Genomic DNA, 142,311 nt, shown 5'->3' with positions numbered 1-142,311 from the left:
AAGAAAAGAAAAAAATAATCAATGAAATCCCCAAACCTGTCAGACATTTCTCCACTAATAGATATTTCACCACTAATACCTCCCATCAAAGATCCATATCAACCTGAACAGGAATTTAAAGGAAGCAGAACAAATAATGCTAAAACATGGAATTAAAACAAATCCAACATACGTAGAGCTCCACCGGAAATCCAGAAGTGTTGTTCAAGGGAATGGTAGCCATATACAAAAAGGCCCTCATTAGTCGCAGAAACTTCTGGAAAGAGGACTACTCTGACTTAGGATATGAATAAAGAGATTTACATTAGTCAGCTTAGCTAGCAAACGTATTGAAGCTCTATAGTCTTATCCTGCACACCAACAGAACATTAACAATAAAAAGCTAAATAATGATAAGGTTTTCCATGCAGTAGGTAAGCTTTATGATCCTGGAATACATAAAAAGCTGATAGGACAAAGCTCAATCTTGTATGACCTGCACAAATATTTCTACAACAGAAACCGAATCTGCCAACGTATTGACCCTGAAATGCATTCCCATCCCCCAGTACATGTACAATTATCTTCTGATGATCTTTCTGGAAATGATAGAGTTCAGATCAGTCCAAATGTTTCTTCTCAGCACAGTTGCAGCATCAATATCGAGGCATTTCAGACGGCTTGATAATAATCAGTGACTGGCTACTAGTCATTGCCAATTCAAGAATGATTCCTAATAAAACTTTAGAAGATAGGAAAGCTAGAGGCTAAGGATACAATACTGTTACTAGACCAAAGTAGATGCAGCACTCATCCATTAACATTTATAAGTGATGGCCATTATTGTCCAAGACTGGTTATAAAAATTTTTAAAGTCAAGAAAAAAATTCTTTTTAGTAAGACCAATCTATAAGATTTTTCATTGCCTATATGTCATGTGGGGCAATTAAGTCATCAATTCACCCTTTTTGGGGCGGTTTTCAACATGCTTCTTATTTTAAATGTCCAGTCACCACCATTCACTCTTAAAGGGATGGAATTTACTCGACCCATCAGGGTGGGGTGACCCAACCTGCAATAGATCCTGGTGAAGTATAGGTTATGGTAAAATCCGCCCTGAACCCGGCCCGGATATATATAGCTCTTCACAAACCACTTCTTTGAGGCACAAAAAAAAAAAAAAAAAAAAAAGATTTGCATGCAAAAAATTGATTTTTTAGCTTTCCCAACCTGATCTATCCGAGCTGCCCCCGTCTAACTCACCTTGCCTCATTCTGAGGCAAGTACAGGGCTAGTGCGTGCAATGGCCTACCCAATCCATACCTAACCTGTTGCCATCTCTCTGTCACTTTTTCATCCTCAAGAACTAAGAGTCATCCTAAGCCTTGTGAGGTGCAAACATGACCTTCTTATTCTCTCCCTAGCTTGATTTAAGTGGGTGTCTTCCTTTATCCTCGTCTGAACAAATTTCATTACTCGTAGAAACTTTGAGGCCTTCGATTCTTTGCTTCACAGAATCACCCTATGGGTTCCATTTACTTTGATGGTTCATGATACATTCATAGAGACCTACAATATTATCACATACTGGTACTCTCAGGTGCTTTATAAATAGCTTGCCCTCTCAACCAATCTAAGTTGAGGTTGTAGGTTAAATTCCTTGGAACAATTCATACTTTCCAAAAGTCAGCTTACCAGATGATAGTAATTTTCCACCAATCTACAGACCAAACTAGGTTTTCAAATTCATTGGTTTCCCGTGAATGGTCGAAGTTGGTAATCATGTTAGTATCTTTCCTTTGAGCTCCATGATAACTTCTAACATGAATCTGAACATGTCCGTCCCACCATATCTCTATCCTAAAGTATAAACCAACGTGTTACTGGAGCTGTCATATCGATATAGTTCTGAAAATAAACATTTGGCCCATGCAATTGAGATTACTTGCAAAAGAATCTAAAGATCAGGGCAAGTAAAATTGTTCCTGGCCAGTTGCCAGGGAAACCAGGCTTGGTGGAAGATGGAATAGATCAAAAATACTGCATAGCCCACAAGAAAATCAGCAAAATGCACTGCAAGAAACCAGAAAGGAAGAGATTATTATCCGAGTAAGACAATTTTTTCGATCAGGAATGCAGCTGAACTCAAAAGAGCCAACAAAGGATGTTACCCTACCTCCAAATAAGACTCCGCTTCATCTCAAAAGAGCAGAACATCTCCTGTTGGTCTGAAGAAGGCCCAGAAAACAAACATCTATAATAAGCCCTGCATATAAAAGTTATAAACTGAGAGTCCTCTTAGCAAGAAAGCAAGAAGAGAGGCAGGTGAAGGTGAAGAATTCCAACAAAGAAGAGCTAAGAAAGCGGAAGTTACGGAAAAGAAGAAGCTGAAAAGAGAAGAGAGGGAAAAGGAGAGAGAGAGGAGAGACCTTTGGTGTCGATGTGCTGGAAATCATTGCGATTGAGAAGGGGGTTCGTCCTCTTCTCCTCATTGGCAGCGATGTTTCCACCATTTTCTGGCAGCATCATCAACTGCTCCCCACAGCAAGCCCACTCCTCAAATGGTGGTGACCCGAGAAGAGACTTTGAGGGGTAAGGATGGGAATTTAAGCCCGGTCCATCCAAAGCACATGGTATGCGGATTATGAATGTTCACCACTTGTTTTACCCAATAATAATAATAATAAGATACCGAACTTAGATGAGCTCCCACAAGATCAGCTTGGTTGCATTACTATAACAGGGACAACTAACTAGACTATGGAAATCTAGCATTTAGGCTAATTGAATTTGAAAAGAAAGAAGAAATTATGTTTCAATTAACGCTCCTAGTCAGGCTGAAAAAAATTACTTTCATTTTCAGTTCACCAGTTAATATTCCATCTGTGAACTAAGCTGGCTCAAATCATGGTCATCTAAATAATTTCCAGTCCTGGAGTCTGGAATAGTTTGATTTCTTCGTAGCATGTCTGGGATCAATTCATCATTAGAAGCTGTCCCCGAACCTGTTGTCCTCGACATGATTTCCAGGATTCCCTCCAAAAGAACTCGAGAGTGTCAGACTTTGATGTAAAACTTTTGTTTTTCAGTGTCACATAACATGTTACAGATATATGAAGTAGCTGGATCTGTACCTGCCAAGTGGAACTCATCTCAGTCTGTGATAGCTAACAAAGATCTGCCACTAAATTTATACAGCATAATATACCAAGTGCCTACCCAAGGACTCATGACCTGATAATGATCGCATCTTAATTGCTCATGCAACTTTGCTCTAATTCTGAGGAGTATATATCAGTGGTAGGCAAAATAATTTAACCCCCCCGCCCCAACTAAAAAAAAAAGAAGGGTCGGAACATGACCAGTAACTGGCGTAAAACGAACCCGAGCAAACTTTATCTTTCCTTTAAAAAAAAAATTAAATGCAAAATTGAGCAAAAAGATCATCTTACCAGCTGGAGCTTGGACAAGCTAACATGCCCACAATGGTTGATATCAACATTCAGCAAGGTCAATTTCATCAAGGCATTCGATCTAAGTAATGCGTTCCATGCATCAAAAAACAGAAATAATTTCCCGCCGCCTCCACTGAAAAACCGCCTGTAGTACGTCTGTTTGAAAAAGTTGAGCAATCCTCTACTTTTTATGGGTCCGATCCAACTTCATAAAAAAATCAAGCAGATTCACATATATCTCCCCCTCTTCAAACAGATCATCGAAAGCAACCAGCACTCTCATCCTACCCAGCACTGATTTGCAGCCTGTCATTGGATCAGATGATTTGAGCCGATGATGAACATCTGCCACTTGCTCAGAACCGTCCAACTTCTTTGCTACCTTGCCAGATGCATTTGTACTCAGAGAAGTAGATATTTCACCCCTGCCTCATCTGTTGACTGTTTGTTTGCATGAATTGCTTCTGCAAGAAAGTATAGCAATAGCACTGGCTAGGAGCACAAACTTATAATCCAGATATCTAAAATAAAATTGGCTAAAATAACTGAAAGATTTTCTCATTTGAAAACCATAACATAACAAGCACCAGCATAACATGCACCCAGAATCTACTGATACTATACCATGTAACCATGCAAATACTGTACATGCTAATCTCAAGAATACTGCATATACCCTGGTAGGCTCATGTAACAATAAAAGAAATGTAAGAAAGCTCCCAAATAATGTGACCTTGTAAGCGACCATAGTCTGAGAACTTTTTAGGGCCTTGAAATTACCAAAGCAAATGTCTTGATGCTAGTGCTAAATCCAGATTATGAAAAAAGAGAAGGTTGATGATAGGTTGACTACAAATGGTTAAAAAAACATGTAGCAATATTAAAATGCATGATCAGGAAATATTGCTTGGATGAAATGCATGAGTGAAATTATCATCGGGAGACCCAATTTACCGCACAATATTCAAAAACTTTTCCAGGTTTTCTTTACAATGACAAGAGAGTCATACAAAATTATAAAGGGCAAAGTCCACAGTGAGATTGGGTTTATAAGTCTATTTTTACCTGGTACTCATTCCTGACAAGCTACATCCCCATCAGCGCATCAGTTTTGAATCCCCCAAAACAGATTCACTTCAGTGATTTATCATAAGGCATGTCATTATTACTGACCTCATAAGCACAATAAAGAAAGGTCCAGGGATAAAAGGACTCTCCTTTAAAGCCTTTGCATGTAAAAACTTTCCTACAATCAAATCCCTGTAAAAATTGTGGCATGGGCTTATGTCATAACCAAGTTAGACCAAGTGCTTAAAATTGGAAATTCAGATAAGTGTGAGACATTTGTTATATCAGGTGCCTGCTGGAACTAGTTGGAATAAACCTTAGTATGTAATTATTATCTAAACTTGTAGAAAGAGTTTTCTCAAGAAAATTTCTTTAACTTAAGGGAGTGAAACTTCATGACCTTGTTGTGCCATAATATAGAGTATTTTTAAATGAAACTTCCTTTTTCTTTTTTTTTTTTTTGTATGTGTGTGCATGTGTGCATGTGTGTGGAAACTAAACATGCTGCTGCTCTATGCTCTTTGGCAGTACCACCGTTTCAATGCTTCAAGTGAAAACCAAGGACATTCAATCAGTTTAGATAGGCAAAGACAAAAAGTACATATACCTGAGTCAATCCAACCTGAACACAAATGCAATTAAATACAAATCTACACCTAAATCAACTCATACCTCGATTCCCTCCCCTTTGCCATGATTTCTTTGTACAGATTTGGTTCACATGTTTTCAGAATATTCCATAAAATTCCACCACCTATGCAGAAGTGCCTTGTGTCAGCAGTCGTCTGCCCTCCACAGCTCTGAATGGTTTCAACCTACATTTAGAGAGACTTAGTAAGAACTTCACATTAATGTTGTCAAAAAGAAATTCTGAAAAGGTATTTTACTCTATATTACAAATCTTAATCCTATAATATCTTCCCAAAGAACTACATGGCATGACAATGAAGCCCAAAGATCATTTATTTTCTCAATAATTTCACAATCAAAGAATTAAAATAACAAATTCCATCAGCACAATGTTTCACCGTGGTACTACATTACTGATGTCTTGTGCATTATTCTAGTGTCCAACACCTAAGCAGCCTTCTTGGAGCCTTCTTTAGTTTTTGCCCTCCAACATTAGCAGTTGTGATTGTTCAAAAAGATCATTAAATGGAAACAAGCAACACCCAGAAAACAGTTCCAAGCATGAGATTACTTTTTATATGGGTCAACCATTCTCTTAACCAACCACAACCAAAGCACTTCCACAAGAATGCCATACATGGTAGATCTGTAGAGGTAGCTGTTATCTGTTAATGGACCGATAGATACTTACAAGATCATCATTTAGAATTAGGCATCATAATTTCGGATCAACATGACAGAAGTAAACAATCATGTAGTTATATGCAGCCACCAAATATTTGATCCACATTGAGAAGATCCAGATCAACTTTCACTTCAACCTTTGTCCCTTACTGCGTTCCTTTCACCAACCACATGCTACTACCAAAGGTTGTCTTAACATATCTAGCTGATCCTCAAATTTCACAGGACAACAGTCACATAGAGCCAAATTGCCAAATCAATGATTAACAACATTGCCTTACCATGTTGGACATCTCTTGATCATTGCATCTGTTGCATAGACCTGCTGAAAAGGGTGGGTATGTCAGTCAAATGTTGAGTTCTTTTTCATCCGAACATTTTCCTTTCCATGAATTTTATAGAAAAACTATGATTAAATAGATTATCACGAATAAGTAACATGAGGCTCCCACCTTTGCAAGATCTGGGAAGGCTCTGATGTATGTAGCCTTATCCGTAAGGAGAGGCTATTTCCATGTGTCGAACCCGTGATCTCCAACTCACAATGAAGCAACCTCACCGTTGTGCCAACACTCACCATCAAGTTATCATGTATAAATAAATGAACAAATTAATACTCATAAATGACTTTGTGAAAATTCATGGCTTCCCTTTTTTTTTTTTTCACTAGATTAGATCATCCATTAAAACCTCCTTTCTCAACCTAAGCAAAAAATCATGTTAAAAAATTTCTGGCATGAACTTCTCCATCTTCACTTACATTAAGAAACCACAAATATCATGTCAGCATTTTTCAAGCTAAATGTTAGAGATAATATATCAGATAAAATGACTGATGATGTAGCAAATCAACATATCTACAAAAACAATGAGATTTATAAGTCGTGTGCACCAAGCTAAAGAAAGTAATACCACTCTGTATGCTTTGCGCAGCACAGAGAAAAAATGCATGCAAAATCATACAAAATTGAAGAGCTAAATGATTCACAAACAAAATGGTTAACACAGAAAGCAACAAAAAGAAAAAAAGGTCTGTGAATATTGATTTGATTGAAAAGACAGAAAGCGCAAATTGAAAGGAGATAATGATATAAAGTTCAGGCAAAGAGATTCCTGTCAGTACATTAAATGCATGTCTATGTATTTAATTCTCATCCCCTCTTTTTTCATGGAAAAAGAGGGGGCTGGAGGTGACCCCAGATTTACTCTTCCTTAATACAACCCATCACATCAGCCATTACAAATAGAAGCTAACTAAGAAGGTAAATAATACTGACCTCTTTTATAGGGCTCCATATGGCAAATAAATTTGCAGAACAAAGCAAAACTTTTAAACAGGCTGGAGGATAATCAGATCAAAGCATCAGGAAAGACATCCAACACATCATCTTCTTAAGCAAAAGTTTATATATATACATATATATGTATATACACATATATACATATATCTGTGTATACATATGCATATACGTATATATGCATGTACGGATATATATATGTATATATATATATGTATATATATGTATATATGTATGTATATATATGTATATACGTATGTATATATATGTATGTATGTATGTATGTATCTATGTATGTATGTATGTATCTATGTATGTATGTATATGTGTGTGTGTGTATATATATATATGTATGTATATATATATATAGATGTATATGTATATGTATATATATATGTATATAGATGTATATATATACATGTATGGATGTGTGTGTGTGTGTGTGTGTGTATTTATGTATGTATGTATATATACATATATATATATGTATGTATGTATGTATATGTATGTAATATATATATATATATGTATGTATGTATATGTATGTAATATATATATATATATATATATATATATATATATATATATATATATACATATATATATATATGTATATATGTATGTATGTATGTATATATGTGTGTATGTGTGTGTGTGTGTGTGTGTGTGTGCATGTATATATATGTATGTATCTACATATATATGTATGTATCTATATGTATGTATGTATGTATGTATGCATCATGCATGCATGCATGTATGTATCTATGGATGGGATGGATGGATGGATATGTACGTATGCATGCATGTATATGTATGTATGTATGTATGTATGTATGTATGTATCCACATATATATATGTATGTATGTATACATATATATATAGACATACATACATATATAGACATACATATATATGTATGTACATACATATATATGTATGTATGTATATGTATGTAGAACTTTCAAATTCGGCTTGAAAATACATGATCACTTAAACAACTAAATAAGTGAATGTATCAACCTTCCCTGATATCATGGCCCCACTCGGCATTCAAGCCCCACCCAAAACCTGTTGGTGCAGCTAAGTGATGATGAGAATATCATCCACCAGGCTTTATCAACTCAAGTAATGTAATATGACAGATAAATGAGGCACCTTCAACCAACTAGAGCTAGCATTGATAAGAAAACCAGTGAAATGTTTAATAACAAGCAACTAAAGCTAGTATTGATAAGAAAACTAAGGAAATCTTTGATAACATACTAAAAGTAATGGCCTTAGTCTAGTTATTCTTGGGGACTCTTGGACATGAACAATAAGCATACAACCATATATATGGTTCGAATTAAAAGTTAAACATAGAGATGTAGAAACCATCAAAGTGTTACACACAATGATAGTGACGAATCATTCTTGAACCACCTGATAAAATGGGAACTTTCTCATCATCTCATGTAACAACTTTTCTACCAGCAACTGTACAATATTTTGTCCTTGACATACAACGGAAAATTTCTAAGTATCACATGCTTTTCCTTGCCACTCATTTTCAATAGAGATAAAAACATATAAGAAGGTTAGAGTCAAGGGTTGCGATATGATGTCTAATATGATGAACATTCAAAAATAAACAAGAAGATAACAGCTTTGAAAACATAACAATATCCCTCACAGGAAACACTGACATCTCTAGGATCACAGACAGACTTGTCTCTCAAGACTAGAAACCAACCATTTAAAATATGGACATCTTAATCTAAAAGGAAGGCCTCACTTCAAAGGGACCTTTCCAAATTCACATTCGTTAGAATCAACAATTTCCAATGATGATATGAATCAGAAACCATTCATCAGACCATTAATGTTCTTGTGCTTCTTAAATTTTAAAACTACAAATAAGTGCACAGAGAGGGATGAGAAATGGAAGCAGTCAAGCATGGCACAGTAGAACATAGATAGTGTAAACTTTTTTTTTTTTTTGAGGGGTTTTGGTGGGGGCACTGGAAGGGCAGATAGAGAACAACCATTTTGAGCATATGATAATATAGATGGACAGCAGCATAGACCGTATGATCAAAAGATATGAGCATGGATAGGACCTCGGAATAGCCAGAATACCAAATACAGAAAACACCAAATAGATTCAGCACATCAGTGCAAATTTGTTTATTCGGCAAAGAACATAATTTTTGATAAGACGGTCACGATCATATTTATTCATGCTGACAGTGGAAATCCTTGGACAATAAACAGTAAACACTGATTTGACATTCACATCAACTTTGCCAAAATTTTTAGTTTCCTATAACCAAATTACCATAGCTTAAGATGAGGAAACAGAAATTGTTTCCTACAATCAAAAAAGCAGATCATGCAATTAGGCATGAAAAAATATATACCTCTTTGCCAAGATTGCTAAAAGCCGAAACACCAAGACAACCCACCGCATTCCAAACCAAGTATGATTTCCACTCTTTCAAACACCTACACGTGTCTATAACAAACCTGCAGAACATTGAAGCATAAAGAATAAGCATCATTAAAGGATGGCATGTAATGAGAAGGACAAACAGAGTGAAACTACATACCTCTTCTAACTTGCAACAAGAACGAATTCTAGAAAACAACCCAAACTTTGGATTCTATTATGCGGACCTCAGCAAACAACCAAGAAAGACTAAGAAAAATAGAACCCCATCTTATGCCAAAAAAGAAAAAAGCAAGTATATAAGCACAGAAATGCAGCAAACTTTAGAAACAGAACGTAAACTTGCGCAAAGTATGAAAAGTGAAAGAACATAGGAATACAGCGAATTTCAAAAGACTGTAATGTTGAAAAAAGTTTTCTTCGCGTTATTTCCATGGAAGAAGACTCTGTTTTTCTTTTTCTTTTTTTTAATAATCAAGAAAGCGGTCCTCTTTCAAATTACGAAAACAATAATAGAAAACTCTTATTAGACTGCAATGATAAGAGAGGCGTCATCACAGCGCCATCATTCTTTGGTAAGAAGTTAAAGAATGGAGATGGAATGTCATTTTCTTGATACATGAACCAAAACCCTTCATGCATTCTCCACTACCTATTCTTCCCAGAGATGTGGACTTGTTGTGGATTAATGTTCACCTGACAAAAAAACTCCAAGAACTTAGTTAAGAGCCGAAAGACTTTTTTTTTAGAAAAAAAAAACTAGGGTTTCAAAACATGAATCTAATTCAATACAAGTCAAAATTTGATCACAGAACAGCAACAGTAAGTACTCATTGGAATCTCACCTATCGGCATCCGTGATGCTGGAGACGGCGCCGCCGTTCTTCTTTTTCCGATTCTTCTTCTTGTTCACCCTCCGCCTCTGATTTCTAGCACGAGACCCGCGCCCGTCGACGCGTCGGGCCGAGGGGCCGGCGTCCCCCGCCGGAGGTCCGCCTGCGCGTAGGGCTTTGGCGTCGGGCAACTCGACATCTTCTTGGAGACCCTCGGCATATAGGGTTTCTTCTCCAGCCCCGAAGACGCTTTCAGTTCCCTCCATGCAGGAGTGAAGTAGACCACCCGCAAGCCCACAGCCGTTTTCAGCTGACGTATTTATAGACCGAAACGTCGGAACAGCGAAACGGAAACGGAATAACAACGCGTCACGTCCTGAGATTACCGCTTGACTCGGCTGGCGATTTTCATAATTATTTATTATATTATTAAAGAAAATTATAATTTCTCCATATGACCTCAAGTTTCCAAATTATTTCGAAGTGATCCATCAATTTGCCAAACAACTGATATTGCAGTTTCAAATAAGCACAATACTTGCACTTTTCAAACATCTTGGAAAGTCCATATCGTTCCTGTCTCTTTCTATTGTCACGTTGTGGCCCTTCATTTTTTTTTTCTCCCTCTCCAATGATTATCTAATATTTATCAGCATTTTGAAGGAGCTATGGATGAATATTATTTTTTTATTTTTATAAAAAATAAAATTTTTTTGTTAATAGTAATTTAGATTATTTTGAAGGAGCTCTCTTCCTTCCTCCCCATCCTCTCTTATCCTAAACAATTGATATAAAGGATATTTCTGTATATAAGTTCGACTAAGCAATGGAGGGTGGTGGGAGTAGAAGTTGGTAATGATCATAAGCACCATTTTGGTGGAGGAGCAGCATGTTCAAGTGGCTCTCTTCTAATGCTCTGATTATGATCTTCATCCTAAAAAAAAAAAAGATGACAAAAGCATTTTCATTTAACAACAATTTTATGCTGTCATATGATGTTCACATGCTGTCTACCTTTTTGTTAGTTGAGATGAACAATAGGACTATTTTGGAATAATTTGAAATTTTAAAGGATCAATTTGAAGATATTTGTAAATTTTTCTTACTAATGCTATTTTTCTTATTATTATCACTACAATTAGGAATGGGTGTAGATGGTACTGATTTAATTTGCATCACCTCATGATAGGGATTATTGATCTTAGGAAAAATCGTAGGTTCAAATTTATCCAGCAGGCCATAAGGAATAAGGCCACAAAGTAAAGGGCGAGTGCTTTAGATATGACATATGAAGCTGAGGATCGCATGGTGTCAATTGTCAAGACATTTTTTTTTTTAATTTTTTTTTCTAAAATATCTCACATGGAATGAATAATCTCTTTCTATATAAGCTAACATCCTCCTTATATGAAATTAAGGATGTCCTCCATTCTACACCATCACTATAACAACAACAACAGACATTTTCTCATATGATTTATAAGCAAGCATGAACCATGTTGTGTGCTATCATTACTAATTTCGAATTATGGACCCTAACGTTATCATTTTACTGTTGGCCAAAGCTATGTAGCTCCTGCCTCTCCCTCTCTACAGCAAGGGAGGAGAGGACCAATGCAAGTTGCAGACATGGCATCATTGGACCTTCCTTACCGCCTCACGCTATTGCCAACGAACCCAAAGTCCCAGCCCGCAGGGAAATACAACAAGCAGCAGAGGACTGTTGGGCCAGATCCACGCCCAACAAGTCCGCTAAGAACCAGAGGAGGGCGAGACCAGAAAACTTTGTGCGCGCATAAAACGGGAACCAAATATCATTTTTGTCCCCCTTTTATTTATTTTCATGGGTAGGAATATTTCTATGAAATATCCTTCATGTTTACCTTCACCCTAGGCATTAATATATTAACCACACGAATTCGAATAATCATGAGATAACACAGACAAATTGTTGTGCTAAGATGGGAAGATCCAACTCTAAAATTCAACCGAATCAGCTGGTTGCATCCAGGGCTACACAATGCAAACAAGCGATCACAACCACCTGACATATATGGGCGTCATGCATGGCACCACTTCTGATGGGGTTTAAATGGTCCAACTCATGGCTAACTCTCTCAGAAAAAGAAAAAGAGATGATAAAATATTCATAGGTTTTGAAAGACAGCAACATCTACAAAGAAGCATGAAGTTTCTGCAACGGTCTGACATAATACATAAATATCACTTTACACTAAAAGCCTACTTGAAAGGTGCAAAAGCTGATTTAAAAGAAAGAACATTAGCAACGTCCTTCAACATTCCGCTCCTTAATACATATTGGGTACGGCAAAAAACAACCTCATGGAACTCATTGGTTTGTTAGGTTTGCCCTGCAAAGGTCCAGTCCAACAGCAACACGAGCGTTAGATGCTTGCTAGCAAAATAAAAGTTCTTAAAAGCAGTATATTTATCATTCTACTAAATCTGGATTTCATGGTTGGATGAATGTATAACACTGCCACAATAATGACATGCTGCAGCAACATCAACAATTTTGTTCGATAACAATCTCTCCATAGAAATCAAGTTGTTTCTTAAAACACACTGATATTCTATTTAATACCAACCAATTACACCTGACACCAAACCCACTATCAATTGTTGACTCAAGTTTACAAGTGAATTAGTGTTGCTACAAAAGCAGCTGAATTCTTATGTTTCTGCCATTCTATGAAGAACTAGTAACCATAAGCTAGGGGAACAAAAGGATTCTGTAGAGATAGAACCCAGTCTGATGAGACCTAATTCAAGATCCTAATCTAGAGAACAGGTCAGGGTTCCCAAGGACCTGATAAATCTTCACCCCTAATCATCATTGGTGGCCTCCTGTACCTCTCTGTCGGCTTTTTTTTTCAGTACACACTCTGTCAGCTTTTCACCACCAGGTGCTAAATTCTCTGCAAAGGCAAGTCATTTTGAATCCATTCTCGCAGTGATATGAATTGGAGGCCCTGAATTAGATGGAAGGAAGGGGGCTTCTTCGTAATTTCAAGCGAAACATGAATTGAGATATAAGACACTGGGACTTGGTAGTCATTTTAGATTTCATCATAAAGAAGTAACATGAAAGGGGGCTTCTCCGTAATGGCAAGCTAAACATGAAAATACAACGAGTATATCCATGCATGGCAATATCTGCGTAACTCAGAAGACCCAAAGAAAATACATGGCAACAAGTCTATTGAGCATAAAATGAATCATGAATGAATGCATCACACCAGAAATGCCATGCGACAAGATTGAATTCTGGGATAGCTTCCATATCTTTTTTGAGCTTACGAGGGATTAGCCTCCACCTTCTACCCTATATCCACTGCACACCTTGAGGGCTGATGCCAACCAGAAGCAAAAACCCACCCCTTTGCCCAAGTGGCAAGAAGTTATACCACCCGAGCAAGTGCCCAGTGGTTGGGATAGCTTCCATATCAACAATGAAACCAAAATATATGATGAAATGTAAGAATAAAGAATATCAGACAGTATGTTTGTATGCCATGTTAGAAAAAATATTCTACATAACTACCTGTCAATCTTCATTCCACATGTGAGAGACCACCACCACCATCAGCTTTAGTCCTGCACACATAAGAAGGGAGACAGACAATAAATACTCACTTCTGCAATGAAATAAGCATGGTAAAATCTTAAAAAGTAATTTAAGAATATCAAACACAAAAGCCAAAAAAAATAATACTTCCATGAACTGCTACATCTAATGCCATCATTTATATCAGCAAGTTACATGATTTTAATCCTTAAAAAAGATTATGATTGCCACAATGCTTTTTCTTAAGTTTTATGCAGCCCACACAAACATTATTGGTCTCACTTTGCATATTTAAATCAATCAGAAGTTTCTTATTTCTCACAGTAAAGGGAGGGATGGACAATATATTTCGTTGCAGATGTCCAGTGTATTATGGCACCCTATGACCAGTAGTAGCTTGTATTTATCACCTCAAACTTGCAGAGTTTTAGATTGTTGTTGTCTCTGCAATGCTTCTTCCTATGATTGCAGAAGCAAAAACTCCATCCCTCACTATATGAATCGTAGCTGACTTATTAGGTGGCTTTGGTGGTACCATGTTTCAACATTTCACTCCAAAGTGCATATGCTATATTACTAAACATATTGGTGTAATGAGCTGGCATTATCTTCCAAAAAATAGAAAAGGATTGCCGTCAATAGCTGAAGAAATGCATTTAGATGGTGCAAGAAAATTGAGCTGTTTAGTCATATGTTATATATGATGTGCAGCAAGACTTACTTGTGATCAGATGGGTTGGGCGTAACTTCATAGACAATTGTTGCTACAACGTCCCTTTTCAACTGCAAATGGCATTCAAGAAATAGCATGAAATTCGACTTAGTTACAAGGCATTCAGCACTGAAAAGGCCTCAAGCTTTTCTAATACCTGAGTAGCTTCACCTCGTAAGCCAATATAGTATATCTGAGTGGTATCCCCACCAAAATTTTCAGGAAAATGCAGAGTAAGACTAGCCACACTTTGAAATCTTGAATATCTGATTAAATTCATTGACATCAATTAGACAACAAAAAAGACAAGTATACGCATGACAGAATGATCTAAAATATAACCGTCAAGCCTTTTCCTAGCAAATTATATTATAAAGTATGATTCTTATAAAATTTATCATGAGAAGCACTTAATCCAAACAATTTAACTGATGAGTCAAATTCATACTGCATAGGAGAACCTAAGGCAAGTTGCATATCTTCTTTATAGATGCACACCTGCACATGCTAAGATAACTTGATACTTACAATAAGACATATTGCTCTCAGTGCCTGCAACTAGCCCCACTGGACCAGCGGAGCCCCTCATCTAACTAAACCAAACAGGGCCCAGCTCAATGGAAACTAAGAATAATGTATAGAAGGATAAAAATGTGTTAGAAGTGGGCTCTTTCTTTAGTTCGATTGGACCCACGTTGGCATATAAAACTTGACCCAGATTACCAAGTTGCACTATGGTCATCTACTAAATCTCTTTCATTCAAAGGAAAAATAGTACAAGTTATTCACGACATCTCTCTAGACAAGCTAAAAAGGGCATCCAAGTGCACAAGGCTCCTACTACTATAGGATCTAGGAGAGGTTAGATGTATGCAGCCTTATCCGACATGCAGGGAGGTTGTTCCATGTTTCGAACCATAAAACACTCAAATCATAATGAAGCAACCTTACTGCTATGCCAAGGCCCACCCACTAACATAATTCAATTAACCGATCAAAGGTTAACCTATTGATGCTCAAAGTGCAACATGATGAAACTGCATTTAAATTTAGGCTTTTAGCCAAAATGATTTTTTCATCATGACATCAAATAAAGGACAAAGATAGTTTAACTTTTAAAAAATGGTGATTAAAAAGAAAGCAATTTGATAGACGATACACGAAAACAAGGTTCGCCGTCTCGGTACCAGATCCCATACCGATAAAATCATGTTGCAATGTTGGTACGCGGTTCGGTACGAGATGGTAGTGTTGGTACATTTCGAAACGGCATGTCGGTATGAGACCGGTACGGTATGCCCCGTACCGCTTGGTATGGGGTGGTACGGCATTCCATGCACAAAAGCTTTGATGAAATTTGGAGCAGACAATACCTTTCCCGATATCACAATACACCTCCCAAAGCTTGTATACATTCCCATTCCTTGGAGATTTTTCAAACTCAACCTAACTTGCTCAAGTTGTAACTCTAGTTGTCTAATATATATTTCTCTTTTATTCAAAAGTATATCATTAGTTATTGAATACTTGTCATGATGAAAAGAAACTGAAGTTTATAATTACTAACTATGAGTAAAATAGCTAACTTTATTTAGCAAGGTTACAAGTAGACTAGGTTTAATTTTCTTGACAATACTATTGATATGATGAAAGGGGCAAGAACAAATCGAAACTTTCTGTATAGCTAGCAGTGTGGCAGATATGAAAAGAAATTATTGAGCATAGGCCACCTTGTCTGGTATTCCAAGACTCCTTGCAAATTCTCTGCCAACTCCCATTCCTTGGAGAAACAAAGAAATATTTGAGATACTAAAAATGACAATGAATTTCACTGCAAAATAAAATGATATGTTACCTGAACAGGCTGCATATTTTGAGCATCAGAAAAGTCAATACCATCTCGATTAATAAACCTGTCAATAGGTTTGAGTATTTTCAGTAGGGTTATAAATTTTCTGTGGTTGATAGATGCAAAAGGATGTACCAAACCTGGCATAAAAGATCTTCAGAGAATATTTATTGTGACAAAGAAAGCAAGAGAAAACATTATCATCTCATTCATATGTGATCTATTGAAGCCCAACATGCTACTGCACCTATTTACGATAGACGGCACTTGCTAAAGATTAATCCTTGATGAAAGGATCGTACTCCCAAGATTCTAACTGTTGTTGGAAAATTGTCATAATTCAGGAATGGCAATAACACACAAACCTAAATCCCAGTTATTGCACATGAATTTGACAATATAAAAAATGAATTTGACAAAATATAACAAAGACAGAAAGTTTGCAGGAACAAAGACAATATCTGTGACAAATCAACCATCCAGAAGTGACATAACAATATATGTGCAAGCTATGATAGTTTACTTGAAACAGATCAATTTGGAAGCAGAAAAAAATCATGGAAAGCTATCATTGTAATGATGAATCTTACGCTCTCATCTTTGATGGGCTTGTTCCACCAGAACCACCAACAACAGATATGCTCTTTATTTTAACGTCTGATGTAAACCTAAATTGCAACAGAAAATCAATTAATGAATAAAAATTATTTCAGGAGAACACTATTGAACTCAAAATTCAGAATTCACCATAATTATATAATGGATCTCCATACATGTGCATGCATGTATTGCATATGAGAATAAGAATTGCAGATGGACCGACAAAAAAAAAAAATTGCACATTGAAATTAAAACATTTAAAGCAAGAAATATGTCAAAAAGGCAGTGAAAGAAAACAGATGAGAAGTTCACAAACAAGAGGATCAAATCCAAAAGGAAATACTGAATTAGTTATATTGAGGGAATTAGACGTGAAACATTTATTTTCAATGGAAATGGGATCTTCATTATTTGAGAAGCATGCTGACATATGCAATATATTTTCATGCATGTATTGAGTGTGTATGTGTGTGCGTGTGAGAAGCTTGATTGACAGTTTACAAGACACATTTCCAACCAAACATGAGCATGCAAACACATGCTATATATTCTTGTGCAAGTATTCTGTTGTTTGTGTGTGCACATGTATGCATGTGGATGTGTGTGTATGTGCACGTGTAGGTTCCATAAATCATCCAAGTATTAGATTTGAATTAACACACAGACGATTATAATCAACAGAATCAATTTGTTGGTTGTTATGGACTGTTTGGACAACAAAATTATCAGTTTTTCTCTAGATTCAAGTCTATTTAACTTGGTTTTGTCCATCAATTTGGACAAAATTTCCAGAGCGTTTCCCCCTTGGATGTCGAAGTTTCCTAACATGGGCTTATTAATCTAGCTAGTAGAATTACTCTCGCTTGGAGAGTAAAACACTATTCTAAAGTATGAGAACTATAGAATGAGAACTAATGGTCTCAAAAGGTCTTTAAATCCAACATTCTAACCTCCAGAGTATGCTAGTCACCCACTTAGATAGCTGTACATGAGATCAAAAAATAGGAGAAGGTGCTAGGAAAGAAAGAAGAAAGGATGGAGAGCTTGCAGGAGTTTTCCGTAGAGATTTCTCTGTTTTTGGTCTCTAATCTTGAATCTAATACAAGTGAATATTGCAAACAGGTTCATGTAGAGTTTAGGTTTGGTTATTAGCCAAACCTAAACTTTGACCTGTTTGTTTTAGGTGAGTTTATGAAGTCTTTGGGCCTTAATTAAGGCCCCACAACTACTTAATTTGGACTTTGGGCTTATCCAGACTAACATGTTGGACCTGATACCTGAAAATACATCCTAGAGCAGGTGATTATGCCCTCCACCCAGGTTAGCTTGTGTGAATCTTGAGGCAAGGCCTATTAGTGGGTATTTGGGTTTAATTTGGCTTAATTCCTATATTTTAGAACCTCATCGCATCAAAACCTTTCTGAAGATTTAGGACCACCAATGGACTGCAGATCAAGAATGATCCTTAAAGGGTGTCTGGTGCTTGCTCTCAGGGAGTCCTGGATACATGCACACCTGTGTGTGGATTGGGTTTAGCAGTATCTTGGAGACAGGTCTGACCTGTAAACCAATGCATGGTGAGGGCAGATTGCCGTCTTAAAGAGAGAATGATAACCCAAACACTGCCAACCATATGTGCAGAATCTTTTAAGACTAACAAACCTTTTACAGCCTGTTGGTGGTCAAGAGGAAGGTGGCATTGTGGGTTAACTACTAAAGCCTTCACGAGAAAACCACCTATTATACTGAGATATGCAAGTATCAGAATGAACGCTAAGCCCAGCAATGATAAAAGCAAGAGAAAAAGCCAGAAACGAGAAACAGTCATCACCCTAACATTCTTACCAGAACTTAATACTGGTTCAATAATATTAAAAATTAGTTGTTCCTACGTCCACAATTTAAAAGTTTTTCAGCCGCAGTCCAAACAGTGGTTGCAGACAACATGTTCAAGAATCTATCTAATTAGAAATCCATTTAATTTTTACATGTGTCTATTAATATATGCATTATGATTTCAATTCTGAGATACTAGATTGCAACCAGAAAGGTAAAGAAGATTGAAAGGTGTCAGTTTTTTTTTCCATGCAAGAGCCAAGCAGCACACATGCCTGAACATTACAGTAGTATATGGATTTTCAAATTATTCATATACTCTCTCACACATCAAAAGCCCTTTTAGCTGAGAATTGAAAAAGAATTCTCAATTTTGTCGTCTCCACAAGCTTAAGTGGTCACTGAAATCATTATAAGGACAGATTTATGTTGGGACAATCATGCTGAGCAACTCAAACATATACTCAATTTCACATCTTTTATGAGCAAGAAGGCACTGTGGAAAGTGTCCCAGGCATCATACTTCCTTTTTGTGCCACTGCAAGCAGCTGATGTTAAGACTAGTAAATAAATCAAATTGTTCAACAAATTGACCATTTTTCATCTTTTTATCTTAGTATTCCCCATAGGAAACACTTGATTAGGCTTCATCAATTCCCCAGAATAAAAGAATTAGACCGAAAACTTACACACATGATTGAAGTTGGAAAATGATAGAAAAGACAGATAATACAGACAATGAATCTATTGTAACCATGTCATAAGATTCACTGCAACAAAATTTGTTGCATTATAAACAAATAACAGACAGGAGTTGAAAGATTCTCATCAGGATGTACAAGTAGCTTCAGCAACTTACGGGATAAAAACAAGTAACTCTGGGTCACCGTCATTGCTTTCCAAAAGGCCCTGCTACAGAAAAGAATAACCATAAGAGCTTAAAGGGAAAAAAACTGCAGATCAGGAATAAATATATGCAAATATCATGATTGGAGAACTTTTCATTGTTAGACTAAAGTCATGATATGTCCTCTCTGGAACCATTCAAAAGAAATATTGTCATGAAGAATCCTTTCTTCTAGCAATTTGAAAGAAGGAATAATGGCAAAGTATTTGACTATATTAGTTAGGATGAAGCATTACTTCAAAAATGATGACAGCCGTACCTCTGAAGTATCCAGTCGACGATTCCAAGGTTTAAAAACTGACTTTACACTTCCTGCAATTGATTCATTCAGAGCTGACACCTGAGAAGTAGGAAAAAGAAAGAAAACAACCAGCTCAAATTACTATACTCAAAGGCTGCTCTACACATAGAAGAAAAAAGTAAAGGTAATGTCTTGGTAATTTATAGATGATGAATTCAAAAAAAAAGAAAAAGAAAGTTATCTTTGGATGATCAATCAAGTGGCTAGTTCATGAAGTATATAACATCTCATGCCTACTATACACAATGTATGCTGCGTAGCAATGGAGTAAGCAGCTTGCCCATCAGGCACTCACACGTGTTCCCATGCATGTGAAAGGAGTTAGCACAGCTTATTTGTTCACAGATGTAAACTGCTTTAGTTCATTCTAAAAAATTCTAGAGAGAAAAAGAAAGAGAAAAGTAAGCGTCCACAATGGAAATCGATTTGTGAATATTTTCTCTGGAAATTATAGAGTTAGCGGCATCAAGATTTACCATCTAATCAGTCTCGGGAAGCCCATCACCAATTTCCTCACATCATAGCAGTCCACAAATTAACTCTTTATCAACCTCCACTCCTTTCACAGGAAATCAGAGCCCCCTTTAGACATCATAACTCTTCACCAAAATCCCTCTTCTTTTATCTCATATTCACAGCTCAACCATTACAATGCCCACCACATGTACCCGAATTGGCCCTAGACAAACCACAATTTTCTTCAACCCTCTTGCAATACAATGTATATATATATATATATATATATATATATATATATATATATCCCCAGCTGAAACTTGGAGCAGAACCTATATATTCGATGAAAGAAACGAGGAGTCTAAATATGACAGCAAAAACCCTTAAGTTCTTGGCTCTTGTTAAGCGGCATCTGCTGATCTTTCTTTCGTTACGAGAAACCCAAACAAGAACAATATTAGCCACCATTACAACTAAACATCGAGAAACGGGTTAAGAAGGGGGAAAATGAGATATAACCTGGATAATTTCTGTAAACACAAAAGTAATTCGAAATAGAACATCAAAATGCAATAAAAGAACTCCGAGGTGATCTGGAAACACGGGAACTCAAATCTATTAAAGCCAATCAAGAAAAAGAGAAATCTAAAGGTTAGTAGATGCGTACATACCTTAGAGAAATCTATGTGCTTATAGAGAGACCAATCCGCGGAGCAGTTGTGATCCTCGCAGCTGTGATCGTGCATGCACGCCATTCTCTCTCTGGTCGCTAATGGCTATGATGATGAGAAAGGTGGGAGGAGAAGAACCGAGAGAACGAAAAAGAAAAAGAAAATGGGATCGGCGCGTTTTATTTGTTTCGCCCCTTGCGTCTGCAATGCTTCAATCTTGCATTCTTGCATCTCGATTCAAGTGGGCTCCACACATACGCACTCATTTTGGTCATCCATCATAAACCTACAGTGAAATGAATAGATTCATCTCATCCGTAGAGCAGTGGGAGCCACTGTAGCTACGCTGACATGGTATGGTAAAGGTTATCCAAAAAAAAAAAAAAAAAGGTTGTTGGGCCATCAAAATGGGATTACAAAAATCAAAGTACCATGAGCTTTCTATCTATTTCGATTTTTCATGCAAAAATAAAATTTATTAAATTTTACTACCACCTCATTCTAAAAAAAAAAGTTAAAGTAGATGAGGACAATTTGCATGATAGGCCGGAAACAAAACTTGAAAAAAGTACATACTTTCTTTCTTCTTCTTCTCCTTCTTCTTCTTCTTCTTCTTCTTTGATAAAAAACACATACTTTCTTTATTCAAGGAAAACAGCTGGAAGAGAAAAAGAGATTACGCTTGCCAAGCAACTCCTATTTTTTATAAATAGCTTATCTTATAGGTTTAGACATGCAATCCCGAAAAAGCACCCTAATAAAACTTCCTTTTAATAATAAAATCTATATTGAATCCAGTCAATTTAATAATTTTTCCTCATTTTAGATTGTTGTTTGTGCATCTTGTTTTAATTTATGTCACCACTAATATGATGCGAGTGGTGCAGTGTGTAATTTCTCAATAAGTATTTTTATCTCAATCTAATTTCCTTCGTTGCATGAATGTTATGCAAGGCGGTATTAGAGCTTAGAACTTGTTTGGTTGGTAAGAAAAAAAAATTTTATTAAAATATTTTTTTATAAAATTAATTTTTAAAGATACGATACGTAGAAAAATAGTTTTGATATTTTTAGATACATTTTAAATAGAACTGGTAAAATACGATCCGATCTATCAATTCGATCCGTATTGGACCTATCATAAGTCAGTTTGGATTTAGCCTAAATAGATTTAGGTCATAAATAGATCAACCAAGTTAGTCCGTTTAATATTTGGATCAGATTTAGATTTTAGGTATCTGACCTGTTTAATCCGTTTAATATTTAGATCGAATTGAATCAGATAACTTATTTAATATGTTTAATCTATTTAAAATATATTTAACTTATTTTCAATCTATTTAACACGACCTATTTCATCTATTTAAGATTTGTTTAATATGTTTAAAACCTACTTAACATGTTTCTAACATATTTAATCCAACATGTTTAACCAGTTTAATTCATTTAACCTAATTTAATCTATTTAATAAACAGATTAAATAGATGGGATCGAATTATCTATTTAATAAATTGGTTGGGTTCGCATTTGAATTTTTGATCTATTTAATAAATAGATCAAATTTGGGATGATGATTTTCTAATCTGATCCGCATTGATCCGATCTGTAAATGATTCGATCGGATCCAATTGCCACTCCTAGTTATAGAGTGCCTTATATTTAGTCGAGCATCTATTTTTTCAAAAAAAAATTATGTAAAATATATATTATATCTTAATCAAAAAAATCTTATTCCATTATATTCATCACTTTAAATAAATTTTTAGAAAAAAAAAAGAGATCACAATTTCCTTCTCATAGGAAAACCAAAATTCTCTTCTATGAAACAGAAAAATTTTATTTCCATAAAAATATCACTTCTCAATATCTGTCCTTCAAAAACTCCAACAAGATAACTAGTATCGTGATATAAAAAGGAGAACATCATTAATCCTATATTGATGGCGAATCAAGAAAAACTCTAACTTATATGGGATGGAACTTTTTCTCTCCCATGAGACGTATTTTAAAGAAAAAAATCACGACCAAAGGTTAAAGCGAATAACACCTTATATATGTAGAAGCAGAGACCAAACCATCCAAGTTATAAGCACTTGACCACAACATTAGCACAATGACGCTAGAAGGAGAGCCTATGTACCTTTAACGGACTATAATGCATATCTTGTAATCTTGCCCAAAGTCCCTATTAATTGAGGAGGCTATGTTGTGGTGTAGGAGCGAGGGCATCATTAGTCATACATTGACTGTAAGTTAAGAAAAACTCGGATTTATATGGAAAATCATGAGGACCTATGTCATAGTGGTCAGAAGTTGAAGCAAATAATACATTATATACGTAGAAGCTAAGAGCGATCCATTAGAGCCACGAGCCTTTGATCGTAATATTGGAGCTAGAAAGAGGGCCGATGTACATCCAAAAAATACGATGCACCTCCAGCACCAATGTTATGCAAGCTGTGACTAAAGGTGAAGGGCGTGCAAGTCCAGCCTGAAGGGGTGTCATCATTTGGGCTCGAATACGGGAGCTCATCTACTTATTTGAATGTAGAGAATCTTTTTATACACCGCATCTAATGTAAGAAAAATGTATCATCCCATCTAATTGGGCAACGTAGCCATTTCTTTCTAACATGCATTTAATATCTATAGTTTTATTTTTTTGTTTAAAATTTTGAATGATGAAAAAATCCTATCTTTTTAAAAAAAATTATGATATCCTATGATCATATTATGATATCCTACGATCAAATTATGATTTTCTACTACAGAATGTCATAAAAAAGAGATGAATTTTTTTATCATTTAAAAAATTTATAAATTTTTAATAATAAAAATATTTTTTTATAATTTTTGAAAAAAAATTATTACAATCATGAATGATAAAATTTATATTTTTAAAAAAAATATTTTTTATTTAAAATTTTAAATAAAAAATAAAATTATAAATATTAAATATATATTAAAAAATAGTAGCCGATGATTCGATCAGGTAAAATGATATATTTTTTTTATATGGAATGTAGTGTAAAAAAAAAAAATCCTTTGAACGTATTGACTATTAATTTACGTCACACAACTTCACCGGGTGGTGGGGCAGGAACAAACTACCTTACATCGGCTTCTCCTGCTGTGTCTATCTGTCTCTTTCTCCAGAGCCGTCCGGACTCCGGAGAGTCCCAGAAGGCCCGAGAAGATGCCAGCCGTGGAACATTGGCAAACGAAAGTCTTTGACAATTATGGCAGCACGTGGATAAATTATATCCTGTACGGCGTGGTGCGCGTCTAACCATGTCGGTGTGTTAGGTGGTAGTCTAATCTTTCAGTTGTACGAGCTATGGACTAAGAAGCGCCGTGGACCCGTTAAGCCGATGTATGCACAAAACATGGTTGATATGATCCCAAGCACATGACAGTCATCTTCCAAATGCACACCAGTCATAAGGATGCATAGACTCAGAAAAGCATCCGATCTAAAATTCAACATCCAAAGTACAACTTCCGTTCGATAAGTCGTTTGCGGAGATGTTCAGATGCATGTTCTACAATCCTTACTAGACATGGTAGAACAAATTATTTCATTCTTATGTGGATTCACAATATTATTTAAAAGTTCATCTACCATGTCTTGCAATTATTTAGGTTGCTGGACCAACGGCTTTTCGTTTCTCCGATTCCTTTGCTGGGGCTTCAAACAATTCTAACCCCTTAACATCGCCAATGGCAGGCAACTTGCAGTTGCTCATCTTAGAACCCAATTAATACAGGTAAGGTAACACGTCAAGGACCTCTTGGCGAGAAACCCTGCCGTCCAGCAGAATTCTGGAAGAGGAGCCCAGAGAAGATGATACAGAACCGGAGAGGGTCATGCGAGGGTCACAGCCTCACAGGCCCAATCCCCGTGGGATTAAAAAAAAAAAAAAAGATGACTTTTATTATCCCACGTGGACCAGGCCCGCGATTCCCATGGTACCCTCTACGGCACAATCTGCTCGTGGGGCTCTTCTTGGCCTGCCAATCCTGCGGGATGGACCGGCGGGTTCTCTCCAAAACAAGCACCAGGTATGTGAGAGGGAATACATGGAGTATAATCATCGAAACCATTACCATAATAGCATTTCTTGCAAAAATGACAAATAAGAAGATCAATAACACACAAATTTCACGTATTTATCTTGAAATGCGCAGACCACATTTAAATTAGTAATCATCGAACCAGAGCATGCTACCATAAACAAGCCTTTGGGGTTCCATAAATCCTTTGATTCAATAGTACGCTACATTTGACGAAACAACTGCTGCATCACACCTGATGTCTACACGTAGAAGTCATGCAATCATAGAATACCACACGTTCAGGCAGCCAAATCTCTTTTTCATAATTTTCTTTCATCAATTAGAGGTTAAAGTCTATAAAATGATGTACATAACATGTAACTCCTTAAGCCTGTCACCTAGCACCGATACCAGCCCAAAATGCCTGAAATAAACTGTTTCATGTTTTCAATTTCATCAAAATGACACATTATACAGTATGACTAGTGCATCTACAACAAATCATACAGACACAAGCCTCGAACAAATATGAATGGGAGACCAGCATATGAATCAAAGACCAGTACCCCTCATTCCCTTGATAGGATCAGATCACTGACCAAAACAGGACACCAAAGAAAATGGTCGAGTCAGTGGTCTGGAGGTCTTCCAGTTTCCAATCTTCAGCGAGATACCATTCACTTAAAAATCCAACTACTAATTCTTTTTCCGCTCCTTATTATTGGCTTTCCGTAAAGCAGCATCTCCTATGAGTTGAGAGTACTTCGCGAGTATCTCCACAAACTGACTGCTAAAACCACTGCACCCGCCGCACCGGCCAAAATCTGTGAAAGAAGCCAGATCAGACGCATCTTTGCTTTCTATAAAAGAAGATTCCAAGACCCGAAAACGTGCGAATAATTCCAGCAGGGACAAGATCCCATCAAAATTGAAACCGTGATAGCTAAGATGTTGAAATTTGAGCCCAAATTATGCAATGTAATGCTTAAAGTTCTTCAAAACAATTACAGAGATTCTTTAAGATTTTTTCTTGCTATCACTAGTAGTTTACTTTGAGACGTGGAAGCAGTCCTTTTTTTTATTTGTACCGTCAGAATATCTTCAAAAACAAAACCAGATATGAGCATCTACCTATTGTGAATTCATGGAGGAGGAACTATAAGTAATAACATCTTCATGATGTAGAAGTGATATTGTTGCATAATAGAATAACCGAAGGGCAACTTCAATGATGCTTGAAATGAAAAACCATGTTATCGAAAAAAAGAACAAGGAAAAAGAAAATCTGTCAGCAAAACAACAAGTATCCAACCTTTGCATCTCTGCTAAACCCATCGGATCTTAATTGGAGTAAGGACTTCAACAACTTTAAATGAGATAGCTGGGGCATAAGAATGACTGCGGTATACTGTTTTTTGCATGGAAAGGGCAATATTCTTTGTAATGCCAATTGAACAGTGGATGGTGTCAAAGCTTTCCTAACTTTAGTCCGTCCTTCGTCTTGAATCTGCCAAAGGAGAAAAGAAAAAGGAAAAACTCTCAGCAGAAAATGAATGTTGTAGAACTTCAAAAATACAAACATACACATGCAGCGCAAACCCCACTATCATCAAAAGAAAGCTAAAAGGTGGGGGAAAAAATAAACATGGGATTTTTAGCACAAAGATTCTGATTGAAGGTACCTAGCTAATCATCAACACTGCAGTAGATGTCATCAACATTAGTGCATCAATGTGAGTGAGATTTTGATAGACAGGAGATAAAGTATTATTCCCACATTGCATGGACAGGAAATTTGACCCGTGCTTGTTTTCTAGGAAATTAAAAAAGTCAGGGTTTGATGGGGTTGATGTCACATTAGACACATCATTCAGATGCTCTCAAATCCGAGACTTGTGGCAAGCAACGCTAGTATCACAAAAGCCAAGAATTGCAACACCCACCAGGCAAAACAGGTCGATCCAAATATCAGTCAACTGGATGTCGCAACAAGATGCCACACATTGGAGTCTTGCATATAGTGTGGACAGCATTATGGTCTTTGTTATTTGGCGTCTAGAAAACTTGGAGCTTAGCACCACCTCTCAAATAAAAGTTGTAGATATTGTATTTCTGAATTCTATAAAATTCAAACTTCAAATTAGCCTTTCGGAGGATCTCCTTGGTGCAGTCAGTTAGTAGTTGAGATACCTTGCTTGACTAATGAAAGAAACACTATGGACCTGAAAGCCTAAAACTATGAAATAAACATTAAATTGGAAATTAGAACTTGATACTATGAATGTGAAGCCATAACAATATAAGTACTGTCGAAATTCAAGTTCTCAAAAGAAGATTACCACTTCAATTAATATTTCTGAAACTTTCACCAAACAGATGCATTGAAACAAGAAAATACAGAAACAGGTGGCAGACTCTAAAACCCATTAAAAGAACGTGTTCTATTAACACAAGCTTAAATTAGATAATATTAATTGGTAGAATTGCCCATACACTAAGCTAGTTAAACAATATCACAGCAACCCACAAATTGAATCCTGACTGTAAACATCTAAGATGTCCATGATTTTTAAATCTGCAAGACTTCCCAAATATCAGAGAAATTCTCTGTTCGGCGTATCAAAAGAAATCTGAAGTAAAAACAGTTGTTCCAGATTCCTAATTAGATAAAGACATCACTGACAATGTGTCTCAAATCACTGTGAACACTTAATGGAACCTGCAGCCTTTGCAATTGAATGCTGGTATACCTTAAATGAAGCACTGACATCTCCAAAATAAGCTCTTGACTGGTAGCTGCGCAAAATTCGATCTAACCAATAATAGTTTTCCTGCAAGACCTCCAAAAATTAATTGCCGCAATGTTCCCAGTATGATGATACAAACCATTATATTGGAATAAGAAATTTATAAAACTGACTTGTAATCCATTTTCATGGGCTCGCTGTTCGATTTCAAGAATAGTTGAGACATCCTCATCAGATGGGCCATGATTTTGGAGATACATTAACTCTTCCAAGGCAAGGTCAACCTAAAGAAAGCTTTCCGTAGATTATCATGAGGTGCACATGGAAATTTTGTGCAAAGATATTTCCAGAAAATGAATTTGCTACAAACAAACAGGCTCAAAATATAAATAAAGAACCTACAAGCTTGGAAGAGATATCTGGATCACATGAAAAATTTACACTTATATCACCACGGACATCTCCAGTTCTTGAAGGTTTATTCCCACCCAAGAAGACAGAAACATTCACTGAGTAGATCTGAAGTATTCATGCAGCTGAAAGAGTTAGGTATAAATAATAATAATAATGCAAGTTCATTATGTGCACAACAGAAAGAGAGTGGAATGCCAGAGGAAACACCTGCCCATGTTTAAACCGAAGAACTTGCATGATTTTTGTCTCCAGAAGTTTACTCAGAAATCCAACATAATGAATCTCTTCCATCTTGCACATGTCAAGAACAGGACAGATAAGACATCAAATTGATAAATGTATGCATAATTTATTTGATAAGTATGCATCTTACCATTGACATATTCTTCAGCACCACAGGAAAGGCTAGCTGGACAGAGCATTGAGCTTCCACCATAGGGCTGCGAACAACTTCTCTGCACACACAAGGCCCATCGCATAAGAACAACTTTTTAGCTCATGCATGAGGAAGAAGAGCTACAACAAAAGCGAAAAAAAGCAAACACATGTCCTATGTCTGCATTCCACATATGTGCACAAGGGAACGTGCAAATGAACATACACAAGTGAAAGAAGGCAAAAAAAAAAAACATGAAAAAGATCCCATGATTTGCTTCAAATGTAATTGTGTTTTTTTCCCCCTTTTTTTTTTAGATGAAGCCAATAAACAATTTTTTGCTACAAAAGAGAAGTAGCTCTCCCCTAGAAACCCTAAACCCTCACCACCCAGACCCAAAATATCCCCAGTGAAGACAGATTTGAATCCAGCTTTCTAGTACAACCACCGAGAGACTTCATCAGCAGGATAATAGAGCACAAAATTAACAGTGTCAACCTGACAATGGTGGCTGGAAACTTGAATGGCAAGCCTTTTAGGTCATCACGGTTGAATTGCAAAACTAATTCAGCAGGCCTTGGTATTCCACCCTCATAGAGCAGAAAAAACCAGATCAGTGATAGTAAGGGCATTCAGAAAAAAAATGGGCTCAAGTCAAACAAGACTTACCAAGTACTGCAGAATTAAAGGAAGCGATACAGAAGGATCAATATTCCCAACTATTACAACTGTAAAAGTAGAGGGATCCTTGAAACAATCACTGAAATATTTGCATGCTCGTATAGGATCCACCTTTCTCAGGTCACTAATTCGAATTGGCTGCATCAGGAAAAGCAGCTGAAAATAATAAATATACTTAAGATGGACAACAAACTAGTTCGACAAGTAACATGAAATCAAGCATACCCGAAAGAAATAGGAGTTCCCATAATTGACTTCTCGTACACGATTTGCAAATACAGTGTATGGGTCCCTTTCTTGAGCTCGAATTGCTTCTTCTGCCATTTGCATTACAATTTTTACTTCTTCATCTCTTGGTTCAACATTTGTAGTAAATAGTAGGTAGACGAGCTGCATGAACTCATAGTGATTATGGTCAGCATGTGTGAGTTGCTTACATGATAGCAAAGTTGTTCCCAGAAGAGATGCTATTTTATAACCATGTTTATACAGAAGTTTATGAAAATCACAATGACTACAGCTTTATATGCTGGAGTGGGGGAACAGCAAAATCACATCATGGATCCAAAGGTCCACCAAGCTTAACTATATCACCTTTATCGGTCACATGTACAACTTTGAAAAAAAAAAATGTCCAACAAACAGCATTACCAATAGCCAAGGGAATGGAACTTCAATTCTAGTCGAGTGGGTCCACCTATCAAAATCATCTAGATACGCAAAATTATAAAAATATTTAAATACCACATAAAAACATAACGCTCCTCATGGAACCTAGATACCTACCAGGAAAGGTCATTCAAGTGAGCATTAAATTGCCAAGCCAATATACACCTTCCAAACTATGAGGGTACCAATCCGAATCCATCAACAATTTATACAACTATCAAGTTTTGTTACCCATATTACCTAAAAAAGAATGTTAGAATTTACTGATAATTGCAGGTGCTATACATGCAATTCACAATCTGCAAGGCCTGGTATATCACTCCTGCCGGTGTTCACACAGATGACTACATGCATAAAGTACTTCCAGACAGTACCCTATCTTTCTTCTGAAATGATTTATGGAAATATTGAAGCCAACAATATTCTGTTCATTCTTTCTAGCTATTATTACATTGAAATCCACAATTAGATAACTTGTTGGCCTGTGCATGACTAATGGCTTTTTTTTACTAGATGTAGCTTGCTTTAACAAGCAAACCAATTAAACATTTGGTATTTGGTAAGTTATACTAACAATGATAATCAGAGAAACCAAATCGTCTTATGCAACCCTGTTGGCAAATGATCAATTACAACTATACATTTCAACCAGCAACAACCCTCTAGGATTCCCTCGTGCATATGTAAACGACCTTTATAGAGATGGACAAGAAAAGCTTCATTGAAAAAGCAAATAGAAAGCACAAATTGCATTACAAAGAAAACAGAACTTCTGTGAACACTATCAAAGTAATCTTTGTAAAGCAGAAATCAATCCACAAGAAAGATGTTAACAAAACTTGCCAAATGCACAAGTGGTCCAAGTTCTGACTACTGAGGATTGGAGCTTAGGAGTTCTCATATGGATATCTAGCTCAGTGTCCAGTGCTGTGTGCAAGATCATGTACATAAAAGAATGACTCACAAATACAGACCTGCAAGGCAGTTTCCAGATCAGTAGGGGAGCAATCACCAGAAAAGGTTCTCATGTATGCCCCAACTTTTGTACCGACTTCAGCTCTCTTACCAGCAAGCATGTCCATGAGCACAGATGGTTTGTAGCCATATACACCAATTTCCCCTGAAATGGTTGATCCCATTGAGCAAGAAATATATTCATCTTCTGACAATTCAGACAAACCACCGTACGAAAATCCAGTAAAAATGACCTGATAAAAATTGTCAATACCAACGAAACATAATTTAGTGACAACATAATCATTTGCAAAATGACATAATGACACATAGACGACACAACCATTGAACCAAATATCATGATAAGTTTGATACAATCATATTTTGCTAATGACAAAAAAAATCCTGGAAAATTGACTGCAACTGAAAATAAATATCAAACAATCTTAAGAGGCAGAACAATTTTTATGTTTTAATAAAAACTTCGAAACCAAAAGTTAACATGTCTACATACAACCTCCAGATTTGTTAAGATGAGCAATAAAAATTAAACTTCTGTTAACTTTTGTTAAGCTTAGAGAACAACTTGTTTCAGCCATTACTATTAAATCCCAGGCTGCCAGTCAAGTGGCTGGTTTCAGGTGATATAAACTGGTTTCAATTACTCGCAGCAAAACAAATTTGGTTTTGGAGCCAATGAGTTTCAGATCAAAAGATAATTTTGGTGTCTATGAGTATCAAACCAAATAATAGAAATGAATTACTAGGAAAATCCTGTTTAAGTAGCCCAATCTAACAGTCTCATTGAAACGTGAAACATGTTGGCCAAAATATTAAAACTTCAAGCAAGGCAGTGGATATTCAAACTTTCAGATAAAGTGGTTTGGAATCAAAATGCAGAACATGTAATTATTAGAACATAAAAATCCAAAGCATTTGCTGCCTTACAACTTTTTTAGTAAACGCCACAGGTATGCAGGAATGAGACAATCCCACATGTCCAAGAATAAAATTATCCATTTCTTTGAATTATTTGATAAATGAATTTGTCCCAAGTTTATCTCAAATTTACAAAAATAGCAAGCTTTCAGGGATTTTTGGTGACTTTTCTAAGTCATTATTTTTTTTTGGATTTTCGGGAATCGCACCATTCTTCTAATTTTGACAAATAATGCCCTCCAATACTTTTAGAAAATTTCCGTTAATTAATTTTCTAATATCCAGCAGTCATGAATTTCTCCTCGATTTTGCTGAAATATACTGAAACCAAATTCTCTGATGTGCTAAGAATGAAGCCACTACAAAGAGCCTACTTTAAAATCCATTAAAGGATGTGTTCACATATCCTGAGTTATTTCAAATAAGATATCCAGGTAATAAAAAAAATTACATATGAGAAATGGAGCACAAAGACAAGAGTTAGAATGTATTTCCAGAGAGAGAGAGAGAGAGAGAACATACTAGTGAAAGGCAAAAAAATAATCACCATCAAGCTAACTCATGCAAGCAACTCGTCTAAATGCTCAGTGTGTTGATTACCACATAATGTATTTGCAAGAAGTTACAAATTTCATTAAAAAAATAGTTTGTAGTAATTGGATGATCCTCATGCATTCAAGAAAAATCATTTCACATTTCCTTTGGTGTCCAAAGCAGATTTGATTTTTCACTAAGGATCAGAATTATAGAAAGCATTGCCTCAATGCGCCACACAGACATTCCTAAAGAATTAATTGATGATTTATAGTCTACAAAATATTTCTTGCAATTGTATATTTGGTTGGTCTTTTTTTTTTTTTAATTTCAATTCTCTGTGATTTAAATGGTATATTAATCCCACGACTAATCATTAAGAGATCCCACCTGCACAAGCAAGGCTGGGAGCTTTGAAAAAAAAGGGTAGGAGGGAGGGGGGTTGCTGATCATCAACTTCGGATATCAAAGTTCAAAATAAACAAAGATTGAGATAGAAAAGTTCGTTATCAAGTTCCCATCTGTATGCCATACAAATCATGGTCATCGCTAGTTTTGCAATGTGCATCATGTGGTACGAACTCCTGCACTTCCTAGTTTATGATCCAAAAGTGATTCCAATTGTGTACCAAAAGAAAAAAAAAAGGTGATTCCAATCGGGTAAAGAAGCAGGAAAAGTACAAAGAGATATGTCCCCATACAAATTGGCCTAACAAGCACTACCTGATCATCAAGAAAATCAGTACATTTATAGCAGATCCGCATGCCATTTGATAGGAGTAACTCAGTGACACCAATGCTTGGAAAATCTGAGTGTTGTACAATGCTCCTGCAATAAACAATTTTGAATGTGTAGATAATGTCACATGATTTGAATTAACAGCACCATTGTAGAATTCAACTTAAAAGCGATGGTCACAGAGAAGCAGATGGTAAAGACCACAGAAAAAAAATGTCAAAAAATCGAATGTGGAACAAAATAAAATGTGGAAACGAGAAAGATGATGTCCTGCCAATTTCAATGTAAGCCTTCGCTGGTATGTCATCACATACGTATAAAATTAAACATCCAAGCCAAGAGGTAAACTTGAACGTTAGAAAACATCCAAGCCAAAAAGAACATGGTTGTTAAGACAGATATGAGTAGCAGGTGCGATGCCAAGATGATACTCAGTGGAATGTTAGTTAACCTGCCTCATACCAAGAGCATATGTTCTAAGTTATATTTATAGCAGAGGCAGCAACAACAAGAAAATAAAACAATCTTATTTGTCCACTCTGTCATAAGCAAGATAGAACCAAATTGACTATACACAACTTCTGAATTCTAATACAACTTCACCACTCACTAAAATAGCATAAAGCCAAAACACTATAAAATTGAAACCAAAGCTAAAACCAACAGCCCTGATGTATCTGGACCAAATTTTTAAACCATACTCCATAGGTTTGTTCCTCAGTCAGGACAAACTTGTTCTCAGAATGAATGGGTCAAGTTGTTGCATACATCTAAGAAAGGACATTAAAGCATAATTAATATCATATTCAGATGAAGCATGGCAGCAATTTGAAACTTAAAAGAATCATGCATAAAAATTAAAGAGCAACAAGCAAAGCTGACCCTGGATTTGGTTTGTCAATGACAATTTCTTCAGGGACATGCTCATCATCCCAAGGAGAAATTTTCTTTTCTTCCTCGAGGGCATTGACTTTCAATACAGAAGCTTTCAGGTCTTCTATAGTAGCACAAGCTCGAGGTTCAACAATCTTTATTACACAGCTGCATGTTGTACAGAAGTTCACAGCAAACTTTGATACCTCTGCTGGAGAAATATCTGTTATATATTGATATAAAGTTAGTGACAATAACAAAAAAAGGCCAACAAAGGGGTTGCTGCTTTGACATGCATAAATTAGTTGTCAGAACATATCACCAAGATACGGATGGAATTGTAATGGCATCACATCCACAGTATGGAATCAGGTTAACAATTCTTTATGCTTAAACAATGACAGGAATGGAAAATATGTTTTCATGCCGCAACAACTGGGATGTATTTTCATTTATGAAATAACAGTAGCAAATATATCATTATGCTAAATATTGTGGTCATCAGCTTCCACACAAGGATTTAAGTGCCTGATCCTTATTGCATGATATTAAATTATAGTACTATGTCACATGATAAATTGGGTACACAAGGAGTCTACCAGTATTGGTTTGTATAATATGAACTAACCTATACACAGTATGGGTAAAGCTCATCCTTGCATCAATGTGATCACATTTGAAAAACAAAGCCTATCACAACAGCGAGGCAGGTGACCAAGGCCCCAGAGCATTTGCAAGTTTTCAAAGATATAATACTACATAGTTTCCGTTAAAATGCATATAATATCTTACAAGGAAGGAGAGTTTTCTGGAGCTGTGCTTCATACTCAATCCCTACAACAGGTTCCTTGCGAAAAAAATGCTGCAGTTTTCACACAAATAAAGTAATGTCAGTTAGATGCTTGCTGACAGCATAAGAAACTTAACAACCCACAAAGTAACCAATAATACAAGGCTATGATTAACTAATGCAAAATGAATTTAAATTACATCAAGTGGGAGATGATATCTTTCAAACCCATAGTCAGGTTCTATTCAATGGGTTGCAGTGCTGTATGACACTACAGGCAAGAGAACAATCGAGATCCTTCACACATAGGACATTGCATTGCTGCCTAACAGGAAAAAGAAACTGCTCAAAAAAGAGTAACAGAATCCAATACAAAGGATCAAGTTTTATTCATGGCCAGGATATTCCTCAAGTAACCAAAGAATCGATCAATAGAATCAAGGATTCTAGCCTACTTCAAGCTATTTGCTGGTTGGGTCTAGTCAGAATCAGAAGATTTCAGCTCAGGTGAGTCCAGAAGAAAGTAATTAGAAGTATATCTTAAGGCATACATGTCAGAGCAAATAATTTGTAGAATCAGGATCATGCATTATTTGGTATCTGAGGGATTAAGATTTGGAAACAGATGCAACACACTCAGTCAAAATTGGTTTAAATTTAGCAATTAAATGTGATCCATTAACAGCCCCATATAGATCAAACTCTGTCCCTCTAAGACTTGGATCTATATGAAATTTACAATTTCATTTGTACTGGTGAAACAGAAAAAGAAAATAATTAAATAGCCGGGACTCAACAAAAGAACACTTGGAGAAGTCTAGGGTAAAAATATCATTAGTTTATATTCCCATCAAACCTGGCAAAATCAGTTCATGTCTCCACAAAGTATAATGGCCATCAGCAAAGAAAAGAAAATAACAACAACAAAGCATAGCTCTTATCTATAGAACTTCCATGGAAAATGAATGGTAAAAGATGCTCAAAATGCACATGAATATTATTCAATATCTTAAACAACCAAAAGGATCATCTTTGACAAGATATGGGACAAGTTTATTAGCAAGATGATTTACAGTGGAAAAGACTTCTTCAAAATGCGCTTTAAAAGGCATAAGTAACATGAAAAGCAACATTTTCCCAGATAATGCAATTAATTATGGAAAATACAGGTGTACAGTTCAAGGCAGTGAAAACAGAAAAGAAAGTTGAATAATATGGAGAAAACGATCTGGATTACCTGCAAATACTCATCTCGCAGACTAGTTGATTGCATTTGATCCCGCTCTAAATATGCAGATTCAATTTCGGACATCATCAAAGCACGTACAATGGATATTTCACGCTCTGAAAAGCCATGTAGCCGAACCCTAGCAACCTGAAAAGCCATTTAGCCAGAAAAATGATTAAGAAAAAACTCATCCCCAGATGTGAACTGGATTATCAAAAAAAAGTGCATATTTTTCAAGATGTCAAAGCTAGAAATACCTCCATTAGCATTGACTCAAGGGCCTCAATGGTCCCTCTTTCTCTGCAACTTGAGGTCATAATATAAGCCTTAATAGGACGAACAAGAGCATCTGCAGCTGAAGAGCAAGAAAAGTATGGTGGATCTTTTCTGCGGGATATCTTAAAAAACCTCTGGTTCAAAGCACAATGGAACATTGCTTCTGCTAGTGAATCCCTGTAATCCTTCACAGTTCTCATCTCATCCACAGGAATCTTGCAGCTGATCATTACCGCGGACTGTTTTTAGCCACCCAAAGAGAACAAATCATAAATAACATTTATACATGATTTTACTTTAATGTATTACTTGCACATGCGGACATATATATGGCTGTGAGTGCAAATGCATCTTCTTGTTTATATATGTGCAAGTGTCCAAACTTTGAACACTCACATGCATTCAATGGTGTAATGTACAACAAAGTGCTCACCCCAGCAGCTTCAGATTCAACAAAGCAGGAGAAGCGGGGTTCTTCATGCGATGGAACAGGGAAATCTGGTATAACTGGAGGGGGGCCAGAGATAGAAACTTTTTGCCCAAAATGAGCCCTTATTAATTCAACTACACTCTGCAAAAATAATTATATTGCATGAACAAGATTCTTTGAACAGAATCAACCATTTTACTTGGAATGTTGGTTCAGAAAGTAGATTTTAAAAAAATATATTAGAAGAGTCGGAATTTAGAAAAAAAAATCCAAACCTTTGTATCAGAAAAATCGCCCACAGCAACAACAGCCATATTTTGTAAATGATACCACTTTTGGTAAAATTGCTTGACAGTTTCGGGAGTAACTGTTCGAATTACCTTTTCCAGCCCAATTGGTAGACGTTCTGCATACTGCAATAAAGTAACTGGTCATATGATAGTACAACATGATGCTACTTATTTGAACATGAACCCAAAATCTAAGATAACTTCAGAAACGACAATAATGTCAAAAATAACCACACACACACACACACACACACACATAGAGAGAGAGAGAGAGAGAGAGAGAGAGAGAGAGAGAGAGAGTTGGACTACTCTTGAGAAAAGAGGGTATCTACTCGCAGGTCAAAAATCATTAATCTGGCACCCAAAACAAAGATCCACATTGCTGATAAAAAATGCCTAAAAATTCACATGCTTTAGTTTACCTATGCATCAGTAGACACCAAAATAAACAGTTAAAATGATACAAGATCATATTTTGCGAACATCTAAGCATTAAAATCTATCGATTTTCAGTCTACACATGTTTTAAATGTATAAATCATGATCAATAAGGTGGATTCTTAATTCAAATACTTTATCATGTAATTCAGCATACTAGCACAATGAAAATTGTCTATTTTTTCATCTACTTGATGCATAGGACAGAGACCACAATAAATTTTGATTTCTAAACATTTTTAATGGTGCAGATTATGATCCAGGGTGCTCGCGCGCATGCGCATGCACATACATACATATATATGTGTAAACAAAAAAGAAGCACCTTTGAACCTTCAAACATTAGAATCCAGTGTGCATCCTGCATGCGACCTGCAGCATTACGCCCCCCTCGATATTCTTCCAGGACAGCACCACGTTCTTTTTCTAAATCCTCTGCTGAAACCCGAACCTACATCATGTTTAGGATCTAAGTAAAACAATTAAATGTTGAAACAGTGGACTAAGCAGATCATAACAAAGAGCCTGCTCCAACCTCAGAGCTGAATTCTGCCAGAACTGATATAGCCTGTGATAGGAGGTCAGGCTTGTCCACAGGAACAAGTAATTCATATATAGTCTCATCAGAAGAAGTCAGTGCATTCTGGCAGGCACCAAACTCAGCCCCAATGCTTTCTAGGAATTTAATGATATCATGGTTCGTATATTTCTTTGTTGCACTAAAAGCAAGGTGTTCAACAATGTGAGCAACCCCACGTTCCTCCTCCTCTTCCAAAACTGAGCTGCCATAAAGTCCAATAAAATAATGTTTTCACATATCCAGCAAGAAGAAAATTAACTCTTAAAAATACAAACAACTTCCAATATGAGGCCATGATGCAATCAACTCTTCTATCCACTTGTCAAATAAATTCCAAAAAAGTACTACATTAGACAGAGTAGTGGAAAAGCAGGACATGAAAGAACAAAAAAATAAGATCAAGCCACCAGAGAATGATAGCATTATGATCCTGATGAATAGGTAGTTGTTTCAAAACCACTGTACATCACCACATCCTCAAAAACACAATCTTTCACCACAGTCCTAGAAAACACTCAACTTAAAGTCCATTTAAAGTTCTATTTAAACAGTTTTTTTTACGTATGTGTGTATATATGTATGTCAAGAACAACTGGATTAGGAGTCAATCTGCAAAGTTATAACTTTATATTTAGTTCTCACTTTAGTCCACATCAGTAAATTGGCTTCTCTAGACCTATTAAAGTGGGAGACTAATACACATGAAAACACGGGAACAAAGATCTTCAGTTCCAAACAGAAAGTCTCAACAAGTTGCTAGAAACTCTGAAATTTCTGATGTGGTAGATTAATGTAATCCTTGAGCTTAGGATCCTTGCTATTTAATGATGACTTTTAAGATTTATTTTTTGTAACTCATAAAGTTAGTTGTATAAACTACGAATACTTTTTTTAATGTTAAAAGCAATGCTCAAGAAGGAGACTAGAAGAGGAGACAAGACATGATAGGTTAAACATCTCACTTGCTTCTTCTGGTGGACTGGCAAACTATCCAGGGAACAAGAGACGGTCCGGTCATCTCGGACCAGAGCCAAGAACCAGAATAGCCCTCACTTGTTGAATTCAACCAGAAACAGAGGTTGTTATCTCTCTTGCTAAATAATAAAAAAACTCACAGTCTGAAGAGCCCTGGATTACTGCAGCAACAACCGAGCTTGTTGGAATAGCTGCTCGAGTCAGCCAACCTTTCCGGGGCACGGCAATTTACTGAATGTCCAGTATATGCATGTAATTACCATCCAAATAAAACTGGTGGACTGTCAATTTATATTCCTTTATAAAAAAAATTATATCATTTAAAACCCAACATCTAGGCGAAGCCTGATGGTAAACGTTCAGCATACAGTTTCATATATAATGGCATAAAACCATTTTTATCTATGATTAAGTTAGACCTTACGTTGAAACCAAGGCTATGAATGAAGCATTTACATCTAAGATCCAACGGCATCAGAGATTCTTTGAAACTGAAATAATTACGTGGGTTGTGAAATGTGTGGAGGAGGCATTCCTTCCCAAGCTGAGCAAATATCCGTTTGTGTATTGCTGTATGTTCTCAACTTCATTAAAAAGCCATATCAATCTAAGTAGGCTCGTCAGATTATTTATGGAAATCTCTATCGTATAAAATGCATTTCTATTCTAATGTTAAAGAAGCCGAAGATTTAAAAAGAAAAGCATCAAAATCGCAGGATCACCACTCATCCAGAACCCATCTCTCGATATCGACAGCAAATATATGTAGAACCACTCCAAAACAGTAAAATCCTACTCTAAGTGAAGAACTTCACGCATGACTGTCAATTCCAAGAACAAGAATCCATAATCTTCCCTTGATGACCGATTTCTTGATAGCCGGATATCAAGAATCAGGAAATCGCTAGCATAACCACAGAATGACACTGGAAAGAGAATATAACTCCTAAATTCCTCCCACATTCAACGAAAACATAAAAATAAACAAATTCCCAAAGAAACCCTACCAAACCCACTCGATGTATTCATTGTCCCACGAGAGGGAAAAGAAAGGCAACAAAAAAACATCCATCAAAATCCAAACACTAAAAACTTATAACCAAGCAGAAACGAATCAGGGAGAAGTGTAGGAGGAAAGAGGTGGGAGGGAGTCGACTCACCCGACCTTGACGGCAAGGGCGAGGGCGGCGCGCATCCGGGGCTTGGGGTTGGAGCGGACGTAGTAGGTGAGGCCGTTATCAAGGACGCCATAGACGACGCCGACGGGCTCCTCCGCGAGGGGCTCGTCCATGGCGACGCTCACCAGCTTCAGCGAGCGGAATCCCTGCCTCCGCCCCCCGATCGACGGCGCCTCCGTCGGAAGCAAATCCATGGATTTGGCCCCTCCTCGAAGTCCGGCCCCTCTAAATAAACGCGAGACAACGGGGAGAGAGAGACACCGAGACTTTGGGGAGGGGAACAAGAGGGGAGAGAGGACCTTGGGTTGGACTGGTGGAGGGGCTTTGGAGAGAACTATGTGGGCTTCGCTGTCGCCTCGTCCGTTTGGCCGTCTTCTGGTACCGGGTTCTTGGGTTGAGGGTCTCCGCCTTGTTGGTTCTTATCCGTTCCCGGGTCTTGTCTTGGGGTTCCAGCCGGGTCTAACGTCCGGACGGTGGGATATTTTGCGGATCTCTGCGAAGCACTGCTTTCGCCCACCCTTTCTGACGCGCGGGCCCCACAGACGCGAGGGAGCCGGTGAGCAGATAGGTGGTGTATCCATATATTTCGTCAACTTCCTCTCCTTGTGTTCGGCCTTTTGGGGTCATTAGCTTCAAGCATACGCGATTGCATAGAAATTTATATGCGGACCGTGAAGATGGTATCTGGGGATTGCGGAGAAATTATGAGGCGGGATAAAATAAATCGATCTAATTTCCACTGGGATGAAATGAATCCATCCAGCTTAGATGTACGGTGGATCAGTCCATTAACATTGTTTGAATGCAATGACCACGTGTGACGTCTGCATGGGCATGGAACGGTTCTTGGTGAACCATCTTCGGAATGATGATTAGGATGTTACACCACAGGGCGTTGACAGATCTGCGCAACAACAGATTGTGAGTATTTTATCCAAATGATATAAATATAAATTTTTTATTTAAATAATATAAAATTAAATTTATTTATTAAATTAATATAAAAATTAAAAATATTATTTAAAATTATTTTTTAAAAAAAATATTATTTTAAATGATGATTTCTGCCTAATCAATCCAATTCTCTGCGGTCTACGTAAAAATCAAATAAAAAAAATAAAAACATCGTTATAGTTGGCACTTGTAAAGTGACCTTCTTGCTATGTTTCTAAAAACATCAGCTGTCATTCACAATAATATTTTTTTTTTTTAGGCTCCACGTAGGCTGTGGAGGGTTGAGCTGATTGGACAGAAAGCACTATTTGAAATAATATTTTTTCGAAAAAAATATTATTTCAAATGACGCTTTTAATTTTTGTATTAGTTTGATAAATAAGTTCAAACGTGCATTATTTAGATAAAAAAATTATATTTCCATCATTTGGATAAAACACTCCACAGATGGAACTTTGGATCATTCTCTCACCCATAAAGCCGTTGTATTTATTTATGCCAGATGTAAAGAAATGAAACGGCACCATGGGATGATATGCCAATGGATTATATTCAATTTGAAGATAATGTGGGGGCTCTTCATGGACTGTATGTTTGTAGATCATAAATAGATCAATTCATTTTTGATATAAATTTATATAAATTAATTTCGAAAACCATCCGTTTATTAAACGGATCAATATTTACAATCTACACACAACCTGCTCAATAAATGGATCACCTGCATAAACATGATTATTAAATGGATTATATCCGATTAACACAAATACGATCTATTTATGATACGATTGTAAAATTACAAAAAAATACCTACTTCAATAAATTTAATAATAATATAAATAATATAATAACATAAGTATATAATCGACAACAAAATAATATAAAAAATTTATCTATCTATACTAACATAATCATGAAAAATTCATAAACAGTTGTCACACAACATTAAAATTACAAATGATTTCTTCAAAAATACAACAAACATCATGTTGTTTTAAAGTTTTTCAAAAAAAATCTCGCCTTTTAAAACTTTTATAAAAATATTAGAGGGTTAGGTGAGTTGGATCAACCTGTAAACTTATACGAATTTTATGGATTATAATTATGTAAACTCATTTTTGATCTGAATCCATATAAATTTCAATCCGAATCCACTATTTTCGTGTCAGTTTTGTGTCTTGTTCACATGTCTTGTCAAAATTTGCCAACCTTATCTCATGGTGAAGTTCCTGTGATAGAGTATTTTGTAATCTAGCTCAAGGATTGTAATGAAGACCAAATAAATTTGAATCTAACTGATAAGTCTGATGAGGGTATTGTCCATTGTACTATCATGTCTCACTGTGCCGAAGAGATTGCTTTAATTATGTGCTTGGTCTAGATGTTGTAGGGCAGTTAAAATTAGAATATTTCAAAATAAACATAAAACTATTCATATGATTTTGCATGGAGTTATTATTCTTGCCAGAGAATTTCTGTCATCTAGAATTAAAGAACCCGTCATTACAATAGCAGCATACTAAGAAAGTATTAGTCATTAGGACTCCTCAATTAATTGCCCCATCCATGTTCATTGATTTTCCCCACTCCTTGGAGTTTTGAAACTAAATTTTCATGAAATAGTGAGGAATTCAAATCAATAGCAAGATTGTGATAAAGGATCATTTAGGATGGTTAATTCATGTTATATGCAAGTCCATACCCATGTGTTCAATTTCATATGTAGAGCTAAGAGGCCTGCAGGGGGATTATGCCTCACAAAATTATATAATTCTACCATTAAAGATATTTGGTAGATCAAGCAAATTATAGCAGCTTTCAAGGCATCTCATGTTTTTGGGCAAGAAAACCAATTAGCTGAATATTAAGCTAACAAGGGAATACGGTAAGATTGGGATTTCGGAGGACTTTCATTTCTATCTAATTTAGCATATCTCCTTCATGCATATGGTCTTGGATGTACATTCTCAAGACTTGATTACAGTTCTGGTTATCCTCCACTTCTATTGCAGCTTTAGTTATTCACATAAAGTATATCTGAAAAATAATTGCCATCAAAACAATATAGTTAAGGATTGCTAAAAAATAACTCTAGCACTTGATTCCAAACATCTCTTGATGTTGAAAAGGAAAATCTACATACACGGGTGGGTGGAGACCAATAGGATATGCTATGGTTATCAAGGTTGATTCCATCGAAAATATATGAATCGGTGTTTAGTATGTATCCCTGGCTTTTGCTCCTCGCCACTCCCACTCCTAGCACTGACATATGCATGCACATATATATACACAATATATATATATATATATTAAAGATTTATCTCTAGTTCTCCGTATATAAGATAAACGAATGAAAACTCTCCATTTGAGTTTAAACTTAAAAGCAGCTCTCCATTTAAGTTTCAAATAAAGAATACTCCCTATTTGAAACATAACTTAAAAACAGTTTCTCAAATGGCATGAAATGATCAAATTACCTCTGCAGTTATAAAGCAACACCAAAATAATATTACGATATTATAAAATAGTACTGCCTTACTATAATGTAATATCGCCTTATTGTAAATGAATATTGTCTTATTATAAACAGTATTGTCTTATTATAATGTAAGGATATTATAAAATAGTACTGCCTTATTATAAAACAGTACTGTCTTTTTATAAAATAATACTATCTTATTGTAATATAATGGTATTATAAAACAGTACTGCCTTATTATAAAATAGTCTTGCTTTATTGTAAAGAAATACTGTCTTGTTGTATAAGGATATAAAGGTATAAAGGTATAAGGATCATTTCAGCCAAAAATGAAAAATTGTTTTTAATTTATATTTGAAATGAAAAGCTACTTTTACATAAAATTTAAGTGGGGACTTGTTTTTAATTTAAAAGTAGAACTAGAGATTTATCCTTAGTTCTTCGTATTTATTATGTATTTGGGTAGGATAGATTGAACCCTAAATTAACATGAAGTGTTGCAATATTAGTTCTCAATCTTTCTAATTTGCTTCTATAAGGTGGGAAAAAAAAAAAAAAAGGAGAAAGATCACTGGTAATGAAGGACTTCTCAAGAAGTTGAGATAAGAATGCTTTTAGGAAATCAAATAATCTACTTATCAATAAATTTCTTGCGTGTTCCCTCTACGTTGGCATGGTAACATACGTAGATGAAAGCGAAGGATGCCTATAATTCTTTTCGGTATAATCATATGCTACGGACTTCCGCCTTCGATAATAGAAAAATGACCAAAATAAAAAGCCTGGTTGACCGTTTTATGGGATAAATTCCATAGACCATTCATTACATGTTTCCCATGACAACCCCCTGCAAGGATCCCTTGATACCCTCGAAGGACGTTGGAATGCAATTCTCCGTGAGCCCAACTATGATAGTGTTAATGAAATAATACGTGTCGGATTGGATATATCTCATGAATGAAACCTGGCTCAAAGTGTTCCTTGCAACATTACTCTGTTCGAGAACGCTTCATTGCATCTGATCAATGATTTCGGCTTATGCCCTGTCAGAAAAAAAAGTGCTCCAGCGTGACGCATCACACGTTACAGGTCCCATCGACAGCAGAAGGCGCCGTTACATGTCCGGTGAGTCGCGAGTTGTAGCCTTGACAAAAAAAAAAAAAAAAAGGGGCCGGGGGGGGGGTGGGGGGGGGAGGGAACACCCTAAAGGGCATTGACGGTATCCAAACCACATAAAGAAGGAAAGCTTCACCAATCACCACCTTCACGAGAAGCCGACGAGCATGTGAACAGGACTCACTTGTGGGGATGCCATTGTCCTTAAAGCATGTTCTTCAAGCATTTAATTCAAATATCGATAAGATCGTATCACATACCGCACGGATTATGTTCCTAATCCATGGAGGAGGTGACCTCACTGAATAGAATCCTTCCGATTCCTCTCTAAAAGGCAATCTTCTGAGCTGTTAGCTGTTATTTCTGTTTACCGTGTGATCCGGAAAGTGTTCTAGTATTTGTTTTTAGCTTTACAACAAACTCAGGAGTCAATTACTTTCGACCGGTGACCATAGGTAACCAAATGGCTATGAAGCCCGATGATCTTTCCAATAAAGCCCAATGATTTTTGTTTCGTTTTCTTAGTGATTTCAAAGAGATTTTTCAAGTGGAGGGGGACTCGAAGATGGTGATCAGCTGGTTCCTGAAGGACACTGCTACTCAAGATAATCGGCATCTGATTCTAGCATATCTGAGGAGACTGGCGTCCACAGACATCATGTTTATAGGGAAGCCAATAATACTACAAACTGGATTGCTGCATATATAGCCAGCCACAAAGGGTTAGTTGTTTGGAACTCTACCACATCAATCCCGACACCACTGCGGGATCTATTGTACTATGAAGCATCAGACTAGATTTACAGGACGACAGCATAACTTAGCCATCTCAACAAAAAAAAGAAAAGGAAGATATTTTTCGAGTGGATGTGACATCTTCACGGGTCATCCATCTCCTTAAAGGAATCCACTTTGGCCACTGACATGACTCAGTAGTTAGTTCTCTCTGAAAATACCATGGAAATCCTTAGCTTCAATGGAAAAACATGACTCAGTAGTTAGTCCTCTCTGAAAATACCATGGAAATCCTTAGCTTCAATGGGAAAACATGAGAAGCACATGAAAACCAAAAAGAATTGCAGAATAGTAACTGGGTAATAGTTCAGAGGTTAGATGACTAGTTTCATTCAATTTAATAAATATCTGTGTGGTTACAGGGAAAAATCATTTTACAGTCATCAAGATAAACAATCATACTTAATAATCCATTAAGTACTACTAATGCATCAACTAAAGTTTCGCTTCATTACCAGATGCATGTAGGGCCAGAAGCTTCCCAATATCAATCAAGGCTACAAATTAAGCAGCCTTTACTACTCGAGCATATTATAATTCCATTATCTGAAAAAGAATTTCACTTATTCGCTCCTCATTATCTTCGCTAGTTTTAGTTCCGCCTCTCCACATCCGTTCTGAATCCAGAGGTCAGATAATATTCGGCACCACCACTAGGAATTATTAATGCAAGTCAAATGATTCAAGGGCAGATGCTGCAGCAACGAGTGGTTATGCACTGGACCTGAAAAACATGCAATAGAACAGCAGTGAGCTGTAATGAGATAGCATAATCAATCAAAAGAAAGATGCCTGTGGCAGAAAGCTTGGGCATCTTTTACAACTTTCTAGTTGAGGTGTTGCACTAAGCTTACTGCACCTTTTGAACCCAATTGCACCAGTCACATGGAAAAGTTGCATCACTGTCAAGATATAGCTTGTGGCTTAGTTTGCAGTTGAATTATCCAACAACCACCCTTTAAAACCTTCCTAATAGCAAGACAAGCTGTTCTGACATAAAGGCAAAGGGGGCAGTGCCACTTCTATTGCGATGATATGGAACAAAGACCATGATCTATTAGTACCGCCACCTCGATGCACAAGATCAAGTAATTACTGCTCATTTTTCCCACCAAGAGCAAAATGCTCCCGAACCATCAGTTTTAATCCCACATTGACTAAATGATCATAACAATTCCTTACCAATAATCAAGACAAGAACAGTTCCCCTCCTTAAAATGGTGAAACCTACTTCCATCTCTCACAACAATCTCCCTGCAAAATACCTTTGTCACCATCTTGCTGAACTCATGACAATCACCACAGACCCTCAAGTTCTTCACTATACGAATTGGAAGATCTGCGTCAACCACCATCATACCAAAAGCAATAGCCAACCTTTCGCTATGCTCCTTAATAACATGCACCTTCTCCTCATCCCCAATGTCATGGAAGACAGATGACACATCCGGAAAATAACCAGCCTCAGCCAACCTCCTTCCGATCATTTCCAGCGTCATGTAAATCTCTGAAGAATCCTTGTGCTCCCTGTCCCCTGCCACAAATGTATGAACCCTTCCACGGGCCTCAATCAGGCTCCAACCAGCAACCTTACTAGTTCCTTGATTAGACATTAATCTCCTAACCCTAATGACGTCCTCCCATTTCCTTGCTTTTGCATATATACTAGCCAGAAGAACATAATGCCCATCATGGGAAGGGTCTAGCTCAATCAATTTATTCCCTAAAGCAATGCCCAAATCTAGCAATCCATGTATCTTGCATGCCCCGAGCAATGTTCCCCATAGAACTGGGTCCGGTGAGACACTCATCCCTTCTATCAATTCGAGTGCTTCAGACACAAGACCGGCACGTCCTAACAAATCAACAATGCAGCCATAGTGTTCCATCTCTGGTTCAATACCATAATCTTCTACCATTGACTTGAAGTACTGACGGCCTTCAGCAACCAAACCAGCACGGCTGCATGCATTTAAGACCCCTACAAAGGTCACACTTGTGGGACGGAGCCCTTCTTTGAGAAACCTTTGGAAGAGCTCGAGCGCTTCCTTTCCCAGTCCATGCGTGGCCAGCCCATAAACCATAACATTCCAAGCAAAGACATCTCTCCGCGGCATTCCATCAAAAACTTGTTTCGAGAGTTTGATGCTTCCACATTTCGCATACATGTCCACCAGTGCCGTGCCAACGGCAAGAGTGATCGGGAAATTGCGTGCTTTAATCGTGGAGTGAATAAACTGGCCATTTTCAAGCAAGCCCAACTGGGCAGATGCCGAAAGAGCCGTAACCAGAGCAGCCTCATTCACCATCTGTCCCCTGTCTACCATTTCCCTAAACAACATCAATCCCTTTTCCAAAATCCCTCCTTGAACGTAACCCATTATCATAGTACTCCAGGAGATCACATCCCTCTCCGGCATTCCTTCGAACAACTCCTCAGCAACATCGATCCGCCCCGTCCTCGCATACCCTGCCAACATCGCATTCCATGACACCACATCCCGCCGCTCTGGAAACTCATTAAAAACTCTTTCTGATTCATCCATCTCGCAGCACGAGCTATAGAAGTGAATCAAAGCGTTCCTGACGTACAAATCTCCATCAAAACCAAACTTGACGACATGGGCGTGGACCTGGGCGCCTTCGGCGACCACCGGAGTTCTGCTGCAAGCTTGGAGGAGGAAAGGAAAGGTGTAGTTATTGGTCGGGACGCCAGCGCGGCGGCTCCGCGAGTAGAAGAAGAGGGTGTCACGAGGAGCGGCCGACCTCGCAAGGCAGCGAATAAGGTTGTTGGTGGCGAAGACGTTGGGGCGGTCGATGCGAGCGTAGATGGCGTGGAAGTAGTGGGGCGGGGCGAAGCGGCAGAGGGCGCAATGGGCGAGGAAGTGGGCCATGGTGGCGCGGCTGGCGGCGAGGCCGCGAACGACGAGTTGGGCATGGGCTTCGAGGAGTTGGGGAAGCGAAAGGGAGGTAGGGACGAGGGAGAGTATAGGATGGTAGGGGGCTGTAGAATAACAGTGAAAGGATAAGCGGGCATTGGATGAGAACGGACTACATCGACATGAAAGCCCCGACCGCATCAAAAATGCTAAGCTCTGAAAGCCTCAGACATCAGAGAGAGAGAGACAGGAGGGAGGGCGGGGGAGGGAGATTTAATTTCTGCTATGCGTCGCAACTCGCAGAGGATTCGCGGAGGATGAACACGGCTGGCGGTGATACAAAATCTTAGTCAGGGTGTTACATGTAAAATAGGTAGTATAATGTCGTCAACCTTGCTGACGACATCAGTTTAAACTCGACAACTATTTTCAAAGATTAATTTTTTCTTATGTATTACTTAATCCTAGATTTTGAGATTAAAAATAAATTATAAATTATAAAGGAGAGTGAGTTTCCACCCTACTACTTTGTTAACTTTAATACATTATTTGTCCTTAGCTATGATAGAGAAAAGGTAGAAATCGTTCTTAATATGTGTGGCTTGGGTGCTATGGCAAATCTGTAACAATCAAGTATTTCGGCATGAGCAGTTGTCTATATTCAAGTGATCCAGTAAACTTCTTTATTTTTCTATTCTATTTCTTCCTTTATGTTATACTTCTTTATGTTATACTCCGTTAATGTACTAGGACAGTTGCCATCTATAACCTCTCTCAATAACCTTGGAACGCTTTGTCTTGTTGCTACCCCCTCCTTTTGGAGTTATTGGGATAAACTTAGATGCATCTATCATATGTACTAAAGCTGCTACTGGTTATGTTATTCAAAACCATACAACTTGTTTGCTGCAAGCTAGTGGTCAATTTTTTCATCCTTCATGTGCATTATTTACAGAGATTATTGTAGTCTGGTTGGGAATTAAAGTTGCTGTGCAGCAGCTTAAAGCCAATCAAATTTTGTTGGAAGGTGAATCGTCTATATGGCTATCTCATCCCTCTATTCAAAGATATCAGCATATTCCTTTACCAAAGGGTTTATGGGCTTGGAAATCAACTATTTTTTTGTCAACATTACTCATGTTTATAGAGAAACAAACAAAGCTGCAAACTACATGGCAAGTCGAGTTTTACAAGGGGATCTGTGCTGGACTTCTTCATCCACTATTAATTCTCAGTTTATTCAAATCCTAGAAGCAGATGGTTACAGAATTCAATTTCTACGCACAGCCCAATAGTTTCCTGGCTTGGTTATGCATGGCACGAATGTTACTTGCTACTGGGCTTCTGCTTATTATTGCTTCTACGGTTTTGTCAGACTATTGCTGCGCACCAGCCAGAATACCTTCTATATACAGCTGATATTTTATGGTGCCATATGTTTCTACTTATGCCTATTATGGTGTTCCTGGTTATTTTCGGCAGTTTTGTTTGGCACTGCTGTCATTTTGAATATATCAGGACTAGGTGGGGCTAACTCCTTGCTTCCAACATTGGCTACTATTATTAATTGTGCAGGTGGACTTCATGTCTTCCTTTCAGCAGCTGCATGGTTTTCAAGCATATTTTTATGGATTGCTTTCCTAACATCGTGGACATCGCTTTCTTGCATTCAGTAACATTCTCTGTCTACTATGTTTTCCAGTCTTTTTACTCTTGTTCTTTTACAACACCGGTTCTCTCATCTACAAGTCAAGCTGCTAGCTCCCAATTATCTTCTATGTTTTAGCCCTCGCTGTTATGATTTATGTTTTGGATCACTTATGAGTATTTCATCCCCAGACAGGATATGTTCTCTCAACTCCGAGCTCTTCCACTCTCCTGAAGCATTCTTCTCTCATTCAGGAATTTATCATACTTATGATGTTGGTCCGAATTTATCTATGCTCTTCTCTCTACTGCTACCTCGCTGCAGTGTTCTGCTTCTACTTTCTTACAGTGATGGGTTATGTATCATATCAGATATCAACATTTCCCAGCTAATCCATGGACTACTGCAATCTATAGCCTCTTGCAGTGCTTGTTTTGTCTATGCCTTTTGCTGGAGATATTTTACAATGTTCATCTGTTTGATTCTGGTGGATTATTGGGCCATATCACATCTTCTTTGCACAGGTGTCTGCTGTTAGCACTTTACCACGTATTCTCTACTCCTGGATCATATTGGACATTCTCATGCTACTTCACTTGGCTTTCTAAATTTTGTGTTCTTCTTCAAGTGCTTCACAGCTACTTCTCATTTGTTGGGCCAGCTGAACTTCTTTAGCTTTACCATTTTTCAGCACAGTCTTCTTTCAATAGCCTGCATTTTCTGCGCAGGGACCATTGCTGCATGCATTTAATTATGTGTAATGCAGTCAGGATATGTTCTCAGTTATTATGTTCCTTCATTTTTCTACTTTTTATCATACTTCGCATGACTTTTTCCTTCCTTTTGTGTGGTCCATACGTTACATTTTTTTGCCTTATGTACCATGTATTTGCATGTAAATGCTATTGAATCATCTTAATATAGCCATTGACTCTTCAGTTTAGCCCCCCCAAAAAAAAACATTTTGAAATTGAGTCCAATTCATTCGATTTTGAGATGTGTGGGATGCATATGATATTTTTCTAACTGTCCAAACCTTTTTTTAGATATCTATAAAGAGAAAAATTAAAAATATTCGAGTCAAAATAATTGATATATTTATTAAAAATTTGAACTAACATTGACATTTTATTTTACCAAATAATTAATTTAAAACTCCACCCCTTAAAAGACGCGCTAATGAAAAATCATATGACCGCGTTATTACCGGATCTGCATTTTCTAGTTCGAGTCCGAGTTCAAATACCGTTTGTTGATGATAAAAATATGCCGAGTGCCGACCACCGGCACCTATCTGGAATAGAAGTGAAGAGAAGATGCTTATCCGCCATCTTCTCTCCAACGCGCCCTCGCATCTCCTTGCTATTCCAGGCTCTAATCTCGCCCGGAATACTCATATTCTCTCGTCTCCTCCGCATCCTTTGCACCCCGTCTCTCTTCCTCGCCTTTCCATTCAACCCCACAACCCCGCTTTCGTCGCCAGAGCCAGTGCTGACAAGCGGGATAAAACAATCGAAGAAGAACTCGAGGAAGTCAAAGCTAAAATATTAGAAGAAGACGAAGAAGAAGGGAATGGAGGTGAAGTAGGAGACAGGGAGGTGTTCCCATTTTCTGATGGATTTCGGGGAGATGAGGGGGATAGCGAAGGGGAAGGCAAAGGGTTCTCGGATTCGGATGTACGTAGTGGGAGAAGAGACGAGAAGGATTACGACAGAGACCCCGAGATCGCGGAGATACTTGGTAGCTGTTTCGATGATCCCCAGAAGGCCCAGGCTCGAGTAATCTCTCGCCCTCATTTCTCTTTCCTAGGTTTTCATCAAGATTGATTTTTTGATTAAAACGAAAACTTTTTAAGGTGGAAGAGAGGATAAGAAGGAAGAGGAACAAAATAGTGCAAGCCAAAACTGGGTCCGCCACACCCATGAGAGTAGCATTCAACAAGTAAAGTTATTACTTATCTGTTCCTTTTTTTATAATAAATTTCTTAGCTTTCTTCATCATCTTGTTTTAGAAAATGGGAAAGAAAAGCCTTTGCTTTTGTCATAGTGAGCATGGGCAATGATTTGATTCTTTGCACTCATACAAGTTGTAGCATAGTTGGTTCTAGTGGCGATTAGAATCGTTTATCTAAAATTTCTATGCTTGCAATATAATCGAGCTAGACTGGATACTTGCCGTCATGTTGCTAACGTGGTATATTCTCTAGCTATTAGACAGTTGAGTAAAGCAATTTTGTGTCTTTTATTTGTCCTTTTGGGGTGTAATTTATATGCCTCAGAAAAATGTTGTTTCCTGGATCAAATCTTACCTTTTGCATTTTGTTTGGACTCTTTAAATGTTTTGGGGAAAGTTGCAGTGGTGCTTTCCTGTAGCATTATGTTAAATTGCATAACCGAGAAACTCTGGGCATGGAACACGGGGTTTTGGATGATGATATGTTTGCAAATAGAGAAAATAATTCACACCTCTCGTGAGATATTCTGATTCATAAATTAAAACATTGAAAATTTGACAAGGTTTTTGCATGCCTTTTGCTGAACATATCATTGGCAACTATAAACAAGCATGACTGATAACACGAAATTCTGGAGTACCGCTAGGAGATCACTTTTAGAAGATCGAACGGTAATAAAATTTAGTAACTACAAATGAAGGACACAACTAGGATATTCCATTTTGTTAGAAAAAATATTATCACTTTGGAGTTGCTAGGAAAGATGATAGATTCTGAAAATTTGGGGCTGATTTTTGGTGATTTCCTAGATTAGGAAAAAGACTTAAAAATTTTGTTTTTTTTTTTTTATCAGATTCATTTTCTCAATTCTTTTCAATTAGACTCGACTGTCTTGCTTTGGAGTTGATTTTCTTTTTCTTGATGGCTGATGCACTGATATTTCACATTTCCATTCCCATATTCCTGCTCATCAATTATGAATTTAAAATTCTAAACCTCTCTTTGATAACATGTTTGTTCTGGTTGGGTTGTGCCAGGTTTGATTTTTCAAACTCCTATATATGGTTTGAATTTTACAATGCTCCATTACCAAAAGATGTGTCACTAATCTGTGATGTAAGTGCAATGCTTCAGACTTTCTTTAGGTTCATCAATCTTCCCAATTTAGCTGATTTATTGTGTGTGCAGGCTATTCGAGCTTGGCATATTGTTGGGCGCCTTGGTGGGTGCAATTCTATGAACATGCAAGTAAGAATAATGATCATGGTTGTATGATATTGTTTGTGTTTGTTTAGACAGGAATTATTGAACAACTTGAAAGTTCATATAAGCCAAGTCTTGAAAATGAGTTTTACCATCTTGCTGATGTAAATAATGAAGATGACAAGTCAAATGTTTGATGCGTTTCCTTGGAGGTTGGTCTTATAACCATGGAATAAGTATATGCATATCTGTAGGCATTTCTCTAGTATGCAAGTATGATTAAAAGAAGTAGAAAGTTCATATCCAAGGACATGGTAAAGTTAGCTATACTCTTTGCTTTCTAAGCTTAATATGCTAATAGTTTGATTTCCAAAATGTGTGGTATAAAGTTTAATACTATCTAGAATTATACTGTCAACACTGTCAGTTACCACATCTTGTCGTAGGGAAATAATCTAGAGCTTTTATTCCAGGTCTCTTATTTCCCAAGGGTTCTGGCATGCATTTTAACAATTTGCAGATGAATGATAAGTAGTAGTCTAAAGAGCAATAAGTTGTACTCAGATTTTATAACACCATCAACAGATGTAGTATTTGAAACTCGAGATGAACTGCAAATCTTGTTTTCAACAGAAGCCATTGCTGTCACAGTTGGTTATTAGAATGAGATCCTCTTCTTCGTCATATAACCAATGGGTATGGCAGCATATCAGTGAGAAGACTCATTCTGCTGTTGAACAGAGCAGGTAATAACTCAAAAATTTTATTTTAGACCTGCAAGGTTGACAAGTTCTCATGAACAGCACTGTGACAATGTGTAAGGCGTGTGAAGTCAGTTAAAATTTCATTTCAGTAGTTGTTTTTTTTTTTTTTTAAACCTTAAGCTGATGATCTTTGATCTCATTGATGGAGAATCTCATTGATGGAGTTCCCTTGATAGTCTGAGACATCATGGCAAAATAATTGTTTTGTACCTATAAGCTTCCATCGATCATCCATTCTTTTTTGGGTGTCTGCATTTTTAGTTTGGGGGGTGGGGGGCTGGGGGAGGTGGAGTTGTAAGATTCCGCAGATCGTTTCAGTTTCGGGTGGTAATCAACCATGGAAAACTTTGTATAAGTATGTGTTATCCATTGTTAAGACTAGTATAATAGTCAATCACTAATTGTTATTCGATCAAAGATGAAGAGTATGTATTTTTTGAGATGAAAATGAAGTCAATAGGTCATTGTAGGAGGATGTTAATTATGTAGAATGAGATGGGAGATAGATTTTCAAGAATGGTGTGCCAAACTTCTCTGTTTTTAGCTTATACTTGGCTTCATTATATTCTTTCAAAAATTATGTTGGCTAGACCTATATATTCTGATATATGCAGTTATCACAAGCACCGTTGGATAATAAAAGACCAAGTTATGATGCAAGTCAGGGAGCAAATGTGACGCCAACTACCTTTTACAACATTGGCGATCTCGAGATTCAAGACAACTTAGCACGCATATGGTAGCATATTTTCTTACACTAGCTGGTGCTCTCAATCTGTATGCAATTCGCTTTTAGCATGCCCAGCCTGCAAATTTTTGCAAGGCTTAATAATGTTTCTTGGAACTTCTATTGTAGTTTGATATATATTTTCTATGATTTTAACAGGGTAGATATTGGTACTAGTGAACCATTGCTTCTGGATGTGCTGATTAATGCCTTGACCTGCATAAGTTCAGAGTAACTTTTTATCTAGCTGTTCTCTGCCGCACTAACATTTGTTTGAGCATACTTAAGGAAAAAGCTAATTATAAATTTTCCCGAATGCTATTCGATTAATGGGATTTACCAAAAACTGATATCCATGATCTTTCTTTTGACAGCCATGTAGGGATCAAACAAGTGGTGTTCGGGGGATCAGAATTTGAGAATTGGAAGGAGAACTTCTCATCGGAGGATGCTGGCTGCAGCATTCACAAGATATAACTTTTTCTCTAATTTATAAAAGTAAATTGCTGTCAAGTAGCTCTGTTCCATCTGCAGCTACATTGTTCTTTGGGATTCTCCCAGAAGTGACATTCACAATAACATTGATGAGTATTTTGGTCTTAGGATCCACTGTTTGCTAGTTTGAACAAAGAGTAGCTTACATTGTCATTAGCTATATCTATTGCTCGGGATTTATGCTTTCCATTTGCTCAATAGTCATGTTAGCTCCATTTAGCATGAGGGTATAGGTATTTGCAAGTATAGTATAGATCTCCCATGACTGAAGATGTAAAAGGAGGATATGAAAAATCCTTCGAGATATAATAACTACCAAATAGTGTTGATCTGCCATGTATCTTGCCATCCAACTTGATTTTTGAATTTTTGTGTCTTAGTGATCTCAGTCTTTCCTTGTATGTGAAAAAGCTGTGCCCTGGTCATATTCTTTGGAATGTTTGAGTTTTTTTAGAACTTTGGTCCACTGTTTGGCATAATCCACGTGTCTCTACTAGAAAACTGTCTTCGATGTTCACAACCCCACCCCCATCTCCAAAAGAAAAGAAAAAAAAAAAATCTTGTCTCCTTCTCACCATACCTGCATGGCCATGCTAGATTTTTGTATATAATTGTGTTGCAGCTTTCTAGTAAGAGGATTTCATGTTTGACTCTACATGGACCATTGAACAACATATTTACTCAAAATCATGCATACTCAAGTTTTTACAGTGGGATGTTAGTCTGAAAACTGTACAGGTATTTCAGGCATCTCTTAACAACTTAACCAGAATATTAGATTGTCATGGATCCTCCAAAAGTTTTCCCAAAAATGTTGATGGCATACCTTTACTTTTGATTAATATGCTTATTTTATTTCTCTTGCGAAACATTATAAGTGCCCTTTCCTACAGATATCTCTGTACTAAACGTGGGAGGAACGACGATGAGTTTATTCACGATATCTGTCTGATAGAAAGCAAACAGTCATTGCTCATTTCCTACAGAGAACAAGGTTATTACTATATCATGTTTGTCCTTTTCTCATCGCAAGCAACCTTTTTGGGCAAATTCCGGACATGAACACTTTACAGTGACTTTTAGGTTCATTGATTTGATTTCTGTCTTTCATCTACAACCCTACCGAAAAAATATTTTGCTAGAGGATCACAATTATTCAAATGTTCTCTTTTATGAATGGAACATATGTATACAAAAGCTTGGTAGTCCAGCACAAAAGACTTCCCCTTTAATGTTTCACCGTCTTTCCTAACGCATTTTCTTATTATTTTTAGGATTTTTTTTTTTTTTGGGGGGGGGGGGTTACAAAAGGAGGAAACCTCCCAGCAAATTACAGTCTAAGAAAACTAACTTCTTGAGCATCATGAGCACTTGCACGGGACTCCAATGCTTCTTCTGACAGAATCCACTTCATGTTCATGGGACGTGCTCCTTGCTTGCTCCTTTCATATTCAATCGCCTATAAAACTTTTCGTAGATCCATCCTTTCATATTCAATCGCCTATATATGCATACCTGGCGACTGTCACCTAAGTTTCTATTCGCAATTGACCAAGTCTACATTGGATGATGAGGATCTCAAGTCACTTGATATCATTTTATCTTTAAGAAAAATTATGGAAACATCCATTCAAGTTTGGGCAATTTATACTTTAGACCCCCAACGTTAAAAAAATGCCAATTAGCCACTAAAACATCCATTCAAGTTTAGAACATTAATGAAATTAGAAAAAAGATAAAAAGTCTTGCTGTAGAGAGATTTGTTCTTGGTCATTTATCTACCTGTACAAATTTTAATACTTTTCATTCTCTATCATTTATTCATTTATACGGATCTCAAAGCGTCACATCTTTTATTATCTATTTGCCAGCACAGATCTTAAAGTACTTCGGTCTCAATCATCCATCCACATGTGCAAATATTAAAAAACTTCATTTTTGATCATCTATTTCCTACACAAATCACCAAGCACTTTATTTGTAATCTATTATCTGCATAAATCTTAAAGCACTTCGTTTGTGATCCATTCACCTGTGCATATGTCAAAGCGCTCAGTGCTCTTCCATCCATTCGCCCATATAAATCTTAAAGCATTTTATTATCCATCCACTTGTATAGATCTTAAAGCATTCTATCTTCAATTATGCATCTACCTATACAAAGCTTAAAGCACTCCATCCTCTATTGTCCATCCACTTATACAAATATGAAAATACTACATCCTCTATCATCCATCCACCTGCATGGATCACAAAGTATTTTGTCATTTATCGTTTCACCACCTATACAAATCTTAAAGAATTTCATCATCAATCATTCAACCTCCAACATAGTTTTCAAAGTTTCCATCTTTTGTTACTTACATATCTCAAAGTAATCTATTCTTCATCATCCATCTATCCGCATGGATCTCAAACTACTGCCATCCATCCATCTAGATAGATCTTAAAATACTTTATCATCCATTCGCATGTATAGATTTTGCTATAATTCATATGTCTATATAGGTCTTAAAGTACTTCATTTTTTATCATTCATTTGCATGCGCAGATCTTAAAGTACTCTATTTGTTATTATTTATTTATTTATATAAATTTTAATGCATTTCATTCTTTATCATCCATCTATCTACATAGATCTTGAAAGATGAAGACATTCATCCACTAATATAGATTTTAAAGTGCTACTTTCTCCGTCTTTCTTTCAATTCATATTAAAACAAAACTCCCTTGCTATGTTAATGGGTAGAATAGTTCTGAAATTTTATAAAAAATAGTTATTATGTGATTTTTACGTGATAATATTTTATAACAGAGATGGGTTACTGGACCATATTATCACGAACTTAAAGTCTAAGTGACTAATTGATATTTTTTAAACTTTCAAGGTTTAAATTTAAGTTACCCTAGCTTAGAAGATATCTCTATAATTTTTTTATTTTTAAACTATTTGAAGATTTCTAATCTATATATTAAATAATTATAAAATTTAGATATTTAAAATAATATCATATAGTATATATTTTTTTATTAATTGATGTATGAGTGGACGATCTTCAAATTTATATTTTTTTATATATAAATAATTGAAAAATAATAAATTATATTCAATAATTTGAACCATCAATATGGAATCCAATGTTTAATATAAACATGATCTGATTGGAAATATAATTGAGTGTAACTAATTTTATATATTTATACGTACTATTTATCTTAAATAATCATTTTTCTTATATCTAGTTAAATCCCCGCGCTCCTTTTTTTTTTTTTTTCCTCTCTCTGTTCAGAAGAAATCACATGCACTCCATCGAAGCCACTTATGTGCGATCACGTGCCAATATTTCAGTCGATATCTAGAAAGCAATGCGTTATCCTCCCGCCGTCCTGCAATCCCCTTCCAGTGACTTCCAACGCGAAGCTAACTTGACGCCGTTAACGTTCCCAATATCAACATCATTATAGTTATCCCCCGAAACGCCTGCCGGCACACGGATGCGGGGATTCCGCCTCCGCACGCGCCCATTCCGGATACACTGATGCGCCCCACTTGCTGGCAAAGCAAATCCTGAGGCGAGAGAGGGAAAAGAACGTTAAACGGACTTCGACGCTCCTCGATAAATCCCCAACCTTTTATTCCATCCCGAATTGGCCTCCGCTATCCAGCGCATCGCGATATCTCGAGAAGGCGGAGAGGGCAACGGGACAAGCGGCGTCCGCTCCCATTTGTCCGAACCCGCGACAACGGCTCTCTCTTCTCTGCCAATAGTCGCCTCTCCCTCTCCTGCCCTCCGTTCCCTTCCTCCTCTTGCCCTTATTTCACTCTCGCCCCTCGAAAAAATTCCCATTTCCGGATCATTCCCACTAATTTGTTCTCTTCTTTCCTTCCATTCCGCCTTTTCCAGTGGTCTCTTTTCTTCTTTTTTGGCTTATTCTCTGTTTTTTCGTCTTTTTTCCCATCAAGATTGATGCCCGATTCGCCACTGAGGGAATGCGAGGCGAAACGGTTCTTTTTTCCGCTGGAAACAATGCTTTTTTGTTTTTTTGGTTGCCGTTAAAGCTTTGGGCTTTGGTTTCGGAGGTTCTTTGGCTTGGGATATTGATTTGAGGCGGAATCGGTGATGATATTGGGATTGAGATGAATGGGCGAGAAGAGGAGCCCGTGTTCGAGGTGGCGATCGTGGTGCCCAAGAAGAGGGAGAAGGAAGGCGATGAGAATCGCGACTGTGTTGAGTTTTTGGTGCAGGAGTTGAAGACGGCGGGTTTGATAGTTGAAAGAGTATGCGGGATTTCGGATGAATTTATAAAGGTTTGTTTTTTTTTGATTCCTAATACCGTTCTTTTCCTTTTTTTTTTTTTTTGTGGAAATAATGTTTTCGTCTATCAAGAGTGGTTCTTTTTTTATTGTTTATCTCTTTCCCTTTATAACTTTTTAAGGGATTCATGAGGAACTCATAAGGATTGGTTCGTTTGATTGTTGTTGCTGTTCTTTCTTAATGTGACATTTGGGATGAATTCATAAAAGATGTGTCTGCTTGATTTTTTTTTTTTTTTTAATTGCCGACCTCTCTTAATGTGGGATTTTGGATGAATTCGTAAACATTTCTTGCATCTTCTTGAGGCGTCCATCAAGAACGAAAGATATTAATTGAAGGCACATTGTTGCTTAAGAGATCTGATTCTATTATAATAAAAGCACTCCTTTCCATATCATTCTTCTGTATGCATTTGATTTTTGCTTCTCCAGATCTGCTGTCTCTTGAAGAAAGCAGGCTTGCAACATTTGGTTATATATTGGATCCATTTATTCTTGTCTACTTAACCAGAAAGTGTATCAGTCTTATCACTCTTCTTTATTTTACTACTTTATAAGAGGCTTATAAAACTTGTTTGTGAAAAAGTACTTACGGTTTTATTGGTTTCTTTGTCAGGAAAAGCTTAGTTTGTTTACAATTCACAGATCCTAATTTTGTGGGGTAGGTCTGAGAATACGTTGGCTAATATCCGACTATATCCGATTTGGATCGAATTTAGATAGAAACTAGCATAAAAATCATGCAATGCATGGGATGCAATTTTTTCTCCATTTTCTAATTATTCTTGAAATTTAATATAGAATGTATTTTTATATAATAGAATACATAGCAGAAATAAGATAAAATATAACAAATATAAGAGCCTAATTATTTTCTCAAATAAATTTTTGATATTAATATTAAAATGTGCTATCACTGTATAAAATTCTAATAGTATATCTATATCTGTCAATAATAAAATAATAAGGTCATGATCCATCTTGCATATAATAAGAAATAGAAAATTATTTTATCAAGGAGATATTTAAATGCAATATAACAGGGTCATTAGTGGTTGTACTTGTACTTTTAAGTAAGATCATGATAATAAAAATGCAATGGAGATTAATAAAATATTAGTGTAATCCAATGACTCCCATAGAATATGGGCAGGGTACATTACTAATAAAAATATTTTTATTAATATCAACATACATTAAGCAAATATGATTATTAATAATGCCATTAATTTCTGTATTAATTTCGTAGTACTTATGAAAAATTCTTTATTTAATGCAATTTAATAAGCAAATAGGCTTCTTATTAATGATATTATATCATTATGAACCATATTAAATAAGAGCCCTGCTTATTTATCCAAAATAAAGAGTTCTATTAATAACATTATTAATATGTACATTCACATGGCAAATGGAGAGCTCTACACAAACAGAGCCTACATTTTAGTATATATTAGCACACAACTCGTGCAACATGCACATATGATTTTTTAATTTATTTTTCATTTATTCTTTAAATGTAATATATGGTTGGCCTTCTTGCAAGTTTAGTAACTAAGCCTTAGACCTATACCTAGTTACCTGTGCATTAAGTGCAATATGGTAGTGGGTTCCATTTCCTTCTTTATGATTGTTGCATGTTAGTTTTTGTTATTGAATTCCACCCAAGATTTGATTTATATCCTAATAACTACCAATTTATATTCGTATTTAGATAGAGAACAGATAAATATAACTAATATCCAACTAGTATCCTTATCCATTTTAGAATAAATTTGGATATGCTTAATAGCCGATTCATATTCATATCTGTTGGAATAAATATGGATACTAATTTGATATCTGTTTAATATCCGTATTTATATTCATATTCTCTGAAAAAATACATATATAAATAGGGATATACCAGCATCCAGTTCATATTCAATCTGTTTTCAGCCCTATTATGGCGTAGACAACTTTGCTCTGTCATATGAGCAATTCTTTCTTTGCGAACTGGATTGTGGGTCATTAATTGATAACTAGTTTGCTAAACAATTGTTGTATTTATAGGTGATTATTTTCACTGATTATTACCTATCTATCAAATGATGAGTCACATCTGATTGGTTAGTTTAAATTTATGGTTGAAAGCAGTGGCTGTAGGTTGGAACATCTAACTTGAAAGTGATAATTATTAACTGCAGATTTAAGTGTTCTTTTCATTGTAGATACCCCCCTTCTCACTCATGAGGCATCTTTGCTTACTAATTTTTTGTCCTTTCAGCTGGCAGCACCACCGGAAACTTTGGGAAGAGCTGCAACTGAATTGCAAATAAAAAAGTTGACTTACATTGGTAATTGTGTAAGAATTTCATTTCTAATTTTATTAGGCTACCTGGACTTCCATGAATTTACTCATTTATGGCCTTATAATCTTGGATTCTGTTTTAGGAATGGAGCTACAGTTTGAGTGGGACCAGGTTACAGCATTTGTGACGCAGCCAGATGGATCTTTGTTCAGCTGGTTTGAGCGGTTTCGCTGTTTCCATCATTTGATTTACAGAATTGTATGCCTCATCTCTCCCCTGCCTGCTCCTTTCCCTCTTTGTGTATACTACTTCATGAAGCATGCATATGTTTGATATCTGCCCTTCAAACAAGATTGTTTTAGTCAAAGACTGAGGGCCTATTTGGGAATTCCTGCAGGAATATCCTGCAGGAATCAGGCCTGTTGGCCTGCTCAGCCCATATTCTTCTAAAGACCCAACCTGGTCTTAGCCTAAAACTCATGTGTGGGCCTGTTGTTCTGTAGGAAGGAAAAAAAAAACTCATGGGTGTCATTTTTTCCCTCCCATAGGATTTGGGCTGGAGGAGTACTGGGTTGATCTGGGCCCTACCTAAATAGACTGCCCAATCTAGAACCCAAATAGGAAATCCAGCTCAATCTTTCTGGATTTTCCAAACAGGCCTCAAATATCTCCCATTCATTCTGTAGGAAAGTCAAAGCCCTTCATAGGTTTTAAAAGTTACATTTCAGCAACATGTTTGCATGAGGGTTTGTCACAATGTCTCCATCTTATAATTGCCATGTCATCAGGTGAACAGGACAGAGGCAGATCTGACATTAAAGTTTGATGGTAAAGAGATACGAATTCAGATAAATGAATCATTACTAAAAAGATTTGAAGATGAAGGAATTGTTAAACAAGTCTTTCCCTTGCATGGTACGCTAATTTCTACTACCTATGTAATCTTTAATGGCAGCTGACTGATAGCATACTACTGCATGCAGATGAAAAAAAGAGGAAGCAGCTTTTGAAAAATTGGGCTCTTAACTGGTTGGATTTCACATCACAGCCGGTTGACGAAATTTATTTATACTATGGGACAAAGGTTAGTTCTTATAGTCTACAATCCAATTAGACTTTTCTATTATCTTTGCCTTCTCTTCATTGATTTTTCTATCTGATATTTGACTGTATATCACTAGTCTTTCTCTGTCCACAATTTCTTTTCTGGCATTCCATATTGCAGATTGCCACATATTTTTCTTTTCTTGGAATGTACACTCGGTGGCTGTTTTTTCCAGCTGCACTCGGACTTGCCCTGCAGCTGATTGATTTTGGGTATGATATTTCTTATTTAAGAATGTTGTGTACTGCTTCTATATGTTGAATATCATGCGACAAATATAGAATTGATTAATTTGATGGCTTATAAAAAAACAGATCAATGCAGTTACTTGTACTTCCTGCTTTCTTCATTTTCATCATTTCATGGGCTGTTTTTTTCTTCCAATTTTGGAAGCGCAAGAATTCAGCACTTCTAGCCAGGTGAACATTATTCTCTGTTTCTTAGAATATTGACAGAAAGATTCATTAGCTGCTTATGAAGGAAGGACTAATGCCTTTTCGCCCACTTCTGGCAGATGGGGTATAAACTATTCACTCTCTGAGTACAAGGCTCTAGACACTGAAATGAATTCCTTGAACCGTGTCCATGCAGATCATGAAAAGAATTTTGATGCCAATAAGCCAATAGAGAAAAAAATATTACAAAGAGATGAGTGGCTTGGACTTCTACTAAGAATAAGAAATAATACAGTTGTTGCATTGGCTATCATTTGTCTTCAGTTGCCGTTTGAATTGGCTTATGCTCATCTATATGAGATCACCGAATCTTATACTTTAAAGTAAGATTTTTGGCTGCAATTTCCTTTTTAAATTTTACAAAAGCCTTAAGGTTTTGAGAAACTTGGATAACATGCAATTGAATGATAATACTTATATGATAATTTATACTCCCCCTGTGTTTGATTCATATTGATTCTTTAATAATTTAATTCATGTTGTCTGCTTTACACAACCATTTGCTTTAATGAACATTGAATGACCACCCACCCTACACCCCAATCCCACTTTTTTTCTAAATCATCCATGTTGATTACATGCTGAACACTTGAACATTTTTCTGACACCATAGGTTGCATTTACTTTGCACCATTAGAGAATTTGGTACATACTGAACACTTCCATAGGTTGCATTTACTTTGCACCATTAGAGAATTCAGACTTTTCTATCAAAGTGCATGACTAGCTAAATAAGATGATCTAAGTGTTATCTAATTCACTTAAGAATAAAACTTGAGTAATGAGATCGAAAGAATGCAAGATTTTAGTATGGAGATAGTTATGTGATAAAACAATATTTAATTTGCCATATGGTAAAACAAAGGTAAACAATGGAACAGACTACATTTGGTCTAATTACCAAATATATCTTGATGAAATTTAGGCAACTAGGAAGAACACCAAAGAATGGACAAAAGCACATAAACACCAATCAAGAACAAGTGAAGGAGGTGTATAAAATCACTTTATTGTGGAATTGGACTTATGAGATATACAAAACCTTTAGAGTGGGGATGGAAAGTAGTCTAGGGCAAGTTCCAAGGATTTTAGAGATCTGATTTACCTATGTCTTGAGAAGGTCATGTATCCAGGTGATTTTCTTAAGCAGGCATTTAACTTGCAAGTTTAGAGTGAAGATGAAGGATTTTTTTTTTTTTTTTTGGAAAAAAAAAATCTCGAAAAGAATATGCAAGAGTACCAGGTTAGTGTGTTTTGCGGGCAAGGAAGAGAGATGCACTGTGTAAGTATATCGACGACGATAAAGGTTTATGTGAAGGAGCAATGGCAAGTAGAAAGACTAAAGAGGCACGGTGCAGTATGTGGCAATTGGTCTTTATTAAGATGATACTGAAGATCCTCTTTTTATAATTATTGTAGACCTATAGTTTCATCTGTGGATTAAAATGCCGTATAGCATGATCAATACAACATGGTAATAACATGCCAATGCTTCACTGCCAAGTGGCACCAGCATGGCACTGGCTGCATGTCAATGAGTTGGTGCCAATTGATATTGTTTGCTTTATTGTACTAAAAGATAAAAAATAATGGACAAGAATGGTCTAGCGTGATTAAACTAGAGTGGATGGAGTAGGGATACCTTGGAGGTTCTGCAATCATCCAATAGCATTGGGGCACAAACTAAAACTTGTGACAATTACACCATCATCACATGAGCATGATATGACACTGCAAAGATGAGATGCTAAAGTAAATGGTGGTGAAACTTTGAAGGAAGGGATTATACTATTACACTTTCAAAAGCCTAAGAGAAATTCCCTTAAAGTTCACGGATGATCTAATGTAGAGCAGTCTCAAAGTTTAGGTTTGCTGCTGTAAAAAAAGATAGGGTCATAGCTGACTGGATGTAACTGGTGAAAGAGAATCTGGACTTTTTATTCAAATTATGGAAAATATTGATTATAAAAATAGTGAATATTGTATTGAAACTCAGTAAAAGGTTGCAATTTTAAATGAGCGTATGTGGAATTGAGGACACAATAAGGCATCACTTAGGTTCCATCTTTCAGAAAGATTTGCAAGTAATGAAAAAGGATGTCCTGAATATGACTAAACCACAGTGGATTAAGTGGTAGTATGCAGCAAGTCTATATGATTGTTAATTACTATTCAAGATGTGAATGTTGAATGGTATAGTTGCCTGCAGTGAATAAAAATAAAAGCCACTGTGGTTGTTCCACCAAAAAGATGGGAATAGGGCTTGAGGCACTTTGAGCTGCAAGCCTAAGAAATTAAATTCAAATAGTTCTAGATATATTAATGATTCCACATCATTGATTGCCCTTGCTAAAGGCCAAAGACCTGAAGGCCTTGACCATAGCATTAGTTCTATTTTAACTAAAAATTTTAGAGTAGACAAAAAAAGAAAACAATCGGATGAGTTGCCATATTGAAGTATCATACGAACACATAATTGGGTACATAACTTTACCTGCCTCAAGAATCATTGCAAAGGGTAAGTCTCACTATTCGAAGAGCAGCATTAACCCCAAGGTACCCTGAGGATTTTTTTTTTTTTTTAAATTTTATAATAATCATCTTTGCCTTGAGGCATAAGCTTTTTTAATCCTCAAGCTGGCTTTCTGAGACTGTATATCAGTTGACATAACAACAGTGACACACTGCTGCATTAACAGTAATGCTACCATAATACCAGTTTTACGTTCTGTATTTTAGAACTTGATCTAGAAACTCTTTTTGTCATTTCTGATGATGCTTTGACGTGTTCACAAAATTAAGTGAATTGATGGACTGTCTATAGGTGAAACGCTTGTAAAAGTTTTACCAAGCTAAATGGTTTTCATTTTCTCATAGCGATTTCTTTTATTGGAATCGGAAAAAATCACCTCCTCAAGGAGTTTTACGGCACTCATTTATGTAAGAAACTTATTAAGCTAGGTTTTTGTATGTGAGGACTAATAAGACATGAGATGAGGCAGAGTTGATGAAGCAGGAATGCCAAACTAGTACTATTGAGATCAAGGTATATTGTCTTGGTAATGGGCCACATACCAATGCCACTTTGTTGTCGTGTCGCTACGTCCAGCAAGGGGCTGGTTCGATGTATTGAGTGTCAGTATGCCTCCCATATGGCTTATTGGTAACGAACCAGTATAGTATGGTGCCTTATAATGCCTGGTTTGGTACGGTATGGTGTAATGGTCGAGATACAAAACAATGACATGCAAAGCATATGAGTGATTTGTGTGATGTTTGGCCATGGACGGTCCAGCTGAAAGAGCTGTCAATATATGTCTGCTTTACTTGGGCACACTGTACGAACAACTGCAATAACTATGATGGCAGTATTGGAGAGTCAAATCAATATACTCTCCTTATAAAATAGATTTCCCGTCCATGATGGCAGTATTGGAGAGTCAAATCAATATAATTTCCTTATAAAATAGATTTCCCTTCTCACTGCATGAAGCTATTTACTGAAGCATGGCGGATGAAGCTAACATCTCTAAATGCCATTATAGTGGATATCTGTTCAACGTCACAAAGAATCATGATAAAGTTGAAGTGAAGATTGCTTGTGCGATTGTCCTTTGTGTTAGTATTCATGGATTATGAAAGCATTAATTGACTCGTGTTCATATAAAAGTTTATTGGGAAGTCTGGAAATATGGTTTCCTATATGCTAATGATTCGTGCTGCAGGTTTTTGCTGACGGCTGTCTATCTTTTGGCAATTCAATACTATACACAGATTGGTGGCAAAATGTCTGTCATTCTTATTAATTATGAAAACAATCAAGGCGAGGAGTCTAGTTCTGCCAGTTTGGTTTACAAGGTGAACCTAGTTTGTGGTGGATACCTTTGTTTTTGTTGGCATATATATTTTGTGTAACTTTTTATTGTGCAGGCTCTCTTTCTTTGTTGGCAGTCTTTCAAGTTTATGTGTAACTCTTCTTTGTGCAGGTTTTTGGCCTTTATTTTATGCAGTCATATATTGGATTGTTTTACCATGCCCTGTTGCATCGCAACCTGACAACTCTTCGTGAAGTCCTGATTCAGCGCCTTATTGTTTCTCAGGCATGGCCTCGGTAGTTATGCTTTTCTAATATTACCTGGCTTTCTGCTAATCCCATTATTGAATGGTTAGCTGATATTTAGGTACTGGAAAATCTGATGGAGAATGCTTACCCCTACCTCAAGTACAGCTATAAGAAATACAAAGCTGTTCAGTAAGCATCGTGATATTCTTTTACTACACATTTGGGTATTTTTGTTCCCTATTTGTTGTATTTTTTATTTTTCAAAAGAAAGAAGAAAAACTGATGAATCTTTATGTTTTACAAAGCAAGAAAATGCACGAGCAAGGTTCATCAGGAGGAAAGAGAATACGCTTGACTACCAGAGTGGAAAAAGAGTATCTGAAACCTTCTTACACAGCATGCATTGGGAAGGAGCTTGAAGATGGCTTATTTGATGGTAGTTATCATTTATAGATATTTTTTTGTGGACACTTTTATAATCTTATTGTTGAGTTGTCCCGACAAAACATTCTCAATCTGAGTCTTGTCCAAACATTAAAAAAAAAACATGGCACCTATTGCAGATTATCTGGAGTTGGCTTTGCAATTTGGAATGATCATGATGTTTGCATCTGCATTCCCTCTTGTGTTCTGCTTTGCTATACTGGTACGTATCCCTCTGATTGCCCCAGATCATATTTTCCATGTTGTGGGTATATATAGACATCCTTGTTTGGATGGTTATGTTTGTCTCCATGTAAACACTATTTTGCTTGAACTCCTGCAGAATAATATCACGGAAATCAGAACAGATGCTCTGAAGCTACTTGTTATGTTACGGAGACCTGTTCCTCGTGCTTCTGCAACAATTGGAGCTTGGTTGAACATATTCCAGGTTTGGTGTTAATTATAGAACATGGTATTGCATAAACCTTTTTTGTGTAATATTGGTGATCAGAGAGGCAAGAAAATGTTATGGAGGTGGAGATGAAATAAATTCTGTGACTTGACTATAACCTTGTTGTCATAGATGTAGTTCTCACACCACACAATAGAGAATTGCAAGGTTCAAAGCGTTACTTAACATGAATGTTTAGGTGCGCTAAATGGTTGTCTTTGGTTTTCCTGATCCATGGTTCAGAGCATTGGCAAATAGGAAAAATTATGTGAAATGCGGTTCTGTTATGTGATCGCAATTCTTTGTGCTCATATTATTCTGTTCACCTAATTGATTCTTTCATCATGTTTCAGTTTCTAATTGTGACAGCAATCTGCACCAACTGTATACTGCTTGTTTGCTTGTACGATCAGGAGGGGAAGTGGAGAATCGAGCCTGGGCTTGCAGCAATCCTTATAATGGAGCATGTTCTTCTCCTTATCAAATTTGGCTTCTCTAATTTTGTGCCAGAGGAGCCGGCATGGGTGAAAGCAAATCGTGTAAGAAATGTGGTACAAGTGCGAGACATGTATTCTAAGCAACTTCTAAGGAGTATCTCCAACTTAGAGAAGAAGAGAGACTGAAGAAAGCAAAGAGATTGGGAAAGGTTTCATGTTGATTGGTCTGATTGATAGTCTCTATCTCGCTGCCTTTTGTGGTTGTTCAGCATTGCAATTTTGAGATTATCCGAGCATAAATAGTGCAGGGCTCTAATTTTGTAAATTAAGTGGAGCCAATGGAGCTTGTTTTTCTTTTTGTTGCGAGGTTTTCTAACTGGGTTTTTTTGTTCCAAGGGCGTGACTTAACCTTTGTTATATCATGTAAATTTTTTATTAGACCAGCTTGAGACATTTGATAGCAGACAAACAAGGATTTTTTTTTTTCCCAAAAAAAGCAGCATTACATACCAGGTTTTCCCTTCGGGATTTTTGCATATTATTTCCTGAAAATTTTCATATTTGCACATTAATCCATCTTCTTAGTTTTTATATTTAAACCTCTGAAATATTGTAACTTATTACTTATATAACTATCAAGTTAACTAGACAATACCAGAATATTCTGTTTATATTCTCATGGTGGTGTTAGTCTCATATCTTTTGGATATTTCTGTACTTTTTAACCCATGCTGCTCTATTGTTGGTACCTTGGTTGCCAAGTCCTGTGTCCTCATTCATTGTTAATCTAAGGGCATTCGTATTCTTCTGTAATCTTGGTTGATCCTTACCAGAGTTTAATTTATAAAAAGTAGTGGATGGATCCATTTGTAGAAATGGAGAATTTTACAAGAATTTTTATGTAAATATAGAAAAGTTAGAGATTAATATGCAATCACAGAAAATTAGAGATTAATTTACAAAAGACCCTTTTTCAGTCTTTCAGACAACCTAAATAATATTTAAAAAAAATAGTAGAATAATATGAACGTATTGAATATGGTAATTGTTCAAAATCATAGCGAAGCATACATGAAAAAGTCTAAACCAAGATGAGAAAACAAGGATGAAAAAGAACCTATTTCTCTATGAAAAACAGTAAGCTTTTATTGCCCTACTCCATGTGCAAAGCATCCAAGGAAGCTACTTTCTGTGATCAAAAGACTGCCTTTCTTATTTTCTCTATGTACATCAAACGAATAAACGAATCATCTCTTCATCGATCGATCTCAACTTGGTCCTCCTCTCTGCGAATCGGATTTCGAGTCGCGCGAGCTTCCAAAGCTGCCACTCAATTGGCGGGCGTAGGCGACGACGGCCTTGGCCCAGCGCTTGATTTCCTTCTTGAGCTTGTCCGGGTCCAGCTCCTTGAGCGGGCCCGAATCCATCTTGAACTCGAGCCCTGAGAAGCACCGGTCGAAGTGGGCACGCTTCGAGCGCGAGCCGCTGCCGCCGGCGATGGCGTCCTCCGCTGGCCGAGCCAGAGCCTTGTCTCCTGACATGAGTTGTCTTTCTTTCTATGCGACACAGGTGATTGGCGAATTTATTGTGGTATCGTGGGGTTTTGATAGGAATTGGCTCCAAGTTTTATGATGAATTCCATGGGACGGCCTTCGATGTTGGATTGCTTGTTGGGACTCTGGGGGGTTTGAAGTCCGGATCAGTGGAGGTTCTCCGCACGTATGTATTAGTGTGCTGCTGCAGAGACTTTGCTTCCAAGTCATTTGTCGTGACTCGTTAAGCAGCATTGATTTGGTCCATGTGGGAATATTAGCAGACATATACCTTTCTAGAAATCGTTTGATTATTCTTGGAATGCTTTGTCCTACAATAAAATCCCATCGTCCTGTAAATAAAATTAAAAGAAAATAATTAATTATTTTTTAAATTTTTTATTTTTATTATTTATTTTTTTATTACAAACTTTCTAAATTTTCAAATGAAGAAAAAGGATAGAATTCTGATGCTAAAAGTGAAAACTTCAATATGTAACAGAATTGGTGGTCAAAAAATCCAAGGCTCGTGCAAGCGAGCCTATTACAGGCTCGAACCCCCCCGAGAAGCAGCAGCTTCGTGTCGATTACTCCTGGCTTAAAACCGGCAGCTTAAAACAATTAACTTATGCATAGTTTGAATATGTTTTGCTGCAAGGCATGAACATGAGGACTGATTATGGCAATATAATCAAGATTTGTCTTTGTGGACATTTCCGAGAATTACTCTTTCAAAAGAACAATGAGCTTCACAAAGGGCGGAAACATAACCATTTGGGAAATGTACGAATCTTAAAAATGTCGTAGAATTGATTCCAAGGCCCTGTGATTTCAACATGGCAACGCGGCAGAAGAACGAGTCTACTGGCAATGATAACATCATCAAGCTAATCAATCCATGATACGATTAACAAATCTACCTCAACAGTCTAGTTGATAATATAAAGCCAGCTCACATACAGATAACCAAGGCATACATTTCCAATAAATAAAACTCCTCAATGTCAAAATTCCTATTGACAGGTACATAGAATGGTTCATTGATAGCACAGCAGATCCAATCCAAGATTTAACTGTTACACATGTTTACAACACCAAGATTAATTCTATGTATGATCGTATCTTCTCATACATAGAATGGACCAAATTATATTAAAAAACTAGGACATTTTTAATTTCCTGCTTCTGCCGCTCTGATCATATCTTCTCACACTCTACCAAAAGAAAAATGCAAAGAGTTCAAAATAAAAATGGAAATATAATACAAAATTAATTGCTGCCACTTCGTATACATGCCCTTCTGGTCAAGATATATCTTTTGCAATATAAGCAATGCCTGACAGTTTGCTAACCACATTACTAGGATTTCTTCTTTTTGTTTGATCTCAACCTGTCACCATCCTTTCCCTTCCTTTTGCCCTTAGTCATTTCATTGTACTTTCCTTGCTTCTCCATCTTAACCTTATTGGATTTCACGCTTAGTAGTCCACTTGCTGACAACTTCCCCCCTCCGTTTTGGAGGGCTTTCTCAAAATCACCTTCTTTATCTACGATGGCATATTGCTGCAGGTGCTCTGGGTCCAATATACCTTCATTCCCAGCTTTCATTTTTTCCTGAAAATGCTTGGAAAATGCTTAGTAGTGAATCTGAAAAGCAATAAAAACCAATCTAGGAAATTTAAGGTGCTTACTATAACTTCTCTGGCTGCCTCATTAAGATCTTCATCAACCGAAATGCTGTGAGGGGCCATTTCAACCTGATGGTAGAATAATGAGATTAAGCTGATGTGAATGAAACATGGGTGGAAAAGAAAAACAACTAGCAAAGGATAAAAATGGGGGGAAAACTGTACTGAGAAAGATATAAAGAATGAAAAAAAAACCCACTATCATAAATTTAATTGACAGTCCCACCAAAAGTTCATAACAAAATATCTAATAACATTTTTTGTGAAACAAATTTATTCTGTGTGATAGAATAAACAGCATGCTTTTAAATTTTTACTGAAGAATTTGCGCACTAATCTTGCATTCTTGCTTCCCCTGAGCATATAATATGATGGCATTCAGGAGTATAAAAACTCACTAGTTCAGGAAAACTTCGGGGACCTGGATAATGCTGTAACACTTCTAAAACTTTTCAAGTTTAGAAGGATGCCTCTGCTTACAGCCACAATAAAAAATTTTACCAGATGTAATACCAAATCTTAGACCACTAACTTTCAAGCTAACTAGTGAGCAGGATTCTATGATCCTTGGTTGATTATGTTCATCTAGTTAAGAAAGCGGAAGGTCTCAATAGAAGGTCAGATGCTGAACAGTGCAGCTTATGCTGTACATAGAAGCAAGGCAGTTTCAAATCTGAAAACATACCAATCCCTTGAATAATAAGCTTGCAGATTGAAGGCAAAGTAAGAGGATAAAACCTCCTTAAATTGCAATTATTGGCTAGATAATTAATGCAAACAGATGGCAAGTCCTAGCGTCAAGAACCCTACTAGCATCCAAAAAGTAGTTGTGAGCATTAAAATATACTCCTTGTGGTTGGCCCTTTATCGAAATATAAATGCACTCTTGATTTAATCTCGACAATAGCATGCATCATTTTGTTTGTAGGCAGCTATAGAAAAAGTAATACTTTCCAACTTTTCCTTCACAAACTTGCAAGTAAGAATCAGGATGTGTGAGATATGAGAGAGAGAGAGAGAGAGAGAGAGAGCACAATAGATTTGCCGAACATCTCATCTTTGATATTTTTTCTTTGATAATTTTAATATGAGTTGGAACACAAAAACCTGGGACTAGATCTCCTTATCTGCTACCACAGATATTTTGACTGTTTGGGAGTTGGGACAGCATTTGAAATTCATAATTAATCTGCTTAGCAAAGAGGGACAAGGGGGAGAGAAGCATCCACAAGGCTTATTCAGTCAAAGAAGGGAAAATCAATGCCTCTTGGGGTTAACTTTAAAAGACAAAGACAGGAAAGACAGAATAAATGGAGGGGAGAAAGGAAAGGAGGCGGAGGAGGTTGAGGGGAGAGATCAGATATAGCAGTCATAGGTTTTTTCTAGTCCTCATTGGAGACAATATGGAAATTCAAAATTATAGTAAACACAGGAGCACATACAAAGACATATGACCTGGTTGACTGGCCTTCCCCCCATTCACTGATTAAAACTGCTGCCCACACATATCAAAAGCACCATCAAAACATATACGGTAAGGAACATGAGTTTATAATCAGAAAGGCAAAATAAGTTGATTGCATTAGGTGTTTCACGTAACCAGTCCTTATTTCCAATGCTCAATCTGCAAGAAAGAAAAAAAGGAACAGGGGAAACTGAAGGATTTGCAACCATTCCAACCATCAGAAAATCAAATTGACCAAGGGTCCAAGTCTGGAGAACCCATTTTTCTCTTCAATATAGAATAAAATAAGCAAGGGTCGTTCAGACTTCCATAAAGAAACGGTCAAATTTTCTTTCTGTCATACTTGAGAAGTATAATTTTAGAATATGCGGCAAAATTTTGTTTCTTTGGCATGTCTTATGGAAAATCTGAAGAAACATCTGTTTTTGCCAGTTCGATGTAAAACAACAAAAGCAAAAAGACTTCCAGGTTTTGGTTGTATTTCAGTGACAATTAAAATGAACTTCAGCTATGTTGAACTGTAAATTAGTCAAATTTTCATGGGATAACCCCTGGCTTTGACAACTAACTACTAGCAGATTTCAATGTCACAAATCCCTAAGTTACAATACTTTAGATTCTTGCACATAATTCCAATTCTTAAAGTTCAAGTAATACCCTTGATAAAGTAGTATCACATAGACTGTTAAGTGTTCATTAAATGACCAGTAAACTACACCGAGTCTTAAATCTTAGGAATGACAAAAACAAAAGAAGCGAATCCTCTTTACTTACTTCCTTCAGCCGAGGTAGAGTTGCATCAATCTCCTTCGCTGCAATGCCATATAGATGGTCATATAACTTTTTCATCACCTTAATGAACAATGATAGTATCTGTTCTCGTTCTAACTTCATTTCTTCCTGTGTCATTCAAAAGCCAAAAGAATAATTGGTCCGTCATCAATGACATGTCAGTGGAAGTTATGATAGTAATTAGTAGAACTTAGAGATGCATCCATGCACATCATAAGTTCTTGAGGTTGAAAGTATATCTTCAGTTTGGAGGTCTTGGTGAACTAACCTTTATATATGTAATGTCATGGTTCTGCAAACCCATGCAGAATAATACAGAAGCTTGAACGGGAGATAATGTAACTGGAAGCTTTTGTTGGAAATACTGATGTGCAAGGATAGGCACAAGGTCTAAAATCTACAAAATGTAGCACATTCAGTTGTAAACGGAAAGCTTATATATGTTAAGCAACATTATTGTAGCTAACATTTTATTGCTAAAGGATATTGATATGCCACAGAAAACTATAGAATGTTGAGCATGGAAATTAAATATAAAACAAATGCTTTAAATCATAGACTAACATTGGACTTATTTTCAGCAAGACTAAAGAAACTTGACCATCAGAAGTTAGATTTTTCAAAGAAGTAGCATTTATCTTATCCACAAATCACAGTACAATCTTGATTATATAAATTGCATGTGTAAGTGGAATGCCAAAAGACCAATGATCATATATGGTGTCTGGGCCATATTCTTGATAGAAAAAAGGAACAAAAAGAGGGGGACAAGGCTCTGCTCGGATACAAAGTTTATTGTATGCAGCAGGAGGTTCCATTATTCAATAAAGTGGAATATATTAGCTGTCAGCTCTCCAGTTGGGCACCAAGGGGTTGGAGAAGGACACTTGCTCGTTCTTAAAACCAGCATTAGACCAATTTGGAGGAAGAAAGGAAGACAGCTCTCCATGCTTGGTTCTAGCTGGATTCTCCAGAACCATAAGAATCCTTAGAATGAGATCCCAACTCAGCACCTTTCGAGATTTCAAAAAGAGTTGCTCTTTCAAGAGCACAGTACAATGAAAAATTAGATAGTATTCCATAACCACCATTTAGCTAATTAATTTCATGGCACGTATCCAGACTTAAATTGCATTGGTGAACAACTTAGCACCAACCAAGAGGGTTGATTTTATGTTGAATCATACATACAACATTCTCAAACTTTGTCAATCATATTTTGATCCATGCAACTGATCCCACAAAAAGTAGACAAGGTTTGTTGGTCTGGATATTAAATTTTGCATGGTCAGAAATGATAGTGCTTTCTTATGTAGATACATTAGTTGCATTAATAAGATTAAGCATTAACAGCATGACTAAAAGTATGTTTATATTTAGTGGCATATCATCATTCTGCATCTCATTTTTGACCTATTACAATTCTTTGTGCTTTCAATGTTAATAGGGTCTAGTTCATACCTAGGATTTAAAATCAACAACCAAACTTGTCACCAGCCACTACAGTTTGTACCACTTTATGGGGGGGTTGGGGGTGGGGACAAGGGTCAGCATGGCCTAGGATGAGGCTGGTTCAGATAAGTGCAGAAAAGAGAAAAGGGTGGTATCAAGCAGAAAAGCATGATACGAGGTTGGAATGAGATTGGCACGGGTGGTATGGGTCAATTTGCAATCTAGGGGCATAAATGGGCTGCCCTGGTTGGTTGATATGGGCAGTACTCTGATCCTTAGTTCATGCTAGAAATATTTTCAAGAAACTCTCTACTACCAAAAAGATGTACGGAGGAAGGGAATAGCGGGACCAATAAACCTAGACACAACTAATCTGGGGTAAGGTTCGTTGTCTATGCCTAATTATAAGATAAGCTAAATACAAGGGTTTCTGGCAGGGAAAGGGGCATGGCATTCCATGAACAAATCCAAAACAAAATGGCCTATTCAGAGCCCTATCCACATTGAAAGGGAGTTTAAAGAATAGCAACAGCCCCTAAAATGTTCAGGGAAGTTTACTTTATGAACTTTCCATCATATGCAATTTTTGGGAAGTGAAGGCACACGGTATAAACGTGGTCTTAGAGTCCCTAATTTGTAAGATAGTTATAAAGACAGGCGATTCCATGCAAAACGACATTCTGGACAACAGATTTGATAAGCATGAAATAGGTTAAACAAATATATTAGTGTTAAGGCAGTTTTAGGTATATGAAACTGAATATGAAGTTAGAATTCAGGGCCTAGGAGATGAATGTTCATGTGTAAAGACTGACATAAAGGCCTATTGTTTGTGTCTTAGTATGTCAATAGAGGATACTAGTATAAAAGTAATCAATATTGCTTGGAATTCGTACGGAAGTAATAGATAAAGCATGCACTAAGTCATGACTTTTCACTTCGCAGGTGGATCAACAGAACAGTAGGAGAATACCTATTTGTTATCGTTGGAAACTAGAAGGTAAAAAGCATGCAAAGTAATTCATGATATCTACTTAATAAAACAAAACAAAATGGAACAATTATTAACAGAATAGAACTTTTTGTTGTCACAAAATATCTTACCATATGGTAATCAACACGATTGTTTGTATATGCTTCTAGTCGCTTCATATCATATGGGGACAGTAGGTCACCCACTGGCTTCAAAGTACCATTGGTGGTGGGTTCCTGCTCCGTAAAATTTATCTTTGATGCCAAAACGCTAGCACAAGATTATACAATCACAAATAAGCACATGCACAGAAGTTCCTAGTGGATGATAAGTTGAATTACTAACCTCATTGCAAGCTTATAATCAAGTGCATGGAAGGTGGAACCTAGAAGTCGCATGAACCTTTGTCCGAAATCTGGACAGAGTCATGAAATATATTTCACCAGATCATCAACAATTAGAAGCTAGCAAAGACTTAAGGTACAACACAGCAATAACACACCTTGATAAAATGGTGCAAGAAAACCACTTTGACCTGATTCACCAACTTCAATCTCATCATTGTTTAATGACTTCAAGATCATGCAAGTATGTTCACCGGTCACAGCACTCTGATCACCAAAGTACATAAAAGACATTTAAAGCATGATATAAACAACATTAGATACTAATAGCAACAGAGAAAACCAGTTGTAGAGAATAATACTGGAATATGGCCAATATAAAATGGATAAAAGTTGTGCTTCCTCCAAAAGCGAAAAAGATCCCGGGTTAGCCCAAAAGAGACACCAAGGTAGTGGAGCTTTTCAGGGTGTCGCTCACGAAGATGCACAAGAAGAGGAGGCAGGTTTGCTCTGGGCTTTATATTTTCTTCTAACAAGGAAGCCTGCAACACAGAACCACAGCAAAAAGAGAGTTGTCAATGAGGGAAAAAAAACCAGAACTTGTGAACTGCAAGGTTAAAGAGCTATCAGCAAATCAATGGCATCAAGCTTGGTAGAAAAAACCTCAGACATTGTCTTGCCACAACAAACTGATGAAATTTAGATCATGATAGCCACGCTTGTGCTATAGGTAGTCAAGTTCATAAGCCCAACAATCTTTTATTAAAATCCGTTGTACTTGAATCATATAAATATCCATAACTGAAGACCTGAGGTGCAGAATCAAGGTTCATGGAATATATATATATATATAGAGAGAGAGAGAGGGGGGGGGAGAGAGAGAGAGTAATGCTAATATACTCTTGAAAGGATAGTCAATAAGGTCCTCTCTCCTTAAAAATCAATGATAGGGGATCAAACCACTGAACATGATGTGCGATATCAAAAAAAATGCCTAGAAACCAAAAATTCACATGGTTTGGTGATCTCTAACCTATGCATCAAGAAAGTGTGAAAATGGATGGTTGTAAGAACATGATTAATCATTAAAACCTACTGAGTTTAAATCTAACCATGGACTAAGTTGTGTAAATCATGATCACCAAGTAAATTTACATTTCATGTGCCCTATTTTGTACCTTACCATAATACCAAATTACCAATTGATACCCATAATTTTTGTAACGACTGGATGCATAAGCTATACCGCTCACAAAGTTTGGTTTCTATGTATTTTCTATGATGTAGGCCATGTTCAATGATTTGGATTTTGAAATTTGATAGCCAATGATTAGTATGTATACATGTATGCATGTAAATATATATACATATACGCATATATTTCTGCATATATGTATGTGTGTGTGTGCATCTGTATGTATGTATGTGTATGTAACTATGCATGTATATGTATGTTTATGAATGTATACTTATACGTATGTATGTATACATATATGTGTTTATGTGTGTGTGCATCTACGTGTATATATTGGACGATTACAACACTCTTGAAAGGAAAGAGTTTCTACTCTTCTTAGATCCAAAATATATAATCGAGCACTTTAATCGAAGATCCACACTATTGATCATGATTTATACCACTAAAAATTTCTACAAACCAAAATCACATGTTTGGTGATCTCTAACCTATCCAGCAAGTAGACAAAAAATAGGCACTTGACATTGTGCTAGTATGCTAAAATAGATGATAAAATTATTAAATTAAGAAACCACTTTATTGATCGTGATCTACACATGTTAAAAGATGTATATATTGAAAATCAATAGATTTTAATTCTTAGATCATAGTGAAACAGTCTCATAACATTTTAACAGATTATTTTTTTTGTCTGGTTGTTATATAGGTTCAAGACCACCATAGTTTTTAGACATTTTTAGTGGTATGGATCATGATCAGTGATGTGGATCTTCGATTTGGTTACCTGATTATTGATTTTAGACTTGAAAGTAGGTGCCTCTCTTCTCTAGAGGAGCAAAGTCCATCTCTCTCTCTCTCTATCTATCTAATGTATATCTGTCTATATCTATGTATGGATATATATATATATATATGTATATGTATAGGTATGTCTTTGTGCATACACACATACACAATATATATGTGCGTGCGTGTATGCATGTATGTATGTATATATACATATATAAGGATGGATTATGCTCCATTCAAGAGAGATTATCTACTCCCCTCAAGTCCAAAATCAATAATCGGGTTCTCAAATCATCCATACCATTGATCTATACCACTAAAAATGCATACAAATTAAAAATCACATATTTTAGTAGTTTCTAACCTATGCATCAATAGAAAAATGACCAGCTCCCATTGTGCTAGTGTGCTAAAATACATGATAAAATATTTAAATTAAGAATCCACCCTATTGATCATGAGGCTACACATGTTAAACCGTGTATAGATTGAAAATAAACAGATTTTAATGCTAAAATCATAAACAAAACATAGTTTCTTATCATTTTAACCGTCTATTTTTGTATCTACTTGATGCATAAGTCACAAACTACTAAGACACGACTTTTGATTTTTTTTTTCCTAGGCATTTGTAGTGTTATAAATCATAATCAATGGCATGGATTTTTCATTTAGATGCCCAATTATCTATTTTGGACCTGAGAATACACACACACACACACATATACATACATACATGTATGTATGTATATACATGTATATGTACATGTATATATAGGTTACTCTCCTCTCGAGAGGCGAGGGTATCTACTCCTTTCAAGCCAAAATCAATAACGAGGCACTTAAATCAAAGATCCATAGCATTTGATCATGATCCATCCCACTCAAAAATGCCTAGCAACCAAGAATCACATGTTGTGATACCATATTTTGTTATGATCTAAATATTAAAATATTTTTAAAAAAAATTTATACATGTTTTAACATGTGTAGATCATGAGCAATAATGAGGTGGAGTCTTAATATAAATGATTTATCATGTATTTTAACACATTAGCATAACCAAACAGTCCATTTTTGTGTCTACTTGATGCACAAGTTAGAGACCACCAAAACAAGTGATTTTTTATTTCTAGTGGGTATTTTTAGTGGTAGAGGGTGATAAAATTACTCCTGACCCCGGTTACCATGAGTTTAAAACACGGAACACCCTTTTTACAGGCAGGTGTAAGGCTGCCCCTTTTTAGTTATTTTTAGTGGTATAAATTAGTATCAATGGTGCAGATTTTCAATTTGCATTACAAATTTTTATTTTGGACTTAGAGAGTAGATACCCTCTCCTCTCAAGAGCAAAGCACATCCCATGCATAAATAATAGATAAATAAATATACGTATATTTGCATATATACATATATGTGTGTCATATATGCATATATATGTATATATGTACATGTATATGTATATAGAGTAGAGTTAAATGTGGACATCTGCACAATAGCCATCCTGATGGGATAATTGGGAGCACGGCATTGACAATCCAAGCCATTGAATATGATCTACTATGTCTAAACTACTTATTATCAAATTATCAAGTGATTTGGATATCTTTGGCATATACATCACTGATGCATCTAGTGGTCAAAAATGAACAATTCAAATAACACGAATGATGCATATTTTTTAATCACTAGATGCACAAACTAAGGATCTCCAAATCATATGATTTTCTAACAGTAATTTAGAGATAGTAGATTGCATTGAACAACTTAAATCATCGACACCAGGCCCCAGGTTATCCAACACACACACACACACACACAAACACACACATATATATACACACACATATATATACATATATGTGTATATATATACACATATATATACATATACATATACACATATATATACATATACATATACACATATATACATACATATACAAATACATACATATACATATGTATACATATACATATATATATACATATGTATATATATACATATACATATACATATGTATGTATGTATATGTACACACACACACACACATATATACATACTATATATGTATATGTATATATGTGTGTGCATATATATGTATGTATATATAAGATATATACGAATTAAGCATATAAGAGAATTTCTTTTTGCATGAACTGTTATAGAGAATCACATGACACATTTCTAGTTAAAATAAAACCTTTTCTGCAGCTTCAGTAACTTTGACCATTGGCTCCTCTATTTCCTCAGCATCTATCTCTGCAAAAGCTGTCAGTTGACCTTCATAATACCTGTCGATGTTTCACACACAAAAAGTAAAAACTTTAATATCCCAAATCACATCTGTTATAAATGAGCCACCATTTTTTAATAGACAACAAACAAATTGTTTCCTGCATCCCCAAGCAAACATGGTAATGGCATTGCAAATAATTCATCCGACAAAAGCCATATTTCTCTTGATCAAATTATGAGATACCGGAAACATAAGTGACCGGTTAAAAAAGGTCAAAGCTACGACAAAAACCTACCTAATGAAATCATAAGAAATGTCGCACATTTCTTCCAAGCCACAATACGCTGCAACCATAATGAAAAGCCGCATCATATCTTATGGGCTCAACTTTATGTGTTCGACCTTGCCATATCTCCAATCTAGGCAGCTGACTTTAAGAACAAAACCATAACTAGGTCCATCAAGGCCATCAATTTCAGGTTGCCTTTGAATTGTTTCTTCTCAAGATTTTTATTCCCATTAAGGACAACATTTTATGTTATACAACCTATTTTGAATCATTTCTTGATTTACATCTAGTTTCCTACTTTCATCATTTCAACCCTTCAACAAAGATCTAAGTCCTCTCTTGCTAAGGGCTCCCGTTGTCTTTGTTGCACATTTATAGACCAACTTAGGCAACATAAAACACTAATTCTAGTCATTTTTTTAGGTATGTGAAAATCAGCATTCCAGCCAATATCCATGCGTGATAATGCTTTATTGACATTTGATATGCATACATGGAATCCAATGAACAAATAGTACAAAAAACATAAGAAAAGGAGAAAAAGAAGATGTCTGACCTTGTCAGAAGCTCCACTGCAGTTGAGCCATATCCAAGCTGCAACAAACAAAAATGGGAATCTTTGCCAGCATAAAGTGGGAATTGATAAACATGAAACAGACTCACAAGACATGACAAATTACCCTCAATGCACTTGGGTGGACGGCAATGCGCACTATTCGAGCTCCTGAAAGAGTTGGAAATACATTGTCTTGGAATTGCTCACAAAATTTCCAAGGGATCTGATCACCAAATGGTTGATGGCCCTCGCTTAAACTTTTAATCGCAGATTTCCGTGATATTTGTCCTTCAAGACAAACCTGAACAGAAGATGAAATAAATGCAGTTCCAAGATAAGTGTAATTCCAAGATAATGTGTGTTTCCCATAGAAAAAACAAGCATGACAAATTTACCTACATATAAAATTGTTTAACCTGTATATGGACTGCATGTCTAAATTTGTAGCGGAAAACTGTATCTGACCATCACATTCTAGTAAACAACTAGCAACTTAACTATTACTTGTATGAGATAAAAGTGTAGCTTGTATTCAAATATGATTATGTGATGTACAACTATTTTACATTAATCACTCAATCAACATGGAAGTACTGGGGAATTGATGTCAGAAACATTTATTGATATAATTTAGAAATGATTCTCATAAAATCTCTCTCTCCAAAACCCAACAATGAATATTTAACCATAGACCCCCCCCCCCAACAAAAAAAAAAAAGGCACAAGCTTCTAAAATAATAGAGCCTGCAATTTTCTTCACAAAAAACTTATGAAGACTCAAAATTTTCTATTCTGTGAGAAACTATCACATAAGCAAGTTGAGTTTGTATAGATGATGATGCCTTGAACAAAAATTTACTTTTCTTGTTTGTTAGAGATGCATAGAGTAAAATACATCTTATGATGAAGCGAACGCAACGAAAGTTGTCTACCTGAATGACACACAAAATATCTGGAAGCTGATTTTTTGACTCGTCAACAGGGCCTGCAAAGAGCAATATAAGAGTATAGGTCAGCAATCATATAATTAAAAAAATATATATATATTCAGGTGTGTGGTGGGAGCCTGTTTGGGCTTCAGTCATATAGACAACAAGTAAAATCATATGAAAAGCATACCAAGCAACACAAACAAGTGATGTGATGGTGCATCAGCCATCAGTTGTAAGTCATTCGGGGAATTTTTGTAGTGGGAGGCAACATAAAGGGCCATCATCCGCTGAAATACCAAAACAGAGCAAAACTAAGTTAAATGTTAACAAGATAATGATAAATTTACAACTTCGTTAATTACGACGATCCAAAGTTATTAACCAATAAACAATATGATATTCATAAAAACATAAGCTGATGAATACCCAAAAAAAAATTTAGCAGTTAATAATGTTACCTGTAAAAATGTCTCACTCTCTTTGTGATATGAAAAAAGTGTGTCTCGATTAACATAATAAAGATCACATTCGCTAGGGTGCGGTAGCCTACAAATTAAATGATTTCAATGAGTAGAACGAAGATGGCAGAATGTAAAGTCGTAACCTGCTTTCATGAATGCAATGCTAACCTAGTAATATTTGGAATATAACTTGCAACATCCAAGCAAAGTAAACCATTAAGCCAAGACTCAATTGGATCACCAGATGCATATCTGATAGACTCATTCAATTCAATCTTCTTGAAAAACCTACCTACAATCCAAGCCAAAAACATCAACTCCCATACCAAGAATTAAGAATAGAAGTTCATATTAAAAATATGCAAAATGTTATGGTATTCTTCTCGTCCCTACATTCTCAACGCAATTGCATTTCATGCCACACGATAGTGCAAAGGAATGAAGATACAAAATAGAATGCTTTTGATGTAGAATTATAGCAACATCGATCAAGAAGAAAAGAACAAGTAAAACGAAGACAATTACATAAGATAATCGTAATGACAGCCAGGTTGGTTGTCATAGCACTTAAGAAATGATTAGAAACTTGTTTATAATCAGATTTAAAACAGCCTAGGACATTTCAATGGAGAGTAAGCAATCTAGCCATAAAAGAAAATTAAACTATATGAAATATGGGAACAACATGAAGCATGATTGTGTTTTGTCAACAAACATATACACTGTCTGGTCAAAAATTAAATCCAACTGTATTACTAGCATCAATATACAAGAGCCAATTAAAATTAAAAAGAATAGGATAAGGGGGGAAGAAATACAGAATGATCTCATTTGTAGATGTGCAATGTAAACAAAGCACTTGATGACATGACAAGAATAAGAAGAAAAAAGAATATATATATACGCACGCATGCACGCACGCACACACGTGCGCGCACGCACGCACACACATACATATACATATATATATGTATGTATGTATGTATACATATATACATATCCATATATATACATATACATACATATATACATATACATATACATACATACATACATATACATATGGATATAGATACACACACACACACACACACACACACACATATAGATACATACATACAGACACACACACACACACACACACATATACATACATACATAGTACGTACGTACGTACGGGCGCACACATATACATATATATTCTTATCAAGGTTAAAAAGCACCTGAGACCACTAAGGTTGTATATATATATATAGATACAGATATATACATATAGATAAATATTCTTATCAAGGTTAAAAAGCACCTGAGACCACTAAGGTTTAAGTCAACGAATCCATACGACAAGATGATTTAGGCATAGGCAGCAACAGCAAGAAAGGCTTATACAAACTTGATAAGTGTACAAATACCAAGCATATTTTGATCCATCATGATCCCAGATCCAAAACATTTAGGTTTCCTGTCAACGATTTTTGTGTAGCCCAACTCGATCGGTAATCAAGTCAGGTCAAAATTGTAAACATAACATAGAGTCCTGGTAACATCTACTTCTAGCTAGTATTATCACTCATACGTCGATAATTCCTATCAGGGGTCATGCACAATTAGTTAACAGAATCTGATCAAATCTTTCTTAAAAGTTATTGAGCTTTTTAAAGTCACTTGAGGGTTCAAAGAACTAGGAAATTCCCTGCATTGTTTGGAGTTCAGAGGGTTGACCATCTTGCAATTTTATTCAACTAAATAATAAAGGAGGCAGCTACACCTTATATGAAGTCAGTTCAAATTTAAACCCCTTGTAGATTGTGAACAAAGAGATTGATTGGTCTCATTTTCAGCTGGATCAAGAGAAAATTGTAGCTTGATTCTTGGATAACTATAAAAGGTTGATTACTGACACTTTATGTCAGATAGCTATAAGTGCTCCTTGTTTTCATAAAATTTGCAGAATGCCAAACATTTGGAACATTTCTTAGTATATGCTACACTAACATTACAGGACATTACATAAACTTGTCAGTATTATTATGACATGTATTGCTGCTCGTTTAGGACATGCTTTCTTTTTAAGTTAGGAACAGATTGAAACAATGACATAACTCTTACCAGAATGAGAACCTTCAACATTCTGAGTAGGCATCTGGCTTTGTGATTCTAATTGCTGGAGGAGCTTCAAGGATAACGAACGTCCAGTGCCTTCATAGCTTCAAAAGCAAATGCTTGACTTCATTATTACATCAATTAATTTGCATATTGATAAAAGTGCATAAACAGTCAGTGCTCCTAGCACTGTTGAATATGCCAACTATTTTCAAAAGCACTGTTAGTTTTTGGGAAGCTTGGGTCTCTGTATATGGGTATGTATGATAAAAGAAATACCATAAACACATCATACCCGTTGACGGTGGATGACAGGAAGACCAAATAAGGTCCAAGCAACGATTTCACAATGGGTAATGGAATAGCCGCAGCTTCATCAATAACCAGGAGCTCGACTTGAGAAAGCTTTCCATGGTCATGTGGCTTTAGATACTGCCAATAAGAATAAGTGAAAATAGACTAATCAAAGAGAAACCAGGTCACCAGCTTTATTACAGGAGAGATTCTTGATTTAGAAGTACCAAATTAAACAATAAAATTTGGGAAAAGTTAGTGGGTATCAAGCCAAATTATATAAGTAATTATACAAGCTATGCTACTTAACCCACCATACGGATTTCCATAAGTTTGAACACTTATAACACGTTGTAGAACATTTAAAAACAAAAATGATGATTATGATATTTCAAGCAAAACGAATTAAATGTGATTTTAAAAAAATGATTTGCAATTTTGTTCATGTTCGTGTCTATGAACATGATAAAGCGATATACTACTTATGGTACTTGACATGTTCACACCTCCATATATCCCTTGTCCATGGTTCTGAGAATAGTATATACACTGAATGGTCTATTTCTTCATCTAGTGAGAGATGCCTAAAAAAACAATTTCCACAGTCCCATCTCCACCTTCATTTTCACACTTAGAATACAGATAACTTCTGTCTATGAAACTTGAAACAAATCAAACTCATGTGCACCTGAGTATTTATCTGTATTCTGTATGTTTCACCATGAACTCATGCAGTATTTACAAAACTATAGGACTCAAATTTCCACCCCCACAATTAGAAAAGAACAAGTAAAACACATGGTTATTTGGAAATTTTACAAGGTCCATCTTAAAAATTTCTCCCACCATGGCCATCAATCCATTTAAATTACTGCATAAACAATTTGCATTCATTTAACCAATTAATACAAAATCAATGAAGCAAGTCAAAAGCCAAAGTTCACTTACCTTAATTGTCTGGCGATGCTGCTTGTAGACATTTATCTGAACTGTCGCTTTCTTCAAATCTGGGTCAGCACTCTTCACCACATCATAATGTAAATGCTCCTACAAATTACAAAATTTCCATTAGAAATATTAAAATTACTGGTACACTACATAATAATATCAACATTTACTTGGAAAATGTTCCAAAACCACTGATGGAATGATGTAGAAAACTTAAAAGATTCCTTTTTTTCATGCTTGACTGTGTGCTTTTGTGTAGGGTGAGAGCGACAGTTCTACAACTTTGATCAAAACACGTTAACATGTCAAATAAATATGGCTGGAATTATCCTCTAGCTGCACTGTTCACAAAACTAATGAGGAAGGCTTCTAATATTTACCGCTTATCATCATTCAAACCATGGTTTTTGTTGTACCATCCCGTACTGCCCGATATAGGGCCTACTGTACTATACCAATCCAATACCAACATGCCATACGGTCTCATACCGACACTACCATACGTCCATACCACATATCGACACTATAATAGGATTTTACCAGTACAGGATCCGATACTGAGACAGCGAACCTTGATTCAAACCATGATGAGGAGATCTTTTTATACATACAAAACACTAACATGTTATTTATATGTAAAGGGGCATATCATTTCACTTGAACAATTGATAAGGTAAGATTGCATGACTTGCCCATGTGTTGCTGAATTTCTTTGTAGACATAACCAAGGATCATTTTGCTAGTACTAGGGCCTGTATTGGTTGCCTGATGGCACGTTTATGTAGACCTCCATGCCATTTTGTGCCAGGCCTGTACCAACACAATAGAGAGGGCAAGAGAGAGGGAAAATGGGAGAAAGGAAACAAGAGAGAGAGGAGGGAGGGAGAGGGAGAGAAGGCAGCAGGTGCAGCCAAACACAATAGAGAGGGCAAGGGAGAGAGGAAAAGAGACGGCCTATCTTGCAGATTTCACTTAAACTCTTCAAAATAGAAAAGAAGCCCCCTTTGGGACCCTTGTTTCGAACGAAATAGGAGAACCAGAGGGTGGAGCCCCTTCTCCACCCCTCCACACCCCTCCACCATCCCTCCCCCACCCTCTCTCTCTCTCTCTCCCTCTCTCTCCTTCTCCATCTCCTCCTCCTTCAAGGGTCTCTCGATTTGAAGGCCAGAATCATCCTATCCCACGCCAGTACGGCTTGGTATGTCCCAAATTGGGCGGTTTGGGATGGTTCCTCCAACACTAGGCGTGACTAATGATTTAACTCATCTGAATGCAACATGGTGACCAACGAATCAAGGCTAATATACTTATAAACTGCTTGGAAAAGAGTAGTACAAACCTTATATTCCAACGCATTAATTCCTTTGCAAACAAACTCAAATAAAGTCTTAAGGTTCTCTGGACTGGGTGCAGTGACAAAAATATTTGAATACCTAAAGGGGGAAAAAGGAAAGTTTAGAATTTAATCAACTGAGGGAAGAGATGAAAATAGAACCGTAAAAGTGTGTAGCATTGATTAGATACCCAGCAGCAACAGCCCCTGCAACAGCAAGACCTAAAGCAGCCGATTTTCCTCGCCCACGAGCAGCAATTAGAGCAACAGTGCTTCGAAGTGCCTTGTCCAGAATTGCATCAAGAAATGTAATGACAGCTTTTCCCTAGGTTGTAATAGATTGATTTATCATCCAAGTCAGGAAACAGTTGTGGTTGTTCCATTGCAGAGTGAGAGCACAAAAATTTAAGAGAGAAATTAAGATAGATTTGCAACATGTACCTGGTCCATTGTACAACATTTCCCGATCAAAGGACCGACAGGAAAATCATCATGAAACTGTTCTTTCAGAGCCTTCAACTCCCGCTCCCTTTCTGATAGCCCCTCTGTGTCCTTTAGAATACATGCAAAGTATAAGAATGCATGCATTTGATAAACCTCCCAGAAGTACATTTTCACATGATCAAAAAATATTGATTAATTCTTTTATATAATTCTTTATCAAAGAATTCACATATAAGGAAAAAGTAAATATTTGCTTGAAAGGTTGAAGCATCATTCAAAATGTTTAAGATATTTTACAAATTTCACTACATAGCAAATATTATAACATGATATAAATAGAGATTCAAGGGAACTATACCTCCATTACTGATACAGATTGGATTGATCTTATATGTGATGATATCGGTAAAATGTTAAGCTCATCATCCATTACAACGCAGGCTTTACATGACCCAATAGACAGCAAGAACCTTTCATTGAATCGTGCAGCAGCATGAGAATGAGACTCTGTTCGAAACCTTTCGTGCACATCCTGAAACCGGCAAACATGCACCGACTTAACATTTAAGTGACTGAGGGCTAATGTCACCTAAAACGATATACGCAGCATATTCCAAACCACAAATTTTTATTATGGTTAGAACTACTCAAAGCAATATTTATATTATATATATATATATAAGATGTCGGTCATAATATAGGGTTTTTCTTTTCCTCCCTTAAAATAAACCCCACTGAGTTCCACACCTGTGAAAGTGTATTTTTTTTCATTTAAGACAAAACAAAGCCAACAAAAGAAAAGAAAAGAGTTCAATGCTTCATCTAAGTTAAAATGTTAGAAACTAAAATTGGAACATGGTGGGACCAAATAAACTTGCAAGCACTTGGTGCACACAGAAATTGCAACAAATAAATTTGGTGATCAGAAAATGGGTAGCAGCAAGATAAATTCAGAAAGTATGAGAAAATCTTGGATTTAGATTGAATTTGAACTTGTGGATCTACATTTGTATTGATGGTAAATGTACTTGGATGGATTCGCACAGGTGATCAGAGGACATCATGTATGGTTAAATGTCTTAGAATCACAGAATGATAAGAAAATTAATTTATAGTCCTATCTCATATCATGGGTGATCCTGCTTTACAATTAAAAATTACTAGAATCTTTTCACTTTGAGTATGTATTAATTAAAGGTCTTGCTGCAGTGACAAACAACTGATCTATAAATGATTTCAAAATTCAAATATATTTTAAGTGTGCAATGGACAGCTTTCTTAAACCAATTATATCTTGACAATATGCCCTCCATGAAGAATCTTTAGAAACTAAATTCAAGTTGGGATAATTGAGCAAGATGGAAGATTAGTACTAAGTGCACATAGGATTGGTCCTAATATAGGTTATAAAACATAAGGCAATATAAATAAAATGAAGACATTTGTTGATCTCTAGACATCAATTAGGGATACAATGTTATGACAAACTAGATGAGATTGATACAGCTCCATCTGAGCATCAGATATAAACCAAGAATCATGTTATATGTCATTTAGCTGGTAAAAATTCCAAGTTATCTTGGTATGGGGAAAAAAACCTTACCATAACCATAGTGTAGAGACTGGTAAGAGAGGAAAGGGAACGTAGCAACAAGATTATGAGTCCACCACCCTCTACCGTCTCCATGGTTCTTGCTAGGAGATTAGGTGTCAATGCCTCAAAATCCTAAAAATTAGCATCAGAGTCTTTGATATCAACAAATATATGAAAAAGGTGGAGAAAGTATACTGACTGTGCATCAACCAAGTAAAACAGCATACCTGTAATATGCACATACCAAATGTATTTCCAAGAATTCTTTCTGAATCTTTATACAAGCAATATGTTATATTTCCACTTTCAACAAAAAGTGTAAAAGGATCCACTTTCTCAGGATCCAGCAAACCCCTCTGCATCAACTTCTTTATTTGCTTTGCACGTTTTTTCCGGTGACTGAGATAACAAGATCCATTTGTAATATTAGCAAAAAATATTCTATGATAGTAACAGTTGGATCCAGAAAGGTGATCTCAAGAAATGAGGAGAGATGAGAACTTACATATAAATGCAATATGTTCTAGAGTATGTCATGAAGGATTTTACGAGGAAAAACATAAAGCTCACGTGTCAAATTGCCTTTGGAATGCAACTACAGTTCCTACCACCTCAAGAATCAACTAGTGCTTGCTCAATTCTCATCACATCAGGAGGATGGCACACTTGCATAGTGGCCTTGCTTTCTTTACAGGTATGCTTTCTATCAAAAAGATGTATTAATGAAGTTTTTAATTTGTTCACATTCACCTCACTATGCTGTGTATGAGAAGTTAAAGAGTGCTTCCCAAAAAAAATCAGATACTACTTGCCCTTCTATGAATCCATATTTTCTGCTAATGATAAGCTAACCCATAATTATGTTTTTCCCTAATTGTTGAAGAGTTTTGGACAGAGTGAGAAAATGCAACTTTAGGCTGAAATTTAACTGAACGAACCAGCATAATGAAATATTTGCAATAATATTTGCAAAGCATTGAACAACAATAAGACAGGTCAAAAGTTCATAGAGAAACCAAATTAGAAAGCCTAAAATGAAGTTAAAAATGGAAGACCTATGGTTGATTATGAATTGCTAATTGTTCACCCAATATGCTTTAGGGCCTGGCCTGAGAGAATCCAGTCTAGATCCTAGAAGACCTAGCTATCAGACAACTTGTATTGCTTTGTCAAGTCCAATCAAAACTGGGATGGGCAAAAACAAAATCAAGATTTGCTAGCCTGTGTTATTCTTTAGTAACCCTCCCATCTATGTACCATGAAGAAAAAATAGTGCCAAGAGGAGGATGGAACACCCAAGGTTACCCATCTCCATTATGCAAAATATTTTTAGTTTTATGCTAAAAAAAAATCAATGCCATAGTCCCATAATTTACATTTAAAATATTAAGAAAATAGGCCATAAATGAATCTAAACACACCCACATACAAAAAACAAAGAAAAGAAAAAAGGTGAAAAAGGAAAAAAAGATACAGTGCGTACTCTGAGGGATTGCCAAGATTAAGAGCTAAAGCACGCACCTGCTGAGCTCAAGCTTCTCCTTATAGCACCACAGTACAGTTGGCCGGGATTTCACAACCGCCTTGCTCAGCATGTAATGGAGATTCACAATCTATAAGCAATAACAAGCATCAACACAAGACATTATATAGATAAGAACACTGACGCATTAGAATAAAAGCTACACTTTGTTTCAAAAAAAAGGAAAAAAATGTCATTCAAGAATCCAATCTCCTTCTTCCTTCTTTCATATAATACTCCACCTCTCTCATCCCCGAACGAATCAAAATCAACATTTTCTTGATCACTGAAAAACGATTCTCTAATTGTGTATGAAAAAAGAAAAAGCATTTACGCAGCTCATATTAAAGCCGCCCCCCTTAAAGACTTCGGTCAACGATCCAAGAACCCAGCCTCAAGAAAATCTTGGTAAAGATCGAGTTATTTGATATGATTGGTAGAAAAAATCTCGAGAAAAGAAGACAAAAGAATGCCCTGAGTTGGACAAGGGAAGGAAGAGGAAGAGGATACCTGGTCTCGAGACTTGTCGCCAACGATGACGAACATGGATCGATGCCTGAGCTTGACGCCATTCTCGATTAGGGTTCGGATGCGGTCGTCCACCTTCTTCCTCATTGTCGAAAGAGCCAACGGGAACGGAGGAGGAAATCAAGCCTTTCTTTTTCCAAGGTTCCTCTCCGCTCTCAAGTGTTAGGGTTTTAGCCTTTTAGGCGTTAGGGTTCACGGTCCGTCGAGATTCGCGTCTGGTTGCGGCGGACGTGGTTGGGTTGGAATAAAATGGTCTGGTTCCGGCGGACGTGGTTGGGTCGGAATGAAATGGTAAGGTCCTACTATTTGTCTGCACATGAATACCGACATAACTCCCAATTTTTTTTTTTTTGGGTAAAGACATAACTCCAAATTTAATATCGACTTGTTACGTATAAATCTCACACGATATAATCTTTGTGAATTATCTTCTTGGTAAATTAAAAGAAAATCTATAGGAACTAACTGAAAAAAAATCTTAAAATCGGAAGCAATATCTAATTTTACCAACTTAGTACTGAAATATTACAAAAAAAATTACTTGGAATAATGTTTGGGTTTACAGGGATTGTAAAAAAATAAAAAAACTATAAAGGAATTGTTGGAATTATTTTCTACCTGTTATCATAAACTTTTATGACCCATTACAGGTTGTACTATTCATAAATCCATAAGACCATCCCTTGCCGAATGCACTGTTGTATTCTTTCCTCATCCTTTTTATAACAAAATATTTACAAAGAGTTCTTGATAATAAAAATATGTATCAGATAAAACATAAGCATTCCAAAAGCAATACATAATCGGTCTGTAAAGTAATACATAAATAGTACACTCCACAAAATAATACATAACCAACTCAAAAAGCGTCAACTGATAAAATGAATATGGAGGCATCGCACAAAAATTACAATAATAATATAAAACTGAAAGCAGATTATCCAACAGATATGTTAAGATTTGATGCCTCGAGATTCAGCCCACATTGAGCTCACAGCGAGGTTCGCGACGAAAAACGGAGTCCAACAAGACCAAGATCACCTGAAACGGAGCTCGGATGGAGGAGATACGAGCTTTTGAAGTCGGCACGAGAATTGAGGTGGCGAAGGACCGCCGGCGACCGGCGGTGGGCGGCAGCGGCACGGCCGCAGGCAGCGGCGCGTGGGACGCGGGACCCAGGCCCAGGCCCACGCGGGACGCACGACCCAGGCCCGCGCGGGATGCGCGACCCAGGCCCGCGACCCTTTGCCCCGGTCCACCGTGGATCGGGAGGTCCACAGAGGGGCTTGTGGACCGCGTGGGCGTTTCCCATGCATTTCTCGCGGTCCACGGCACTATTCCATAGACCGAAGCGCGATCGGACGGTCCAGGGAGATTCCGGTGACGATCCGACGGTTCATGAGGCTGATTTGGTTCTCGCGGTCCACAGCACTATTCCATAGATTAGGTTTAAACCCTGTTTAACCCTTTAAAAAGGATCCTGTGACGAAACAGAGAGGAGTGGGGTTCGGTTTTCGCATCGTACGGAGCCGTACGAATCCGAGAAGAGAGAGAGAGGCGAGAGCGCTGTGAGAGAATGAGCAGGAGGCTCCTGGACAGCGGTCGCCAAGCTCTTCAGGGGTTCATGGGGGTCTCTAAGAGAGAGAGAGCTTTTGTAAGGGGAACTTCAGATGAGAGAGAATTGGGTGTACAAGGGTTGAGGGTGAGGTCTCCTCTTGTAAAATTTTCTTTTCATAGTGAAGTTTGCATGCCCCGTGGAGGCGAGTCCTTTTGTGGCTGATCCACGTATTTTGATTGTTTTTCTTTTGTTTTATTTCTTTTTTCTTCCTGCTGCATCGCGTGGTACTGAAAGGATATTGGGAGGTGGTGTCCTGGTCAGACATCCACCAAACAAGATGTGAAGAATGAAAAACAATGCAATTTGGTTCATAAAGTTTGATGTTCCAAAGAAGAATGGACCTCATCAAAACTGTAGACCTCACTTGATTATATAACAATAATGCAGAAGTATGATAAAAGAGATGATTTTCAGCGGCAGCAGTTAATGTAATAGAATGGCAGTCTTCTGCAAATAATATCAAAAGGATCTTGAGTAGAAAAATATCATTGACAATATTTTGGAAGAATGAAATTTGCTGTGCACACTGAGATAGTTGCTCAAAACCTATTTGACTTTAGTACAGCTCATATATGATTAAGTGCAACCATCAGAATAAAGAACAAGATTGAAATATATAATTAGAGTGCTGACATGATACTTCCACAACATTGAAAAGATGAATAGATATAAAAAATCTACAAGCAAACACAATAAAAGGTCAGTAAAAAACTTCCGATTATCCTTTCCCTTTCTTTCTTTCTCCTTTTTTTTTTGTTCTTCATTTTGTTTTTTTTTGTTTTTTTACTTTTTTTTTATTTTCCTCACTTTTTCAATACGAGCCTTTTTTTTTTTTTTTTTCTCACTTTTCTCATCCTATTTGAGACTAAATATCATAGGCACAACATACATCCATTTTTTCTAGAGAGTTGCCTAAGTCAATTCAACTCTTTCTCTCCACATATATTTCTATCAAGTATAAATAAATAATAATGAAAAAAATATATATAACCATCAACCATTGTTTGATGGAAGTTGCTACAGTATTTTACTTATTTTAAATTTAGTTGCAAAGAAATTCATAAAAAAAAAAAAAAAAATTCTAGCCATCCAAGATATAAGCTCTGGAGTTTTGACAAATTTTTGTTAAATAAACAAAGAAAAAACTAGGTTTCATTGGAAAATAAAAGATTTCTATGACAATTTTTCTCTGCAGCCGAATATACATTTAGCACTGTATGTACACAAATCTTTTGTAATTGTTGCTTAAATGAATTGCTTAAATATTTTCTTGAAACTCAGTCTAACTTAAACATCCATAGCAACTCTAATCATATATATTGAACTAGGATTAAAGAATGCATTGTGAGAGTCCTCTCCAGCTTAAAGTCACGATGGATAGAAAAAATGGTCAAATCATTCTATAACCATCAAAATAAAGTACTTCTCCTTCCATGCAGCTTCTGTTTTTTTTTTTTTTTTTTTTGGAAAAAAAATTGAATATGTTCAGCTTGTATCTTCTATTACAAACTGAACTAATCGATTATTCCATCAGCTTCATCTAATATAGATGTCTAAAATTAAAATACTATGGCCATAATTTTAGCATCAACTCATCTCAAAACAAACATCATGCACTCAAAGAAAATGCCGGTCCTCATCCACAAATAAAAGGTATATAGTGAACTTAATCAACCTAGCTTAAGGGTTCAGCACCATCATCATTCATGTATGGATAACTTGTCTCAAACTCAAACCACCACGGCCTATCAAAACAACATCCTGTTATGGGACCATGATTTTGAAACTAGAGTTTTATTCAATTCTAAAAAGATTAATTTGCAAATATAAAGCACGTACAAATATTTTCTCTTCTTTGATAAATGTGCACATGGATGTCTTTAACAATGATACGATAAGAATATAAAATTCATGTTTTGAAGAAAAGACCCCAGCATAATTATGTGATACCATTATCTTGATCATGCAATAGATATGTGACACAAGTTATCTATATATTGCCATGTATGCAAGCAATGCAAAGCCATCATGGTATACTTTCATATTCTTCGGTTCGCATAAAATGACACCAATCAAGAGCTAGTCATATATCCATAAGCAATTTTTGTGCATTTGGCATGCAACTTAAATGTTCAAATTAAGTTTTAGTGTCACTGTCAAGACGTCCATTTTCACTAGAGTATCAATTTCTATCACTGGAAGACACTCATTAATGTAACATGTAAGCATCGTGTATATCATCTAAAACAATATCAACACACTGTCGAAGATATTTCAATCTCAAGCATTATTTTAAATCCCAAATCTTAGACCTGATGCCTTAAAATGATAATTTAGGTTCTGCTATATGGGCTTGTACTTTAATTTACATGCATATATTAAGATCAGATGGTTTGTCCGTCCTTTTTTTTTTTTTTTCCTCAAAATTTTCCATCATCCAATGTTGACTACAATAAATTTCTATTCTACATAATTCTAGTATAATAACATATCGGGAATTTTTAGTTGAAAAGAGTTAGATTTTGGAATTGGAACGAGAATGAATGACTCCTATTGATGTAAAAGTTCGTCTTGAGGTCGGGTTGGTTGGAGTCAGACGGCGACAGCAGATCGACAACGGTGGGATGGTGGCGGCTAGACCTGCAAGAAAAATCTCTACCGAAGTTAGCTTCGACAGGACCCTCCGATGCTTAAGTCAGATTTTTTGCTCAACAAAAGAAAGGTAAGCATTTTGAAAGAGAGGAGATTGCATACCTTCTTTGAGGTCCCTGAGTTACCTCTTTTTATTAGGGAGGCTGGAGCTGTGGGAGAGCATGGTTTGTCAAAGATTTTTTTATCTCTCATTAAATATACTCGAGAACTGTGCCTGACAATGTCACTTTATGAGGGTCCCTACCTATTGATGGTATGGGCTGATAAGTAGGAGCTGAGAGTACGGGAGAAGCTTGCTTTATTTATGGTTACTCCCATTTATTAATAGGGTGAAGTGATGGGGCCATAAAAAAGTCTCTTGGAGGGCCAATAGCCAAAATTGGGAGTGGAGACTAATGCTGGGATCAGTAGCCGAGAATTGATAGGCTAATTAGTGATAACTGACCAGAGGTCAGATGTAACTGAGTGATGAGCTTCCGATTAGAAGAAAGCCGCAAGTCATGGAAGACTAAGGAGTCTAATGATCGACTGAGGAAGGATCGATCGATGGAAAGAGCATTTGGAGCTGCTCACTTGGGTTATTGGTGCACCGATAAAGCTGGGGCCGAGAGTGGGTCGGCAGTCGATGCATGGGCCAAAGCCATCGTGGGGCTCGTAGGCTGTGTTATTAGTTTGTCCAAAAATCCCAAATGGCCCTGGTCTCAGCCCTTGGGACTTAATGGCTTGATGTGACTTTATCTGGTGCACATCCCAATGCCTCCATAATGATCTGATTTGAAAAGAGTATCAGGAAGCTTGCCGTCAATCTTTCTTGGTTTAATGGATGGAGGGTTTGGGTCCGTTTATGGGAGGACGTGAACATCCAACAAGAGAAGCTTCATCGTGCTATTTCGACAACTACGAGATCCAACCATCCATATCAAAATCAGCCAGATGGTCTAACCATCCATGAACCAGCTGACATCGGCTAATGCCCCCCTGAGATCATCCTCACCTGCCTCAAAACTAGGAGGCTCTCAACAAAGAAGGAGATCCTAATCAGGAAGAAAGCCAACCTCCAAACGAAGAAGGAGATTCCAATCAGGAAGAAAGCCTCAAGCGAGGAAGGAGGGTATGACTTCCAAATGGATGCATGTAGTGATCTCAACAGCACATCCTATCTCGTCAGAAGAGATGGAAAGAAAAAAGAGCAAAAAAAGAGGAGAAAAATAAGAAAAATAAAATGTGGGGAAGAGAGGTGGCAAAGGACGAGAAAAAAGAGAAAATCCTCCATGTGCTTAGCTTCGGATGATACCGAGGCCACCTGTGCATGGTCTCATGTGCACCCATCCATGCATCGAGCCTCGAATGCCACCACACTAAAGTTTGTGGTGGATAACACACCACATTATCTTTTATATTCTATTAATTCTTGATGGTATTCCATCCACTGTGCCTGTAATTCGAAAACTATCGAGGGTCATTTGAATGTGGTAGGTACAATCACCCCTCTTGCCCCATCACATCACAAGTGATGGCAAAAGGAAGACAAAATGAGAGAGATGATAAGGGAAAAAGAAAAAGAAATGAAGAAAGAGAAAAGATGACGGGAGAAAAAGAGAAGAAATGGAAGTTTGTGAGCTCCCCCTTCGTGCATGCGCCATGCCTGTGCACCGAGGCAGCCTGTGAGTGATTGCACTCCCTGTACACACATGCCAAATCGAAGTGCTCCCAAGCATCCCTATCTATTGTTTTCTTGCAAGACAGTGGTTTTTGAACATCTGAGCCGAGGTTGGAATCAAACAGAGATAAAATTCATGGTCGAATCAAGGTGGAGAGCACACCAAGCCAAGACATGTGGTGAAAAAGCCAAGCAAAATTCAAAAACTCCCAAATGGATCTCAAGAAGCCTTCATGATGGCACGACAGGACAAGAAGAAAGAAGTGGCATCCGAATCGGCAAAAAGGAGTAGTTTGGTCTTTTCTCCATCTCTTTTCCTTCTCCTCTTCTGCTGCCTCTTCTTCTTCTTATTTTTTTTATTATTTCAGAAGAAAATGCAGCAGCCTCTAGTCGGCTTTAGAAAATCAACAGCCTTTCGACGGTCTTTTTGTGCCCCAGTGAGGAAGACCTTGTCAGCTCCAACAAGGAAGGTAGTATCGATGGAATGCGACCACAGGTCCCTGAGCCAAAACTAAGCTGAGACAAAGATCAAACCAAGTTGAGAACTGACCTATGAGAGCCATCAAAGCCCGCTAATTCAGGCTATACGAAGAAACAAAGGCTAATCTCCCATGTACGGGTATCTCCCTTTCCGCCCCATCACCTCATAGGCGACATGACAAGATTAGAAGAATAAGAAGAAAAGAAAGAGAAAAAAAAGAAGGAAGGGGCTGGAGGGAGGAGTCGAGAAAGGGAACATCGGCGGTTACCCCCGTGTGCACGCACGCCTCCGTCGGTGCTAGGTCCAGCTTCGGTGGCCCGGAGCATTCCGGCTCCCCTCCCGTCCCGCGTCGAGGCCTGATCAGCAGCCCGAGGCTCTTCAACTTCTCCTTCATCATGTGTCGAGGCCTAATTGATGGCCCAGAGTTCTCCAACTCCTCCTTCATCATGAGCTGAGGCCTGATCGGCGGCCTGACGCTCTCCAACTTCTCCTTCATCGTGCGCCGAGAGTGCCTCTACATGCCCTGCCTCCTCCAGCTAGCTCCTCCTCTATGCGCATCTCCTTTGGCCGATGACATCACTGCACGCGCCTAGCTTCCTTCGATCGATGACGTCTCTGCATATCCTTCGATCGAGATCCCCTCTACGATGATCTGCTTCGTGCGAGTCCCACTTCCGACCAATTTCTCCTCCTCCAGGCGCTCCCTCTTCGGCTGACGATGCCATGTGCCCTGTCTTCTTCCGACCAACACCACGCCCCGAGACCCCTTTTGTGATAATACTTTCATGCGTGTGCCGCTCCTGACTGACTCCTCCTCCGCATGCCACGGTGACACTTCTGCGTGTGCACCCTTTCGATCAAGCCCACTTCTGCCTCGATGCATGCGCTCTCAGTGGTGAGGGTAACTTAATTGAGGCCCCCCTCAAAAAGAAGAGAAGAAAAATCAAGGCTAAGCAAAGGATAAAGTCAAATTCAAGCAGAAGAAAAAATCAAGATCAAGCTAAAGAGAAAATCAAATTCGAGTAGAGAAAAAGGGCAAATCCAAGCAGAGGACAAAGTCAAATCCAAGCATAGGGCAAAATGAAGGCCGACCAAAAGGTGGCCGACCTTAAAAGGCCAAGATGGCTGATTTGATAAGGCCGACCCTAAAAAGCCAACCAAGGAAGTTGATCTGACAACAACCTACCTGAGGAGGTAGATTTAACAAAGCCAATATGGAAAAGTCAAGGTAATTAACCAAACTCCTTTGCAAGACTTAAAAGCAAAGCCAGATTGACTCAACAACCTTTGATCGATTCGCGGAAGGAATCTTTGATTGGTTTTAAATAAAAGATGGCCTATGTTCAGTCTAACTGAAGGAGTCTTTGATTAGCTTTAAACAAAAGACGACCTGTGTTTGACTCGACTGAAGGAGCTTTTGATCGGCTTTAAATAAAAGATGGTCTTAATTGACTTTAAATAAAAAACAGTCTATGTTTGACCCGACTGAAGGAGCTTTTAATCAACTTAAAATAAAAGATGGCCTATGTTCAGTCCGACTGAAGGAGCCTTTGATTGACTTTAATAAAAGATGGTCTATGTTCAGTCTGACTGAAAAAAATTTTGATCGACTTTAAATAAAAGATGGCCTGTGTTCGGCCTAATTGAAAGAGCCCTTGATTGATTTTATATAAAAGATGGTTTGTATTCAGTCTGATTGAAGGAGTCTTTGATCGATTTTAAATAAAAGATAGCCTGTGTTCAGTCCGATTGAAGGAGCTTTTGATCGATTTTAAATTAAAAATGACCTGTGTACGGTTTGATTGAAGGAGCTTTTGATCGACTTTAAATAAAAGATGGCCTGTATTCGATTTGACTGAAAGAGTCTTTGACCAACTTTAAACAAAAGATAATCTATGTTCGGTTTGATTGAAGAGCCTTTGATCGGCTTTAAACAAAAGACGACCTGTGTTCGGCCTGACTGAAGAAGCTTTTAATCGACTTTAAATAAAAGACGATCTATGTTTGGCCCGACTGAAGGAGTCTTTGATCGGCTTTAAATAAAAGATGACCTATATTCGATCCGACTGAAGGAGCCTTTAATCAGCTTTAAACAAAAGACGACCTGTATTCGGTCCAACTAAATGAGTATTTAATCGATTTTAAATAAAAGACAATTTGTATTCGGTCCGATTGAAAAAACCTTTGATCGATTTTATGTAGGATAGCATTTGATCAGCCAAGGATTTAAATTCCATACACAGACAAGGGAACACACAAAGAGGGTAAATTGAAACTCACCTTTTTATTAATAATAGAAGCTTTTACAACACAAAAAAAGAAGAAGAAAAAAGAAAGAGGAAGAAGAAAGTTTTGGGCACATCTTCAGTAGATTTGGAATACTCCTTTCATCCGACCCAATGTTGACTCGGACTCGAGAGTAAAGAGCTAGTGTTGAAGGTATTTTCGTGCTAACCGAATATGTGAGATGATGGTCTTCAGCACGTGCCTCAACTTCCGCACCACTTCAGAAATTATTATGCTTCAACCAATAAAGTCCATCCTAGCTGACTTTCGCTCCATCCACTGAACTAAGAAAGATTGACAGTAAGCTTCCTTATGCTCCTTTCAAATCAGACCTTTATGGAGACATCGGAATGCGCACCAGATAAAGTCACATCAGGCCATTAAGTCCCAAGGACTCAGACTAGGGCTACTTGGGATTTTTGGACAAACTGATCGCACACGATCTACGAGCCCCATGATAGCTTTGGCCGCTGCATCGACTGCCGACCCACTCTCGGCCCCAGTTTTATCAGTGCACCGATAACCCAAGCAAGCGGCTTTGAACAATCTTTCCATCGACCGATCTTTTCTTGATCGATCATTGGACTCCTTTGGTCTTCTACGACTTGCGATTTTTTTCTGATCGGAAGCTCATCACCCAATTACATCTGATCTCTAGTCAATTATCACCAATTGGCCGATTAATCTTCGGCTACTGATCCCAACCTCCATTTCCGGTTTTGGCCATTGGCCCTCCAAGAGACCTCTTAATGGCCCGTCACTTCACCCCATTAATAAATGGGAGTAACCATGAATAAAGTAAGCTCCTCCCACACTCTCAGCTCCTGTTTGTCAGCCCACGTCATCAATAGGTGGGGTCCTTACATACCATGAGGTGACATTGCTAGATACGATTCTCGAAGATATTTAATGGGAGATAAAAAATCTCTGCCAACCTATGCTCTTCCACAGCTCCGGCTTTCCTGATAAAAAGAGGTAAACCGGGGACTCCAAAGAAGATAAGCGATCTCCTCTCTCTCCCAAAATGCTCACCTTCTCTTTATTGAGCAGAAAATCTGACTTGAGTATCGGAGGGTTTCCGTCGGAGCCAACTCTGACAGAAGCTTTTCTTGTAGGTCCAGCCACCGCCGTTCCACCACCGTCAACCTGTCGTCGCCATCCAACTCCAACCAATCCGACTTTGAGATGAATTTTTGCACCAACAACTTCTATTTCAAAAGGAGCCTTATTCTCATTCTATTTATGGAAGGGATTGGGATGTTTTAATCCGTAAAATCCAATCTTGATTTTTTCTTAATATTAAAATTTCATCTCGATTTCGATTTTGATTTCAGCCATCAAGCAAATCTGTTAGGAATATAGGATATGGTAATTTCGATTCCCATTCCAAACTAAATGTGCCCATCCTTTCCATCAATATTAGAAATATAGGTTGCTCATAGACATCGAAGAAAAAATTTCTTTAGACATAAAACATACCAAAAGAATGTTGCTGGCTGATCCTCAAAGCTCCACTTTCACCCTGTATGATATCCAAAGGGAGATGCTTCCTGCTTATTATATTAAACTTAGCAATGGAATGCTATGAAGTACTATGTTCATAGGCTGTTTACCTCGAGATGACCATTCTGTACCTTCGACACATGGGATTATAGGCAGTTATAGAATATTTACATATGTCCTATGGTTCCTGCTACATGGTTATTTTCATCACTTTGGGTGCCTGCATCAAATTTTATACTATATCAATCTCTCAATGTATGAGCTGTGCAGAAGTATTTTGTATGCTCTGGAATCTGCTTTTCAGTGGGTCTCGAGACTTTGTATTTTGTTGCACCATTTACCACTGCAAAGGAAAAAAGAACAAAAGAAGAAAAGAAAGCTGAACAAGAAAAAAAAAGAAAAAAGGAAAAAAGAAAGAGGAAATACAAAAGAAACAGAAAAACATACAAATCAAAATTTTATTACTAACATTTTTATAGATTTTCTTGTAGGTGTCATTGCTCTATATTATAATCCGTCTGTTTCACTCTGTCACTTCCTTTAAGGCTCACGATATTCACATTTATAGATCTCGGGGAGATCAAGTTGGTTTGTACTCCTTTGGATTATGTTCCTGCTATTTGATTTTCGGGTGTTCAACATTCTCCTCCATATATGTTCAGTGCAGCCGGTGGGCGTTTGGGAGAACATTCTATGGTCTGTTTTCTTCGTCGCTTGTTTGTTTCCATGTGGTCTTCCTTTACTTCAAGGTGAATGTTGGTCTCATGCCTGTGCGAGAGGTGTGCCATATGCGACTTCCGGGCACATTTCTGAGATTATACATCTACTTTTGTTGGGTTGCTGTTCTTGTTTATCTGCTGCAGGGTCAACTCCAGCTAGTTAACAAGGGTTTACATTCCACTGGTTCAGATTGCTCCAGCGTTCTTTTTTAAAAGTTTCATTCCTTCAATCTACTCAGTATACAGCTGCTTACTGTGCTTACTCTTCCTGAATCCTATGAAGTTGATATATAACCTTTTGCCACAGGGGCATATTCCTTTTGGGATGGATCTGCTTGCTGATATATTCCTCCTCAGGTGTTTTGGGTTCTCACCGTTTCATACCCGTTCTTTTGTAAAATTTCATGTAATAGTAGTGTTATTTTCTAACATATGTTTTAAGTTCCTGTCATGTAACCTGTTATTCTTGGTCATTTGGCTTGCATTTCATTCATACTTGGCGGGCCTTTTGTATCTGTACATTCTATACTATAAATAAATAGTCTCATATCTTTTATCAAAAAAAAAAAAAAAAAAATCCAACCAAATGTTTTTTTTTTTTTTAAAATCCTATAGGAAAATAAAAAGAAATTTTCGTACCACAGGCCCTTTGCAAGCGTGCCGAAGAACATGTGAGCTGCCGTCAGCGTAAAGTTGGGGTGTGAGTTGGACTCGCACAGTTTCCTCTCTCAATTGGAACCGCTGACTCCACCACGACTCCCTGGTCATCGTGCTCGGCGGCAAAACATCGATCCGACTGACCGAAACCGTGTCTCCTTTTCCGCTATAAATACCCTTCAACCTCTTTGTCCCCTTTCGCTATTCCATTCTGGAAGGGGGACGTGTCTGCTTTTGGGCTCAATTCCTTTCCCTTCGGTCTCCAGTAGAGGTTTTCTAGGGTTCGACGGGTTCCAGCTCCTTCGCCATGAATCCCGAATAGTAAGTTCTTCTCTTCTTACACAAGTTTCGGTAGATTATGTTTACCTAGGGTTAGCTTTAATTTGCTGATCTTGACCTGTTTCCTTTTGGGCTTAATCGTTCTCGATCGCTTTCTTGATTCCATTTGCTTGTTATTTTTTTTCCTGTCTCGTCACCTCGACCGGGCAAAATCGTGCTTTTTGATTAAGGAGTGGGTTTGATGCGATTGCAATAGCTTTGCTTGCGCGTCCTTGGTGTAGCGGATTTCTCGACGGTGTTGAGTGATGTTATTCCTAAAAGTTATAGTTAGTATTCAAACGAGCAAAAGCATGCAAAAAGAAAAGATATTGAGAGGGGTGTTGATGAAAAGGACGTCACAACGGACATATAGTTGAATCACGGGTTCATCTGGTGTTTCTTTAGTGGAACCTTCGAATGCTTCAAAAGAGGAGTCGTGCAAGCACCGAGCAAATGAGCACGGAGGATAACTTTAACTATAAATACATGAAAATACGTCATAGTTATAGTGTTTGTGTGTTTGTGTTCGTTTCCATCAAGATTTTATTAGTACCCAGAATTCTTCATATTCCTTCGGTAAGATTGTTAACACCTTGATGATGTTGCGAGACAAATTAAGGACTTCTTGATGCCACCCTCCACTATCTAAAGAAGAAAGCAAAGAAACTATATCAAACACGCATAATTGTAGTAATCACTTAAATGTTTATTTAATCGAAGCAAGACAGTCAACTATCTGAACCAGGACATCATCCTTGATGAAAGGCTTTATTGAATAAGTTATCTTTTAGGTTTTCCCCGTTCAGATTCTATAATTAGAACCAGTTATCCATCACCTTAGATTCATATCCTGCCTACAAAGGTCACGTATATCCAGAGATGCAAATCAACTGGATCCAGTTAATGATAATGTAGACAAGTCCACTAGCCAGTAGGGTTACATGAGGTTCAGTCAAATTCACTAAGCCATCTCAGAACCATCACTTCAGTTGTGTCCAATTAGGTAGGACATGATGTACCTCTGATTCCTGAATGATGATTGTTTGTTTTGGGCTGTTTGAAGACATCAATGTGCTTGAAGGATCCTTGATGTCAGCGAGGCCCACCACTGCTGCCTCCTCTTATTCACAATTGCTAACTACCTTAAGAAGGTCTGGCGAATTTGTGCATTTTAGCTTAACTACATAACAAAAGTATTCTGCTTATTAGGATTACTAGAAGGTGCTCAAAGATGTTGAAAGCTGGTTTCATTAGGTATTGCAATGAGTGATGTTGTGATGACACCCTTCGACTGTTGGAATAAAGGGATTCATTAAGCAACTGAAAAACAAAGTTCAGGTTGTCTGATCATATGTTCCAGCATGAATCAATTCGGATACTCATATTTCTTGCTAACAGCTTAAAGCAGTTGATCATAGCTAAGTAGTTAACCTTGTGTTTTCATTTTTTTTAAAAATGCAATATCACCTTGGATGGATGCTTTAGGATGACACAGCAATCCAAAGTAAGACAGTGAGGAGGGAAATGAGGCAATCTAGTGATCAGTGGACTCCATGAATGATACTTTTAGATCTTCAGAATTTGCTAATGTTCTGCCAAAACTCCTGCTCGCTATTTCTTTCCCTTTTAGGAGGAAGAATGCTATCAAGAATTTTATAGGTGGTTAGGCATTATGGTGCTCCCTGATGCTCTCAAGGGGAGTGACCACTATGCTTCTTTAATAGAGAATGTAGAAAAAGAACTTCTGGTTCAGTCAGGTAAAGCATTTGCAGTTGGAGACCCATTAGTTTTTTTTTAAAAAAAAGGGCCTTACTGAGAAGACAGGTGGGTTTTCCCTCCCTTCCCCTCAGCCCCCCCCCCAAAAAAAAAGACAGAATAGCTAATTACATGATCGTTAGAACACATATGCATGATGGATGTTTCTGTAAATAAAGTCAAGAGCTTTAAAGTATACAATGTGTCACTGTAATATCGTTCTGCATTTATAATTCCTTTTTAATTTTTTAAATAGCAATGGTGATATTATTGAATTCATAATTAATATTTTATGACATCCATCAGGACTTGCGGGAATCTGATACTTGATTTCAGACACATACACATTGAAACCATGAGAGGAATAGAAAAATCCATGTGGATCTTTAAATTTATGTTCACTTTTAGCACCATCCTAATGGTGGATCCCTTATTGAAAACCACTTCCACTTCTAAGCCAGTCTAATTGTTTAATGAACTATGTACATGTTACTATATGCTGTGCTCCTATCTGGCCGCATTATGAATATACCAACAGTAGGTGGCCTATTTTAAACGTGTGAATCATGTATTTGACCTCTCCCATATATGCTCCAAAACACAAAACATAGAGCACCTGCACAACTGTTGGATCATTTTATGTGAAACACATCCGCATTTTTTTCCCCAATTGACAGACACCATCTGTCATGACAACCTTCTGAGTCCTATGATATGCCCAACCTTCAATAGCTAAGCAACACATATATTGCAAGGGTATATGAATGATCCTATGATAACCTTACCCATTACAAAATGTGCAATGCAAAAACTCTCTGAGTGTGTAATAAACATGCCAAAAACTGTATGAATGCAGTGCCTGAAATATAATTTCAATTACTTTATTATAATAGTTTTTTGGCTTTTAAGGCATACAACTTCAATATGCAAGGGACCACACCTTTAGCGATGCTCTGATCTCACAAATGGAGCATGCTTAACCTGTTTCATGAGGGGAGTGGTAACTGGAAATTGACAAAGTAGGATGCTTCCTAAGAGAAATGGGCATGGTTGAGACAATGTGAGTTGCGACGAGAAATAATCGTCTTGCAAATTTTTCTTGTAACTGGGTTCTAGGATAAAAATAAGTTAAAGATTATTTGCTTTTCCTGTTTCTTGGGCATCATGGGATTGATGAAATGTACCAATTTGGTCTTAGTCAAGGAGTATCAATGCCCCCCCTCCTTATGTTCAGGTTACTGTGCTTTTATTTTATTTTTTTCTTTTACATTATTGATGACAAACACTATATAAATATAGTTGGCATTTTAATCTTCATGAACCCGGAACCTTCTTAAATGTCTGTAGTCTTGGAAAATCAGATAAAAACAATTAAAGTGTTCCCACATGTTTTGCCAGGCATTCAAAATGAACTTACATGACATCCTTTTTTTGTTTAAGAACTAAGTTTATGAAGAGCAACTCTAACCAACTTATGCAATTTGCAGTGACTATCTTTTCAAGCTTCTGCTTATTGGAGATTCAGGGGTTGGAAAGTCATGCCTTCTATTAAGATTTGCGGTGAAAATCCTTTCTTATTTTACCTGAATTATTGCACCTGCCATTTATTAAAATTCACAGTGAACATCTTTTGTTATTTTTATCCATCTTCATTATTCTAGGATCCTACTGTTTTTATTGCTCTGATTTTGGTGCTTTTCTGTTATCCTTTAGCTTAAAACCGTTCATCTGTCTAAGAACTTTCAGAATGGTCTAGGAACATCTACCAGCTTGTTAATCGAGTAAGCAACCTAAGTGAAAGGTTGACACCCAATATGAAGTGTGCTTAGTGATTCAGCTGTGGTAGACGAGTTTTAGTATGTCAATTATTTTGATGTATAATTATTGAAAATTTTAGAGAATTAGAAAATTACTGGCTATTGCTTTGGCAATACCTTTTGTGGTTTCATAGTAACTTTAAAAAGATAGTGTGGTTAGCAAGATTCTCAGGCACTGGGCCATTACTAGCTCAATCTAACACTTTTTGCTTCTTTTTGTAATCTTAATTTTTTTAAAGGGAATCTTTATCCATGCTTTGGAAAGTCAAAACTGGGTGCAGCATTTGTATTGGTTTCTCTATCATTCTTGGCAAGAGCTTGAATTATTTTCAATCTGCAAGGCTGTAAACTGTTTTTTCAATCTTTTCAGCCTTGAACGGGCACATATGGATCCCTACAAATCACGTTCATTAAATAGCTATAAGGCATGATTTATTTGCACCACTACTGAATTTGTGTTATTTACTTCAATCCTCTGTTTTATCAGATAGTTTTTCTTTGCTCTCCCTCCCCCTCCTCCTTTCTCTTGGGGGGGGGGGGAAGGGTGTGTGTGGTTGGTGTACCTATGGTCCTAATTGTGCTTTTGCCTCGCTCCTGAGGTTAATGTACTAAATGATCTTTAACTTTGAGTTGTCAATTTTAGTTCTTCTAATGTCTCATTCTGATGCTTTTGAGTTGGTAAGACCAAGACTTGAAATTAAAAAAGAATTATTGGTGTTCTTTGTTTTCCTTCACTGGTCATAATCCATCGTGTGTTGAGATAGGTATTGCAATACTTGTTTTCCTATTTATGCAATTGAACAAAATTGTTGCCCCATGTATATTTTCAAGATAAAGCTATTGCTCCAATAAAAGTTATAGGTAGAATTTTGCATCTAATATATTTCTAATTTCATGATGTGAAGTAATTCCTGTGCTAGAAGATTTTTATGACATGATATGTATGGCAGGGTGGTTTCATCTGTTGATGTCTGATTGGCATGCACGTCCATGTGAATTTATGAAGCCATTATCATGCATGAAGGTCTGTGGAGGATATTTACTTTTTTCTTCCTTTTTGTGCAGGATGATTCATATTTAGAGAGTTACATCAGTACTATTGGTGTTGATTTTGTAAGTATGATTTCATGCTCTAATGTTTTACTCTTTACTCTCCATCTGTTCTCAACGTAGTTACTGTTATCTTCTATCTCATTAGAAAATTCGCACAGTGGAGCAGGATGGGAAAACCATAAAACTTCAAATCGTAAGTAAGGCCTTTGTTAATGTCTCCATGAAATATTTAGTATATTTTTTATCTGACTTAATTTTCCTCTTTGGGATTTAGTGGGATACGGCCGGACAGGAGCGCTTCAGGACAATCACAAGCAGCTATTACCGTGGTGCGCATGGCATCATTGTGAGCTCAGTTATCATATCTCAATTGTCATATATTCCAATTTAGTGTGCCAAAATGCATTTTGGATTTATGATCTGTTTTTGGCAGGTTGTGTATGATGTAACTGACCAAGAAAGTTTTAATAATGTAAAGCAATGGCTGAATGAGATAGATAGATATGCAAGTGACAATGTGAACAAGCTTTTGGTTGGAAACAAATGTGATCTGGCTGCTAATAGAGTGGTTTCCTATGAAACTGGGAAGGTATATATTGTATATGTTGCTAAGGTTCTTTTGGCTAATTTGTAATATTTATGCACCATGTTCTCAAGGATCAGGCAAAAGCTACTTATGTTTTCTCATATGAGGTTGTTACTTGATCTCTTTGCAACTAATAGTATCTAGTTTTGCTGTTTCTAAGGCATTTGCTGATGAGATTGGGATACCATTCTTGGAGACCAGTGCCAAGGATGCTACCAATGTAGAGAAGGCATTTATGACCATGGCAGCAGAGATAAAGAATCGGTGAGCTTCTACTACTTATTTACATCAGCAAGCCCTCCATTTTCTTCTTAGGGTTCTAGATGATCCGTGGATCCTACATTATCTTGATCCACTTGAATTGGAAATTGACCATACAAGTGTATCATCCATAAAAATACATAAACCTGGGGATGCCTCTGTTATTGTGGTTCCACTGATAAATACTTGGCAGCCTTGAGAACCCTGCTTAACTTTTGGATGCAGGATGGCAAGCCAACCAGCCATGAATGCCAGCAGACCTGCTACCGTACAAATGCGAGGTCAGCCTGTCACCCAGAAGAGCAGCTGTTGCTCTTAGATTTAACTTCTTCCTTCTCAAAGGTAAATGTTTGCCTTGATGAACGTCTATGAAGTTGCAGGTTTGGAGTGGCAAACGTTGTTGGTTATTGGTTGCATACTTCATGTGTAAATAATGATGAAAACTTTTAGAGACCATGCATGGTTTGAACGGGTGTGAACAGACACATTTACTATGTTCATTTAAAACAAAAGCTCTGTCTGCAAAGTGGCGAAATGCTCCTAGGTTCTTGAAAATGATCATATGCTTCATTATATGATGTAAATGACCGCGTGCTGACATGGTCTTAAGCATGCCAAGATTTTGCGTCTGTTAGATCGTATGTTCTACCTGCTGTTCTGTGGTGTTCATGAAGTGCTTGCATCTGTTGCGACAAAGCCTGCAGTTAGACTGCATATTTCAAATATACTTAACATGGTGATAACATGTGGATGGATTTGTCAACATTCTGCATCTTCGTTACTGCCGGTGGTAAAAGATTTTATCTGTTAGTTCATATGTTCTACCTGCTTCTTCCACCTGCGTTGTCGAATGGTTTGGATACATGGAGTGCTTATCTGTGGTGATAAAGGCTGCTCTTGGTATCCAGTCAGATTGCATACATGTTGATAGCATGACAGATCAGCCAATCTTCTGCATATTTACTGCTGGCTTTGGTCAACTTAGTTAATCTGAACTAATTTCCTAAGGTCAGAGCCCAGGAAGTGAAGTGTATTTGATGCACCTTTAGCAATCGTAAGGTCTGATATAAGCAAATATGGTAAGAAAGAGAGCAAAACACCTACGCTCTTCGTATTGATAAAAAAGCTCCTAAAACGGGACATGAAAGATGCTGTTGGCGGCGGTGCTTCCCTGCCATGATAAGGGATGCTGCTGTGCTGTTAGCTAGAGCTTCAAGCAGCCTGCGAGGGCCTCCAGATTGCATCAGCTCAAATCATTAATGTTCCGCAAAAAATCATTAATGATCTGCAAAATAAGATTCACCAGCTATCTCATGGATCGGTTGTGGATTGGAGATTATTCTCCAAATGTTAAATCATATACAATCACCCCCGCAGGGCATGGCTTGTCAAGTGGCTGTGTATTTATTTCTGGATCCTGGACATCGATTCACTCCATTTCCATGGAAAATAATTTTTTTAAAAAAAAGACCCATCTTATTAAAAAGATGCATCAAAAATTAATTTATTCTCAAATGAAAAATTTTTTGTGCATCACAGATAGTGTAAAAAATCTGATATGAATCATATCATTTTGTGATTGATCAACGTAACCATCGCTTTTCAACACGCATTTAATGTTTATAATTTTATTTTTTTTGTTTAAAAATTTTATAGGATAATTTTTTTTTTAAAAAAAAATTATGACTATCTCGTGATATATTATGACTTTTTATATGTAAAATATCATAATATATTCAAAATGCATATTATGACATCCTATATCATGTTATAACTTTCTACATGCAGAAAATGATAATATGACCTACAATGTCAAATTATGTCTTCCTACATTTTCAAAATATACTCAAAATATCATAATATAAAAAAAATATTTTTATCTCATATTAAATATTTATAATTTTATTTTTTCATTTGAAAATTTTGAATGATGAAAAATCTTTATTCTTTGAAAAAAATTATAACATCCTATACATTATATTATGACATTCTATGAACAAAAATTATGATTTTTTGAATACAAAATATCATAATATGAATATAAAATATCATAATTTTTTCAAAAATCAAAAATATTTTTATCATCCAAAATTTTAAATGAAAAAATAAAACTACAGACATTAAATACGCATTAAAAAATGATGACTATGTAAATCAATCGGATAAAATGGTACACTCCACATTAGATTTTCTACACCTCCTGTGGTGCACAAAGAATATCCTGCTCTCCAATTCTTGCGCCTTGGTTAAAAACATTCACCAAGAATATTGACAAAATACTTTCGAGCTCTTTGTTTGGGTACCAACTTTAGGTCATAGAAATCTCTGCATACCAACCAACGAAGCAGATTCCCATTAGCTCGTTTCTTTCAACTATTTCTTCTGAAGGAAATAAAACTCCATATGGATTAGGAAAAGCTACCTAAGCTGCATAATGGGAATAAGAAAAGGCTAATAAGTATCCAAGCATATGCTAGAAATCCAAGTGCTATATTCAATTTAATAGTTGCTCATACCCTTCACAGAGAAAAAGGCAGAGACACTTTGACAATATGATATAGTGAATGCAAAGCATAACATTCCACTCCATATCTTCATGTTAAATAGATGTACCTAATAATTAGGTGGATGTCTATAAAAATGTGAAGGGCTTAAAATCATCTAAACCATCACATTGTTTCAAACTCATAACCGGCCAAAGCAAATAAAGCATCTCAAATTAAACTAATCTCCCAGAAAACTTAAAGGTAAAACGGAAAAAAAGAAAATGAGGGAAATAGTTTCATGATTCTACTTGAGAAGCCTTCAACTAAACTTTGAAGAAAAAGAAATAGTTGAAGAACAGCCAATCAGGCCAGCTGGAACACCATCCAGAAACCTAGTATTTTACTTGAACAGCCTGCCGGTTCCTCTTCTTCACTCCAGACTTGGCAACCTTGAGGCTGCGATGTACAGCACTGAGCCTTGCAAGAGCTGCTTTGGTCAAATCAGGCCTGTAGTAGTTGTCGGTCACCTAAGCACAAGAATAAAACACAAATGTTAATAAGCCTGAAGTGTTAACAATCAGAATAACAATGCAATGAAAAGAATAGATCCTTGTAAGGGGAATAAATGATCAGTGATCAAATGCTCCATGAAAATAAAATCAAGGGGAAAACGATCACAGTCTGGAGGATGCAGGTGGTTACTAGCATTTGAGGGTAAAAACACCTAACGAAAGAGACTAGAAACCAAGAGTTACAAACATATGCAACTATCCTTATTTTGACTTTACTAATCTTTGCCATAATGATTGTAACACAAAAGTCAATAAACATCAGACAACTGTTTATAAATATGTTGAATGCATTAGAATGTTCAAAAATAGAAATTAAATATTAAAAAAATAAATTTTGTTAGGTCAAATTCGTTGAAATGCAGTAACTAAAAGGAAATGGATTACTACACCCCTAGAAACAGAGCTGATTGCATACTAGGGATAGGAAGGACCAAATACTCATTTTCCACCATGACCCGTGATAGCAATAGGATTAGAGGATCCAAGCCAACTTAGAAGCCAAGCATAACAAGTATATTTTATTCAAGTTGAAAAGATCTTCTTACACGTTAGAAGAGCATCATTACAATGTTTTCTCAGCACTGGACCTTTTATTTTTTAAAAAGAAAATCAGTAATTATATATCTTCAATTGAAATATACTAATATTGCTTCCAGAAAACTCAACTGGTCCACAAAGTAAATAGGAAGAAATCATTAAAAAAAATAAATAAGAAAACAAAAAGCCGAAACCCTACTAGCTAAAAGGAAATTGATGACTGCCCCTCTAGAAGAAGACCTCATTGCCTAGTAGGGATGAAGAACCCTGAACTCACTTTCTGCTATCACTCAGAAAAATGGGATTAGAAGACCAAAAAAAAGAGCAGCAGCTCAGAAGCCAAGCGTAACAAGTATATTTCATTGAAGACCCAATCAGTTGAACGGATCCTCTTACATGTTAGCAGCTCATCATAGCGGTGTTTGCTGGCTATCAAACTAAAAGCACTAAGATAATTGGTGATTATATATTTGCATTTGAACATACTAATATTGATTCCGGAAAACTCATTGGGTCCATACAGCCAATAGGAAAGAGCAATAACAATAAAGCAAGAAAACAAGGAGTCCAAATCCTACTGCTACAAAGATTTGCTAATTCAAACCAAGCAGTTGGATAGAATTAACACAAGTACGATTGGAATGTGACAACACCTATATTGACTTTGTGATCATCAGATTTACACAAGGACATATGGTTTATGCAAATAAAACCTAGAAATTGCCAAATTAACACTGGAAATAGCCATGCCACCATTCAAATTGCAAGAAAAATAAGAAAACAAGAAGTCCAAACCCTACCATCTAAAAGAAAATGGATGACTATCATCTAGAAGAACACTTGATTGCCTGGAAGCGATAAAGAAGCATGAAGTCATTTTCCACTATCACTCATAAAAATGGGATTAAGAGAAAGAGGGTGGGTTGGGGGGGGGGGGACAGAGAGAGAGATGAGGAAGGAGGAGAAGTAGCAGCTCAGAAGCCAAGCGTAACAAGTATATTTCATTAAAGACCCAATCAGATGAATGGATCTTCTTATATGTTAGCAGCTCATCATAGCAGTGGTTGCTGAACATCAAACTAAAAGCATTAAGAAAATTTGTAACTACATATTTGCATTTGGACAAACTAATATTGATTCCAGAAAACTCAAAAGGTCCATACAGCTAATAGGAAAGAGCAATTTTAAAAAAAGCAAGAAAACAAGTATTCCAAATCCTACTGCCATAAAGATTTGTTAATTCAAACAAAGTGGTCAGAATTTAAATAAGTATGATATAAATTGACACTGACAATAGTCATGTCACATTCAAATTACAAAAATATCATTAATATGAAACATTTTTTGATAAAAACTTTTTACCACTCCCAACTGAAATGTTCACCAAAAACCAGCAATATAAACTGTATACCATCAACCAATCATAAGTGATAAAATCTGTTTGAAATGTTCTACCAGAGACCTGAGATCCAAGTTATGGGGTAAGAAAGAAATATTGCAATAGATGCTGAAAATACTTTAGTGACATGCAGGTCTTTAAGTTGCGGAATAATATAATATCCCAAAACTTAAAACTTATTAAAAAAAAATCAAAATTGATCAAAACATTGATATAAAGAAGCTTCATATAAGTTTTGTTCCAAGATCCCAATTTATGTTGGCTGCTAAGTTTGGGGCTTGAAGAGCAACATCTTGTGTCAGCCAGCATTGAAAACTAATGACCTAGAATTTAAGTTGGAGATTTCCAACTTATTTACCGAGCACAATCCCTTAAAAAGTCTAACACATGCAAACAAAGGGCATTATAAACACTTAACATCTCAACATTGCTTTCTCGTTTCCCCTAATTCCTTTCTGACAAAAAAAAAAAAAAAAAGGTTCACTTGCTAGTTTAGCAAACCTGATTAACAACAAAGGTATCATCTAGAGCCAAATCATCTTCATTGTAAAAAATGGTAAAGAAGCTGGACTTTTTGAAAAGCTAACAATTTAAATTTATCTTAACTGATATAAGCATTCAATCCTTCTAGATAGTGACATTTGAAAAACAACAAAATATGGACAACAAAATAACTGCAAGACATAGGCTGCATAAAAGCATTTCATGCCAAAAAAAAAATACAAGACACTAAATGGCAAGACAATGATGCAGCATAAAACTATGCTACAAATAGTACCTGGTTCTTGACTGCCTTTGCCATCTTCCGGAACTCTTTCTTCATAACCGACCTGTTGTACAGATTACCAGGTTTGTTCTGCTTCTTTGTCTTACTGGTTGCAAGAACCACAGAGAGGTCCTTCCCTCCTGGCTGAATGGCCACAGTCTTCTTGTTCGCCAACCCTATAATTTTTCAGGTTGCACAACAGTTATAAACATCACATACATAAACATAACACCCTTGCCAACACCACCCCCTCCCCCTTCCCGGGGAACCAAAGACTTTAAAAAAAAAAATGGATAACTTAAAGAACCAGATCAAAATCTGAACTTCTAACCGGAGTGCTTGTAGGAATTCACATTGTAGAGATTGTTCGGCTCTTTGCTAAACTGCACCATGGCATTGCCATTACCAAACTGCTTAACAAGAAAAGCATTGTTTCTCTTCACAATCTCCCAGATAAGTGGTCCGGGAACAGTAGCCATTTCGACTGCTAGAATTACAACCAACGATCAAATTAAACAAAGAAAAAGATAGAAGGATGAACAGGTGTAGCTCAAGCTACTCTAGCCCATAAAAACAAAAAACTTGGAATAAGTGATCATACAAATCTCTCCTTAAAGAATGGTCTCAAAGATGTAGTTTAGAAAAAGATAAAGAAGAAGATCAGATAGGTAAATTTTTTGGTGGGGCACAACCAATCCAAAAGATCAAAACCTACAACGGAAACTAACACATAAATCACATTAAAAGCAATAAAAATGCAACTAAGATCAAAAGGCCATAGTTTTAAGAAATATTGATCCGCTAAAGAGATCTACGGTACCATACAAACGGATCAAAGTCAACCAAATAAATACTTCGGAAAAGACCTTCAGATCTTAGAATCATTGGACATAACTAATGAAAGATCTACTGTTTATCAGAACCCTAAACCTTGGATCACTCGGAAGAGAAAACCTGAGCGGCAAATTAAATAAACCAAAAAAGATTTACAAAAATGGAGAGAGATCGAAACCTTGAAGACGTGAAGGAGGAAGTTGGGTTCCTCTTACCAGAGAGGAAGAGGCGGCGGGGAAGGGAATCCCAATCCACTCCCTCTTTGGCCTCGAAAGGATTGGTGCCGGGAGAGAGCGGCCGCAGACTAGAATTCGTTTTATAGCGACCACAAAACCCTAATGGCCCAATCGATTCTTCGAGTAGAATGACCGAAATGCCCTCGAGAAGGCTTCAAGCCGGTCGGGCCGGACCGACACCCTGTTGGAAACAAAGCCGCACCGAAACGCTCAGGGCGTGTGGTTGGATGGAAATTCCAGCAACGGACCGATATTCACATCCGCATGCGTATCCGTTAAAGAAACATGACCATGGATGGATAACCATCCAACCTTTCCAATATTCGATCATATTTATAATTTTATTTAATTTTATATAATACTTATGTTGTTGATTTATTTATCTATCATGTAGTAATTTTTTTTGATTCTATGATTATAAAATTTAATTATCTAATTTATAATTATATTTATATCTTTATTTTTGATATCTAATTTATATCTATATTTATTTAAAATAAATAGAGACATAAATTTTTACATTCGAGTAATATTTATATTCATGCACGCACGCACATATATATATATATATATATATATATATATATATATATATATATATATATATATATATATATATATATATAATAAATAAAATAAATATAGATATAGATATATTGATATCTAATCTATATTTGATCCAATATTAATTCTATAATTGAGCAAGAGCCTACCCCTCAGCTTTTCCTGCATCAGTCATATTTTAAATTTTTTTTGAAACTAATACAAAGTTAAATTCAATTCTATTTTAATTGATCAATATTTAAAATTAACTTCAAATGCCAGCTTATAAGCAACCAAACAAGCTCTCAATTCATTACAATTCTATTTATTTAAGTAGGGAAGAAATCAATAAATCACAGACCGTTAGCCATTACATATCTAGGGCAAGTAGAAAATAATGTAAAATTAAGTTGTATGATACTTGTGCCTCAAGAGCATTATAGACCTGGAGAGCTTTTGCACTTTTAATAAAAAAAATGAGTATTTGAAATCCCTTTTATGACTTTCGTACAAAAAATTTATTTGACTATTGTTGGTACATTAAATCATTCTCGAGACATGTGACATCATCATACAAAATCAAAAGAATATCAATCTTAAAGTGCCAAATTCCAGCATACCAACTTACCTGTAAATCGGATTCAGATCGGTATTTTACCAATCTATATAAAAGACATCCTTATACTCTCCGGATGACGTCTCTTCTGATCGAAATATTCAGATCGGGTATATGTCGACCTAAACCCTGATCTTCTCTATACTGAAATATTATGGCATCCTTATTCCACCCCGACCTTCTATTGAGGTGAGCTATTATTAGAACGGACTTAGCTATTCTACAAATGCCTATAGTGGTTTCCTCAATCAGGCCACAGCTGGCTACGATCTCACGTCCAACTTGTATGCACAGCTATGCACCAGTTCACTTATAGGTGGCTCTCTAATCGCCTAACAAACTCTTCTAATGGCCTAACAAACTCCGGAACGGCTTCATCATTCCCTCTATAAATAGAGAGTAAGAAAATCAGTAAGTCTAACTTATGAAAATTAGGAAAAACTCTGTCAGTAGAAAATCAAGCCAGATTTTTGGCTCCTACTAAGTTCTCCTCCAGTTTCATTCAATTTCTCTTACTCTTCCACTCTTTTTTACCTCTATTCTCAAGACTCAAATTGACTTAAGTATCGGAGAGTCAAGAACCGGAGGATCTCTATCTAATTTTTTGATTGATTTTACAGATTGAAAGAATTTTCGTCAGATCGCAAAGATTGCTCCAGCCCAATCTCGCTCAAGTCGATTCACTTTACTTCAAATTTCGAGTCCTGAAGCAACAGATTGGCGCTAGAAGAAGGACTTCGATTTTTTTTGTGAGAAAGATGGTTAAGGCAAGAGCTCAGCATCCTTCTCCCTCCACTCCAGAAGAAGGAGTATCGGAGGTGCCACCACAGTAGCCAATTGCTGTTGACCCTCAGCAATTTAACTTTCTTGTTCAGCAAATTCAAGCTTTGACGACAACTGTTCAACAGCTTCAAAAGAGGGAGAAGCAATTATCGAAAGAAGCTCCTCTAAATGCTTTGTCTCAGCATAGCCCTTAATCGATCCATCAAGATGAATATCACATTGATGAGGCTGACAGCGAATTTGCCCCAAGTACTCTGAGAGTTCAAAAAGGAGGCGACTTGGAGTACAGGATCCTAGATCTTGAAAGGCATATGATGGATCTCCAAGTAGGGGGTCGATCTCAGGATAAAGATAGTTTCAATTTTTGAACTCCTTTCTCTTATAAAATCTTGAGTGAACCTATTTCGAATCGGTTCAAGATGCCTACCATCAAATCTTTTGATGGTTCTACTGATCCAATAGATTATATCGAGGGCTACAGGACCCTCATGGCTTTACAAGGAGCTTCTGATGTCCTATTATATATTACTTTTCTTGCAATCCTAAAGAAGGCAGTGAGGGTTTGATTTTCTGGACTCTCACAGGGGTCCATCTCTTCTTTTGAGCAACTTGAGAGATTATTTGCCACCTATTTCGGCACTAACAGATCTCATTTAAGACATGTGGATAGTCTCTTCTCTGTTCAACAGTGGGAAGGAGAAGATCTTTGGAAGTACGTGGCTCGTTTCAATGTGGCCACCCTAGAGATGAAAAATTTTAATAAATCAGTCGCTATGTCTGCTTTGAAAAGGAGACCTCGAAGCAATCATCTAATTTTTTCTCTAAATAAGAACTTTTCAGACATCTATGATGCGATGCTTGACCGAGTGCGCAAGTATACCCAGGCCGAAGAGTAAGAAGCTATCTTAAGGCAGACAAAGAAGGATAAGAATGAAAAAAAACGGCCAAGGGAGAATGATGAGCAGACTGAAAGTTCAAATGGATCCCGAAAAAAATTGAGGTCAAGAAGTCCACCTAGGCATTTTAATTCATATGCCCCTCTGTCTACTCTTCGAGCTCAGATCCTGATGGAGCTTGAAGGGGAAAGATATCTCTGAAGGCTAGTCTTTTGAGGGCCCCACCAGCGAAAAGAAACAAATGAAAGTATTGCCACTTCCACAGAGATCATGGCCACGATATCAAGAAATGCAGACAGCTACGAGATGAGATAGAAATCATGGTACGTTAGGGTTACCTTGGTAAATATGTTCGACTGGTCAATCCAGAGAATATAGACTTCCAATAAAAGAAACTTCTGATGATCACAACCGACTAACTGCTGGTGTTATCAATATGATATCCAATGTCTTGCCTGGCACTGATGACCCATCCCCCAAATAGGATTGGAAATGGGTCGGGCTGGGCCGGGCCACACCCCTACCCGAGCCCAGCTCGAAATATATTTTCGGGCTTTGGGCCGGGCTTAGGCCCTAAAATTTTTTCAAACTCATGGCCTAAGCCCGACCTGAGCCCAAGCCCGAGCCCAGCTCGAACCCAATCGGGCTGGTCCAAACTCGAGCCCGAGCCCGAGACCCGACTTGATCTCCTCCCTTTCCCTCTGCTTCTCTCTCCTTCCTCTATCTCTCTCTCTCTTTCACTTTGTCTGCCCCTCACGGCGGTCATCGACGACGGTGGTTCGATCCACGAGCTCCTGTGGGAGCACAACCTCCAAGTCAAGATCCTCTCAAAGACGAGCAAGTCGTTCAACCTCGATCGAGAGTCTGGACTCCTTGAGGTTTAGCTCCATGGCCCCTGCTACACGATGTACAATGAGCTTGTCTACTTCGACCAAGTGGTTCCCAGCAACCTCAGCTACAGGCGCTCTAGGGAGTGGAGGGCTTCTCCCAGGAGGAGCTCTTCCTCTAACTCCCTATGAAGGGGAATCTCATCTCAGATCCATCGTTCGGTGTCATCTGGTTCGACATCGGTGGCCATGACAATGGCACCACAGTCGATGAGGTTGGATCCGATGGTGCTGTGGAAGAAAAAGTTGCTGGTACAAATGATCTGTGGGTGGTGGATGATGCATGGTGTCGGAAGCGAAGGATGAAACGGCGAGGGGCTCCCCGACCTTAATGAGTGGTGGTGGATGGATGAAGGTGGGATCGGAGAAGATCGAAAGATAGATAGATGAAAGCATCAGTGGACGGATGATGGCGGTGATGAATGGATGAGGGCTCAAGCAGATGGGCGATGGAGGAAGAGGCAATCAGGTGGATGAAGAGAGGGAAGAGGGATTTTACAGCCCAGACTAACCAATTTAAAATCGAGCTTGGGCTATCGGGCTACTTTCAAGCTACAATTTGGGCTTGGATTCGGGTCGGGCCAAAGGTATGCCCAAGCCCGACCCGAAATATGAATAGGCCCTATATTTAGGCCTAAATCTAGTTTGAACTATTTCAGACTGAGCCCAAAGCCCGATCCGAAGTCGGTCCAGCTCGAGCCAAGTTCCAGCCCTACCCCCAAGAGGCAGAGAACTGAAGATATCATTTTTTTCTAAAAATGATGTAAAGAAGATCCAAACCCCTCATAAAAATGCTATCATCATCTCTATGACGATAGCAAAATATGATATAAAAAGAGTTCTTGTTGATAATAAAAGTTCTATCGATGTATTGTTCTATGATGCTTTTTCAAAAATAAATCTGATCGGATAGCTTAGACAGATCGGTACTCCCCTCGTCAGGTTCTCAAAAAATCTGGGGATAGCTGAAGAAGAAATTACTCTATCAGTTGTGGCAGGACAGGAACCAAAGCAGTCAACAGTACAGCTCATTTTTTTGATAGTTAGAGTCTCCTCTACTTATAATGTCATCCTTGATCGATCTGGTCTTAATGCCCTCAAGGCCATTATCTCTACTTACCATCTGTTGATACATTTTCTGACTAAGAAAGAAGTTGGTGAAATATGTGGTGACTAGACGGCAGTTCGGCAATATTTTATGATTTTTGCTAAAATGAACCAGAAGACGAAAATCATGCCAGTAGATGTACCAGATACATGGGATGAGGTTGGAAAAATTTGAGGTGAATCGACGAAAAAGCTTGAAGCCATTCTTTTGAGAGATGATCCGAAAAAAATGATCCAGATCAGTGTGAATCTTAAACCTGACTTAAGAGAGAGATTGATTAAGTTTTTGCAAACAAATACTGATGTCTTTGCTTGATCGGCTTCTGATATGCCTGGCATCCCAGTCGAGATGATTATTCATAAACTATATATGGATCCAAACCTCAAGCTGGTTTCGCAGAAAAAAAGAAGTTTCATCTCGAAAAGGCAAAAAGCCATTGATGAAGAAGTTGATAAGCTTTTAAAAGCTAGATTCATCAGGAAAGCTCATTACTCGAAGTGGATAGCCAATGTTGTTATGGTCAAAAAAATCAACGACAAATAAAAAATCTGCATTGATTACAAAGATCTCAATAAAGCTTGTCTGAAAGATAGTTTTTTTTTTTGAAAATTGATCAGCTTGTAAATACTACCTTTGGTCACAAACTCTTCAGCTTTATGAATATTTTCTCTGGCTATAATCAAATCTAAATGGCTCCAGAAGATGAAGAAAATACTATCTTCATCATCGAAAGAGATTTGTATTATTACAGAATGATGCCTTTTGGTCTTAAAAATATAGATGCTATATTCCAACACCTCGTCAACAAAATTTTCAAGCAATAAATTAGTTGAAATATGGAGGTCTATATTAACGATATGATAGTAAAGAGTACCGAGAAGGATCGGCATATTACTGATTTGAAGAAAATATTTGGAGAACTTAGAAGGCACTAGATGAAACTCAATCCCAACAAATATTCTTTTGGAGTTGGTTCAGATAAGTTTCTTGACTTTCTCATTAATCAAAGAAAAATAGAAACTAACCTTGAAAAGATTAAAGCTTTATTGAAAATGAAATATCTGGCTTTTATTAAAGAAATCCAACAACTCACCAGGCGAGTGACAATCCTCAATCAATTTATTTCTAGATCAGCAGAAAGATGTCTTCTATTTTTTAAAGTATTGATAAATATCAAAAATTTTAGCTGAACAGAAGAATGTCAGACTACTTTTGAAGATCTGAAGAAGTATCTTGATTCTCCACTTCTTCTTTCTAAGTCGGTCGAAGGTGAAGAATTGTGCATGTATATCTCTATCTCACTTTTTGCAATCAACTCGGTTCTTATCCGAAAAGAAAAGAAAAAAAAATTCAGAGACCTATCTACTACACCAGCAAAATATTACGGGACGCAAAGACCCGATATAAAAAAATTAAAAAAATAATATATATTTTGATCGTGGCAGTCTAGAGACTTAGACCTTATTTCTAAGCTCATACTGTGGCAGTATTGATAGATCAGCCACTCAAATCAAATTTATAAAGAATTGATACCTTAGGTCGGATTACTATATGAGTCGTTGAACTCAATGAATTTGACATCCAATACCAACCTCGAACTGCAGTTAAAGGTCAAGTATTAGTTGATTTCATCGTGGAATATACTATCCCAGATGATGGGTCGATCCTGGCAGGCCCTAAAAGTGATGATTCATTTTAGATTCTTTACGTAAATGGAGCTTCAAATTTTCAAAGAAATGGCATCGGATTGATTCTACCTAGTCCTGAAGGGTTCATAACTGAGCAAGCCCTGAGGTTCAATTTTAACACTTCTAATAATGATGCCGAATATGAAGCCCTAATGATGAATCTCAAGATGGCAAAAGAGCTCGGGGTCAGAAAATTAAAGATTTTCACAGACTCATAGCTTATAGTCGGCCAAGTTCGAGATCAATTTGAAGCCAAAGATTCCACGATGGTCCATTATCTACAGAATGTTAGAAAGCTATCCAAAAATTTTGAGGAGCTTGAAGTACTCTAAATTTTTAGATTGAAAAATATATGGACTGATGCCCTATCGCATCTCATCACTTCTAATTTTTTCGAACTAAATCAAAAAGTATTGATTGAATAGTTGGACAGGCCTAGTGTTGAAGTACTATCCATATTTCAGGTCGATCATGAGCTGAGTTCGATTGATCCCCTCATGGATTACATATCTAAGGATATCTTGCCCGATGACTCGACCAAAGCCAGAAGCATTAAAATACAAACTCCATGGTATGTTCTCCAAGAAGGTCATTTATATAAAAAGTCTTATTCTCTTCTTCTACTTTAATACTTAATACTATATGAAGTTGACTACGCACTTTGAGAAGTGCATGAATGTATATATAGAAATCATCTGGAGGGCAAGTTATTTGCTTATAAAGTAATCCGATAAGACTACTATTAGCCAACTATTCAAAAAGATGCAGCTGATCTTATCATAAATGCGACCAATACCAAAGGTACGTTAATATCCAACATCAATCTACTGCTGAACTTATCTCTATTACCGTCCCTTAGCTTTTTACAATTTGGAGGATGGATATATTGGGGCCCTTTCTAGTGGCGGCAGGTCAAAAAAATTTCTGATTGTGGCTATTGATTATTTCATAAAATGAATAAAAGCAAAACCATTAGCCCAAATCACAGAGAAAAAGATGCAAGATTTTGTCTGAAAATCTATAATCTGTCAGTTTGGTTTATCTCGGATCATCATCACTGATAATAATCGGTAGTTTGACAATCCTAAATTTAAAAAATTCTGCTCCAAGTTTCATATTGATCACCGACTCACTTCTGTTAGGCATCCACAGTCGAATAGTGAGGCTGAAATAACCAATAAAACTATCCTTTATGGTTTGAAGACAAGGCTCACTGATACTAAAAGTTTGTAGGCTGAAGAGCTACAGATTGTATTATGGGCATACCGAATCACATTTCAGATTTTGATAGGACAAACTCCTTTCAGGCTCACCTATGGGATTGAAGTTATGATCCCAATGGAGATTGGCTTATTGTTTGACAGAGTCAAAAATTTTCATGAGGCAACCAACTCTGACCGATTGAGGATCAATATGGATCTTTTCGATGAAGTGAGAGAACAAGTCCATATCAGAATGGCGATCTATAAGTAGAGGATCGTCTTGAGATGAGCTGAAGTTTCAAAGCCTACTAAGCAAGATAAATTAGCTCCCAATTGGGAAGGACCCTATCAAGTCACTGATGTAATTCACCCAGAGGCTTATAGAATTGAAAATTTAGATGAGTTTGTTATTTTTTGTACTTGAAATTCTAAAAATTTTAAAAAATATTATCAATAAAAATGCTCTAACGAGCTCTTTCTTGTACATCATGTCCTCCCATGTATCGAGATTCGATTCTTAAACTAGTAAAGCCCCATAGGGTATGATATTTTGATCCGAATTTCAGCTCAATAAAGCCTTATAGGGCATGATATCTTGATCTGGATTCTAGTCCAGTAAAACTCCATAGGGCTCGATATCTTAATCCAAATTTCAATTCGATAAAGCCTCATAGGGTATGATATTTTAATCTGAATTTTAATCCGATAAAGTCCTGTAGGTATGATATCTTAATCCGGATTCAGTCCAGTAAAGTCTAATAGAATATGATATCTTAATTTGGATTTTAATCCGATAAAGCTTCATAGGGCATGATATCTTAATCCGAATTTCAATTTGATAAAACCTCATAGGGCATAATACGTCAATCCAGATTTCAGTCCGATAAAGCCCCGTAAGGCATGATATCTTAATTCAAATTTCAGTTTGGTAAATGCCCATAGGGCACGATATCTTAATCCAGATTTCAATCTAATAAAACCCCGTAGGATACGATACGTCAATTCAGATTTCAATCTGATAAGGACCCAAAAGGCATATATGTTCCTTTGAATCTCAGTGCGAAAGAATTCCATAGGACTTTACTCCCCCATCGATTGACGACTTATGTCGGATACAAAATCAGAGGGGTTTTATATCGATTTCTTATTGATATGAGGTTACATTGATATCTAAAGTGAGATTATCTTTGGATTCTCTTGAAAACTTCGATTTTTGGATCGAATTTTAAGGCTTGATTCGTCCGCGATCATGTAAATAAAAGTACATCCCGTCTGTTTTTAATTAATTGACGGTGGGTGAATTTAAAGTTATCGATCTTCAATTCTGTTAAATTAGTTATCAATTTTTGGTTCTGTTGAGTTATAAAGATACGTATGATTATTTCATCTTGGCAAGTGATGAGATTTGCTAGACTATATGACTCAAATACACTTGAGAAAATATCTTTTGCATTGATATTTAAAGAAGTTACAAAGATAAGAACCCACATCGGGTTTACATATTTCAGAAAAGGAAAAGAGAAAAACAAAATGACCTATATCAGGTTGTTAAAAATAAAAAGAAAGAAAGAAATACTTACATGCATGAGTTGTTCAAATCCATGGTTGGTGATCTACTCGGCCTTATTCTTTCGATGTGTTTTCAGATCGACGGTCGGTATGACAGATTTGAGGAGATCTCGATCTAGTCGGGGTCACTCTAGGAGTGGCATTCTTGTGACGGCATCCCCTTCAGCCGAACTTGATGGTGCCCCAGAGAGTGTGATCAGTTTGTGTTCGAGCTCTTTAGAGGGCGGTACAGGTCGGGCACTGTTGTTCTTGATCCTCCCCATAGCAGGTTGACGAGGCGGCTCCAATGACAATGCCCGAAGAGAGTTTTGCAGTCTCCGGGAGGCTTCACTTCTCTCCGAGGTGATCGGAGAGGGAGTCACTGATAAAGATCGGGATGGCGTCAGGGCAGAAAGAGGTTTCGCACCTTTAACTCTTTTCGATGTGGGGATAGTGGCGGATGATTTCAGTTGATCTTTTCTTTTCCACTCCTCTATCTTTGTCGGATTGAACCTCATCTCTGCAATAGATATACGTTTTAGAACATTGAAGATGAAAAGAGAGAAGTTAAAAAATAATAAAACACTCTGATCTTATCTCAAAGAGAGTATAGACTGATTTCGGTGTCATACAATGCCTGATTGTTTTTCAAAATAGAGAGCTTGGGTGTTTTGGTGGTGATCAGAGTTGAATGAGCCATCTCATCTTCGGAGAGAATTTCATCATGGGAGTTATGTTTGGTGTCCGAATGCCCCAGAAGGTCCTAAAACCCCATGGAATGGGAGTCCAAATAAAGAAAAAATGACTCTTCCAATCGTAAAATGGAAGAAGGAAGGTTAGGTCCAAATTTACAGTCCTTCTGAGGTCAGAAGTACCACCAGTCCCTCTCACTTGGATGCCTTTTTAAAAGGACTAAAGATCTAAACAAGAAGATTCTAAGGTCTATATGAAGGAAGTCGCACATGATGATGAATACTATAATCATCCTAATTGTATTGAGGGTTATTTAGGTGGGGTGGACCCTATAGAAATCAAAGATATTACAGAAAAAGAGATGCAATAGAAACTGTAGGCCGGATCGAAGAGACTCATTGTAGAAGGTTGTGCAGGCCTCAGGAGGTTCAGAGACTTGACCTTCCTGATCCGGCACTAGCATTTCATATTCATCGAATATGTTATACTTATCTCTAAGTCCTGTGAGGTTCTTCTCGGTCCAAACAGATCCCTCTGTCTCTGAACCAAGGAAGTCCATGAGATCATGCATAGGAGATTCCGTGCTGTGATCCGAATTCCTCTCGTCTAACAGGCCGGTTTCAAGATCTTCTCGGGATGCATTTTCTATCTCTATGGTCAGTAAGGGCTAGGTCGACCTAACATACGGTTCATCTATAGTCTCCTTCCCCTTCCTACTTCTGTGGGACATATTTTTTAGAAAAAAAGTATGAAAAAAAATAAAAAAACTCGAAAAAGGAAGAAGGGCTACCCTACGGTTGAAAGAAAGGACTGGTACCTAAAAAAGATAGATGAAACCCTCCTAAGAGATGAGATGGACTCCTCTCTCATTCCGACGAAGCTCCTCACTATCTCTAACGATCGTTCGGCGTTGAGAAGCTTCTAGAAATATTTTGACAACACCTCCACAAGGTCACTGGAAAAATGAACAGTAATCAGAGGGCAAAATCTTTTATAGGCGGACTAACGGTCAAGATTAATTAGTCTCCTTACCAATTTGTGCTACTTGATGCTAATCCAACACTTGATCAAATAGCGATTAGGCGCATCTTTCCTCAGATCCTGCCACGTCGGATCGATCCATGCCCAAGCTGATAAACCAGTCGGGTGTTAATATTTGTCGCACTGTTATTTGATATTTTTAAGTCACCCTTCCAAGCAATGATGAGGGGAGATATGACGGATCATTTTTCGAAAGGTTAAATCTCTTCGTTTTTAACCAAACAATTAATTTCAATGCTCTCGAAGCATGGTGCATTTATTCCATATGGTGACGACATCAATCCAGAAAATTCTGAAGTGAAACATGGAGATAAGATCTCCTGATCAGTTTGATACCAAATCAAAAGTCGAATGTAGAGATAAGATCTTCTGACCGATGAAAGTTGGACCAAAAATTCAAGCACAGAGATAAGATCTTCTAGTTGGTAAAAAAATGAGTTAAAAATCAAATGCAAAGATAAGATCTCCCGACTAATGAAAATCCGATCAAAAATTCAAGAGCGAAGATAAGATGTCTTAATCGGTCAACGGCCAAAATGAGGTAAACGTGGAGAGAAGATCTCCTGGATGGTAAATACTCGGGCCAAAAAAGGTTAATTTGGAGATAAAATATTCAGACCGATGAAATCTAACCTTTATGGTGAATACTTCTCAAATTAGTGAAGACTCTATGAAGATACTCTTGCTTCCTAGTCCGATCAGAAAATTATCACCTCGGACATAGGAAGTGGGGGGCAAAATATTGATGCATTAAACCATCCTCGAGATATGTGACATCATCATATGAGATCAAAGAGATATCAATCTTAAAGTGCCAGATCCCAGCATATCAATTTACTTGTAAACCGGATTCAGATCGATATTTTACCGATTCGTATAAAAGACATCCTTATACTCTTCGGATGACATCTCTTCTAACAGAAATATTCAGATCAGGTATATGCTGATCTGAATCCTGGTCTTCTCTATACTGAAATGTTATGGCATCCTTATTTCATCCTGGCCTTCTACCGAGGTGAGCTATTATTAGAACAGATTTGGCTATTTTACAAATGCCCACAGTGATTTCTTCAATCAGGCAACAGTTGGTCACGATCTCATGTCCAACTTGCATGCACAACTGTATGCCAGTTCACTTATAGATGCTCTTTAACTGTCTAACAAACTCTCCTAACGGCCTAACAAATTTCGAAACAACCTCATCATCCCCTCTATAAATAGAAGGTCAAAGTTCCTCCATCGATAAGTCTAACTTACAGAAACTAGGAGAAATTCTGTCAGTAGGAAATCAAATCAGATTCTTGGCTTCTACTAAGTTTTTCTTCAGTTCCATTCAATTTTTCTTTCTCTTCCACTCTTTTCTACTTCTATTTTCAAAGCTCGAACTGACTTAAACATCTGAGGATCAAGAACCGAAAGATCCCTATCCGGTTTCTTGACTGTTTTTACAGATTAAAAGAATTTTCATTAGATTACATGGATTGCTCCAGCTCAATCTCGCTCAAGTCGATTCACTCTACTTCAAATTTCGAGTTTTGAAGCAACAACTATTAATTTGTAAGTTTTTTTTTTTCTTTTACCCAAGAACAATACAGAAGATTCATGAGTGTGATACAAACTCAACATTCAATATTCAATACATATATGCGTTCTTTAGATTATCACTTTTTGTGGACAAAATCATCGGAAACTTCTTGAATATGTATTATCTTCTTAAAAAAAAAGGTAGATGAGTGATTTTTTTTCTTGCAAACTCAAGAATGAAATAGATTTTGTATTTTCTACAACAAATGAGAGGAATAGGGTCGCTCAGGCCTGGCGACCTGGGGAAGACTGAAAACACCATATAGCGCACCAGTGCTCTTGTTCCGTGAGTTGCCTACCGAGTAGGCACGCCATACTTCTTTAACAAATATATTCTCCTTTTCCTCGCGGTCATCAATAATTAAAGCAAAAAAGTTCACCTATCAAGGGGCAGAATACATTATCAATTCCCATGGCATCTCCTTTTGATTCAACAAGGTAAATAAATTAAAGATGATTGCAGTGTTACACACACTATATAACCGGATTTGCTTGAAGTTCCCAAGTGATGATCTCTCAGCCTTGCAAGAACTTGAACTACCGACAAGTAATCGTCATCAACAATTGATGAATACAGTCATCCATGTGGAATGCTTCTCTTCATGTCCCCCCTCATGATCGAGGACTCATCTCTTGCGTAGAACATGCAAGATCATGGACCAAGTCATGCATCTTACACAAGCATATGTTGTTATACTCATCCTTTCTGGTATCCTGAAAAAAGGATCTCCACAACAAGCTATTGAAGCATTGGTTGCCAACTTCCTCCTGATGCATATCACCGTCCATTTTTGGGATGAAATCTTCGGCAATCCACAACTGAATCAGTTTCTCCTTATTAATTATATAATCTTTTGGAAATATTGAACAATAAGCAAAACACTGCTTCAAATAAGAGGGCAAATGATCATAACTCAACTGTAATGCTGATAATATACTGTTCTCGTTTACAGGCAATCTCCAAAGTTCGCTATCTCTGAGATGCACCAACTCCGCTTCCTCAGTTTTGAACCTCATTAGACTTCCGACAGACTTTGCAGCCAAAGGCAATCCCCTGCATTTTTCAACGATCTGCTTTCCAATTTCGACCAACCTTGGAGTTTCTTCTCTTTCTGGGCCAAATGCTCTTTGCTTGAACAGAGTCCAGAGTCCAGCAGTCCAGACATCATCCAGAACGAGCAACAATCTCCTCCTTCTCAGTTTAGCTTGGAGCTGAAGCTGCGCAGCTTCCAAGTTTGAGAGATCACACTTTTGGCCGGTGGCACTCTCAATAATCGCTTTTATAATTTTCTGGATGGTAAAATCATCTGAAACACAAACCCATAATTTAAGATCAAAGTGCTCTTTTATCCCCTGATCATTATAAGCAAGCTGGACAAGTGTGGTCTTCCCAACTCCGCCCAATCCAACTATTGGAAGCACCGAGACATCACTACCATCATCCGCACTGACCAAGAAATTTATGATCTTCTCTGTCTTCACCACGTCGATTCATTCACAATTGAGAAGGTCTCTCGATCGAGAGCCCTTCCCGGGGTAGATCCCTCTGCCAGATGGAATCTTGACCTCTCCTCCGCGATATGGTTCAATCTAATATGGATCTTTTTTTATCTTGCACGCAATCACAACATTTGAAGGGAACACGGAATTCGTTAGTGGCCCTACACGAGTATCATTCCGTGAGCGGATAGCCTGTCAAGATGCATCATTACAATAGAGGAGTGAAAACATGAACGTGTATATGATACAAAGATTTGTACGAAAACACGAAGTCAATCTACCCAGACAAGAAAGGCAGGAAAATTAAGGCCCCAAGCATGCGCAATCTTCTGCTAAAGCCACCAGTCAAGCCACTCTTTTGAGTCTTGAGTAAATCAAGCAGAGGATTCCACGAGAGAATAAAGCAAACATGGTGCAACTTAATGCAGGTAAGTGAACCGAGACAGGTAAATGACTCATCTATTTAAAATGTCAAAATTTGAAGCACCATATTTCATCTCAAGTTCTAGACATATACAGCCACAACAACCTGTGAAAGCCAAAATATCCAATGATGAGATTTTCTAAACTAAATGCTTCAATGAAACTATAGGTAATGCCTGACAATTTCCTAATCCAGTGATGGACTGCAAACTAATACAAAGGATATGAACAAGATCAGTATGTCTATTTTGGGGGCGGAATTTACAACGTCAGCAACTTCCACGTACTGAGAGACAAAGGCACCAATTTTTGTCACTTCAGCAAGATTCAAGAAGGAAAGTTGGAGTCCTCGTCTGCCTGGTGTTAGCTAACATTTGCTGGTCGCACTTAACAGCTCAATGCTTCATTAATCCTACTAAAAACAAGTCTGAGGGGGACGCATGCAACAGCAGGTCCCTTGATCTTTTCCACCATTGGCTTTCTCTCTTCCTGCTTGTATTTCTGATCAACAGCAATTGATGATAGCCTGCGAATCTTTCTCGGAGAGAACCCTGATTTCTTATTTTTTGAAGACTTCTTTTTCATTGAGGGAGACTTGACCTTTATATGATTAGCTTTCTTCCCTTGAATATTGAGATTCGATTGTGTTTTATACTCCCTTGGCTGCAATTTATCAATCATACTGATCCTATTCTTGAGTGATCGGTCAATGTTGCTTGTAATTGGGCACCGTCCATTTCTAGTCACCAGAGCAACAGCAGCACCATCCTCAAGAGCCTCTACAGAAATAGGGTGGCCTACAATGGGTTTACCATTCAATTTACTCATGAGAGAAACCAGCGGCACGTGTGGACCCTGGTAGCTTGCTTGAACATTCAACTCAACATCAAATAGAAGAGAATCCATTAACAAGCTTCTGACTGGCTTTGGGACCTGGTGCCTGGAAAAAGCTGGGAGATGAACTTGGTGATTTACAAATGATTGTCGGGGTGGGATGGTAGAGACAGGCACTGTGAATGGTGCATCTATATCTCTTGCAAACGACAATGAGTTTGAGAGCTTGTTTACAACCTCAGCTGACTGGATAACTTGTTCACTAGCAAAGTTTGATCCCACGTCATTCACGCAAGGGAGTTTGGTAAAATTGGGAGTCTGAGCTTGGGGAACATCACCTACATCTGCAACTGACTCACATTTCACCAACTGCCCACAATTGTCAGATGTCAGGGACTCATCATAGGAGTTGTTGCCAATTTTACATTCAGAACCTACAAACAATCTATCCTTCTGCATTTTATCCTTCAACGAATACTCGAACCGATCAGCCCTGCCACCAAAGCTTTCTGAATCTATCCTTTGGTTCAGTCTTAGATATTTCAAATTCTTTTTCCCATTTGGATACCGTTCTGAACTCTTCTTGTCTATCCTCTGTCTGATATGATTAACGTGAGCTCCAGATCCAGCAAAGCCACTCTCACCAAGTCCTTCACTAAACTGTGAAGTAAACCTATCCTGACTGCAATGGTTATAATGCTTATCTGCAGCATGAGGCTGAAGGTTTCTAGATCCACAAGATTCAAACAGGTGGAGATAGTCTGGAAAGGTGGAAATATTAGGTAGGAATTAGTGAGATATATTTACAAGTATGAACAACGGCAAACATAAGACCATTAGTTTATGACATCTTTAACTCCAGATCTTTATAAAATCTTCCCCACAAAATTAATATTTATAATAGAAGATGCAAGATATCGTTCGCTTGAGGCCAGTGAGTTTCCATTTGTCATGTGCTTACCCACATTGTACGCCATTAACTACTGAGTTACAAGACTACATTAAGATGAATACTGCCATGAAACTAATGATGGACTGCTTTGGAAGTTAATGAAAAAAGATCAATCAAACTGAAACATAGGAACACCATCAAAATTGGTAAATCTTCACTAATAAGGTTCCAATCAAGAGTGATTGCCAGCATTTATCGTTAACTGATTAATTGCATACTTAAACTTATTATATTGGCAATAACTAAAAGTTTTTCTAAAAAGGGTAGTATCTGACAGATCAAGTGAAGATTGTAACTGTGCTATGTCATGTGACAACCATATGAAGATTAGATTAAGTTACAATAGACATTTTCATAGTAAGAGGGTTTAGCATTCCATGGGCCGTGATGTTGAAATTAAAGAAAACAAAACTAGCACAGTCAACATAAGACTTCAATGGAGACCCAGTAAGTATCAACCATGAGGGTAAGATAACATATGCCAAACACACTAAGTTGGTCCAACGATCATAAAATAAAGGCATGCCTTGAATAAAAGTCATTGCAAGTAATAGGAAAGGCTTGTTTTTGACCGTGATGAAGGTAAGCAACATACAGTTTATAATGTCCACCTATATAGATGGGATACCGTTTGTTGAGATGTTTATGCATGCTCAACATAGTTGAGCCTGCAGAAAAAAAGACATTATTAATCTGGAGAGAGATGCAAATTTCATTGTTCTACACTTCAACCAAAAAAATTGTAAAGAAAATGTTTATGCAAGATGTTTTCTTTTAATATCTCATGGTTTTCAATAGCCAGTACTTGCTTCATATTGTTGCTCGTTCAGCCTTTACTTAAAGAGTAAGTCACTATCTCCAATAAAGCAATCATTTTTGCTCCAGTACAAAGCCGATACTTGCAAAGCTGATTTCTATGCCAAAGATAGTAACTTTTCAAAATTATAAACAAGATGAAAGAATTCTCTTGAAAAACCCATGCAACTTCTAATTTACCAAAAAAAAAAAAAACTTTCTAATGCTTATTAACAAATTCCAAGAAATGTAACCACCTCTGTAAGAATCTCTATAGATATGAAACTATCAACAGTCACACATGCTATGCTTCCACATTAAGCTAGTAACCACAACCAATAATATTTCATTCGCATAAGTACATAACCGTCTCCACATATTGCGATAATATTGGACCGTTACCAAGTTTTGAGTTCAATATATATTTCTCAAGAAGGTGAATGACTTTCACTAATTTATAATATGTAAAAAAAGCTGGGATCTGTAATTGCTCCACAAAATACTCAATATCTCATTCCATGCCATTTTTATCTTTTAAAATTTCATGCCAAATTTGTTAATAATGTAAGCAAAGAAAATTCACTTGAGGGAGACATGAATTCCAGCTTTGCAGTGTTTCTGCTTCAGTCTTAAAGTTGAGGATAGATGGAATATACGTTCAAGAAGAGGAAGACATCTACTGTACTGACATGACAAGATCATTTGTTCACTACCTCATCAAGTAGAGCAATAACCTGACTTCCACTATTCAACCACACAATAAATAAGAAGTCTTTGAAAGAATAAATCTCATCATAGTAATCTCAACCATCTACCAACATAATTATAAGGTATAAACCAAATCTCTCCTTAAACCTTGCTGATCTCCGTAGAGCAATTTCTATCTAGTCAGGTGAGACTAAGTACCCATAATGGTTGTTACACAAGAAGCCCCATAATGGTTGTTCCCTTGACCAATTGAAAATGGGTTTCGCCCCTAATCCACTTACACATATAAGCGCATAACAATTTTAGCATAGTTTAATGGGTATAAAAGAATTTTATAATAAAAAAACCATGCAATTTTTAATTTAAGACAGATCCAGTACTTCTGATATTATTCAACAGATTCAGCAATCACACACATGGCATGCACCAAAAACTAGGAACCACAATCAACAAGCCTTCATAACAAGAACCATCTCCACTTCTCAAGATAATATCCGCTTATGACCTTTATTGATTTAAACTCTATAACACATAACGGGCACTCATGCATGCACAACATTCTTACACAAAACATACATATATAAATTTATGAATCTGCTCGCATGCATGCGTCTGGTATCTTTACAAGTTAGTTTAATAAGATGTAGAAGATGATCAGGGTTCCTAACAGTTCTGCTGAATGTTCTATGCCGTGGTCCTTTTGCATCTTTTTGGACAGACTGCCTCAAGGTCCTGGTCCTCAACTATAAATTCTTTGGAGGGAATATGGGCTGCCAGTTATTGATGATAAGCAGAGAAAACAACTAACCTACACTAATCCACCATACATTAAGAGAAAAACAGATTTCATGTCCAAAAACAATGCCGCCACCATATGGATCTCAGCCATCTACCCACTTGAATTCCAGGTACAAGGCACATTTCTTGTCACATATATAACTTCGAACAATTTTCTATGAAGTTGAGCAGGAGTCACAACCTATACTAGTCCAATCACAAGTGCAAGTGCACACACTCGCACTAGTTTACCTTATACTAGTTAGCTGAAGTGACACAACTTTCATCACTCTCAAGAAATCAGAAAGTTTGGACATCAGGTAATTAAATGATCTTCAAATATGTGAAATTTGCAAAGAAGAGGATAAGCAAGTTGCCTTTCAGAACAAAACATGAATATGATATGTCACATGAAAGAGAAGTTTGAGGGCATACCTCCATCAATGTTGTCTTCCATGAAAAGAGGAACATCAATAAGGCCGTCAGAGCAATCATCATCAATAAATTCTAGCATGCCTGAAAGTTCACTATCCTTAATTTCAGATTGATGGGTGCCATCAACAGTGTTACAAGTGTTCTCACAGTCATCCAATAAAGCCTCCTCACATGAAGTGCCTGAACAGACTGGACTGTTATCGGTGACCGCTAAAAACTCTCCCTTCTTTGTGGTAGATTTAGGTGCCACTAGTTTTTTTGGTGTCTCTCCCTGGAGAGATGAAAGTCCCACAAAGCCACCACCCCAATGACAATATGATGGAATTATAACCCTTGTGCCCTTGCGAACCTTAGTTAGTGGGCTATGATGGTTTTTCTTTCTCGAATTTTCATAAGGTAGGACCACATGAGATCGTTTTTGCTTCACTGATGAGCAAGAAGCTTTTCTGCTATTTATATGGAAAGTACTAGAAAAACCATTATCGTTGTTTGCTTCACTGAGAGAAGCATTGTTAACAAAAGCTAGCTCATTGTCTCCTTTTGGTTGAACATCAATATTAGGCTTTCTTTTGGATACCATCCCCAATCCTATTTCCTGAAGATCTCTCATACGTTTTATTCCTTCAGTGGCATCATCCTCTGAATCATTTGGTGTCCTCCATCTCTTTTTTGGCACAAACTGCATGTCACTAGCAGTTTGGTTATTTGGTTGTTCAAATGACAACACTGATTGAGATAACTCCTGAGCAGAGCTTTCATTAAGCACACCAAGTTTTCTGGAAACATAACTTGGCTGTTTGTTAAGACCAAGCATGTTTTTTGATTGCATGACCAAACTATTTGTTTTAGCCATAGAGTTATTCATCCCTGATTTAATCTGATTTCGGTTGGAGAAATAAGCGTTTTCAATCTCGAGAGCATGCAGGATTGCATCTTCCCTGCGAACATACTTTCCTGCATTGGCTGGCTTTTTTTTAGAGCAAACTGCAGAAGCCTTGGCCCTTTCAATGCACTCATCATACTCCCCGCAGCGAAATGCTTTTACACGCTTTGATTTTTCAAGGTTATACCAGTCCCTGGTTGCAAGTTCAGACAAGTCAGAACAGAAATTATACTGGCTGCCTGGCTTTTCAGTTTTCAGAGCATAGAAACAAGAATATAAAAGCAAAAGATATAAGCAGCTACGATTTCATTAAAAGAAAAGGTGAACAGTTCAAACTCATCCAGAAATCAACTCCAAAATGTAGTTCTTTAAAAAAGATAATACTTATGAAAGCTTGTCCTTGGTCTATAGGAGAATTAAAAAGCAATAATCTAATAATTAGAGGGAGAAGGGGGGGGTGGGGGGGGGGGGGCGCGGTAGAGCTAGTATGTGGGTGCCCAAATAACAGACTAACAGACCTGATAAGGTCAGTCCTGACCGCCCAACTGGGAGCTTGGCATTGATGATCGCAGTTGTTGGATATTATCTATCAATTCTAAATGGCTCATTATCAAAGAATTATGTGTGTTGGAGATCCCTAGCCTATCCATCGATCAAAAAACGTGCATTATTTCATGTTATCTAAATTTTCAGTTTTTGACCATTCGATGCATAGGTTAGGGATCTTTAAATCACATGACTTTTTGACAATGAACAGCATAGAGATGGTAGATCACAGTCAACAGCTTAAATCATCGGTGCCTGGCCCCTGGTCATCTGGTTAGGACCGACCTTCTTAGTGATGTTGCATGTACACCCACATATTAGCTCTCTCTCTCTCTCTCTCCATATATTGTGTGCGTGTGCGTCATCAACATCATTGCAAATTTAAAGTGTAATAACTACTGTAAATAGAAGCTACAATAGTTGCACCACTCATTTACAATATAATAAACAAATATGTGGTGTGACTTTGTCCCATTGGAAATCCCTTTTCCAAACCTTTTTGTGTAAATGCCTATAGGATTGAAATGTTGATACAAAATTGATGCCAGAAATATGGGGTTGTGATGGTTAGGTAGTGTATCCCCTAAAAGAGATACAAAGAAGCTACAATTTAAGGATCAAAATTCTAAAAACTATGGACAACCCTTTTCAACATGTACCATCATTCGTAATGAGAAGCATTATAGATGGATGGGCAACAGAACTTCAACGTGAAGCCTTATAACTCCTTGTTGATGGAAAATATTGATTTGAAACAGAAATGTGATATGGAAAGTTCAAAGTCTTGAAATCGTTCGTGAGTGATTATGGTACAGAAAATCTTCACCTATCAAAAGTCCAGACCCTCCAAAGTATGTGTGGTCGAATAAAGGCTTGCATTGCATGATGACAAATAAAACAAATCTTCATCATTTATATTATTGGGCATATCGGTGTTCTCTAAATATCAGTTGGTACTCAGCAACCCTCCACTTTGGAAGCGTGTCATACTCTGCTTTTGATGTAAGCCACTCAAGAGAACAAAACTACTCGACTTTGTGCTTGGAATCATTGTTAGATAGAGGGAGTATAAAAGAAGGTACATCAGAGAAGAAAACAAACTGGGACTTAGAAAATCCAATACATGAAATCAATTTGTGTGAAGGAGATAATACCCTTTTCCTAAGCTTTATATAATCTGTCCTTGAATCTCATTCATGAGCAATGATGTTCCTAACCATTGCAGTAACCTTCAAAAGTTCAAACTAGGCCTACAATGGCTCTGAACTTGTACACCTCCATAAAAACTTATGAGGAAAAATCCAGAACAACCCTCAACCTCAAACATGATTACTTGTATACCTATTTGTGAGAATATTGATTTGTGTCAAAGGCATTAGCATCTTTTCATTGTTATGTGTTTAGCTGTGCAACAGATACCTTTTTGTGCATATGGGTACTCCAAAAGCTACCAGAATAATGTGTACGCCTTGATATATAGTTCATCACAAAAACCTAACCCTCATTCTTTTTAACATAATCGTGCTCCCAGAAACTATTGGATCTGTGATCCTGGTTTCAGAAGTGATGGTGATAGAAGTCTTGGGAGCCAACAATCAATTAAGGAGCTCCCTTCCAGTGTAAAGCTATTTTCCCCTGATGTTCCATTGGTTGCAAAGTGTACCTCTGGCCCGTAATTTGTAACAACTCAGTATGCTTGCATTGCTCAATATATAAATGTGGTAGCCAAATAATGCCTAGCAAAAATGTCATAAGCCATGTGCAGTCAGACCTCACACCTAAGTCAACTCCCAAGATAATGACCTTGATATCATTATACCCTTGGTCTAAAAATAATCCAGCCTTTAAAGAAATCATGCTAGTGCACCATCAAACATGTTCTCAGCACAAATTTAGCACACATGAGGTTTATAAGCTACCTGGGATAATTGAAGATCTTTTTTTCAGTTTGTACATTTTATGTTGGTGCAAAAGGATATCCTGCTTTTTCCACCATCACTGCCTGGACATTAAGAATGTTGCTACCAACATCTACATGCACATAATCATCTTCATTATCCTTCTCATCATTGTCACCTTGTACATCTACCTCCTTGCTTTTTTCTTCTTCTTTTTTTTCTTTTTTTTGGCTAGAGTAGCATATCTGAGCTTTTAAGAACATTCAATTAACATTGATTTGAGCTTTTGCACTCTGAACCTTAAAAATCAGCTTCCTTTTTTAACATATCATTCTCTCACTAGTAATTATGTCTTATGATGATGAAACATGACTGAAAGCTTTAGCCTTTAACCAAGCCATATAAAATTAAAGCACGTATTCGAGTTTTTCTGAAATCCTGCAACATACAATTCAGGTAATATGATGATCCAAACTAATGAAAGCAGATAGCAAAATACATGTCGGATGATGAATTGAAACAAAATATTAACTGCATCAGAAGGAAATGGAAGAAAATGAAAAGCCCTCAACAATCCACAGCTTGGATTCAACTGTCTTAAAACCTTGTTAAATGACTAGAGACTTTTCTCATAAGCGATTTTTAGTCTCAAATGGACCCAAAGTTGTGGCTAATTTTTTGATTTGGTATAAGTAATATATTTCATTTCCTCCTGTCAATTTAACTTCTGAACTTGAGGAGTAGTTTTGTTATCATAATTCATTTGTAACACTTGTTTAACTTCAAACTTCATATTGTGATTCATATATGAAACCTGAACAAAGATGGTTATTAACATCAGTTTATATCATATTAACTATCCAACCCACTTATTTGTACCCACAGACCTCATTCACCACATATATAATATCCCATTAAAGTTCATCAAAGCAAGTATCCTAGCCTTGGGTTATTGATGCTGACAACAACCAAGGACCTGCGAGTTGTGCAGAGAACAATGTTAGATGTGCTGGTGCACATATCTGCAGGCATTTATATAAATCCATATGTTGTTGATACATGGCCCTTACTAGTGGACATAACTCAACTGCCCCCTGGAATCCTGCAGAGGACATTTCTTTTACTGAAAGATTTGCATTAAGACAAACAAGATGAACAACAAAAAATATAAAGATATCCTATGTTACAAGCACTACAGGTTAATGGCATGTGGTGTAAATGGATATACTCACAAAAAAAAAAAATGAAAATAAAAGTAAATCTAGCTCATGACATTTTCAGTTACTTTTCAGTATAAACAAAAAACTGGCTTTCAATCAATATTGAGATGAACAACGAGATGATCCTTGACTTCAGGCAAAATCAACAGAGAGTTAAATCTTAGAAAAAGATTCTTGTATCAGCTAGAGAATAAGAGATCAGCAGGGGAAAATACTCACATGCTCCCATCTTCCCTTCCAAGAAGCTTAATGGGAGTTCCAGATCTCGGTGGAAGCAAGCATTTTGCTGGTAGCTCATCCCGACCAAGTATCCGGCCAGGCCACCACGATCCATTCCGACGGCGGACCCAAACCAGTCCCCCAGCTGATGCATCGAACCCCTTCAAACACCCGTCTTGATCACCACCCATCTCTAAATCCAAATCCACAAGAACACAATCAGAAAAAACAGATCAAGAATCACCACTCTTCCGTCTTGGCGACATTGGGCTTCCAACAGCAAAACAAGATCTCGTCCTTCCACCTACCCAAAAAATCGAGAAAAAGAAAAACAAGACTGAGCGAACTATCGGATCTTCTTGAGTATTTCTTGGTAGGGTTTTCTTTAAGCCCGTATAAAAGATTCTTGAGAGGAAAAGAAAGTAAATAAAACTCGTGAAAAAAAAAAAAAGGAAAAAAACAACGAGAATAAAGTTCTCTCTTGCCTGAGCATATTTATATAAGTAACCAAAACAATGATTCTTCGATGAAACAATGACCGCGAAATATTTACGGAAGGCAATGCGCATTGAAATCTCTTCCGTAAAAAGGAAAAAATACAAAAAAGAAAAAAGGGCACGCGAGAACGGGGAGGGGGGAGGGGGGAGATGGGGCGAGACCAAGAAATCTACCTTCAGAGAGAGAGACGACGAGAGCTATGGGCGACGGAGAGAGGAGCAGCGACTCGTGTGAGCGATCGCGGGGGAAAGGGATCAAGAGATGGGGGAGCAAGAAAACCTGGCCTTGAAGAAAAGATCACGAAGCGCTCAAAGAAATAATATCAAAAGAGGCAGAAGGCAAGAACTCCGAACTCCGTTCTTATTCGCTTTTTTCCCCCTTTTTCTTCCTCCACTTGCAACAGGATTCTTGATGGACGAGTCCTTTTGATCTCTTTTTCTCCTCGTATTTTTCGTTCCTTTTTTTGTTGTCAGATAGATCGATGGGACCGAAAGAGAGAGCTCTGAGGAGGGCGAGAGGGCGTTAGAATTCCCCCAGAGGTGGAAGCTTGGAGAGTGCTCAGAGAGAGGGAGAGAGGGAGAGCAAAGCGAGAGCAGAAAGGGACAAAGGCAAGCACGGGGATTGGGGTACACTGCGCATTGGGCGCACGGTTTGGGAGGTGGAGAGGTGAAGACGCCAAGACGGTAAGTTGACTAGGGGTGGCGGGGAGGGGCCTCGGACGGGACGAAGCGGGTGTGATTTGAGCCCGCGTTGGACTCGGACTGCGCTTGACCTGGGTCGGCTTGACTCGGTTCCTGTGCTAATTTGAATGGATCCCAAGCGGGTCTCCCGTCACGACTGTTCCAAGAGGGTGTTCCTCTGCGATTAAGCTTCTCCTTGGGCAGAGTTTTTGTAGGAAAGTCTGTGATTTTTTTTTTTTTTTTTTCATGTGATGGTTGGAGCATAATCGAACGATCATTTTTGTTGGTACAGTAAAAATAAATTTGTGATAATTAAAAATGTATATTACAATAATGTTGCCATACATGTAATTCCGTGCAATACAAGATAACCGTTGCAGAATGGAACCAGACATAATATTTGCTGGATGAAAAAGATTGTAAATTACCAGATTCCTGTATCAGGAGAGCATCAAAAGGCTACATGGGATGGCTGTTTTCCCTCAACTTATTACATGTGCTTTTGTGATATTTGATTGTCTTAACATCATTCCTTGTACATAAGAGTGATATCACCATGATACATGAAAATTTTGCACATTGATGTTTGATCTGTGTTTGGAATTTCATGTTAATGATCAGCCATGCATTCAAATGGTCCTTTAACCTTGATA

At 37.1% G+C, this 142,311-nt stretch overlaps 10 protein-coding genes and 3 non-coding genes across 33 annotated transcripts; 3 read left to right on the top strand and 10 right to left on the bottom strand.

The window, feature by feature from the left end:
• Positions 1–1,885: 1,885 nt before the first annotated feature.
• On the bottom strand, positions 1,886–10,674 carry LOC105038858 (uncharacterized). Of its 6 annotated transcripts, none has more exons than XR_012139294.1 (8): positions 8,139–9,511; positions 6,269–7,155; positions 6,098–6,138; positions 5,175–5,317; positions 3,432–3,898; positions 2,409–3,113; positions 2,156–2,245; positions 1,886–2,052 (listed from the first exon to the last, which is right to left on the bottom strand). XR_012139294.1 is itself a non-coding variant. In XM_073253124.1 (8 exons), exons 1-4 carry the CDS (start codon positions 10,643–10,645, stop codon positions 4,571–4,573), a joined length of 627 nt encoding a protein of 208 aa, XP_073109225.1. In that variant the 5' UTR covers positions 10,646–10,674; the 3' UTR covers positions 1,886–2,052; positions 2,156–2,245; positions 2,409–3,113; positions 3,432–3,898; positions 4,500–4,570. The 6 variants fall into 6 exon arrangements, 3 of the variants coding, with proteins under 3 accessions (XP_073109225.1, XP_073109226.1, XP_019709154.1); XM_073253124.1 differs by lacking the exons at positions 6,098–6,138; positions 6,269–7,155; positions 8,139–9,511 and adding exons at positions 4,500–4,694; positions 9,518–9,623; positions 10,392–10,674; XM_073253125.1 differs by lacking the exons at positions 6,098–6,138; positions 6,269–7,155; positions 8,139–9,511 and adding exons at positions 4,500–4,694; positions 9,518–9,623; positions 10,392–10,674 and having other exon boundaries at positions 2,156–2,233.
• A 1,827-nt stretch (positions 10,675–12,501) lies between these two features.
• Positions 12,502–21,524, bottom strand: LOC105037604 (uncharacterized). 4 transcript variants are annotated; one of them, XM_010913274.2, is made up of 10 exons: positions 21,301–21,524; positions 20,132–20,212; positions 19,825–19,877; positions 17,120–17,197; positions 16,536–16,593; positions 16,411–16,460; positions 14,838–14,946; positions 14,690–14,751; positions 13,945–13,997; positions 12,502–12,751 (listed from the first exon to the last, which is right to left on the bottom strand). In XM_010913274.2, the coding sequence occupies exons 1-9, from the start codon at positions 21,382–21,384 to the stop codon at positions 13,955–13,957; spliced, it is 618 nt and encodes a 205-aa protein (XP_010911576.1). In that variant the 5' UTR covers positions 21,385–21,524; the 3' UTR covers positions 12,502–12,751; positions 13,945–13,954. The 4 variants fall into 4 exon arrangements, with proteins under 4 accessions (XP_010911576.1, XP_010911743.1, XP_073109223.1 ...); XM_010913441.2 differs by having other exon boundaries at positions 19,825–19,874; XM_073253122.1 differs by lacking the exon at positions 12,502–12,751 and adding an exon at positions 12,992–13,372 and having other exon boundaries at positions 19,825–19,874.
• Positions 21,525–25,655: 4,131 nt separating this feature from the next.
• Positions 25,656–40,869, bottom strand: LOC105037879 (zinc protease PQQL-like). 5 transcript variants are annotated; one of them, XM_010913517.4, is made up of 21 exons: positions 40,451–40,866; positions 38,271–38,512; positions 38,061–38,186; positions 37,283–37,420; positions 37,011–37,148; positions 36,559–36,816; positions 36,311–36,448; positions 35,076–35,145; positions 34,293–34,506; positions 33,395–33,500; positions 31,219–31,452; positions 29,801–29,965; positions 29,564–29,713; positions 29,393–29,484; positions 28,892–28,973; positions 28,726–28,809; positions 28,507–28,623; positions 28,278–28,388; positions 28,108–28,188; positions 26,670–26,864; positions 25,656–26,181 (listed from the first exon to the last, which is right to left on the bottom strand). In XM_010913517.4, exons 1-21 carry the CDS (start codon positions 40,539–40,541, stop codon positions 26,104–26,106), a joined length of 2,910 nt encoding a protein of 969 aa, XP_010911819.1. In that variant the 5' UTR covers positions 40,542–40,866; the 3' UTR covers positions 25,656–26,103. The 5 variants fall into 5 exon arrangements, 4 of the variants coding, with proteins under 4 accessions (XP_010911819.1, XP_029119431.1, XP_010911803.1 ...); XM_029263598.2 differs by having other exon boundaries at positions 38,271–38,517; positions 40,456–40,866; XM_010913501.4 differs by having other exon boundaries at positions 38,271–38,517; positions 40,451–40,863.
• Positions 40,870–46,242: 5,373 nt separating this feature from the next.
• On the bottom strand, positions 46,243–49,021 carry LOC105037914 (putative pentatricopeptide repeat-containing protein At5g40405). Its single transcript, XM_010913548.4, has 2 exons — positions 46,675–49,021; positions 46,243–46,539 (listed from the first exon to the last, which is right to left on the bottom strand). Exon 1 carries the CDS (start codon positions 48,893–48,895, stop codon positions 46,994–46,996), a length of 1,902 nt encoding a protein of 633 aa, XP_010911850.1. The 5' UTR covers positions 48,896–49,021; the 3' UTR covers positions 46,243–46,539; positions 46,675–46,993.
• Positions 49,022–51,603: 2,582 nt separating this feature from the next.
• On the top strand, positions 51,604–55,672 carry LOC105037924 (uncharacterized). 2 transcript variants are annotated; one of them, XR_012139292.1, is made up of 7 exons: positions 51,604–52,120; positions 52,198–52,283; positions 53,334–53,412; positions 53,485–53,544; positions 54,133–54,245; positions 54,878–55,002; positions 55,150–55,224. XR_012139292.1 is itself a non-coding variant. In XM_010913555.4 (7 exons), exons 1-7 carry the CDS (start codon positions 51,659–51,661, stop codon positions 55,465–55,467), a joined length of 987 nt encoding a protein of 328 aa, XP_010911857.1. In that variant the 5' UTR covers positions 51,605–51,658; the 3' UTR covers positions 55,468–55,672. The 2 variants fall into 2 exon arrangements, 1 of the variants encoding a protein (XP_010911857.1); XM_010913555.4 differs by lacking the exon at positions 54,133–54,245 and adding an exon at positions 55,365–55,672 and having other exon boundaries at positions 51,605–52,120; positions 55,150–55,221.
• Positions 55,673–58,968: 3,296 nt separating this feature from the next.
• LOC105037933 (anoctamin-like protein Os01g0706700) lies at positions 58,969–69,381 on the top strand. 4 transcript variants are annotated; one of them, XM_010913589.4, is made up of 15 exons: positions 58,969–59,794; positions 62,067–62,136; positions 62,234–62,349; positions 62,880–62,919; positions 63,075–63,175; positions 63,317–63,408; positions 63,511–63,615; positions 63,711–63,974; positions 67,377–67,509; positions 67,638–67,751; positions 67,833–67,903; positions 68,020–68,150; positions 68,278–68,360; positions 68,481–68,588; positions 68,945–69,381. In XM_010913589.4, exons 1-15 carry the CDS (start codon positions 59,624–59,626, stop codon positions 69,212–69,214), a joined length of 1,869 nt encoding a protein of 622 aa, XP_010911891.1. In that variant the 5' UTR covers positions 58,969–59,623; the 3' UTR covers positions 69,215–69,381. The 4 variants fall into 4 exon arrangements, with proteins under 4 accessions (XP_010911891.1, XP_073109221.1, XP_010911873.1 ...); XM_010913571.4 differs by having other exon boundaries at positions 58,972–59,794; positions 62,880–63,006; XM_019846825.3 differs by having other exon boundaries at positions 59,747–59,794; positions 62,067–62,144; positions 62,880–63,006.
• Positions 69,382–71,517: 2,136 nt separating this feature from the next.
• Positions 71,518–92,696, bottom strand: LOC105037954 (RNA cytidine acetyltransferase 1). Of its 2 annotated transcripts, none has more exons than XM_010913606.4 (26): positions 92,488–92,695; positions 91,977–92,068; positions 90,683–90,854; positions 90,465–90,587; positions 89,220–89,393; positions 88,859–88,969; positions 88,609–88,742; positions 88,424–88,517; positions 87,085–87,183; positions 86,138–86,274; positions 85,849–85,946; positions 83,908–84,031; positions 83,737–83,824; positions 83,466–83,565; positions 83,279–83,331; positions 82,471–82,647; positions 82,347–82,384; positions 81,466–81,556; positions 77,637–77,816; positions 77,433–77,541; positions 77,276–77,345; positions 77,062–77,200; positions 74,774–74,902; positions 74,488–74,613; positions 72,252–72,317; positions 71,518–72,174 (listed from the first exon to the last, which is right to left on the bottom strand). In XM_010913606.4, the coding sequence occupies exons 1-26, from the start codon at positions 92,590–92,592 to the stop codon at positions 71,920–71,922; spliced, it is 3,084 nt and encodes a 1,027-aa protein (XP_010911908.1). In that variant the 5' UTR covers positions 92,593–92,695; the 3' UTR covers positions 71,518–71,919. The 2 variants fall into 2 exon arrangements, with proteins under 2 accessions (XP_010911908.1, XP_010911901.1); XM_010913599.4 differs by having other exon boundaries at positions 71,589–72,174; positions 85,843–85,946; positions 92,488–92,696.
• An 11,468-nt stretch (positions 92,697–104,164) lies between these two features.
• On the top strand, positions 104,165–110,505 carry LOC105037971 (ras-related protein RIC1). Its single transcript, XM_010913617.4, has 8 exons — positions 104,165–104,402; positions 107,642–107,714; positions 109,037–109,084; positions 109,170–109,217; positions 109,299–109,370; positions 109,458–109,613; positions 109,771–109,874; positions 110,097–110,505. Exons 1-8 carry the CDS (start codon positions 104,389–104,391, stop codon positions 110,188–110,190), a joined length of 609 nt encoding a protein of 202 aa, XP_010911919.1. The 5' UTR covers positions 104,165–104,388; the 3' UTR covers positions 110,191–110,505.
• Positions 110,506–112,429: 1,924 nt separating this feature from the next.
• On the bottom strand, positions 112,430–116,808 carry LOC105037979 (large ribosomal subunit protein eL28y). Of its 4 annotated transcripts, none has more exons than XM_010913629.4 (4): positions 116,681–116,808; positions 115,963–116,115; positions 115,644–115,807; positions 112,430–112,884 (listed from the first exon to the last, which is right to left on the bottom strand). In XM_010913629.4, exons 2-4 carry the CDS (start codon positions 116,108–116,110, stop codon positions 112,750–112,752), a joined length of 447 nt encoding a protein of 148 aa, XP_010911931.1. In that variant the 5' UTR covers positions 116,111–116,115; positions 116,681–116,808; the 3' UTR covers positions 112,430–112,749. The 4 variants fall into 4 exon arrangements, with proteins under 4 accessions (XP_010911931.1, XP_010911940.1, XP_010911955.1 ...); XM_010913638.4 differs by having other exon boundaries at positions 115,963–116,118; positions 116,681–116,793; XM_010913653.3 differs by having other exon boundaries at positions 115,963–116,118; positions 116,644–116,775.
• Positions 113,416–113,501, bottom strand: LOC114913043 (small nucleolar RNA R24). Its single transcript, XR_003799072.1, has one exon. It is a non-coding gene; the product is annotated as a small nucleolar RNA R24 (small nucleolar RNA).
• On the bottom strand, positions 113,794–113,886 carry LOC114913040 (small nucleolar RNA R24). Its single transcript, XR_003799066.1, has one exon. It is a non-coding gene; the product is annotated as a small nucleolar RNA R24 (small nucleolar RNA).
• LOC114913039 (small nucleolar RNA R24) lies at positions 114,436–114,528 on the bottom strand. Its single transcript, XR_003799064.1, has one exon. It is a non-coding gene; the product is annotated as a small nucleolar RNA R24 (small nucleolar RNA).
• Positions 116,809–131,219: 14,411 nt separating the features above from the next.
• Positions 131,220–141,630, bottom strand: LOC105038001 (uncharacterized protein At1g51745). The gene is made up of 4 exons (XM_010913674.4): positions 141,152–141,630; positions 140,481–140,784; positions 135,715–136,790; positions 131,220–132,808 (listed from the first exon to the last, which is right to left on the bottom strand). The coding sequence occupies exons 2-4, from the start codon at positions 140,669–140,671 to the stop codon at positions 131,601–131,603; spliced, it is 2,475 nt and encodes an 824-aa protein (XP_010911976.1). The 5' UTR covers positions 140,672–140,784; positions 141,152–141,630; the 3' UTR covers positions 131,220–131,600.
• Between the last annotated feature and the right edge of the window lie 681 nt (positions 141,631–142,311).

This window comes from Elaeis guineensis, chromosome 2, assembly GCF_000442705.2.
Source record: "Elaeis guineensis isolate ETL-2024a chromosome 2, EG11, whole genome shotgun sequence".
NCBI lineage: Eukaryota > Viridiplantae > Streptophyta > Magnoliopsida > Arecales > Arecaceae > Elaeis > Elaeis guineensis.
The sequence above is the reverse complement of the archived record's forward strand: the minus strand, read 5'-3'. Positions and strand labels throughout refer to the sequence as shown.

Excerpts from the sequence above, each read along its gene's own strand:
- LOC105038858 (XM_073253124.1), bottom strand. The coding sequence starts at position 10,645 with ATGGAGGGAACTGAAAGCGTCTTCGGGGCTGGAGAAGAAACCCTATAT. Across the intron at positions 9,624-10,391 it reads AGCATCACGGATGCCGATAG|GTTTGTTATAGACACGTGTA; the intron begins GTGAGATTCCAA and ends AATGTTCTGCAG. Across the intron at positions 4,695-5,174 it reads GCAAAGGGGAGGGAATCGAG|GGATTTGATTGTAGGAAAGT; the intron begins GTATGAGTTGAT and ends CAATTTTTACAG.
- LOC105037604 (XM_010913274.2), bottom strand. The coding sequence starts at position 21,384 with ATGGCGTGCATGCACGATCACAGCTGCGAGGATCACAACTGCTCCGCG. Across the intron at positions 20,213-21,300 it reads AGCACATAGATTTCTCTAAG|GTGTCAGCTCTGAATGAATC; the intron begins GTATGTACGCAT and ends CCTACTTCTCAG. Across the intron at positions 16,461-16,535 it reads AAAATATGCAGCCTGTTCAG|GAATGGGAGTTGGCAGAGAA; the intron begins GTAACATATCAT and ends TGTTTCTCCAAG.
- LOC105037879 (XM_010913501.4), bottom strand. The coding sequence starts at position 40,662 with ATGGATTTGCTTCCGACGGAGGCGCCGTCGATCGGGGGGCGGAGGCAG. Across the intron at positions 29,485-29,563 it reads CTTTAATTCTGCAGTACTTG|GGTGGAATACCAAGGCCTGC; the intron begins GTAAGTCTTGTT and ends CTGCTCTATGAG. Across the intron at positions 28,189-28,277 it reads CCCATGAAAATGGATTACAA|GAAAACTATTATTGGTTAGA; the intron begins GTCAGTTTTATA and ends GAGGTCTTGCAG.
- LOC105037914 (XM_010913548.4), bottom strand. The coding sequence starts at position 48,895 with ATGCGGTCGGGGCTTTCATGTCGATGTAGTCCGTTCTCATCCAATGCC.
- LOC105037924 (XM_010913555.4), top strand. The coding sequence starts at position 51,659 with ATGCTTATCCGCCATCTTCTCTCCAACGCGCCCTCGCATCTCCTTGCT. Across the intron at positions 53,413-53,484 it reads ATGTGTCACTAATCTGTGAT|GCTATTCGAGCTTGGCATAT; the intron begins GTAAGTGCAATG and ends TTGTGTGTGCAG. Across the intron at positions 55,222-55,364 it reads TTGACCTGCATAAGTTCAGA|CCATGTAGGGATCAAACAAG; the intron begins GTAACTTTTTAT and ends TTCTTTTGACAG.
- LOC105037933 (XM_010913571.4), top strand. The coding sequence starts at position 59,624 with ATGAATGGGCGAGAAGAGGAGCCCGTGTTCGAGGTGGCGATCGTGGTG. Across the intron at positions 62,350-62,879 it reads ATCATTTGATTTACAGAATT|GTGAACAGGACAGAGGCAGA; the intron begins GTATGCCTCATC and ends CCATGTCATCAG. Across the intron at positions 63,176-63,316 it reads ATTTATACTATGGGACAAAG|ATTGCCACATATTTTTCTTT; the intron begins GTTAGTTCTTAT and ends TCCATATTGCAG.
- LOC105037954 (XM_010913599.4), bottom strand. The coding sequence starts at position 92,592 with ATGAGGAAGAAGGTGGACGACCGCATCCGAACCCTAATCGAGAATGGC. Across the intron at positions 88,518-88,608 it reads GCAGGGGCTGTTGCTGCTGG|GTATTCAAATATTTTTGTCA; the intron begins GTATCTAATCAA and ends TTCCCCCTTTAG. Across the intron at positions 72,175-72,251 it reads AGGCAGCCAGAGAAGTTATA|GAAAAAATGAAAGCTGGGAA; the intron begins GTAAGCACCTTA and ends AAGCATTTTCAG.
- LOC105037971 (XM_010913617.4), top strand. Across the intron at positions 109,218-109,298 it reads AAACCATAAAACTTCAAATC|TGGGATACGGCCGGACAGGA; the intron begins GTAAGTAAGGCC and ends TTTGGGATTTAG. Across the intron at positions 109,371-109,457 it reads GTGGTGCGCATGGCATCATT|GTTGTGTATGATGTAACTGA; the intron begins GTGAGCTCAGTT and ends TGTTTTTGGCAG.
- LOC105037979 (XM_010913629.4), bottom strand. The coding sequence starts at position 116,110 with ATGGCTACTGTTCCCGGACCACTTATCTGGGAGATTGTGAAGAGAAAC. Across the intron at positions 115,808-115,962 it reads GAATTCCTACAAGCACTCCG|GGTTGGCGAACAAGAAGACT; the intron begins GTTAGAAGTTCA and ends GAAAAATTATAG. Across the intron at positions 112,885-115,643 it reads CAAAGGCAGTCAAGAACCAG|GTGACCGACAACTACTACAG; the intron begins GTACTATTTGTA and ends TCTTGTGCTTAG.
- LOC105038001 (XM_010913674.4), bottom strand. The coding sequence starts at position 140,671 with ATGGGTGGTGATCAAGACGGGTGTTTGAAGGGGTTCGATGCATCAGCT. Across the intron at positions 136,791-140,480 it reads GGAAGGGAAGATGGGAGCAT|GGACTGGTATAACCTTGAAA; the intron begins GTGAGTATTTTC and ends ACTTGCAACCAG. Across the intron at positions 132,809-135,714 it reads GGAAGACAACATTGATGGAG|ACTATCTCCACCTGTTTGAA; the intron begins GTATGCCCTCAA and ends CCACCTTTCCAG.